The sequence below is a fragment of the Fistularia commersonii genome, chromosome 29, assembly GCF_037954325.1.
Source record: "Fistularia commersonii isolate RoL2024-O1a breed Wild chromosome 29, RoL_Fcom_v1.0, whole genome shotgun sequence".
Lineage (NCBI taxonomy): Eukaryota > Metazoa > Chordata > Actinopteri > Syngnathiformes > Fistulariidae > Fistularia > Fistularia commersonii.
In genome coordinates, this window is record NC_141312.1 from 1,636,358 (window position 1) to 1,780,222 (window position 143,865).

Genomic DNA, 143,865 nt, shown 5'->3' on the forward strand with positions numbered 1-143,865 from the left:
GGCGCGGATGCCGTTTCAACAGGTGGGGTTTTGAAGTGGGAAACTGTTGCGGAAAACCCAGGTGTGTCCTGACAAGAAGAAGAAGAAGAAGAACAAGAAGAACAAGAACAAGAACAAGAAGAGGAGGAGGAGGAGGAGGAGGAGGAGGAGAAGAAGATGGAGGAGAAGGAGGAGGAGAAGAAGAAGAAGAAGAAGAAGAAGAAGAAGAAGAAGAAGAAGAGGAAGAAGAAGAAGAAGAGGAGGAGGAGGAGGAAGAGGAGGAGGAGGAGGAGGAGGAGGAGGAGGAGGAGGAGGAGGAGGAGGAGGAGGAGGAGGAGAAGAAGAAGAAGAAGAAGAAGAAGAAGAGGAGGAGGAAGAGGAGGAGGAGGAGGAGGAGGAGGAGGAGGAGAAAAAGAAGAAGAAGAAGAAGAAGAAGATGGAGGAGGAGGAGGAGGAGGAGGAGGAGGAGGAGAAGAAGAGGAAGAAGAGGAAGAAGAAGAAGAAGAGGAGGAGGAAGAGGAGGAGGAGAAGAAGAAGAAGAAGAGGAAGAAGAAGAAGAAGATGGAGGAGGAGGAGAAGAAGAACAAGAACAAGAAGATGGACGAGAAGAAGAAGAAGGTGGATGAGAAGAAGAAGAAGAAGAAGAAGGACAAGAAGAAGATGAAGAAGAAGAAGATGGACGAGAAGAAGACGAAGAAGGAGAAGAAGAAGAAGAAGAAGAAGAAGAAGAAGAAGAAGAAGAAGAAGAAGAAGAAGAAGAAGAAGAAGAAGAAGAAGGACAAGAAGAAGAAGAAGAAGAAGAAGAAGAAGAAGAAGAAGGACAAGAAGAAGAAGAAGTCCTCGCACTGATGCTGCTATTTTCTGCCACCTGCCGTTTTCATGTTACTGTGTTTTCGCTGTTTTTACGGCGAAGAAAATCTCGTAGTTCTGGAAATAAGACATCTGGGTGAAGATATCCAAACCCAAAGTTGGCTGTTTTTATGGTGCAATGCCACACACACACACACACACACACACACCAGATCTTGTTCCCGTATTTTAAATCAATTGATTTAAGTTCTTCTTGTTCCTCTTTGTTTTGGGAATCCCCAAGTCACGTCTGAGGAGGTTCTCGTCCGTCCGTGTCCTGGTGAAATCTTGTTGTCGTGGCAACCGGACCTGAATTTCTTCACTCGAAGACGTTTCCACCCTCAGTGGTGACCCCCCCCCCCCCCCAAAAAAAAGTAAAATAAATGAATGTATGTATGTATATGGTTTTGAGATAGCTATTTGGTAGAGTGGTGACTTCTGAATAACGACTCCTGGTACTTTGGATCTTCGGTTATTGAATTGCAATTTTTGTAAGTCGCTTTGGATAAAAGCGTCGGCCAAATGACTGGAATGCAATGTAATGTAATATAATGTAATGTAATGGTCCAAGTAATGGTCCCACAAAAGTTACATTACATTACATTACATTGCATTTGGCAGACGCTTTTATCCAACGTAAACGTAACTATTTACTCATTCCGGCGTCAAAAAGAAACTTGCAAACATTCACACGACCAATAACATAAAACCGTCATTTCATACATGCAACTGTTCATTCATTCATTCATTCATTCATTCACACGTTGCTGAGACAAACCGGTATTTATTCAGTCTCAGACATTCACTCATTCACGTGTCATAGAGAAACCATAAAAATCTATCTTTAACCTAAGAAAAAAAAACAAAAACTGTGCAATATTTCATTTCACTGTTCAATATTCAGAACTGTGCAATATTTCATTTCATAACAGCTACACTACAATTTTTCCTTTTATCATACTATTGTGCACTCCTTACCTCACTTGTTACTAAGACATTTATAGTTTTATCACTTGTTTACTAAGACACTTTAGTTTCACTGAGACACTTTATAGTTTATTTTTATTTCTAATTCTGCCTTTTTCTTTTTATTATTTATTACTGTTATATTTTCTGTAACTCTGGCACAACAATTTCCTTCGGGATTAATAATGTTGTTCTTATCTTATCTTATCTTAAGCATTCACCCGTCGTTTAGAGACCTACGATTCACCCTCTCATTCAAAAGTCGTACGTTATTGGTCGTGTGAATACGACCAATAACAGAAAACCGTCATGTCATTCATTCCTTCACTCATCCATCCTATAGAGCCGTACCGCCATTCAAATTCATTCATTCATTCATTCATTCTTTCACACGTTGCAAAGACAAACCGTCACCACATGAGAGACAAACCCATCTTCATTCAGTCACGGACATTCACTCATTCACGTGTCATCAAGAGACTTACATTCGTTCAGGTCACATCTGGAGACAAACATTCATTCATTCACACGTTGCTGAGACAAACCATTCACCCGTTCATTCCCACGTCGTAGAGAAACACAAGCATTCCCACGTCATTTAGAGACCTACGATTCACCCTCTCATTCACACGTCTGGACAGACGAGGGTCTCCAGGGAAGTTCCTGCATGTGTTTGGACTTGGAGAACCCCGAGGAACCTTGAGGAACCCTGAGGGACCCTGAGGAACCCTGAGGAACCCTGAGGAACCTTGAGGAACCCTGAGGAACCCTGAGGAACCCTGAGTCACCCTGAGGAACCCTGAGTCACCCTGAGGAACCTTGAGTCATCCTGAGTCACCCTGAGGAACCCTGAGGAACCTTGAGGAACCCTGAGTCACCCTGAGGAACCCTGAGGAACCTTGAGGAACCCTGAGGAACCTTGAGGAACCCTGAGGAACCCTGAGGAACCTTGAGGAACCCTGAGGAACCTTGAGGAACCCTGAGGAACCCCATGCAGACACGGTGAGCCTCTTACATGGAGCCTCCACGCAGACAGAAACCTTCTCGCTGCTGCACCATCCCTCTTTTGACCCAAATCAAGATTAAATCATGAATACACACATTGAATCGTCACACACAGAGGTAAATCAAAAGCGCAAGATAGCACACACACACACACACACACACAAACACACACACACACACACATGTTATCATGTTTCATGTGATCCAATGAAAGGATCCTCATTGTGTGTTTTTCCGAGGGGAAATGTGTGTGTGTGTGTGTGTGTGTGTGTGTGTGGGGTGTTACCTGTGGCTGAAACTGGAGAAGCAGTGCCCCCCCCTGGTTGCACCACCGGGCGTCAAATCACACACACACACACACACACACACACACACACACACACACGTAATAACCAGGCGTCTGAGTCCGTTTTCAGAAAGCATTTTTTAAATTCATTTTTATTATTTTATAGCTATAATTTACAACAAGCGCTTCACTGAACTGGAACATTTTATTTTGCTCGATATTGTTATTGTTAAATATAATTTTTTTTTTTTTCTTTCCTCACGTCGGCCGTCGTCATCAGTCCTTTTCTGTAAAAATCTGTATACTTTTATAAGGAATATCACACTATTATGGCATGGATGGCTGAGAGAGATATTTAAGAAACACACCGAACCCTCAAAGAAAGAAACCCAAAGCGCCGCCGCTCCATCCATCCGTGGACGTGTCACCGTGTGTGTGTGTGTGAATGGATGCATGACCGTGCAGATATCGTGTGTGTGTGTGTGTGTGTGTGTGTGTGTGTGTGTGTGTGTTAAAAGTAAACAACCATCCGGCTCGTGTCCCACTCGGCGGTTGAATCCGAAGCCGTTTTCACAGCGTCTCGCCCGGATAAAACTTCTTTGATATGTATAAAAAAATCAAAATATACAGACCCTCTGAATTAACGTTGAACCCCCCCCCCCCCCAAAAAAAACAAAAAAAACAAAAAAAAACAATAAATATGGACATTTCAATATTTCCACCTCTTATAACTCAGAAACAATTAAAAATAATTAACACATGCTGGGAGTCCGTGGCCCCGCCGTGCCCTTTGACCTTTAGCATAAACCGCAGTCAGTGCAAACATTGGGAATACTGTATTTATCTTTAAAACCGTCTCCGTTGCATAACATCATATTGCACGTTGCGTGTCTCACTCTCTCTCACACACACACACACACACACACACACACACACACTTACAGACCACCCGTTGACGTATTACATATTATCGCCACCCGTGGACCATGTAAAGGATAGATATTTTCATGTCGGATATTTCACAGCCTCCGCTGAACCCACCTTTTTCTGCCCACAGAGCGCACGTGGCCGTGCACGTCCACCCCTCGGCGGTGTCGTACGGCGAGGAGGCCTCGAGGGGTCGCGACGTTAAAAAAAAAAAAAAAAAACGTCCGCGTGAATAAAAATCCGAACCAAACGTCGCCCAAAGGAACCGGTGGAATATTTGGATTTTTTTTTTTTTTTTTTTTTTTTTTTTTGTCCCTTTTAGAAATTGTCATAAAAAAGATATATATGTATATATTATATATATTTATATATATAGGCCATTTATTTGTTAGACATGACGTCGCCGCGTGGGACGCGGGCGGGAGAAGCGGAGAAACGAAAAGTGGAAGAGAGAGAGAATAAAAGAAGACCTGTTCCTCCCACACACACACACACACACACACACACACACACACGCACACACACACCATGGCTTGTACTGCAGCCACTGCAGAGAGCAGAAGAAGAAGAAGAAGAGCAGGGTGGTGGTGGTGGTCCTCTTGGAAGAGTGATGAAGGTAACCAGCTCTGCTGTTTGTGCCTGCAGAGACCACATTCATCCTGGGGGGCGTGGTTACCGCTCCACACACACTTGTATGTGTGTGTGTGTGTGTGTGTGTGTGTGTGTGTGTGTGTGTGTGTGTGTGTGTGTTCATGGTTGTACGTAAGAGCCGCCGTCGGAGACCCCCTCCCTCCACCGTGAAGATGCGGAGGAGCAGAACATCTCCCTCCGGTGTCTCTGAAGATGCATGCACAGATTCGGCGGACGACTTTTCCTTATAATTACGTCGGAAACGGCTCGTCGGATCGCCGGATCCGTCGCCGGTTTCGGGGTTCAGGAGGACGCCCGTACGCCCGTCCGCCCGCCCGCCCGCCCGCAGAGCAGAGCTGACAGGAGCTGGGAAGCTCAGGAGGCGGTATAAAAAGAAGAGGTGTTCCCGTGGAGACCCTCGGGGACGAGGAAGGCGAAGCCGGCTTGAGACGAACCGTGAAACCGCCCCCGAAAGGCGCTCACACTTGGCACCGGCGCCGATCTGGGATGGCGGCGGCGGCGGCGGCGGTGGGACGCCGTTCCCCTCTCTCCGCGTCGATGACGGATTCCGCGTTTCATTGTGCTAAGCTAACAACCGGGGGGGGGGGGATCAGAGAGGAGAAGGGAATCCGCTAGGATGTTAGCAAACGCGCTCCCCTCCCTCCCATTGAAAATAAATAAACGGCGGGTTTTTTCGCTAACAGGATATTTAGCATCGCTAAATTAGCGGCACCGCGTTCGCGTCCCGTCCTCCGAAGATAAATCGGTTACCAAGTGTGAGCGGCGGCGCCTCGGCGTCCGTCTCTTCTTCGTCCGTCGCTCCCGGCGTTGACCTTTTTTTTCCCGGGAGGACAGGCAGGCGGGCGACCTTGACCGAGCGTGGCGGCGGTCGGCGGTGACGGGGTCGGGGTGGACGGAGGTGGGCGGCGGTGGTCGGTGGACGTGTGCAGCATCGCGTTACAGCCTCTCTCGAGTGGGAATCCAAATGTAAGGCCCTGATTGCTCCTCGATCACTGTCTTTACTTTGTGATAGACCTCCTCGAAGCTGTCCCCTTCCACCACGGCTGCAGCGGCAGGAGCAGGACGTTCATCGTGGAGGTGGGAAGGGAAGTAGAAGATAAAGGACATCGTCGTTATTATTGTTGTTTTTCTCGCCGCGCATCAATCCGCTAAGCTCGTCACGCCTTCGAAATGCAGAATAGAAGGAGCGACGTTCTTCGGAACTCTTCCGAAACGTCCGTGAGAAAGCATGAGACTGAAGTATCTGATGCTTTGTATCTTCTGTGTCTGTGGAGGTTCTCGGTCATCCGGCTCAAAGGAACTCTTGTCAAAATCTTCTCATCGTGATGATTTTTGGTTCCCCTTTTCTTCTTCAGTTCCGAAGAACTGGTGATAATCGAGTCCGGTTGCTACGACGAGAAGGTTTTAGCAAGAGTTCCCCATGAGATGGATGACCGGGAGCCTCCACAGACACAGAAGATGCAAAGCGTTCCTTGATAACTTCAGGTGTTTAGTTTTTAGTCTCGTGCTTTTTCACGCTTTTTCATGCTTTTTATCCTTGAAGACCAATTCTTGACGCAATCTTCTTGTCTTGGCAACTGGAAACAGCCGTCATCCGGGACGTTTCTTCAGTTGGGAGCTTCAGAAGCCTCTGAGATGAGGGGTGAAACGTCTTCAAGCGAAGAAACTCAAGTCCGGTTGCCAAGACAAGAAGAATTCACCATGACCTGGATGACCGGGAACCATCCGCGAAGATGTTTCGGCCCTCGTCCGAGAGGCTTCCGAAGAGCATCGCTTCTCGGTATCTTCTCAATATCGCTTATCCTGCGCCCAGGGTATCCCAGCTGTCATTGGCCGGGAGGTGGGGTTCCCGGACCAATCACGGGGCCACATACGACCGTTCGCTCGTCCAGAACTTCCTTCCCCCGTCAAATTCCTGCAAGCCCTGACTCCATGCAGACTCCACCCGCCTCCTTATCTCTGGCCCTCATACGGGTATCGTACATCTCAGGCGTCCCTCAAGGCTCCGTGTTCAGATCTCTGCGTTTGTTATTTACATTCCCGCACGGCATGAGCTTCCACCGGTACGATGACGCTCCGCTGAGATATCACGCTAATCCGACCACCCCCCGCCTATTATAGAAATTAGCTGTCAGAAGAACCGAGTGTCCGCCGCGATAAAGCAGAGATAAATCGCCGCCGCCTTCTGAGCGCTGCTAAGTAGAGGTTGGAGTTGTCTCCTCCAAACCCGGACAGCCCGCGAAGCCGTCCTGGCGCATTTACCGCATCACCAAACCTGCCCTTCTATCACCCGTTCCTCATCCATCATTCCGGGCCCTCCGCCCTGGGAGCGCTGCCACAGAGATCCCCCCTGAGCGCCGCAAACAAGCTAAGCGGACACAAGAAGCGGTATGCTCGGGTAATTACCTGTATCGAGGCTCTGGCGGGCGATCACTCCAACCCTCAGCCGGCTTCGCTGGATCCCAACCGCATCCCGCCATCAACCTCCTTTCCGTTTGCCTCCCCGTCAAAGAACCCACCCGACCGTTTCCGCCCCTAGCTGGTGCTACTTTTGGGGTCACCTAGCCTTCTGAGTCGTGCCCTAAATCCTAGCGGTTCACCAACACCTCCGACCTCACGGGCAGTGATCCGGTTCTTGGCTGGTGAGGCATCGACTTCACCGCAATCACATCACATCACATCTTAGTCACCATTTGATTGGCATCGGTTAATGGGCACGAGCGCCCCTTACCTCGAGGCAGGAGAACGGCGTGCCTCACCTAGGTTTTATGAGCGCTCGGCACACGATGCTAGTCACAAATATACGGTTGTTGACTGACTGGAAATGTAGTTCATCTAGCAAAAGTGTTTAAACATTTTAATAGCAACTTACAGACGGATAGCAATACGGTCTAAGTGCAGAGCATGTCAGTCGTCATTGCGTTATCTACCCTGAGGCTCGACAGTCGGCTGCCTCACCGCGTGTCTCTTCTCAGTATTTGAACATTAAATGTGAAAATCCAGCCATTTTGAATGAAAAACAAAACAATCTAGAACTGGTGACGTTAAATGACAAGTGGTGCAAATCACTGCTAAATATAACCGTTTAATTCTTTCTTTCATTTTACATTTTTTTCTTTCCAAGATTGGCAAGTGAGGCACGGGCCTCTCCTGCCTCCCCTGACTGCACGTCACTGCTTATGGCGCTCTCTCTCCTCCCCCGGTACCGCTGCTTTTGTTGTGTTGTCTTTTACAAGCCAGCTTTGTAAAGCATCCCTGGCTCCCCTGAAAGGCACTTTATAAATCCAACCTTTTATATTCTTTTTTTTTTTTTTTTTTTTTTTTTTACGGACTATCAGGCCGAGCTTCCCTAAAATAACCGTTTGCCGATGCCGTTAAATCTTATCCGCTCACAGGCTTATTCCGTCCAGCGAGTTTACGTACGTATATATGTTATTATTTTCCAACATCTCACCCGAGAAGCACTCCAAGAAGTCCTGTTCCAGCTTGAGAGCGCGGTCCATTCCTTTCCTGGCCTGCTCCTCCGTCAGCCGGGTGTTGATCTCTCTGTTCACGTGAGCACAAATAATTTAAAAAAAAATCCACCGAAAAGGAGGAAAGGCCAAATGGGATATAATGATTTGTACGTACAGGACGTTCTCCAGGGATTTGGGCCGGACAAAGATGGCGATGGGGTGGAGCTGAGCGGCTTGTAGTCGACGCACGGCGTTGGCCGACACGTCCAGAATGCAGTGCTTCCCCTGCTGCTCGCGCAAACGCCAAGAGAAGCCCAGGCATGAAAACATGATCTCACTGGAAACGATTTGATTAAATGCGGATTGCTTGAACTTCAGCTCATGACTACCTCTTCTCGCCGGAGGAGCTTTTTGGAGCTCCAAGAATTAGGCGGTTCTAGATTTCTACCCGCGACGTCGGTAATAGGTATCGTTGGAACTCATTACCAGATACTTCTTGAACTATCATGCTCGGCGGGTAGATGTTTTGCACCAACATGGGAAGAACCAGTGAGGAACGGGGGCAACCAAGTGGTTGGAACATCTACATTTCGGCCTGCAATAAGTACATTAGCTAAACGGCGGCTTCCACCGCCATGTTGCCTGGGTCTTCTTGGGTGGTTTGTTTTTTGAGCTTCCAGTGCACGTCGCGCCGGTCGCTGCCGGAAAACCTAACTGGTTCCCCAAGAGGAGGCTGGGTCTTGGAACAAAAGCAGACTTCTTAGAAATGAGTCCTTCAAACTTTTCTGTCTGATATAATTGATGTATAACGGTGCAGTGGGAGCAGGAGAAAGTAGTAAAACATTAAATCCAAAAAGTACTTTTGGATGTAATGGATGAAATGACCTCAAGTCAGAGTAAATCTACTCATCTCGCATTCTAATCAAATAAAACCGAAACGAGAGTCATTTAAAATGTGCTTTTTAACAAACCGGCGGAGTTTGACGAGAAACCGCTCCAGAAAGAGCGACTGAACCGAAGCGACGCCTTCAAGTTTGTTGTTGTTGTTGTTGTTGTTGTTGTGAAGCCTTTTCCTGTTTTAAAGCTGACCGGTTAACTTTAAGAGGTTGGTCAGGCAAAACCAAGATGCCGGCGGCGCCCTCTTGTGGTTCCGGACGGGTCATGAAATGTGTGACTTCAAACTGCGAGCGGTCTCGGATTCGTCCACAGGGGGCTTAAATGGCGCAAGTGTGCGGTTGGATATGTATGCTTGCAACAGCATACGTAGCCACCTCTGCGCCATCTTTATTTGATATCGACCCTTTTAAGTCGCGCATCGGGTTTCTGAAGGCGCCGGAGTGGAGAGCGGCGGTCCACTGGGAGAATCCTACCCAGACGCAACCGTGATTACTCAGACTGAGTGAAAGGGAAGATGAATCCGGGTTCTTCTTCGGTGACTTGGACCTGACTTTTTTTCCGCGGATTCGAGACGGTCGAACTACGAAAGACTCGAGGACGTTGCTTCGCACCTGCTCGGCTACTTCGCGGACACTTTGGACGCTGGTGCCGTACAGGTGGCTGTTGTACTGGCCCGCCTCGATGAACCGATGGCTCTGGATGTCCTTCTCCATCTGCTCCCTCGACGAGACGAAGTGGTAGTCCCGGCCGTCTACCTCGTACTCTCTCTTGGGTCGCGTCGTGTCTGAATACGGGTATGAGAGCGAAAATAAAAGCCCGGGAGAAGATTTGCGTCGCTGACCGACAGCGCGATTACTCACGTGGGACACAAGATCCGAACTTATCGGGGAACTCGGACAACAGGTCATCATTTATCCTGTCCTTCACGGGACCCAGAATGATGATGGGCCTCGCGTAATGAACTTAGCACGAAGGGAGACAAAGAAGAGACAGTATGAAAACTCGAGGGAGGGGGGGGAAATGGCAATAAAAGAACGGATCTCAAATATTCGGACGAGCCTACCTTCCACTTGGGTGACCGTCTCATAACTGTTGGAGGTTTTATCTCTCCCTGGTGGCGGAAAACGTTGAAGCAATCAGCCAGATTTTCCAGGTGACATTCAGGTTGGTGTCTGACTGCCTGTATTAGCAAATGATGCCGCGAATCCGATGCTCTTTTGATAAGGACGGCAGATGTGGCTGTCAGGGGAAGGGAACGCTCTGGACTGCGGTCTGATGGAAGTAGATGGAACTCTCTCTTTCTACATATACAACTGAATCGCCCTTCGTACATCAGATGGTAGTTGAAGTACTTCTGCAACTTTAAACCCCGCTCAGGGAAGACGTTGCCGCCACAGAACTGGAGACATTCATCAATACCTATTGACTGACCGGGATGTCGCACCTTCGATTTCTTTTTTTATGATATCCAAGAGTGGAGTACGTAGTCGTACCGTCTGCAAGTCGAAGTCATTTCGCGTTTTCAACCCCGAGCCGGACGATGCGTTGATTTGGATGAAGATAGCTTCTCCGTGTTGGGATAGTAAAAGAAAATGGCTACCCGTTGTGTCAGTACACTGCGTTGCGAGTGCCTACCTTGTGTGCCCAGGCTGTCCCGGCCGTGGTCCTGCAACCAGGAGAATGACATTTTACACACCGAGGGAGGCGCCCGACACGGCCGGCCTCGATCCGAGGAATGAACTTACCCTCTCTTTGGTGTTGACGCGAGACCACTCTTTTCTCTCCACCCTGCGGAGAAAGGAAGGCAAAGTGTTAGAAGCAGAGGAAAGGGAACGGTGCAGGACATGTACTCTCTGAAAACTGTGAGACAGTGGGGTGGGTAGGTATGACAGAGGAGTTCAAGGTGGAGGATAGGTTGGATGAGGTTGGAGAAGGACAGATAAGGTTGGACAGGAACCTCCATGGATTTTGATGCTGTCAGAGGACGTTGTAGTCTGTAGGTCACACAACTAAGGAGGTGGAGGTATGACCTGAAAAGAAGAGGGATGAAGGTTAGACAGAAAGTGAGACAGAATGAGAGAGACCCAAGTGGAACGGTGAGGCAAGGAGGGTGGAGATGGAGAAGGTGGAGGACTTAAAGTGCCAAGGGGAGGAAGACGGACGTCGGAGGAGCTATGGAGTCTGGTTAGAAGATGCTGAGGGGAAGACAGGAGGCAGCAGAGATCAAGATGCAGGGGTTCTCTTTTGGATTGAAGAGAATGGAGAGGGTCAGGAATGACACCACATGTCAGGTTGGAGCCACCTGGCAGGAGGTCCAGGGGAGGACCAGAAGGCGCGAGAGAAGATGGAGGCAGATGATTGGCTGTGGTGACCCCTGAAGGGAGCAGCCCAAAGAAGAGGAAGAAAAAAACAAGGGGGGCACGAAGAGACGGAGGCCGAACCAGAAGTCCAATTCGGGGTTAGACCCGAGTTCCCCCGCTCGCAAAGATGGTACGCTCCGGAGCCGGAGCCTCGCCGGACTCCGGTCAGGCTGGTTTTCGCCCCCAAATCACAACGTCGGACATGTCTTACCTGTGCTTGCTGGGGATGAAGCCGACCTCCTCGGCCTCGTTCTGAGGGGACACCTTCCTGGCCTGCCACCACTCCTCGTCCCCGCAGTCCAACACGTGCAGCACATCCCCGAACCTGAAGCCCAGCGCCTGACTCAGGAAGCCGCAGTCCGCCGTCTTGTCGTAGTCAAATAGAGCCCTGAGGGACAAAAGAAGTCAGGCGATGCCGCATCTCCAACTTTATTTCTCCGATGTTTCTCCATCCGTGCTTATCTGATGGGAAAACATCAGCCGCTAGCTTAGCGTAAGGTTATAGCGATTGTAGATTCACCGTCGGGGTTTCCAATGCCAGCCACCTCGTTGAAGGCTCGCACCCATACCGCAAGTTGTTAAGTTTTATTCTTAACAAACCCATTTCCAGTGTCTTTATGATGGTATTTGCTGTTTTTACGCCGCTACAAGGCTGTCTGCGCCAGCCGGTCGGACTCCTCCGCTATGAAATGGGGTCACGTACGCTGAGGAAACAATCCGGTCGAACGCGACCCGATCTGATCTAAAAGCGAAACACAACCTGACGTTCATTTGTTTATTTCCGACATCCCTGATCCTGCAGTCAACCGGTCACCTTCTCATTCCTGGACAGTTTAAGGTCTCCGCTGAACCTCCATGTTTTTGGACTCTGGTAGGAACCCTGAGGAACCCAATGCAGACACGAGAGACTCCACAAGAAAAGCTCCAACCAGGGACCTTCTTGCCCCCGTGCAGCTCTTTCTTCTTCTTCGATGGTTGTACCAGTGAACCCACAGTGTCTTGTATCTCCTGGGCTTCAGAAGTACGTCGGTACCCACCATCGCTTCGTCACTAAAATGCAAAAACGCGACGTTGGGTTTCTGCCCACCTGATGTAGAAGCCTCTCTTGGGGTTGCTTCTTAGCGTGGTGGTGCCCGAGCCCATGCTGCTGTTCATCAGCTGCTCCCTCAGGTCGTGGATCTTCGCCTCGAAACGGCTGTACTCTGGCGGCGACAAACACACAAACATCCCCGACATCCACATTCACCATCTTCTCCGATGTGGTCAAAGTGACGCTAGTCTTGCATCGCGTTCAGATAAGATAAGATAAGATAAGGTAAGATAAGATAAGAACAACTTTATTAATCCCGAAGGAAATTGTTGTGCCAGAGTTACAGAAAATATAACAGTAATAAATAATAAAAAGAAAAAGGCAGAATTAGAAATAAAAATAAACTATAAAGTGTCTCAGTGAAACTATAAAGTGTCTTAGTAAATAAGTGATAAAACTGATGATTGGATGATTGGAATGGTTTATTTTGGGTGGAGTTTCGTGTTGTTTCGTGTTACCGTCGGGTCTGTACTGGGCGATGATGGTCACCGTCTGGCCGGCGTTCTTCAGCGCCGCGGCGGCCTGCTCGTGCGTGGCCATACGCAAATCCACACCGTTCACCTGACACACACACACACACACACACACACACACACAGAGCATCACCGTTAGCAACGTTAGCTCCCGAGCTAGCGTTCTCTCTCCAAACCGAAACGGTGGAAATCTTTACGCTGAGGATCTGGTCGCCCTTGTGCAGCTCGCCGCTCAGGTCGGCCGGCCCCCCCGCCAGGATGAAAGAGATAAAAATCCCTTCTCCATCCTCCCCTCCGACGATGTTGAACCCCAGGCCCGTGGAGCCCCGGTGGATGAGGACTCTGCGAGGGTCTCTGGAGACGGAGGACAGATTCAACGCCGACGACTCTAACAGACCCGGACATTAAAATGATTGATCTGGTCGCGGCTCACCTGGGGATGTCATCATCTCCCATCATGCCGTGCAGGACGGGGGAGAAGCGGCTCGGCGAGGTGGGAGTGAGGGCTTGTGGGTAATCTGACCCGAGATAGTTGGGGTGGCTGAGTTCAGTATCCATGTGGGAATACGCTGGAAAAATACACACATTCCAGGGAGTAAAGATAATACTGTTACTGGGAAGCTGGGCCGTTCCCTCTGACACACACACACACACACACACACACGCATGGGCGTGCAAATATACACACACTCGTGATGTGCAAAGAGGGAATGAATCGTTCAAAACGTATCATTTTGCTTTCCATGCTTAATGAATCTCAGCTCGTTCCCGCTCCTGCTAGATAGCTTGCTAGCTCGCTAACTGCAAATAAGAGAGTAGACGATGCAACTGTGTGACTGCCATCTCGAGTGCATCGGTTTAATTATATCAAGTTAATAACTTGGGTTTGTGAGAGGAGCAACAGCTCTGGTTTGTTGCTTCAACTGATGTCCCGCCCCTTTCAGTAGCATTCTCCACTCACATGCAAGATAAATGAACGACTCACTCAGTAATTGTAAGAATGACTCACCTATTAGCTCAAAGTAGCCCTTCCTACATGCAAAACGAACAACTTTCTCTCTAACTCAATGAACGACTCAATCAGTGGCTCACATCGGCGCTCTCCGAATGCAAAATAAATGAACGACTCAGTAACTGAAAGAACGAATCACTAATTAGCTCAAAGTAGCCCATCTTACTTGCAAAAGGAACAACTTACTCTCTAACTCAGTGAACGACTCAATCAATAGCTTGCATTGGCGCTCTCGACGTGCAAAATAAATGTACGACTCACTCAGTAATTGTAAGAACGAATCACTTATTAGCTCAAAGTAGCCCTTCCTACATGCAAAACGAACGACTTACTCTCTAACTCAATGAACGACACACACCGTTCAAAGTAGCCCTTCCTACATGCAAAACGAACGACTTACTCTCTAACTCAGTGAACGACTCAATCAGTGTCTCACATCGGCGCTCTCTACATGCAAAATAAATGAACGACTCACTCAGTAATTGTAAGAACGAATCACCTATTAGCTCAAAGTAGCCCCTCTTACTTGCAAAACGAACGACTTACTCGAACTCAAAGAACGACTCAATCGGTGTCTCCACATGCAAAATAAATGAACGACTCAGTAACTGAGAGAACGAATCACTTATTAGCTCACATTAGCCCTTCCCAGTCACAAAACGAATGACTCACTCCGTAACTCAAGGAATGAATCACTTTTGAGCTCACCTGAGCCCTCCCACATTCGCCAAAACAAACAACTCCCTCTGTAACTCAATAAATGAATCACTAAGTAGCTCAGAGGAGTGCAATTATGAGCGACTCACTCAGTAGCTCAATGAACGAATCACTTAGTCGCTCACATTCACGGAGTGAACGACTCACAGAAGCTCTGCTGAACTTCTCCGAAAAAAAAAAAACGGCGACTCAAATGACTAAGAATCCCGACAGTTGGGTCAGCGACTCGTATAAACCCCAGCGAGTGAGAAGATCCCGTAACGATTCTTCTCCTGCCGTTACTTCAGCCAACATCTAACATCGTCCGAAATGCTCCGATCAAGGTTGTGTGTTATTTATTTGCAAAAACGTGCTGGCGTGGCTCGAGTCTTACTGCTGGTGAGGTCCGGAGGGTTGTAGGAGTTGGTCAGAAAGAGGTTGTTGGGTTTGGCCACCCGGAGGTAAACCACCTCGGCCGTGTTCTTCAGAGCTCCCACCGCGTCCTCGTGCATCACGTCTTCCAGGCACACGTTGTTCACCTGGTTTGTAACGAGAAGATTCATTGGTTGATTCTCATCCCGGCTCTCATTGGCCGAAAGGCGGCGGAGCTCCTTTAGCATCCGCAGGAACGTGCTAGGAATGTTCTGGAGCTTCTGTCCGACCCCTGGAGGTCGTCTTGGACGTTATTCAATCGATGATTCAATCGATTCCTTCTGTGCGATCACCTGGATCAATTATATATACTTGTAAATATGTCGCGTAGACTTTTATATACCTTTCTCGTCAAGATCATCTTATCCTGACAACTGGACTTTACCCCTCTGGTCCGAGAAGCTTCTCCAGATCTGAAGCTCTTGGAAAAACCATGACGTGTTTATATTCCTTTATTTAGACAATAATCGATAGACGAGTCTAATCAATTACTTCATATTGTCACTTTGCCATTTGATTGTTAATTATTCCTGTATATCAGTAAACAAAGAGATCCTTTTTTTAATACACTTTTACGAGTTTTTTTTTTTTTTTTTTTTTTTTACGTGTATTTTTATCTTAACATCTCATCTCATTTTTATACTGAGTTTTATTTCTGTTTTCTTTTCATATCGGCCGGTAATAAATTGGAAAATAGGAAATGATTCTTGGTACATGGGTTGAGAGAGATCCCGATCTCAGTGGGTTTTACCTGCTTAGAAAAGGTTAAATAAAAAGAAATAGAAATAAATTTAAAAAATGAAATAAAATATAAAATAAAAATAATTATAAATAAAATAAAAATAATAAATATAAGACAATAAAAAAAATAAAAAAATAATAAAATAATAAAAAATATTTTCCTTTTTTTTTCCACATGATTGGAAAGTGTGTCATCTGCGGAATTCACTGAAGCATTTTATCGTAGTTGTTCCACCCCTGTGTGTGTGTGTGTGTGTGTGTGTGTGTGTGTGTGTGTGTGTGTGAGGGTTCCATCCAGGAGGCTCGCCTTCACCGACCCCTACCTGAAGGCGAAGCACTTCCTGAGACACCATTTAGCAGCAGCCGAGCTCCATTTTGGAGCTGCTGGCACTGAGCCTGATGTTCTCCAGCAGGTGGCAACAAAGCTTCTCCACAGCGTCCATCCCATCTCACACACACACACACACACACACACACACACACACCCTCACACACACACATCTATTAGCAAGTGAGTCCAGGCCACGCGAGAAGACCTGTAATTTATGTGAAGTGCAACCATCTCCTCCTGGTTGGAGATCCTGGAGATGTTATATGTGGTGTTTGATGCTGCAGACGTGGGCGACTGACCGCCAGGATCTTATCCCCGATCTGCAAACGTCCGTCTTTGTGCGCCGCTCCGCCCTCGATGATCTTGGTGACGTAGATGCTGTTATCTCCGGGTATGTGCTGGTTCCCCACCCCGCCGGCGATGCTGAAGCCCAATCCTGAAGAAGAAGAAGGCAGGAACAAGGAGGTTTTAGCAGGCGGGGAGGAGGATTTGCTGGAGAGTGGAGATTAAGCACACACACACACACACACACACATGTCCACGCATTCCTGCACCTTTGGGCCCTTTGATGAGCTTGATCTCGGTGACCTTCTCCGCCGCCGGTTTCCTGCGGAGGACGTAAAGGCGCACGATGGCGCCCGCCTCCTTCAGAGCCTCCACGGCCTGGCTGTGCGTCACCTCCCTCACGTCCACGTCGTTCACGAATAAGATGCAGTCGTTCACGCTGTTGGCGGGAGAAGGTGTGAGACTCGGGTCCGGACGTGGAGGTCCTCTTTGTCTTCTCAAAATGGCTACGCGGTTAGCAAAGCGGTTAGCAAAGCGGTTAGCAAAGCGGTTAGCGCTCCTGCCTCGCAGCAAGAAGGTCCCTGGATGGATTTCCACCGAGGGGGCTTTCGGCGTGGAGTCGCCATGTTCTCCACGTGTCTGCGTGGGGTTCCTCAAGGTTCTCGGGTTCATCCCACCGTCCAAACACATGCAGGATCTTCAGTGGAGACCCTGAAGGGTCCAGACGTGTGAATGACAGGGTGAACGGCTGATGTTTCCAAACGGCGTGTCCGGTGTTGAGAAGGTCTGTAGCTTTACTGCAGATTTATTTGTCTCCTCTGTTCTTGAAATCAGTCAGAAGCGTGTGTGTGTGTGTGTGTGTGTGTGTGTGTGTGTGTGTTTGTAAGATGAAGACCAGACGTCCAAGCTAGTCCGATTTTAACTATTTTAGATATTTGGCTTCTCCGACTGCCAAAAAAACAAACTCAGCTTATCGTTTTTCCATTGATGAGTGTAAAAATCGAGCTGATGACCGAGGAGATGTTTGGAGGTCCAGGGTGATTCTGGACGTCCACCTGAGGTGACCAAGCACAGGCTCAACCTGGACTGGTCACCTGTCAATCACCAGGCCTCATATGGGTGCAAAACACCCTTTATGTCCTTTATAAACACCCAGAGTCGTCAGTTGAACGACTGAAGATGGAGAACCCGTGGAGAACCCGTGGAGAACCCGTGGAGAACATGCAAACCGATCCCCGCCTGAAACCAGCCTGGGAAAACACACAAACCGGTACCAAGATGTGGGTTACTCCACCTGAGTCTTCCATCCTGAGCCGCTGCCCCTCCTGGTATGATTTTGGTGATGAAGATGCTGGGGTCGTCGCCCACGTGAGGATTGTCCGTTCCCCCCGCTATGCTGAAACCAAGGCCCGAGTTGCCCTGCACTCCAGGTCCAGAGAGGAGAGAAGAAAAGACAACATGGTGAATCGCCGACCGTCGTTCAAGATGGCGATTTGTGCACTTTGAGGAACGAGCTTGACGATGTTTCGATCCCGGGGACCTCCAGACTTCCATCCTCCGCTTGGTCCTGATCTTCTGGGGGGATCCTGAGGTGTCAAACATCTCCTTCTTCACGAAGACGTCCCCATGGAGGGCCGAGATACCGGAGCTCCTCCACCTGGGGCAGGATCTTTACCCCGGGAACTCCATCAAGGCAAAGCGAGAGTGCGTTGGGTCAACCGGCCGAGTGGTGCCCAGATTTGGACACACCGGATTTTGGGAGTTCTACCAAGTTGTGCTGAAAGAAGGAGTTCTTGGCTTTCGTCGTCCAAACGGTTTCCCGTTTGAGCGAGCGGAGTCGCGATCGGTTCCGGTTCCGAGACGAGTCCGACTAGAACAGGGGTCGGCAACCCGCGGCTCCGAGTGGCTTGGGAAAATACATTATAAATATTTAATTGAAGTGTAGTTCATTCGTGTTAATTCCTTTAGTTAACTTTTGGTTCTAAGTTGGAAGATTATTGGGATCTTGAAATATTAGATAAAATTATATTTACTATTTTTTCATTATTATCATTTTTTATTATTTTTTTTTATTTATTATTTATTATATTTTTATTTTTGTTTTTATTTATTTTATTTTTTTTTCGTCGCTCAAAATAACATCACACCCGCGGAAGCCGGTATACCCGCCGGCCGGTAAAGTCTCGATTTGCAGATGCTGTGCGCAGAAGTTCAGGAGAAGAAGTCCTATAAACGAGGTAAAATAAATATTTATGAAGATATTTTGCAAATACTTCTTTTTTTTATTGTTTACTGACACAGTGATTTTTTTCCTGATTAATTTTTAAAATTCAGGTCAAGGCTCCGCTACACGCTCTGAAAGCCCAAAACTCAAAATGAGTTCATTACATAAATAAAATGTAATTTTCTCCGTAATACTTTGTGAATTTCAGAAGCAACACACTACACAATTATTTATACAAAGTGTAAAGGTAATAAAATGCAATATATACAGTGGTACCTTTATTTTAGACGTCAAAAAGTAACTCCCAGAGTTTTCTTTTCGGAGGAAACCGGGTCCAAATGGCTCTTTGGGTGTTTCGGGTTGCCGACCCCCGGTCTAGAACATTTGTTTGGCTGCAGAAAAGAAGGGCTCGGGTTCTTCACTCACCCTCTCCAGTGTGATCTCCTCGTACTCGATCTCCCCTTCCGTCCCGTTCACCTGTCCAGATGGGATGGCAGCAAGGGTCAGAGGTCATTTTCACCATCTTCCTGTTAGGAACCCTCTCTGAGATGTTCTAGTGGACCTCCTTCCTGGCCCTGATCCTGATCAGTTTTACTCTCTACGCATGTTTGGACCCATCGATAGGGGCGACGCTCTTCTTCTGGTCTGATTTTGCCTCCTGGCTGAACATCGTAGCCGCTCATCAACTTCACGGCCGTTACGGCAGGGGTTTAAAGAACCCCGGGCTCGGCTGTGTCGCCGCCTGACCTAGAAAACACTTCTTCTCCTGCTTCTTTTGTAGTCGTGCAAAACTAGAGGTTCCTCTCTTCTCCTGATCATCCCTCGCTGCTCCTTCACGTTTAGAAACCCCGGCTGGCGAAAAATAAAATAACGGTACTTTGCTAAAATATGCGGTTTTGGATACAACAAAAAGCGGAATCGCCCCCGGTTGCCGGGGCAACCGGCGGAATTGCCAATGGGGATACTGAGAGCGGCGTAATAACACAATAAGAGGGAGATTAGAAATAATCCTTACGTATGGGGAGCCGTCGAGTGTGTCGGTGTTCACCACCACAGGAGGAGTGTTTCCCTGGAGGGAGAAGGAGAGACGGTGAGGGGGAAAGAAGAGGGATTCCAACGCTCCGGTTCGGGAGAAAAACCCCTCCGTTGTGCTTCTACCTCCATCTCGCTTGGCTTGTCTGTGAACTTCGATATGGCGGGATGCTTCGCCCCCGCAAGCTGTTTTAAAAGCGGTGATTCACGTCCGAGGTGCGTTTTTTTTTTTAATACCTGCGGCGAAAGACGGCACGGCTGAACACGCACGGGACGATGCGTCCCGTGTAGAGATCTTCATAAACCTGAGATCTCCTTTTTGGGGTGCAGAAGGTTATACGGCGAGGACGGAGCTGGTTTTTTTTTCCGCGGCGAGCTAGCGTTCGAGGTTGAAACTCAAAGACGCCGCATTCCGTCACGTCACGGCGGTTGGACCGCAAGAAGACGGGCGGTCCGGCTGGTTGTCCGTGACCGCACGCTGCCGGGAAGAAATCCTGCGATAACTGATGGGTTCGGGGTTAGCGGCTAGCCTAGCCTAGCCTAGCCTAGCCTAGCTTCCGCTTCGAAAGCCTCATAAATCGCCCGCGGCCTCATTATTCCCTCCCCGCTCGCCGTCGTCTCCAATCCGACGCGTGACGCGAGCCGGGTCGGAGTCAGGATCCAGGGAAAACAAAATCAGGATTTATTTCGTTTGGAAGGAAAATACCTTCCTTTTTCACGCTTTTCCGGTATCACGCCATCTCCAGAATGCGCAGACCATCGAGGCGATCCTCCGTACCCTTCTTCCGTCCCAATCCGGGTTCACGGCTGCCGTCGACGCCTTCGCCCGACACGATTAGCATGTGAAAGATGCCGCGCATCTAAAGTGCTTATGGGACGGCGGCGGCATGAAATCAGCCGGTTGACCTTCACGCGCCCGACAGCTCTTTGACACGCGCAGACAACAACAACAACAACTCACGCTGCGCGTTCGGGGGAAACAAAACACTGCAAGATATGACGGCGGGGGCGACTGGGAAATAAAATAAACAAACAGTTTAAGCGTAAATTAAAGGGTGTTAAACGTACGGCCCGCGGCCCAGCACGCGGCACGCCCGTGGAATAAATCGACAATATGAAAAAATACATTTAACTACTTTTTAAAATAAAAATGCAGTTTCTATATTGCCTGCTAAGGATGCACTGTTTTAGCCTGTGCTAGCACCGCGGCGCAACATCATGTGACTAACAACTAACACCAGATGGCAGCCATGTGACTTCCGGGTCTGTAAATAATATTTTAACTTATTGTTAGAAAGTAGATCTGCTTTTCCGTTGGAAAAACTGCACTTACTTTTCTTCATCAATCTCAGGTTATTCTTCATGCATTTGTTAAAGAAATAGTTCATTACATGTCTGGGACGTCCAGGTCAGGGGTCGGCAACCCGCGGCTCCGAGTGTCTTGGGAAAATAAATTATAAATATCTAATTGAAGTGTATTTCATTTGTGTTAATTCCTTTTTTTTAATTTCTAGTTCTAAATTGGAAGATTATTGTGATCTTGAAATATTAAATAAAATTATATTTATTATTTTTCGCCGCTCAAAATAACGTCACACTTGCGGAAGCCGGTAAAGTCCTGATTTGCAGATTCTGTATGCAGAAGTTCAGGAGCAGAAGTCCCATAAAGCAGGTAAAATAAATATTTATGAAGATATTTCGCAAATATTTATTTTTTATTGTTAACTGACACAGTGATTTTTTTTCCCGTTTTATTTTTAAAATTCAGGTCAAGGCTCCGCTACACACTCTGAAAGCCCAAAGCTCAAAATGAGTTCATTACATAAATAAAATGTAATTTTCTCCGTAATACTTTGTGAATTTCAGAAGCAACACACTACACACTTATTTATATAAAGTGTAAAGGTAATAAAAAGCAATATATACAGTTGTACCTTTATTTTAGACGTCAGAAAGTAATTGCGGCTCCCAGAGTTTTCTTTTCCGAGGAAACCGGGTCCAAATAGCTCTTTGGGTGTTTCGGGTTGCCGACCCCTGGTTTAGGTGATTATGTCAGGATTTTACCGGTTCGCGCCCTTGACCAACATGAGTTTGACACCCCTGCTCTAATTTCCCAGGAAACAAATAAAATGACGCCATCGGTGATTTCCCGCGGTGCTTTTCTGCCGGCCTCTGCAAAAGCACAGGTTGAACCGGTGGCTCCGTCTTCAGAAAGAACAACGATACGCCGCGGCTGCAGAGTTCGACGCACGCCGGTTCGATTACAGCGGCGCCTTTGGACGCCTCGCCGTGATTTCCTTTATTATCCGCTCTTATTCACGGGAACAGGATCGTTCAGCTCTTTCTCAGAATAATCGTACCGTCATGTGACTCCACATTTACTCAGAGAAATACATCATACATACATACATATATAAATACATCATACATACATGCATACATAAATACATATATTCATGCATGCATACATACATATAAACATATGTATTTACATAAATACATCCTTAAGTACATATATACATAAATACCGAAATAAAAACATACATACATACATACATACATACATACATACACACATACATACATGCATACATACATACATACATACATACATAAATACATACATACTGTCTCATAAGATTAAAATATTGTGATGAAGTTCTTTATCTTCTGTAATGCAATTAAAAAAAAACAAAAAATACTTTTTTAAGATATTCTAATATTTTGAGACAGGATTTTTGAGTTTTCTTAAGATGTAAGCCATAATCAGCAACAATGAGATAATAAATGGCTTGCAATATTTCAGTTGATTTGTAATGAATCCAGAATGTGTGACATTTTTGTTTTGGAATTGCATTACAGAAGATAAAGAAATTTATCACAATATTCTAATTTTCTGAGACACTCCTCTACATATATATATATATATATATATATATATGTATAACTGCCAACCTACAGTATAAGAGGCAGCCTTTCCAAAAGTAAAGTGCTCTCAGCACAGGAAACACACACACACACACACACACACACACACACACACACACACACAGGCACGCACATGCACACACACACACACACGCACGCACATGCACACATAAATAAAATATCGCATACTGTATAAGTGAAAATATAGATCTATATATAAAAGTATGAGAGGCAGCATTTTCAAAAGTAAACAAAGTGGTCTCGGCATAGGAATACACACACACACACACACACATAGACACACACACACACATCTATATAAGATGCAGCATTTCCATATATATGGCATTCTAATATATGTGTGTGTGTGTGTGTGTGTGTGTGTGTGTGTGTGTGTATAAGGGCTGCCAACCAAAAGTATGAGGCAGCATTTTGAAAAGTAAAGTCTTCTCAGCATCGAAAACACACACACACACACACGTGCATGCATACATAAATAAAATATAACATACAGTATAACAGGCAGTAACTAAAATAAATGTGGAATATATATTTGTATAAAGATATTTGTGTGTACAGAATAAGATTTGTGTGTGTGCATATGCATAGATATATATATATAAATGTATATACAATGGGATGCATATGCTACAAATGTACAGAAGATGGTTAAATAGTCACTGTTGAAATCTGCATGTGAAGTAAGCGTGTTGTACGTGAGCGTGTCGTTTGCGCGTGTCCTGCCGAAGGCGTGCAGATGGTTGTCACGGAGGTTGACGGCGTCGGCCGTCAGCTCCCGTGTCTCCGTCCTCGGCCTCGTCTCCATTGTCTCCATCTGTTCCCCATCCGAGCCCGTTGTGCGAATCCCTCCGTGGGCGTCCTTGTTTTTAGTTTTCCATTCTGCTGCGATATTTGTCTCTTGATAAACGAGGCGTCGAGAGGCGTGGAAAAGATCGTATCCGGCGCGGCTAAAGAACTGACGCGTCTGTCAAGCGCAGTGGCAGCAGCAGGCGGTGGAAACAGGATCTCCTCCAGGGAAACCTGGATGTGGGCGGCCTTCTGCCTCCACCAGATGGGATCCAGCGCTAGTTACGATGCTAACAGCGTCGTGATTCGGAAAAAGATCACCAGACGCATCCCTCGGCGTAGCTAGGGGGCTAGCTTAGCGCTAATGATAAGATTTGTCAAAATGAAAGGTCGTTCTCCAACTCAGAGAGGGTGTCCATCTACAGATGGAGGTCCGACGATGTCTGCGGAGGTTCTCGCTCGTCCGGGTCACGGTGGATTCTTGTTGGAATCTTCTCGTCTTTGCAGCTGGATGTTTCTCCCCTCGTCTGAGACGCGTCTTCAGTTTATCCGATCTGGTGTGACGACAAAACTTAAGTTCCTAACCCGGTTCTTGTTGTCGCTGTCGGTGGTGTTGTGGTTTCTCATTTCTAGTCTTGTTTAGTTTCTTCTGGAATTTCCGTCTGTCTTTCCTTGCTAATGCTACGTTGTTATTAACATTTCTTGCTAATGTTTATTGTATTTTTTAGTCTCCCTCCTTCCTACTATTATCTATTATTGTTATGTTTTTGCTTGAAACTCTGGCACAACAATTTCCTTCGGGATAAATAAAGTTGTTCTTATCTCATCTTATCTTGAGCCGCCTGGACCTTCTCGTCAAACCTCTTCTATGACCAAACCGGGATGGAAGTGATGTTGTTTCCGTGTGAGTTTGGTTTCCAGGACGTCCATCATGAAGTGCGTCCGTCTTATCCTTACATTTCGAATCTGTCGTTGGGTTCTCCGAAGAACGCCCTCTGCTTCGTGTCCCTTAAAGGAGGCAAATCAGCTGTTTGGGGTGATCTTCTGTTGTCTGCAACGTAGGTTGAAGCTCCTGGTGCTTCTTGTTGTCCGCGAGTCTCCTGGCTGTCTTTGCTAACTCCCGCAGAAGCCCAAGGATGGTCATCGGGCGCCAAATCGAGAAGATTTCCACTAGAGATCCGAAGACGGCTCTGCTTTTTTAGACACCGGTATCCCCGTCTGTCATGACATTTTCAACAAAAGACCGCGCAAATGCTCCCTCGATGGCGCGCAGGTTCCTTCAAACCTCCCGAGGGGATCTTTGCCCACGGCGGCGGCGGCGCTGGACGCCGACCAAACCTCGCATTAGAGCCGTTTGAACGCCGCGTTGCAGTCGGGGCACGGCGGATGCTGCCCTCTTCCCGAAATAGAAACTGTCACATAAATCGCCGCGTCCCCGATTAGCATATTTTTCGACAGCGGCGGCTGAAACGGGTTTATCCGAGCCGCCGTGTTTTTTTTTTTTCCCCTCGGAGGAGGCGGATAGCGGGAGTGACCCTCCGCCCCAGATGAATGGAGACCAGAGGACACGTGTGTGTGTGTGTGTGTGTGTGTGTGTGTGTGATGATGTGTCGCCGTATTCCTGCGGTTGCAGACCGTTGGATGAGGTCCTTAATGAACGCAGAGGCTGGATTGGAAAGCAAAGTGTTGGAGAGAAAAACCCACGTGTTCTTGCAGAACGCATGGAAATTATCACCACCTCCATGTTTGCTGCTGCACCTGTTGTGCTTGCTAACACCTCCACACACACACACACACACACACACACACACACACACAAACGCTGATTGAAAAGAGCATTTGTTAAGTATTAATACGAGTGAGCATTTTTGGGGAGTTAGAAACTCACATATGAGTTCCGGCAATTTTCTTTTTTTAAAGTAATAGAAGTATCGCAGATGTTTTTTAGCGCTTTTGTTACCTAGTTTTATTTCAAAGGACGACCTTTCACCCTCTCATTCACACGTCATACAGACACAACTTCATTTATTCACGTTACGGTGACATAAAACCATTCGCTCGTTCATTTATGCGTCATTTTGAGACAAAATTCACCCTCTCATTCACACATTATAACGACATGCATCCATTCACCCTGTCATTCACGTGACATATAAACGAGACAGGACTGTCTCAGAAAATTAGAATATTGCGGTAAAGTTCTTTATTTGCAATTAAAAAAAAAAAAAAAAAAAAGATGTTTTCATATTCTTATATTATATTGAAACTTATATATTATATTATATAATATATTATATTGAAAGTTTCTTATATTGAGATAGGATTTTTGAGTTTTCTTGAGATGTAAGCCGTAATCAGCAATATTAGAATAATAAAAGGCTTGCAATATTTCAGTTGATTTGTAACGGAAGTGCATTACAGAACTTTATCACAATATTCTGATTTTCTGAGACAGTCCTGTATACAAATATTCACTCGCTCATTCACACATTTTATAGACATGCGACCTTTTCTTCATTTATGTGCGTTCTGTAGACATAAAACCATTCACTCATTCATTTGCATGTCATATAGAGACAATATTCACCCTTTCATTCACATATTATCTAGATATACAACTATTTCTTCACCATTCACTCTTTCATTCACGCGTCATTTGGACGTCCCACTCATCCGGTCTCCGTGGCAACCGTCTAAATCTGCAGCTTGTCGTGAGGCGTCCTGGCGACGACGTCCCAACCCGCCACGGCGCCGTTGAACACATTCCACCCGTCGATCAAATATATTGATCCGCCGAGGTGACCTCCAGGTAACAAGGTCAAACCAGGACAGGAAACCAGGAAAAGGGTGCCTACCCACATGTGACGCCGGTGCTTCTTGACCTTCCTCACGTTCCTCAGGAAGCGGCCGCCCATCTTCCTGGCGTACCACACCGTCATGAACATCGCGCCCCAGTTAGGGAGTCGAAAACTGGAGTGGACGCCCGGGAGGGAGCGCCTCTCAAAATAACAAGTGCGGGAGCGGGCGAGCTAAAAGCGTGCGCTTTCAAAACAGCACATTAGCACGATAGCGAGGTAGCATCCCGATCGCCCCCGTTTGGACACGCTCTATATCAGCCAACCAGGCACGCCGTCTGAATATACATTTACGCCACCGAGAACCTGATCCAAGGTTCGGTCAGTGTCCTCTGGCTGAGTCAGACTTCTTCTGCAGGAACCCCCCCCTTTCCCCACGCCTTCCGGAGCACCGTCACCATCTAGTCGTCCCGCGGAGGAGCTATCATCCGTCCAGGATACGGCGGTGACGAAAAAAAATCGCGGGACGTCCGCAATCGGCGAGATGCTTAAGTGACGCCTTCCTGCGGCGGCTCTGCTCTCGGGGAGGAGGCAGTTCATGTTTTTCCGCTGCGACTTTATTGGACCCCTCCCACCCCTGCTGCCGAGGGGAAGAGGAGCTAGCGGAGGGGTGGGAGGGGGTTGGGGTGGCAATTACTTAGCTGTCTCCCTGTGTAATGTTGATGCTGGTGATGTAAGGGGCAGGGAGGGGGTTCTACTTTGGCTGAACTTAGAAGGACAAGCAGCTCCGGCCGGCCTGGCCGAGAAGAGGCCTCCGCGTCCCAATTGTGCGGGGATTCTGTCAAAATAGAAGATCCGTCACGGCGCCCGGGACTTCTTCTACTTCTATACTGACCAAACTACCCTCCCAGAATACCTGAAAGGACACGGCCCGGAAACGAGCCTCAGGGTAGGGGGCAGTGCTGGGTATGCTTTAGTGTCGGTATGCTCTAGTTTGACCAGCGAAAAGACCAGAAGAAGGAGAAAGTAGAACAAGGGAGAGGAATTCTTCCGCCGCCGCCGCCATGTTTGTCGTCGTCTGAAACAGCACCAGGAAGTGTCTCCGGAGGTCTCAGTCATACAAGTCATGGGGAATTATTCTTGTCTTGGCAACTGGACTTGAATTTCTTCACCTGAAGATGTTTCAGCCCTCATCAGGAGTTTCCGAATATAACTGGACGTGGTTTTGGGCGGGTTATGGCAGGTTATGGTGGCTTGTCGTGTAAATGGAAGAACTGATCTGCAGATTCTAGGTGTGAGGGGAGGTTGTTATGCTAATGAGGGCGTTGTTTGTTCAATGGAACAAAAGAGTGGGATTACCTGGACTTTTACCTAAACAAAAGGAGTGAAACCTGTTGGATCACATGGACTGAGGCTCATGGGGTTCTGGTGGTGGGTCTTTTCTGGTCGTTTGGAGAGTCCAGAAGGTCCTGGTCCATGTGTGCACTTGGTATTGATCCCAGAATGGCAGTGTATGTTTGTGAAAGGTTGTGTCTGAGGCCCCTCCTCTGCTCAGAGATGTTTTTTTCTGTTTTGACAGAGGTAGCTTCTTTGACCTCTCCCTCCACCCATCTGTCTTCTCTGGCCAGAATATGGCCTTTGCTGTCTTCAAACAACTGGCCTTTGTCCTTCAGGTGCTGGTGGACCATGGAGTCCACCCCTGAAGTGGAGCCTCTTTTGTCGGACGGTCCGTTGGCGCAGAAGTTGTTTGGTCCTCTAATGTAAAAGTCATCACAATCCTGCAGACGCCACATTCTCTATCTGGTTCCTGGGTGTTTCGTCCTTGGGGTGCACCGGTTTTTCCTCAGGGTGTTTGACATGTACCGGTACACGGTATTTGTTGAACGCCCTTCCGACTTTCTCCGAAACACCAGCAACATACTGGTGAAGTGAACTGGGAGCCGGGGGAACTCTGGACCGCCATCTAGCGGACAAACTGCTCGGCAACAATAGCAACGTACTTCTTTACGGGGAGTACAAGTGTGGTGACGTTTCCCTACATGAAGTGATCTCACTGCGCCAAAGCTGAGTGACACGCCACCAAAGCGAAACTGAAAAGGATCTTTTCCGGTAGTAGCTGCTTCTGAATGTAACGTCCAATCAACCGTCCCTTTTTGGGGGATTTTCAATCACCCCGAGTTAGACTCTCATGTTTTGTTTCCAAAAACAGGCACTTCAATGAGTTCCCCGAACGTAGTCGATCCACTCTGGTCAACGGAGACATTTTCGCTCGATCTTCGATGTACCTTCCTTGTAGCTTACGTCGCCACAGGGAACATCTTTGTGTTTATATCTTTACGCATTGGTTACAAGTGATATTGCTGTGTTACTTTCACACAAATTGTGACAATTTATCTGTTTACGTGCAAACTGACGTCATCCCGCCATTAGATCGCAGTGGATCCAGTGGAATTGAGAAATACAAATGATCCCGGAACGAGATGGAAGGTTGTTTCTAGAAAGATGGGAAGGCCAAGGAGAAAAAGCGTTTTTTTCTTTTGTGTGACGAGGCGGCGTCGGCCGTCAAAGAGTACGATCTACGTCCAAACACGAAGCTTAGTATGACCTTAAGACACTTTATAGCCTTGACTTGTTGCTTTGACACTTTATAGTTTTATTTGTATTTCTTATTCTCCCCCCTTATTTATACTGTTTATACAATTCCCTACTATTATTCATTATTGTTGTGTTTTACTTGAAACTCTGGCACAACAATTTCCTTCGGGATAAATAAAGCTGTTCTTATTCTTATTCTTATTATGCTAAATTTAGCCTCCCGGAAAAGCAACAAAAGCCAAGCTACGTCGGTAGCAGAACGTGTTCACGAAAGCCGCGTCCAAAAACACGGCGGCGCTGAAAGCGAGCTTTAGTTATTCAACATTGAGGAGTAGTTACATAACATTTACCGTGATTTCTGGACTATTGAGCGCACCTCAATATAAGCCGCACCGGCTAGCCGATCGCTATCTCGGGCTTCCTCCTGCGCGCTTAAACCGACAAAGTCGGAGTTGAACGGACTCGGTCATTTCATCGGTCCAATGTGACGAGGATAAATGTTTTAGCGTGAAGCTAATTAGCCCCCCCACCCAAAAAAATCCATATAGCCGCACCGTTGTTTAAGTTAAAAAAGTTGCGGCTTATTGTCCGGAAATTACGGTAGTTACATTTCTACTGTTATTGTTCCATGTGGCCTATTTTTGGTAAAAATGATTTTGACGTCCCTGCTCTCGACCGATTCCAATTCCAGCATCCGATATCTTCACGACCCGACCATCTCAGTCCTGCTTCTCCGACCTTCTCTCTGAGTCGGGAAAACGAAGCACGTTTTTGTTTTTTCCGGTAGCTTCGCCGGTGGAATCTGCAGACTCTGAGACGGGAAACGGTTAAACGGCGTCCGCGGGCTCATAAAGGCGTTCGTTTTCCGGGAGGCAGATGGATTGACAGGCGTGTCGAAACGCTGGCGCGCACATGCGCCGAACGCGCTTATGTAAGGACGCTCTGAAGGACAAGCTGTCGGCCGATGCTCTCATCTCAATAAAAATCCCTCTGTCTACCTATCTAATTTTCTGGCCCGTCCAATCACGAGGCTCGCTCCATCCGTCTCCTGTCATTCAACGGCTCCCTCTCCTCGTTTTGCATGAATTCCCCCGCCGTCCCAGAGGACCTCGCGACGGCTGCCGCGCGGTAATTACAGCGAGGCTGCCGGGATGTATTTAAACATTCATTAAAAGAAAAGTAAGGCGGAAGGAGGAAAAAACGGAGACAGGTGTGAAAAGAGGCGGAGCTGAATCGGGTTTTAGGAGGTTTTGGACGAGATTTCCGTATCTAGGGGAAGGAGAAGAAACCGCAAGGAGGAAACGGAGGGGAATGCAACTCCGAGATCATCATTAATGGCGGATTCTTCCTCTTCTTTAGGCTTTTCCCGTCAGGGGTCACCACAGCGAGTCAACCTTCTCCATCCAACCCTATTCTCTGTATCCTCCTCTCTCACACCAACTACCTTCATATCCTCTCTCGCTACGTCCATAAATAGTCTCTTTGGTCTTCCTCGAGACCTCCTGCCTGGCAGCTCCACCTTCAGCAACCTTCTACCCAGATCTTCACCATGAACACTCCTTTGTTCATGTCCAAACCATCTCAATCATCACTTTGTCTCGGTCATACATGTCCTGCACCCCTGTGACAAATTCTTATTTTCCTTTGGTCTTTTCCCTTCAGGGGTCTCCACAGCGAATCCACTCTCCATCTAACCCTATTCTCTGGATCCTCCTCTCTCACACCAACGCCCTTCATATCTTCTCTCACGACGTCCATAAATCTTCTCTTTGGTCTTCCTCCAGACCTCCTGCCTGGCAGCTCCAATTCCAGCATCCGTCTACCAATATATTCTCTATCCCTCCTCTGTCCATGACCCAACCATCTCAGTCTGGCTTCTCTGACCTTCTCTCCAAAACATCTAACATGTGCTGTTCCTCTGACAGACTCATTCCTGATCCTCTCCATCCTGGTCACTCCCAAAGAGAACCTCAACATCTTCATCTCTGCAACCTCTAGTTCTGTCTGCTGTCTTTTGGTCATTGGAACAGTTTCTAGTCCAAACATCATCGCTGGTCTCACCACTGTCTTGTACACCTTTCCTTTTATTCTGGCTGATAGTCTTCTATCTCTTGGTACCCCTGACACTTTTCTCCACCCATTCCAACCTGCTTGGATCCGTCTCTTCACCTCTTTTCCACACTCTCCTACGCTCTGGACTGTTGACCCTAAGTACCTGAAATCCTCCAACTTCTTGATCTCCACTCCCTGTAGCCTCACCGTTCCACCCGAGTTCCCCTCATTCACACACATATATTCTGTCTTGCTGCGACTAACCTTCATTCCTCTCCTTTCCAGAGCATACCTCCACCTCTCTAGATGTTCCTCTACCTGTTGTCTGCTCTCACTACAGATCACAATGTCATCCGCAAACAATCATTAATGGCGGATTGCGTAACGTTTTTTCGTGGATTTGAAGAACTCGCTTGAACTTTCGGTCCAGAATCCAACTGAATCTCCTTTTTTGTTGTTTTATTTGGCAGTTTAAACGTCACGCGAGACGGCGTCCGACAGGCGTCGGTCCTTCTCCGGTCGAGGCAGAAGGTCACCCACATTGAGCTGGGATCCGTCCAGGGTTTCTCCAGGGGAAGGTCGGCTTCATGTAGATCAGAGTTGTCAAACTCTCTTTCGCTAACAGTAGGAGCCAAATCCAATGTAACAACTCCTTAATGTTAACTCTGAATTTGTTACTCATTCAAACCCAAAATGTGACCCATACGTTCCCATCTTTCTTCAAACAGCCTTCCATCTGCAGGAACTTTTCTTTTCCTGGACTTTTAGATATCTCAATTTTTAAATAGCATTAATGTGGATCCAGCGCAATCCAACGGCGGGACGCCGTCACTTGGCGGGTAACGTAATGGTTTGACATATTCATTTGAAGAGAATCGGATCTTTTGAGACGTTCTCGCGGCCGCATAAAACGAGGCGGCGTGCCACATTTGGCCCGCGGGCCTTGAGTTTGCCACATGTGCCGTAGATCATCTACTGCATGGAAAAGTCACAGTATAAATGGAAATAAATGTAAAGTTAAATAAGTGTAGCCGTCGTTTCCCGCGACTGCAAAAGATTCTTCAGCTACGATAAAGCTAGCTTTGTTTTCGGATGCGGCTTTTCCCGTTTACCGTCCCAGCGTCCAGGCGTCCGCCGATTCCACCGCCGAAGCCACCCGGGTTTTCGGCTCGGCGAAAAAAAACGTGGTTTGTTTTGGCTAAAACGCTAACAGTTGAAATGTAACTAAATGTAATGTAACTACTCCTCAATGTTGAATAACTAAAGCTAGCTTTCATTGCTAGGGTGTTTTTGGATGCGGCTTTCTTGAACACATTCCGCTCCCGTCATAGTTTGGCTTTTGTTGTTTTTCCGGAGGGCTAGCTTTAGCATACTTAGCATAAGTCGGTGTTTGGACGTAGATGGCACTCTTTGACGACCGACGCCGCCTCGTAACACAAAAGACAAATCGCTTTTTCTCCTTGAAGCACAAACATGTTTTAGCCTTCCGTCTTTTAGAAATCTCAATTCCACGTGTTGAAAACGGCATCCGCTGCGATCTGACGACGCCGTCACACGGCGCGGGACATGATCGGCATAAGTTGTGGGAAATGTCGTTTACGGTTTGAATTATTTATTGTAAGACAATCACACCTTTTTCCGGTAAAGTCAAATCACACACACGGATTCAAGGCTGGTAATAAATGAAGGTTTTAAATCAGAAAAAAAAAAAAAAAAAAAAGAGATTGTCTGATAATGAAACAACAAAAAGTGCAGATTAAAACGAGTAAAGCAGTTGTTTTTTTTAAAAAACTACTAGCGCGTAAGCCGGTGTGTGGTTTGCAAGGCGGCGGGACGAAATCACACACACACACACACACACAGATACACACACACACGAGCTAAAGAGGTCTTACTTTGCCCAGCGATGGCATTGCTCCCAAAGACGGTCCCCTAAGCTGTAAATCAATGTGGCCTGGAGGGACGCTGGCAAAGCCCACGCCATTAAAGCAATAAAGAGCAGAGGCTGAGGAGACCACCGGCACGTCAATGACAATCGTGTGAGTGCTACACACACACACACACACACACACACACAGGCGAGTTGCTATGCATCATGCAGGCATTTAACACACGGCTGTATGATTTACAAACGGCTGCAAGAGCAATTTTATTTTTTGCACATCGTGGAGTTAAAGCGTCCAAAAGGACTCGTTAAAAAGGATGCGGCGTTTACCGTTCAAGGTCGATGCGCGGCGCTTTGAGAAGAATCGCTCGCAGAAGGACAGGTTTTATGTCTTATCCCTTTCGCTCATTTTTTCCCTTTTAACTTAATTAGATCCAATTACGCTAATAATCAGTCGCCGGTTCGCATTTTGCCATTCCGCCCACGTGCTCGGAGGGGAAAAAAAACGAGGTGATAGCGGTGAAGATAACGCGGCTTATTTTCTCAATCGCTCACGTGTCGCCGTTGGAAACCGGAGGTCAGGTGATCCGCCGGGGAAACACCGACCCCTGCAGGTTCCACCGCACCCAAAAACATCGGCGAGAACGAGAGTTCTGGACGGGCGACCTCGTCGGCGCTCCGGTCCAGACGAACGGCGACGCCAGCCGACGATGAATGATGACGATGATGATACCGGCCGGCGCCTCGAGGGGTGACGGATGGTTGCGGGAGGAGGAAAGGCGGTGGGAGGTGAGGGATCTTACCAGAGTGGAAACGGCGGAGGTGTACATTGGAGTGTGTCCTGTAGACATCAACACTGGCTGCAAAACGACAGGAGAAGAAGGAGAGGGTCATTGTGGAAGGCGTGCAGCAGTACCGCAACTTGTTTTGTACCACAGAATGGTTTTATGCCTGAAAATGTTTTCGCACGTTTTTTGTTTTTTTTTTTTTTTTTTTTGGTCAGTTTACAGTATTTAATTTGAATTATGCTTTATTTTAAGAAAATTACAGCAATTTTGCACTATAATAAGTAAATAATAAATAATAAATGATGTTTGGGAAGATTTCATAGCTTTATTAGGTTCAAATAATAAAAATTTTGGTCGTTCATAGTATTTAATCTGACGACAACCGTTACACTTTATTTTAGGCTATGACAATAATTTTGCACTATTATGAATAAATAAAAAATAAAAAAATAAGAAAATAAAAAATAGATAATAATGATATAATGTTTGGGGGTGGGGGGTTCATAGCTTTATTAGCGGGGATTGAAATAATAAAAAAAAAAAAAAAATGTCAGTTTATAGCATTTAATCTGAATACAACCATTACATTCTCTTTCAGGGAATGACAATAATTTTGCACTATAATAAAAAATAAAAAATAAAAAATAAAAAATAAAAAATAAAAAATAAAAAATAAAAAATAAAAACATAACATTTGGGGGGGGTTTAATGGCTTTAATAACGGGGGCTCCAATAATAAAAGCTTTTGTCCATTCATAGCATTTAATCTGAATACAACCATTACATTTTATTTCAGGCAATGACAATAATTATGCGCTATAATAAAAAAAAATAATAAAAAAACATTTGGGGAGGTTTCCTAGCTTCATTAGCGGGGGTTCAAATAATAAAAACTTTTGTTTGTTTATAGCATTTAATCTGAATACAACCATTACATTTTATTTTTAGGCAATGACAATAATTTTGCACTACAATAAATAAATAATAAATAGAGTTTTGAGGGTATAATAGTTTTATTAGTGGGGGTTCAAATAATATTAGCTTTTGTCCGTTCACACTATTTAATCTGAATACAACCGCTATACTTACATTACACCACATTAAATTACAATAATTTTGCACCATGATAAATAACAAAATAATAAATAATAACAAATAAAGTTTTTCATAGCTACATTAATAAGCTGATTACTGCAATTTTTTTTTTCTTTCCTTTCTGTTATCTATTCTTATCCTTGTTGTGGTTCACTCTGCCGTCTATTTATTTGTGGTTTTCTTTTAATTGTCTCGCTATCAACATTCATATATATTCATAATATTCATTGATACTGTAATTGTTGCGCTGCTGTTACAAAAAAACTTTCTATATATCTTATCAATCTTGATATATTTCTTTTAAATCCAGCTTTCTTCAACTTTTGTTTATTTTTTTCAAGGCCTAGCTTGTGCTAGCTGATGTGTGGAAAAGCGCAGTAAAGCAAAGGCGGATATGGTCGTTTTTCGAAATAACATCCGAAAGGTCTAAGGAAAATACTATCATTTATACCAAGAAAGATGTGGGGACCCCTGTTTTTTTTTGTGTTTTAGATCATGACGGCCACCTTTTCGTTGGAAAGCTAGTGGTTCCTCCACAACCCAACCGGAGGAAGCGACCTAGTCTTTGTTTACCGGTTAGTTTTTATTTCTTGTCCTGGTGTTTTCCCTTCATCCCCTCACGTTGTTTGCTTCATATGTAGAGTATTTTCTCCTCGCTCTTTGATTCCTGCGTTCGTATCCTCGGCCCGGGCCCGGCGGGCTCCCAACCCCCACGTCCGCCCCCCCAAAGCTCTGCTTCTTGTTTTTGCTGAATAAATAAACCCAGACACTTTAATGAAGGGCAGAAAGTGAAAGTGAAAGTGAAAGTGAGGTGTTTTCTTTGTTTACCATAAGCTGAGGAGACGACCTGACCAGAGTCGACTCATCCTTTAGGTCGATGAGTCAAGTTATCATTCTGTTATTATTATTATTATTATTATTATTATATTACTATTTGGTGTGCAAACACCAAATAGTTTGTGTTTATTTTGAGACATCTATGTCTCCATTTGATTTGCGAGTGATTCATCGGACGTCTCAACATCAGCGTCCCCAACCATTTTTTTACGCCACAGAAAAATACAACAAAATAAAAACCATACGACCAACACAACAACTGTGGTATTTTGTAAATGTAATAATAAACGGGAATTCACTTTATTGCCGCATAAATCCGTATATTTAGTTGGCTTTCTGGTATTTTCTGTTTAATGAGTGGTCACAGGCTCTTTTCTACTTTGCAAATAAACTTTACTGCTTTTTCCTCATTTTACTAACTTGTGGGTTTAATATTAGCGTTAATGTGTTAATTAGCGTAGCGAGAGAAGCATCATAGATGCTAACAGAGAGAAATCGGTCATTTTTTAAAAGAAAACGTTATACAAACTCAGATAATGAATAGAACGGAAATAATGTAATGTAAATTACAGAACACACTGCTTTTTTCTTCCACTTTGAGAATTGTGGCTTTAACAAAGATGCGGCTAATTTATAGGTAATTTCGTCAGCTTCCTTCCGCAAACATCGTCACAGTGGAAAAGTGAAACGTTTCGGCAAACCCATTCATTTCCGATAATTCTTCAGATCAGCCATTTTGCACTTTTTGCACACAAACAGACGCGCAGAAATGCATTCGATACGGCTTTCGAATTGAAATGATCGGTCCGGCTGTCAAAGAAGGAAAAAGAGCTGCTGCACGTTAAGTCGTTATGTAGCGGGAGTTGAAGACGCCATTTATTCAACTAGAAATTTTCAAAATTTTCAAATTATTATCTTATGTTTCAGCAGGGAAACCTGCGGCTTATTTATCTCTGATGTCTTTTTTCCTTTAAAAATGAGTCGGTGCGGCTTATACAGAGGTGCGCCCTATAGTCCGAAATTTACCATCATTTATTTATTCTTTCTGAGAATAAATGAGAGTTAAAAAAGAAAAACACACGCACATTGGCTACCCAGTAAGGAATGGGTGCTGGATCAAAAAAAAATTGTTTTACTTAGAACACAAAAAGTGTTTTCTCGCATGATGTTTCGAGCGTTGCTTTCCTGACATGCGTGAACTGGAAGCCTACGTAGCCTCTGTTTACTCAAAATGTTTTTTGTGTTCTATGTAAAATCAATTACTTTTTGGCGTTCGGATGCTTTTTAAACTCTATTTTTTGGGGAAAAAACATTTGAGATTGTAAATGTTTGGGTGTCTATCTTAGCTGCAGCCTGTCAGGTGTGAAGGGAGGAGGGGAAGACCAGGCTAAGAACAAAAAAACAAAACAAAACTCAAGTTTCTTGGGGTCAAAGGTGAAGCTGTGTGAGGAAAGAGTGTTAGCACATCATCATCATCATCTCGCAGAAGTGTTGCTGTTCGCTTATGATGCCGGTTCATCGCTAATTATGATTTTACAATTGCAAAACTCAACCTTTTCACGTTTTCTCCCGTTAATATCGATTTTCTCATCATTTTGACCATTATCTAGATTTTTTTTCCTCAACTTTCTGCTGTTTTTTTTTCTCTCACTGATAATTCCTGGCCTTGTATCTCATAATCACCACGCGCCGTGTGAAAACTTAATTAATTTTAATTTCAGGTCTATTTTTTATGGCGTTATTTCGAGCGGATGAAACGATTACTAATTCGGTCTTGGTTAGCGCGAAACCCGCTCTCAGGTTTTCGACTCTTTTTAACGCAGTTCAATCCAACCTTTTTTGGAACGAGCAGACAAACAAAAAGTAAACCGTCGGAGCAGATGGCGCCCGTCGTTTCCAGCTCTGATTTATAAACCGAGAATAATGCATTATTTTACTTCCCAGCAGTTTAATGGTTGCGTGTCTCCATAAGGGGCCCTGTGATTGGTCCAGGTTAAACCCCGCCTCCCGTCCGGTGACAGCTGGGATAGGCTCCGCCCCCACGACCTTATTTCCAGACTATAAGACTATATTTTTTTCACTCGTGGCAAATGTATTGCAAGTGTTATTTGCAGTCCTTATGTCCTCTATTCTAAGTCGCTTTGGATAAAAGCGTCTGCCAAATGTAATGTAATGTAATGTATTGATTTTATTGCGACGGATGGACTTTTCCTTGTGTTATTTATTATTCATCTTTTTCAGCAGCCGTGTTACAGGCACTTTTTGGAAAAAAAAGCATTTCCAGGACGGATTTGTGGAGGTTACCGGCATGTATTGAGTTAAAAGTAAAAAAAAAAAATCTTCTGTGTAAATATCTCATGTTAAAACGTTGACACCTGCAGCATATAAACAAATGCAGCCTATATATGCACATATAGATTTATTTAGTTATTTTACTGCACAACAAACCCTACTTATACTTAAAATTACTACATGTAATCATATACATGTACTTGTAAACACACATGTATATATGTTACATATATATTTTTACATATCTTTAACTATATTTTTATTTATCTATTGTGATCTGTACTATTCTTTCTATTTTATTTTAATTTTTTTGCTATTTTATTCTTTATTTTTACATAGAGCTGCTTTCAACGAAAATCAATTTCAGTAAAGTATTCTGATTCAATAGTCCGGAAATGACGGTAAGCGGTTTTAGATAACAAAATGAACAAATGTGAAATTTGACGTCGGGTAACAGACCCGGACGGGAGCTTAGCCGTTGCTAACTGTAGCTCGAGTGCACTTAGCGCTTTGCTAAATCCCAATTAAAACGACTCCAATTCCACGACAGGGGCGAGGAGTTTGGGGAAGAACGCCGACAGTATGCTTTGTGATCACCTCCGGGTCATCGGTGACTCCTCAGCCGACGGGAAACTCCGGGGACGAAGGTCCTCTGTCAAAGTGCTCGGAAATTCATATCACGGAAGAGACGACGGCACATGAATGGAAGCCATTTTACGTTTGATTGTAGTTTCTTCAGGTTGTGGAGCATCTAAATTTAACATGATCCAGACTCCAGGCCTCTACATGACGGGGGCGAAAGTTGTATGCCTCTAACAAGGACAAGGATCACCCTATAACCCGTCAAATATTATCCGTACGAGATACTTTATCTCAAGGTACTGAATGAATCGAGGGCATTTAATGCTCTCAGCCGGTGATCGTAGTTTCTACAGGTGCTCACGAAGACGCGATCGTAAAGGAGCTTCTGAATTTTACATGAAGATCCAGTAAATCGTGTGTCGTTAGAGACCGCTCTCGCTGCCGGGGGTTCCCGTCCACCTGGCGAGCAAAAACATCATAAAGATGTTCTCCCGCTCGCGGGAGGGAGGTGTGACCAGACGGGTCGATAAAAGGTAAACGCGATTTATTACCACGGTAACATATTCAGAGGAGGAATTACGACATCGAGGAATCGTTCGGCCTCCGTTGCTTTATCCGAGGCACACGGAAAGCGGTGGTAAACAGAAAAGTTGGGGTAGAATTGACTGCAAACGCTCACGGAATGGATCCGGGGCTCGGACAGAAGTGAAAGGTGAGATGGGGAGGCAGCCAGAAGGTACAGGATTGCGTTCCCGATGGCAAGCGGCAGAGGAATTGGACGATATTGGATCATTTGGAATTCGCCCTCATGAAACAGCCAGTGAGCAACTTCGCTAATAGCTAGCAGCTTCTGAAATGGTTGTGGACGACTATACCGGCCTGGTTCGGGTTGTGGATCTCTGAGGTTCCCTTATCTTTTCAGCGGAGGTCCCTCAACGCGGCAAAGAGCGTAGCATCTTTGTCTTCTCTGGTCAGAATTTGGACGTTGCCAATGGTCCTCATCCTTCAGGTGTCAGTGGACTGTGGAGTCCTGACCTGCAGAGGTGGCTCTCCTGCGTCGGGCCATCTGTTTGCGCTGAGGTTGTCGGGTATCTCCTATATAGAGGTCATCCTTGTTGCACGGACCGGCAGATACCTCATTCTTGATCTCACCCAAGATCAGCCAACACGTTATCCTTAATATGACCGATTCGGGTCCTGAACCAAATAAATCCCCGGAATTCAACCCTTGGTTCCTCAAAGGAGGCACTCATGACCGTGAAGACCACGGTCAACCACCTCGACTTGGACCAACGTCCAATGCCCAACCCGGCCTGCTGTACACCAGAAACCGAAGAAGCCTCTGAGATGAAGAGCTTCAAGGAGAAAAGGTTGCCAAGATTTGACAATGACTGGCCTGCAGGAGTTGGACACTTCCCAGGCATATTTCAAAGCCTAATGTTTTAGGATTAAATTCCGATATGTATATTAAATATGTTGTGCGTAAAGTAAAATATTGGATCCGGAATCCGTCCCCAATGGCTTTTATTGATTTATTGACACATGCATTTATCATAATGTTATCGAACCAGAGCTGATTTCAGCGCCGCTAACCCAACGAATGTTGGCCAACGCATGCAAACTAGGCCTAAAACCTGGATTATTTAAGTCCGACTTCAAGATTCGGGGTCCGGGGATGTTCCAGGGATCTGCATCTTGATGCCGATTCGAAATTTGGGTCGCCTCAAGTTGCCATGACACCTTGAACCCTCCGTTGCCACTGCGGCTCAGGCGATACAGCCGTCGACTTGTATGTTTTCCACAGCGCTCAGCAGAAAAGATCCTTGGAGTGGCTGTTCTCCTGCTCCTCAGGGACATTAGGACGCTCCCACGCTTAAAGCAAATCAACACAGGAACCCCGGCGCCTCACAGTAAAACGAGAGGCTTCTTATTAAGTGTGCATTAACGCTCACACGTGTTAGCGTTTTGGCGTACGGGTTGTTTCCATTTACGCTCTTCGGGCAGAGTGCCTGCGCCCGCTGCGCCGCTGATGCTAGCGGTATGCTCCCGCTGCCGGGTGGCTGCAGCCTCCACGCTCTTTCGGGGCAACTACTGAGGGGGTGGATTCGGAGAACTTTGAGGGACACGGCCATCGAGCGGATCTTCTGGTGATTTCATGGTGGTTTCAAAAGCGAATTCCAATTTTCCTAGGATGTAAACTAACCCACTAACCCCCTCCATCTGTAACCCTCCGGACCTCCTGCTTCGACCTCTTCCTCCTCCTACCCAGATCTTCACCGTCCCCCCTCTGTCCGAACAGTCCTGACTTCACCTGCAGAACGTCTGCTGTCCCCCTGAAGGCCTCCTTCTGGAACTTCTAGCTTCATCTCCAGGTCCGCAGGAGTCTGCTACACCTCTCCTTTCCACGTTTCTCCACCTTCTTCATCTTCCACTCCCTGTAGCCTCACCGTTCTAGACTACACCTTAACCTCTCTAAGATGTTCCTCCACCTGCTCCCTGGGTCATAGTCCATGGAGATCCCCGTCCAACCTCATCGACCAGCCTGTCCATCGCCTTCTTGCAAACGAGAAGGGTCTCGATGTGGCTCTCCGGCCTCCACCTTCAACTCCTCGCCCCTCCTGCTAATCGTTGCCGCTGGAGAACACGTGAAACCGCTCCTCCTTTACCTTCACCACCATCACCTCCATCATGACAGACGGACATCCGAGAACATCCGGATGACGGCGACCTGGAAGCGTCTCCAGTCCAAATGCACTCCGGTCGTCACGCTGTTGCGTCACCGTATCAAATTGCCCGATGATACCTCCTCGCCCCGGATACAAAAGTAATCTGATACTGATAAGGCGCCTCCAGGGGTCGGAGGGGGTGGGATCTTCTCATCGATGGAACGCCTCAGGGGGCAACGCGGCATTTTAAATGGACCGTTATGATGTTACGATAATTGTCAAACGAAGAGGAACTCGTTTCTGAGGGTTCGAGTCAACAGGTGACGGATTTAAACATCAGGACGTAAACAAAGCGATGAATCTACAAAGTTGTCCTTTAGCATTCGACCCGCCTCTGGTTTAGGAGTGTGTTCTCGCCGCCGTCTTACCTTCACGGGTGAGATGTGTGTGTGCGGCGTGTAGCCGTGGATGGCCTCCATGGCCGCGAGGTTCTTGTCACTCATGTGGAGCATCTCGGCGCTTTTCCCCGGAGCCAGATGTGCTGGGCTGTGCTCCAAGGGGGGCGTCTCCTCATCCTGGTACCTGTACTTCTACAGAAAACACACAAACAGACGCGTCCGTTAGCGCCGCCGGTTCGAATCTCCTCGCGAAATCTCGTATCGACGCGATATGATGTCCAGGTTATATCCTGAAACTGAATCCCAGGAGGAGAAGAAGAATGAATTTCCTGTTTTATCGCCAGATAGCAGAAGCGGCGCTGCAGCGGAAGGCTCTCCGGACTCAGATTTCACGTATCCATTACATGGCGGTGTTAGCATGAGCACTGACGCTAACTCGGAGGTTAATTCTTGTGCGATGGTTACGCGCCGCAACTCCGAAGCCACTTTCAAACCAGATCTTCTAGCCCCTTTCGCACCGTACGAACTTTCTGCTGCTCCTAGAACCATATCAGGAACAAGTCCTGCTGTATTTGGACAGCCGGGAAACCTTCAGTTTTAGCTTAATCTCCCAGACAGAGTCTTCTTACGGTTCCACAGGAACTCATATGACGTAGGTGTTTGGTGATTGGTGGGACTCATAAGCCTTGGTCATTAGCGGATGCTTCTCACCGACTGCGAAGCGCTGGTTTTAGTCTTTTGTTGTGACACTAATGGACCTGCTGAAGAGGTCCTCAGAGGATTTTCCAGGACTCGCAGAGGAATGGCAAGATTTCGGGCGCAATAAGTCTGCAGTTAGCTAATAGGTAACGCGGTTCTTCACACGGCGAGAAGATTAAAACAATTCAACACATTTGCGGTGGCAACTTCCATCTCCATGCTGTCCACGTCGTCTTAGTCTTCTTCTTCAATGGTTGCTTGTTTAAGGTGAACCTCACCCCGTTCCCTTACTGCAAAGCTAACAGGTCTGCTAACAGGTTCCTTACTGCAAAGCTAACAGGTTTGCTAACAGGTTCCTTATTGCAAAGCTAACAGGTCTGCTAACAGATTCCGTACTGCAAAGCTAACAGGTTTGCTTACAGGTTCCTTACTGCAAAGCTAGCAGGTTCGCTAACAGGTTGCTTACTGCAAAGCTAACAGGTTTGCTAACAGGCTCCTTACTGCAAAGCTAACAGGTTCGCTAACAGGTTCCTTACTGCAAAGCTAACAGGTTCGCTAACAGGTTCCTTACTGCAAAGCTAACAGTGCTGCTAACAGGTTCCTCACTGCAAAGCTAACAGGTTCGCCAACAGGATCCTAACTGCAAAGCCAACAGATCCACTGACAGGTTCCTTACTGCAAAGCTAACAGTTTTGCTAAGAGGATCCTTATTGCAAAGCTAAGAGGTTCGCTAACAGGTTCCTTACTGCAAAGCTAAGAGGTTTGCTAACAGGTTCCTTATTGTAAAGCTAACAGGTCAGCAAACAGGTTCCTTACTGCAAAGCTAACAGGTTTGCTAACAGGTTCCTTATTGCAAAGCTAACAGGTCTGCTAACAGATTCCATACTGCAAAGCTAACAGGTTCGCTAACAGGTTCGCTAACAGGTTCCTTACTGCAAAGCTAACAGATTCACTAACAGGCTCCTTTCTGCAAGGCCAACAGATTCGCTAAAAGGTTCCTTACTGCAAAGCTAACAGGAGGCTACTTCCTGGAACTAAAATCGAGCTGTCCAAAAATGTCTCACATCTGTTAAATAATGTTTTAAATCAGCTGTAGAAAGTGTTTTCTTTATGGAAAGTCAAGCAACCAATCAAACGTTATCTTGATCTATAAGCGCCCTTCAGGTGACGGCTCTCCTGGTGAGAACGTCTAAAAATATCCGGATCATTTTCCTGGAAAATCTGCTTCGTGCACTGGCTTCTCAAAAAAAAACAAAAAAAAAAACTTTTTTTTTTTTTTAAATTTCCTCGCGACATTTTCATCCCAGATGGGTTTGTCGTAAATCACTCGACACGTGCGCAAGCGCGCAAAAAAATAAAATAAAATAAAAAAAATCCCCGCGGCGTTGCCATTGTGCGACGAGCAAGGCGGTCATCCTCCACGACCGTTGAGTCACGGCCGCTCTACAGTACGCCATCGCTAGTAACCTTCCTCCCCTGCCGCTATCACTCACACACACACACACACACACACACATTTATAAACCCACGCGGCGGGTTTCATTGGAGGCGCGATGACACAAAAGTCCACACACAGCGTTTTCCATCAGAGGTGGGAGGTCTGCCACGCCGTCCCCGTGGGTCGGCGCTCGCGTTTGCGCTCCTCCCTAATGGCTCCCGGGCAAACAGCATGCTCTGCTGCACTGCAGATGTGAAGCGTGCTGTCCACTCTGGAAAGCAGACATTTGGAGGTGTGTGTGTGTGTGTGTGTGTGTGTGTGTGAGAGAGGGTCATGTGAATCTTGGCTGATAGCCGGATATCCAGCGTTGTCATCTCCCCCCTCCCCCTTTGTTCTTTTTTTTTTTTTGGGGTGTGGGGGGGCTTGCAGAAAGAGAGAGAGGTGCATCTCCCGCAGGTTGCCTAGCAACCAGTTGGGGGGGGGGGGGTCGCGGCGACGGATCGCATTACACTGAGGCAGCAAGCTAGCGGGGGGAAAGAATGAAAAAGGGAGGCAAGGAAAATGAATAATTGTTGGGAGACGGATTCCTTTATTGCAGGTGTGTGTGTGTGTGTGTGTGTGTGTGTGTGTGTGTTGGGGGGGTAGAAACAATTGATTTTTCTTTATTAAATATGGCCGCCGCGGATCAATGTAAGTGTTGGGTGTCAAATATTACAGCGCTGTGAGATTTGTAGGTGCTTCGTACGTATCAGGAAACTCTAATCATGAATAATGGAAAAAGAAAGGAATGAAAAACTAGAAAAAAAATCCGGGGAAACTCAATCCCAACAATTCAATTACACGATTCGCAGCACAAAGTAGCCTTGAGCGCATTGGTCTTCTCCCCCCGCCGCCGCCGCCGCCGCCTCCCTTTTGCATGAACAGCGTTCACGCTGCTCGGCAGCCTTCTGTCCCACCGGTGGGGGTGGAGGCTCGTCCTTCTGGACAGGGTTTAGGTGCTTTTCCTGCCATCCGCGGATTAAAAGTCCGCGCTCATGACCAGCCAGCGGCTACACATCCTCTCCGTAACAATGGCTAATTGTTAGCGATAGTTAACGGACAAGAACTGTTTTTTTTTTTTTCCAAATGAGATGGGTTTCCTTGTAAACGGGCCGTCATTAAAGAAAAAAAGGGCCGGGAAAATAAATGAGCTTCAAGCTATTCTTAGTCGTTGCATTTCTAAATCTATCCATTTAGGATCCGTGCGGGTGGAGACGGGCGCCAGACTGGAAGGTGTTTGGTCCATTTTATTCATTCATTGGCTATCGGGGGCCATCTGTCATTTGGCGAGGGGCGGAAATCACCCGGTCAACCGCGGCGGCCGCCATTCACTCATTCATTCACGTCATAAAGAGACATCATTCATAGTCAGGTAGACATTTATGTAATGTTAAACAAGATTCACTCACTCATTCATGCATTATATGGACGTAAAGGCATTTGTTCATTCTTTCACATCATATAAAGACATACAGCCTTTCACTCTGTCATTTATGTGTCTTATAGAGATTTCCATCCATTCACCCTCTCATTCACATGTAACATCGGGACGCATTCACACTCTCATTCATACATTCTATAGATCCATTCACTCATTCATTCATGTCATAAAGAGACGTCATTCATAGTCAGGTAGACATTTATGTAACGTTAAACAAGATTCACTCACTCATTCATGCATTATATGGACGTAAAGGCATTTGTTCATTCTTTCACGTCATATAAAGACATACAGCCTTTCACTCTGTCATTTATGTGTCTTATAGAGATTTCCATCCATTCACCCTCTCATTCACATGTAACATCGGGACGCATTCACACTCTCATTCATACATTCTATAGATCCATTCACTCATTCATTCATGTCATAAAGAGACGTCATTCATAGTCAGGTAGACATTTATGTAACGTTAAACAAGATTCACTCACTCATTCATGCATTATATGGACGTAAAGGCATTTGTTCATTCTTTCACGTCATATAAAGACATACAGCCTTTCACTCTGTCATTTATGTGTCTTATAGAGATTTCCATCCATTCACCCTCTCATTCACATGTAACATTGGGACGCATTCACACTCTCATTCATACATTCTATAGATCCATTCACTCATTCATTCATGTCATAAAGAGACGTCATTCATAGTCAGGTAGACATTTATGTAACGTTAAACAAGATTCACTCACTCATTCATGCATTATATGGACGTAAAGGCATTTGTTAATTCCTTCACGTCATATATAGACATACATCCATTCACTCTGTCATTTATGTATCTTATAGAGATTTCCATCCATTCACCCTCTCATTCACATGTAACATTGGGACGCATTCACACTCTCATTCATACATTCTATAGATCCATTCACTCACTCATTCATGCATCATAAAGGCATTATTAATTCATGCATTCTTTCACATCCTATAAAGATGTACCATTGGGACACGTTCACCCTCACATTTATAGATTCTATAGACATACAGCTATTCACCCTCTCATTCACTTTTCATATAAACCATTCGCTCGCTCATTCACCTCATGTACAGGCATATTCACCCTCTCACTCATAGATTATATGGGCATTTATTCTGTCATTTATACGTCTTATAGAGACGTCATTCATTCACCCTCTCATTCATGCATCATGCAGACATACAGCCATTCATTCACTCACATGTCATAAAAAGACTTTCACTCACTCATTTATAGTCAGATAGAAACATTTATACATCAACCGGCCTGGTTCTTAATTAATGTATACATTAAGTTAAACAACCATTCACTCATTTGTTTATGCTTCATATAGACACAAAGCAATTAATTCATTCATTCAGTCATGTGATGCATAAAGATACAACCATTTACCCTGTCATTCATACATTTTATAGAGACATAAAACCATTCACTCTGTCATTTATATGTCTTATAGAGACATCCATGCAATTACCCTCTCATTCGTATTTTTATTGAGATATGCTAGCTATCCATTATTTTTATTATCATTCAGTTTGTATCTGCTGCAGTCCAGCTCTTTGTGTAATCAGGAGTTATATAAAGGCGTCGCTGATATTCCCATCATCTCCTCTCCTAAGAAGGCCTCCTGATCGCCGATGTCTTCAGAGCGGCTTAAAGACGTTTTACGAGGCGACGGACGATTACGTAATGTTCCTCTTCCACGTGCAAACCGTTTGCCGATTCACCTCCAGGAGAGCCTCCGCCGCTCAATAAGCCGAGCGAGTTAACGCGCCGCAGAGCAAATGTCAAACGCTTTCCAGCCGCCTCTCGCTCTGTAATTCAAGGACGGAGCTCGAGCTTTTGGAAACGACCGTACATTAGGTGACGGAGCGAAAGGAACTGTGAAGTGGAGAACCTGCACCGTATCTTTGCATAATTCATGAATATATCCCAGTTAGAAGTTAGCTGTTAGCTGTTAGCTGTTAGCCGTTAGCGCTTCCGCCTCATAGCCAGAGGGGAACCTTTCCGTGTGGAGTCTCCATGTTCTCACCATGTCTGGTTCCTCAGGGTTCTCCAGGTTCCACCCACAGTTCAAGGGGGTTCACTGGAGACCCTACAGTGACTGACTGAGCGACTGTTTGTATATTTGTACATATCGCGTGAATGACAGGGTGAATAGTTGTATGTCTCCTATGATTTCTTGTCTAAATCCAGTTGCCATATGGACAAGAATTCACCATGACCTTTGTTGTATGTCTCTATATGGACTCCAGTGCGGGATAAGCTGTAGATCATGAATGAACGATTTAATCTTCCAAAATTTGTCACCGCTACCGTTTCACTGTGATATTAGTTGTATTGTTATCATGGGTGCTAACCTGAAGCAACATGCTAGTAGCTTCCGGTGTCAACAAAGGGATAGGTTTTCTATCAGTGATGCGTTTTGTTCTTCCGCCGTCCTGCTTTCCCGCCTCGCTCGCTGCGGCCGCCGCCGCGCTCAGGTGATCAGCTCGAGTCTGGTGTGCAACAAACGTGCACAGCTTGTAAGCGCCGTGTCTGATCAATTACTGGTCAGATGTTAACATGGGAAGCCCTGCAGGGATACAAGCAGTGGGGAATGGAAGGTCGTTTTTTTTTTCTCCGTCCGTGTGTTTGCGCGGCGCGTTCAGCTGATGATCCTCGCTGTCGTGGAAACGGCGATAGATCACCCGCAAAGAATCAGGGCCAAAGAAATGACCTTCAGACGAGCAAGAAATGGCTAATTTATGCTAATCTGGAGCGATATTTGCAATCCACACGCACTCAGACTTATCAAGACATTATAGAAAACAAAATCCGCGAGAATAATTCTGGAAATGATCAAGAAATTGGAAAATAGATAACTAAAAAAAAAAAAAAGAATTAGATATAAACATACATATATTTAAATGAATGGATAGATAAATAAATACACACAACAAATTGATGAATGAATGAATCAAATTCCTTGAAACGCACTAAGAAATAACGCAACTATCTAGAAACAGAATAAAAACTTGTATTGTCTATCATTTCCCACAATGGCACCAGTGTCACCATACATAATGTAATGAATCCAAATCAGGGTCTTCTGGGTAATTTAATTTAATTTAATTTAATTTAATTTAATTTAATTTAATTTGAATTTTATTTTATTTTATTTTATTTTATTTTATTTTATTTTATTTAGTTTTATTTTATTTTATTTTATTTTATTTTATTTTATTTTATTTTAATTTTATTTCATTTGATTTGATCTGATTTTGTTATTTTTGATTTGTTTCATATTTTATTTTATTTTTTTTTTTTTTCTTTTTGGCCCAGCCCTGTGAAACAGTAGATACTGTATTTAACCTCAGTATCCTGCAAACTCCAGGTCAGAGCTGATATCTACACTCTTCAGTACCTTCCAAAATAAGACCTCTTCACAGCAGACCAAGAAAAATAAAAAAATAAAAGTCTAATTGCCGCGCGGCATCCTCACCGGCCTGCCCTCCAGGAGGAGCTCGCCGTCTCGACGACCACAACGTCTTTTCGTGGTCAAACATCTCCCTCCGATTCGTCCGCCGTCTATCAGAACACGACCGTTGTCGCCTTCTCGCTTGATTTCGGAGCCGAACGCCGAAAAACACAGTTTTTATCTGCTTGGCGTCGTCACCAAACCCCTGCTTTCTCTTCATCGCGTTGGTCTCCATGGCGTGCACGTGAGATTCAATCATCTCCTGCCAATGCCAACTCCACATCATCCTCCAAGGTGCAGCAGAGCTGCTAGGTGTCTTTTAGCTATGTATGTATGTGTGTGTGTGTGTGTGTGTGTGTGTGTGTGTGTGTGTGTGTGTGTGTGTGTGTGTGTGTGTGTGCAACAACAACAACAGACTCCCACCGTGGGGCTGAATACTCAATACTGCGGATCTCCATCCTGATTTCTTCTGCTTCTCCTCCTCTGGGCTGTTCCTTTCAGGGTTCTCCACAGCTGATCTCCATAAACCTCCTCTCTGGTCTTCTTCTAGACCTCCTGCTCACCAACTCTACCCAGATCTTCACCATCCCTCCTCTGTGCACGTCTTTCACCACCAGAACATCTACCAACCAGTGTTTCAGAACCAGACATGGTTGCTCCATCCTAGTTTGAACCTCTGGCTGAGAGGAAGTCCAAGAACGCAACCCCGAGACAGGAAGACGCAGAAAAAAACATCTCCAGGTCTTTTTTTTTTTTTCCTCCTTGGAGATTTGGGTTGATTTGTTCACCGGCGCTGATGGGACGCGAGGTGACTCATGGGCCGGCGTGGATGGAACCCACGTCTGGCTGATCCACAAACAAGAAGAAGAACAGGTGGGACTTCTTTGCAGCAGCTGCATCCTGGCATCCACGCAGAAGAAGAGGAATCCTTAGTTTTGAAGATCTTCATGTCTGCGTGGGGTTCCTCAGGGTTCCTCCCAAACACATGCAGAAGGTCCAGAGGAGACCATGAAGTGTCCTGAAAGGCTGAATGGTCTCCATGTGATGGATGACCTACGGCCTCATTTGATGTCTAGAAGGTCGGACCAGTAAGATCATTACCTAGAAGTAACACTAAGTCCAAATTTTTCCTTTGTTTTAGTTTTAAATAGATGAAATTACACACTAAAATATTAAAAAGAGAAAATTTGCCACTAGAATTTATTAGAAAATTGATTGATTAGAAAATTAGAATATTGTGATAAAGTTCTTTATCTCCTGTAATGCAATTAATAAAACAAAAATGTCATACATTCTGGATTCATTACAAATCAACTGAAATATTGCAAGCCTTTTATTGTTTTAATAAGATAAGATAAGATAAGATAAGATAAGATAAGATAAGAACAACTTTATTAATCCCGAAGGAAATTGTTGTGCCAGAGTTACAGAAAATATAACAGTAATAAATAATAAAAAGAAAAAGGCAGAATTAGAAATAAAAATAAATTATAAACTATAAAGTGTCTCAGTGAAACTATAAAGTGTCTTAGTAAACAAGTGATAAAACTATATTGTTGATTATGGCTTACAGCTCAAGAAAACTCAAAAATCCCATCTAAAATTTTAGAATATCATGAAAAGTAATTTTTGTTTTTGTAATTGCATTACAGAAGATAAAGAACTTTATCACAATGTTCTAATTTTCTGAGACAGAGGAGCTGTACTGTTTACAAGGCTATTCTGGTTATTAAGCCAATTTCTTCATTTTGCCCATTTTTTTTTTTTTTTTGCTGTCGTTTTTGTGGTTTTTATAGAATTAAGAAAGAAAAAGATTTTTTTAACAATGTCACTAGACGGTTTTTTCATCAAATAACTTTTTTTTTTCAAATTTTGAAGCAAAAAATACATTGCAAAGTTACTTTTTCATTTTTTCCTTGCCTTTTTTTTTTTAAACCCTGTGTTTTTAAAACGTGTGTGTGTGTGTGTGTGTGTGTGTGTGTGTGTGTGTGTGTGTACGTGTGTGTGTGTGTTCGTACTGCCACCTCCAGTGCACACAAGTGCAGACGCACACTTTGGTAGTTTTTAAAAAACAAACATTTTACTGGTTAGCGGTTTTAATCGAAGGTTATTGTCGTTTTATTTACGGAGAATCTCTATTGGCTGATTTTAAACCATTTATTATTAGACTTAAATCAGTGTGATTTTACTTTATTGGCATATTTCTTATTTAATTTCTATGTGCGGGCATAAATTGAACAAAATGAAAATTTAAAAATGTACATATTTTTAGCATTTTGTTTCAACTTTAAAATCATTAATGATCATATAAATTTACTGACATTATTTTGTATGTAATCATCCATACATAATTAAACAAAAGGAAAAAAAAATCTAAAAAGTTTCAAAATTCAATAATAATTGAATAATAATATATAATAATAATTGAATAATAATAATATATTATAATTTTATATATAATTATAATATATATATAATTGAAAATACTTGAAATAATTGAAATACTAAAATATTCAAAGAAAATAAAATGCCCAGACCTGATCTAGACCTCCAACTGATAGTGGCTGATAGTCTCCTATCTCTGTACTTGTTAAAGAGTTAAAAAAGAAACACACACACACACACACACACACATCCGCTACCCAGGGATGGATGAGTGCCGGATCAAAAAGAATCCGCACAACGCAAATGCTGCAAAAAGAAATGTGATATATTTTAATTTAACACGTCTTCTTCCATGACGTTTCCAGCAAAAACAAAGGCTCTTCTTCAGATGTTTACCAGAGATGTGTGTTTTGTTTTTTATTTTATGTTTTTTTGCGCACCTCTTTCCTGTGCCTCATATATCACGCCGTATTAACGTTTAAACATTATAACATTATCCTTACTTTTCGAGAGCCGACCTGAGAAACCGATACTTTTTCAAATATGTACAAATATGGCTCTCGAAAAAGATTATGTTATAATGCTTAAATTTTAGTTAAAACAAAAAAGGAGGGTATCAATCACATGATCATTCTCTTTAAAAATAGCATTAAAATAACATGTTATCCAACACACATCTCCGGCGAGCATCTGAAGAAAAGCCGATGTTTTTGCTGGAAACGTCAAGCGAGAAAAAGGTTTTTTGTGTCTTTTTGGAGCATTTTTGGTGTGCGGATTCTTTAAAACCAGAAGTACTTGTGGAAAACACGCCGTTTAAAACCTTTTAATTGTGGGAAAATTCCTCCAAATATTCCAAACCCCTGTGAGATGCTGAGCACATGCGTTTGCACGTATGTTGCTCTTGTAGTTGGGATTGCATTATCAACCATCTACCCCCATCTGTTTTGCACACACACACACACATATATATATTCTTTATATCTGTTCATATAACATCTCTGTATTATCCATTCTATAAGTTCTATATGACATCTGTATATTTATAGTTCCATCTGTATACTGCAATCTGTCAATCATGCTAATCCCTGTCTATTTGTATTTAATCTGCACATATCAATTATCAACCTCTACTTGCACAAGCTGTTAAAAAAGGCATTTATTCTTTAAATACTGCATTCATATGTAAATACTGCACATTCTTAAGACCTTACGATACTTTATAGCCTTGATTTGTTACTTTGACACTTTATAGTTTTATTTGTATTTCTTATTCTCCCCTCTTTTTAAATACTGTTTATACAATATCCTACTATTATTTATTATTGTTATGTTTCACTTGAAACTCTGGCACAGCAATTTCCTCTGGGATAAATAAAGTTGTTCTTATTCTTATTCTTATTCTTATTCTTATTCTTATTCTTATTCTTATTCTTATTCTTATTCTTATTCTGTACATATGTACTTCTGCTTTCTGCACTTCTGATTAGATGCTAACTGCATTTCCTTACTCTGTATCCTTACATGTGTAATGACAGTATAGTTGAATACAGTGTAATATGCATACACACACACACACACACACACACACACCTGTGTGCCTGAGGCCACCATTTTAGCTCAGCGCTGTTGGAAGGGGTGATGTTTTGATTGGAAACAAGTGATTTATCTTTCAGAAAAGTCAAAAACTAAACTAGCTTGAACGGATTCTGCAGTCGGTTTTTTTTGTGTGAATGAATTAGTGAATGTTCTCCCTTCTTTCCGCATCCGTCAACCTTTAAACCTTTAAAAGAGGATCTCAGCAGGGTCGCACGAAGCCCGGACGCTCGTGTCCCGATAAAGCTCACGTGCGCAGCAGTTGCCGTGGTTACGCGTTACTGGTAGTGGCCTTTAACCTTTCGGGTTTCGCTGCACGGCTGAAACCGCCGCCGGGGTCAAACGTACGCGAGAGAACAACACACTGATATGTAAGGTGTGCGCTTTGTTTACTCTGGAGTACTCTTACACACATAACTGGCCACCGCAGTACATGAGTACATGAATACATGAATACACGAATACACGAATACATGAGTATATGAATACATGAATACATGAATACATGGATACATGAATACATGAATACATGAGTACATGAATACATGAATACATGAATACATGAGTCCATGAATACATGAATACATGAGTACATGAATACATGAGTCCATGAATACATGAATACATGAATACACGAATACATGAGTCTATGAATACATGAATACATGAGTCCATGAATACATGAATACATGAATACATGAATACATGAGTCCATGAATACATGAATACATGAATACATGAGTCCATGAATACATGAGTACATGAGTACATGAATACATGTGTCCATGAATACATGAATACATGAGTCCATGAATCCATGAATACACGAGTCCATGAATACATGAGTCCATGAATACATGAGTCCATGAGTCCATGAATCCATGAATACATGAGTCCATGAATACATGAATACATGAGTACATGAATACATGAATACATGAATCCATGAGTCCATGAATACATGAGTACATGAATACATGAGTCCATGAATACATGAATACATGAGTCCATGAATACATGAATACACGAGTCCATGAATACATGAGTCCATGAATACATGAATACATGAATACATGAATACATGAGTCCATGAATACATGAGTCCATGAATACATGAGTACATGAATACATGAATACATGAATCCATGAGTCCATGAATACATGAGTACATGAATACATGAGTCCATGAATACATGAATACATGAGTACATGAATACATGAGTCCATGAATACATGAATACATGAATACACGAATACATGAGTCTATGAATACATGAATACATGAGTCCATGAATACATGAATACATGAATACATGAATACATGAGTCCATGAATACATGAGTACATGAGTACATGAATACATGTGTCCATGAATACATGAATACATGAGTCCATGAATCCATGAATACACGAGTCCATGAATACATGAGTCCATGAATACATGAGTCCATGAGTCCATGAATCCATGAATACATGAGTCCATGAATACATGAGTCCATGAATACATGAGTCCATGAGTCCATGAATCCATGAATACATGAGTCCATGAATACATGAATACATGAATACATGAATACATGAGTCCATGAATACATGAGTCCATGAATACATGAGTACATGAATACATGAATACATGAATCCATGAGTCCATGAATACATGAGTACATGAATACATGAGTCCATGAATACATGAATACATGAGTCCATGAATACATGAATACATGAGTCCATGAATACGAGTCCATGAATGCATGAATACATGAGCACGAGTACCTGAATACCTTAGTATCTGAGTACATGAGTACATGACTACATGACTATATGAATACATGAGTACATGAATGCATGAACTCATGAGCACAAGTAATGAATACCTGAGTATCTGAGCCCCTGCCTACATGAGTACACAAGTACCTGAGTACATGAGTACTTGTGTATCCGAGTACTTGACTAACCAAGTTACTGTCTACATAACAACCTGAGCATCTGACTTCTTGACTATCTGACCAACCTTTAGCCAAAGTCCAATATTTGATGGCAGAAATGTAAGAGTGCCTAAAGAGCAGCTGCAGGTTCTTTCCATCCGGATGTTTACGATGTTCACGACACTCTTGGTCCTCCACGGCTTTTGACACGAGCGTCTCTGCTTTGGACAAAGACAGAAGAAGACCACTTTGAACCTACGGAGAAGCCTGGTTCCTCGGGGAGCATCGGGGAGAACCAATTTAACCCGCCCGTATCTGGTTTCTCCAAACAGAGGACGCTGCAAGAAATAACTTACAGAATCAATAGGGATTTGGAGCGAGGAGCGCTCGGTCTCCTGCCCTCGCAGGAGGTTCAGACGAACCCGGCCAAGTCTTTTGAGCGTCAGGGACGGCAAACGTTGAAGTTTTATGAGGGAAGTTTAATACCGAGGAACTCCCGGCGATGTATAAGCCGGGAGGGCAAACATCCAAAGGAAATCCTTCCAGCGCCAGGATCCTTATTTTTTTTTCTTTCCTCTTTAAGGCACCCTTGAAAGAACGCGTCGATGAAACGGCGCTTGTGAACATCATAAAGCGCTGAAGGCCGTTTGAAGCCGGCGCCGCTCCGTCATTCTTTCCGTTGCGGGTGGAAAAATGGCGTCCCTTTTCATGCGGTTTTCTTCGGAGGGAGGAAACGTCACCGACGCCGGCGGGCAGCGGAGTTGATCCGATGGCCGATAAGCCGCTGAACGCAGGTTAGCGCGGCAGGGGTGACCCTGACGGCGCCGATCCTCGGGCGCTAATAAATACCCGAGGCGAGGCCGGACGTACGCGATGAAGATGATGGCACAGGCAGGAACATAAAATAGGTCACTTCTTCTTCTGCTTCTTCTTGTTTGGGCTACTCAACTCTCTCCTTCCTCCTTCCTTCTAACACAGTGGTTCTAAACCTGGCGCTTAAACATAGCGCTTGCTGAATTCAAGGTGAAGGGAGCCAGATTTGATGAAAAGGCTACTCTGCCTGTTCTTTGTACCCATCGACGAAACGATCGTCCATCCAATAAAGAAGGGTTCGGTGAATGCGCATGTAAAACAGGTGGGGTTCAGTACCTCCGACAAGGTTAAGAACCACTGTTCTAACACCAACGTTAGCGTCCTTCTACCCACATCTCCTCCTGTCCATGTCCGAAACCAGCAGTCTGACTTTATCTCCAGAACATCCAACAACACTAGAACAACACTAGAGATGCATTACGATTTTTTTTTATTTTTTTTATCGTGACTTGTACATGTATGGAATGTACCATTCTATTCCACCTTTCTGCAGACTGCGCCTTATCTGAAACCCCGCCCTCGAAAAAAAAAAAAAAAAAATCCTGGACACACCCCTGGCAAATATCACGGAAAAATGGTGAAAAGATTAAGTAAGAAAAAAAAATAGATTCAGACTGCAGGGTTATTTAACCTGGTAGGTGTTGGTATCAGTCGGGTTTCATAACCTGCTTGATTTCTGGTTTTCACCGTGAATTTGACAAGAAAGTTCATGTTCCTTGTTTTTTTGTTTTTTTTTAAACTTGATAAGGGTTATTTAGTTATTATTTATTTCATAAATAGTGTTATTTATTTCATTAATAATGTTATTATTTAATTTTTGTTGTTTTTTTTCCTGTCAAGATCCCAGAAAGGGTTTATTTTTGGTTATGTGTTGCTTTCTGGAAAACGGTAAATGTTTACGTTTAGACGCCTCTGCGATAGTCACACTTTTTGTTACAAACTGGCCCCGTCAGAGAAGGGAAAAGTTATTTGGCCCTCGCAGGAAAAAGTTTGGGGACCCCCGCTCTATATCTTCATCTCTGATAAATGTAGGTCACTTCCATCGGTGGAGAAATCGCTCGCACGGCTTCAGAAAGGCTTGAAATCGGGTATTTTCTTCCACCCCGCCGCTCTCGGACCGTCTGATTGGCCGGCCGTTAATGACCGACAGCAGGTCGGAACGCCGATCCTCGGCCCGGGGCGATGATCGATGTCGATATGGATACCCCGCGGTGGCGAATCATTAACTGCGGCCATCTCCGTGAAGTCACGTTTTGTTTATTTGACAGAAAAGATGATAGCGAGACGCTAACTCAAAGTGTTGCTACTGCTAGCCTTTGTTAGCCTTGTTGTAAACAATCGTGGACATGACCTGAAATAAGGGGCGCTAACAGCTAACAAGACCTGATTTACATATTTTAACATCCCTTGAACTTTATTTTAATTTTTTTTCTTTTGACCTTTACTGTTATTTTTTGTTTTATTTTCATTATTTGCTATCTTTATGCTTTATTTTTATATAAAGTTCTATTTTGATTCGTCCCCGCTTGACTCTGTAGCAGTAGCCGCTTTCAGCGAAAAGCAATTTCCCGCTCGGTGGGGATCAATAACGTATTCTGATTCCGATTTTGAAAACTTGTGAGTTTGTCGTGACGGCTGAACGCCACGGAAGGCGCGAGAACGTCGGAAGCTACTTTCCAAACGTCATATAAAATAAAACAAAATATGCATCCGTTCACCCGCTCATTCACATATCATTTAGAGACATATAATATTCACTTGTTCACGTCATACTGAGATATGCAACATGTTTGCAGATGATGTTGTGATGTGCAGTGAAAGCTGGTTGAGGAACATCTAGAGGTAGTTTCTGGTCAAAATCTTCTTGTCTCTCACAGCAAGACGGAATAAGTGTTAGAAGACTATCAGCCAGAATGAAAGGGAAGTTGGAGGAGACAGTGGTGAGATGATCTAGAAACACTGACGATGACCAAAAGACAGGAGCTGGAGGTCGCAGAGATGATGATGTTGAGGTTCTCTTGATGCCAGATGCAGTAAGAAGGGTGAAAATTCTGCTCATTTGCAGAAATAAAGAAAGGGTTTCGCTTCATCCACGCTCAGGAAGCATCATTCTGCAGAATCCGTTCAAGCTAGTTTAGACTTTTACTTCTCTGAATGCTAAATCGCTTGTTTCCAGTGAAACATCAACCCGTCCAACGGCGCTGAGCTAAAATGACCGCCTCGGGCACACCAGTGTGTGTGTGTGTGTGTGTGTGTGTGTGTACAAAACAGATGGGGGTGGATGGTTAATAATGAAAACCCCAACTACAAGTGCAACACACATGCAAATGCATGTGCTCAGCATCTCACAGGGGTTTGGCAATTATTGGAGGAATTTTCCCCACAATTAAAAGGTTTTAAGCCGCGTGTTTTCCACAAGTACTTCTGGTCAACGGTCCAGAGCGTGGGAGAGTGCGGAAAAGATGGCGAGAAACGGGTTCAAGCAGGTCGGAACGGGTGGAGAAAAGTGTCACGGGTACTATCAGATGGGAGAAGTCGTGTTTTAAAGAATCCGCACGCCAAAAATGCTCCAAAAAGACATAAAAAACCCTTTTCTCGCTCGAGGTTTCCAGCAAAAACATCGGCTCTTCTTCAGATGCTCACCGGAGATGTGAGTTAAATAACATGTTGTTTTAGTGCTATTTTTAAAGAGAATGATCATGGGATTGATACCCTCCTTTTTTGTTTTAACTAAAATTTAAGCATTATTTTCGAGAGCCGTATCTGTACATATGTGAAAAAGTACCGGTTTCTCAAGTCGGCTCTCGTAAAGTAAGGACGATGTTATAATGTTTAAACGTTAATACAACAAGGTAGATGGTAGATGTTTTTGGAGAGAAGGTCACAGATGGTTGGGTCATGGACCGAGTGAATGTATTGGTTGATGGATGCTGGAATCGGAGGTCTAGAGGAAGACCAAGGGAAGATTTATGGACGAGGATATGAAGATAGTTGGTGTGAGAGAGGAGGATCCACAGAATAAGGTTGGATGGAGAAGGTTGCGTTGTCGTGGAGACCCCTGAAGGGAAAAGCTCAAAGGAGAAGGAGAAGAAGATCGAGACATGCAACCATTCACTCCTTCATGTGTCCTATGGAGACCGTTCACCCTTTCCTTCACACGTCAGGACATTTTATCATCTCCACTGAAGCTCTGCATGTGTTTGGACTGCAGGAGGAACCCTGAGGAACCTCACGCAGACATGGAGAACATCTAGATGCAGAAGAAGGGCCTCCTGTGGGAATCCAACCAGGGACCTTCTTCCTTCTTCCAAACCACCGCCTTGCATGAGCCGTCAGCGAAACTTCTGATGTGACGGACTTTGGTAGATGTTTATTTTGAGGCAGAAACAGCAGGTTCACGTTTGTGGATTCAGATGGAAACGTGGAGAAAGAAAGAGAGAGAAGCTACGTTGTTCCAAACCCACATCTGTCATAACAACCAGAATTACACGACAAGGGCACTTTAACCGAGGCGTTAATCCCATCTCGCAATCTGCTCTAATTACAGAATAAATGTTTGCCCGCGGAGAGCGGGATCCCGAAGCTTCGGTCTCCATGATCGGTTCCTCAACCTCGGTTAGGTGGGAGGAACATTTTGACCTGATGGGAGATGTGGAGGAAGATCTGAGGCGGCGGTCGACCGGCGACGGACGCTACTTTATTGACTCTGGAGCTGAAGAACGTGGAAAGGAAAGATCTGACGGGACGGAAGGGCAAAGTATGGAGGAGTCTCGCCAAGTTAGCCCAATTGTTTTTCCAGGCAGATCCAAGAACAAGAGAAATTCATTCATTCATTCTTTCTTTCTTCTTACGTCTAATCCTGCATTCAGGAGGTTCAACCTGGACACGTCACGTGGAGACACGCAACCATTCACCCATTCATTCAGGTCACGTAGAAACATGATGCTGTTCATCCTCCCATTTATGCTGAATGGAAAATGCATTCATTCATGCTAGCTAGAACTGTAGAACTCACATGGCATGTAGAGCATTATAGAAAATTCACCCGTTCATTCATGCAACGTCAAGATATACAATTTTTCATGCGCTTATTCATGAAAATAGAAATTTGCAACCATTCACCCTCTCATTCACACGTCACATAGTGACATGCAGTTATTCACCCTTTCATTTAGGCAAAATGCATTCATTCACCCTCATTCACGCTAACTAGAAAAATACAACCATTCGCACGTCATGTAGAAAATCGAATCATTCAGCCGTTACATAGAGATGCAGGTATTCACCCTCTCATTCATGCTATATAGAAAACGCATTAATTGACCCATTAATTCTTGCCACATAGGATATACAGTTATCCATCCTCTCATTCGTGAAAGTAGAAATTTGCAACCATTCACCCTTTCATTCACACGCCATATAAAGACATGCAGTTATTCACCCTCTCATTCATGCAAAATGCATTCATTCGCCCTCATTCATGCTAACTAGAAAGATACAACCATTCGCACGTCATGTAGAAAATCGAACCATTCAGCCGTTCATTCACGTCACATAGAGATGCATTCATTCACCCTCTTATTCATGCTATATAGAAAATACATTCATTCACCCTTTCATTTACACGGCATATAGAGACATGCATTAATTCACCCTCTCATTCATCTTAACTATAACTATAGAACTCGCACGGCATGTAGAGAATTATAAACAATTCAACCATTCATTCATGCCACATTATGATATACAGTTATTCACCCTTTAATCCACAAAACTAGAAATTTGCAACCTTTCACCCTCTCATTCAGACGTCCTATAGAGACATGCAGTTATTCACCCTCTCATGTATGCAAAATGCATTTATTCACCCTCATTCATGCTAACTAGAAATATACAACCATTCGCGCGTCATGTAGAAAATCGAACTATTCAGCCGTTCATTCACGTCACACATAGATGAATTCATTCGTTCATGCCGCATCAAGATATACAGTTATTCATCCTCTCATTCATGAAACTAGAAATCTGCAACCATTCACCCTCTCATTCACAAATCATATAGAGACATGCAGTGATTCACCCTCTCATTCATGCAAAATGCATTCATTCGCCCTCATCCATGCTAACTAGAAATATAGAACTCACACAGCGTATAGAGAATTATAAACAATTCAACCATTCATTCATGTCACATCATGATATACAATTATTCATCCTTTCATTCCTGAAACTAGAAATTTGCAACCATTCACCCCCTCATTCACATGTCATATAGAGTCCTGCAACCGTTCATGCCACATGCAACTATTCACCCTTTATTTCCTGCTATATCGGAATATAAAACCATTCACCCTTTCATTCACACCTTCTATAGAGACATGCAGTTATTCACCCTCTCATTCACACGTCATGTAGAAAATCAAACTATTTACCCGTTCATTCGCATCCCATAAAGATATGCAACTATTCACCCTCTTCTTCCTGCTATTATAGTCATATAAAACCATTCACACGACATGTAGGGACATGCAAGCATTCAGCCGTTCATTCACGTCACATAGAGATGCAGGTATTCATGATATAGACCCGTTCATTGGCGTTACATCCCTGCTGCTCCCACGCACGGAGACTCCACGCAGAAAGCCTCCCCCCAGGTGGGACCCCAACCGCGGACCTTCCCGCTCCATTTCCCCGGTCCCGTCACGCCAAACCCCGGCAGGTGCGGGCGGGGGGAGCGGCTGGAAGCCGGTCCACGCAGAAATCACGCTCTCCAAGGTCAACGCGTGGACACACGGGTCCGAAATCCACGGGAGAGAGAGAGAGAGAGACACACACGGCGCTTCTTTGCTCCGGAAAGCCGCCCCGGAGGCTTCTTACCTTGCAGCCGAACATGAGCGACAGGGTCCGGTTGCTGCAGACGAATTTACACTGGCACATCACCGGGGACACGCACTTCACGCTCCGGGCGGGGACAGACATCGGGCCGGACGGAGAGACAGCCGCGGAGGACGGGATGGAGGGAGGGATGGATGGAGGGATGGAGGGATGGAGGGATGGAGGAGGAGGGAGGGGGGAGGTAACGGACGCCGGTGACGGTAACGTGACCGAGGCTACGTCCGGTGGGCGCGTCCACATCCGTGGTTCACCTTTGACGGTTTACGGGTGGAAACACTCATCCATCCATCCATCCATCCATCCATCCATCCATCCATCCATCCATCCATCACTTACTCTTTCCAATTCCCTCCTTCTCTTTTCTCCCTCCTCCCATTTTCCCTCTCCCTTCTTTCTCTTTCCACCCTCCCTCTTTCTTCTCCCTCCCTCTCTCTTTCTACTTTGCTTTTCCCCTCATCCACCGTTGCTCTCCTCCCTCTCTCTTTCCTTCTCTCTACATCCTCCCCCTCTCTCTTCTCTCTTCTCTCTCGACAATAAAGCAAGTGTAAAGTCTTTCACGGCGCTCGCAACTGGAATAAGAAAAGAAAAAAGAAAAGAAAAGAAAAAGGAGAGAGAAAGAAAAGGAGCAGAGGAAAGGAGAAGCAATTCAAAAGCTTATTAAAAGGAGGAAAAAAAACAGCTAAAATCACTGGTTGCTTAGAAAAGAAAAGAAAAGAAAAGAAAAGAAAAGAAAAGAAAAGAAAAGAAAAGAAAAGAAAAGAAAAGAAAAGAAAAGAAGTGTAAGAACGGAGAAGCTTTCCTTGGTTCGCTGTTGAAAATCTATTGAAAAGAAGAAGAAAAAAAACAGCTAAAATCAGTGGTTGCTCAGAATAGAAAATAAAATAAAATGAAATATAAGAAAAGAAAAGAAAAGAAAAGAAAAGAAAAGAAAAAGGAAAGAGAAAGAAAATGAGCAGAGGAGAGGAGAACCCTCGTTCGCTGTTAAAAATGTTATTGAAAAGAGGAAAAAAACAGCTTGAATCGCTGGTTGCTCGGAATAAAAAGTAAAATAAAATAAAATGAAAGAAAAGAAAAGAAAAGAAAAGAAAAGAAAAGAAAAGAAAAGAAAAGAAAAGAAGGAACAGAGACGCTTTCCCTGGTTCACCGTAAAAAAATTATTGAAAAGAAGAAAAAAAACAGCTAAAATCACTGGTTGCTCAGAAAAGAAAAGAAAAGAAAAGAAAAGAAAAGAAAAGAAAAGAAAAGAAAAGAAAAGAAAAGAAAAGAAGCCCCTCCTCAGTCAGCAGGCCTCAGTGAGCTCACTGCGCCCCCTATCGGTCAGAAGCATGAACTGCAGGCGCTGTCCGTGGTGCTGAAAGCTTCCAGCCTCAGAAGGCGCTGAGGTGACGTTTATCAAGGCTGCTGCCATCGAGACTTCACACTCTCACACACACACACACACACACACCCACACACACACACACACACACAGACGATCTAAATGAACGTATGGTGTGAATTTATCATTATGAAGTATTAGAAGCTGCAGAGCAGAGCTGATGCGCCAAACACATCTGCACATCAGGGTCAGTGTTATATGGCGTATTTGTCTTGTGTGCGGCCTCGCCGCTGCGTCGGCGCGCCCTCGCCGCCCCCCTCGCCGCCCCCTCGCCCCAGCCTCCACCCTCCGCCGGCCTGTGCTGACACGGCGAGCCCACAGGGTGGAGCGAGAGGACCAGGTAGGCCGGGATATTTGAATATTGTGCATTCATCTCAGGGCCGACTGCGGCTGCCGGGGCTCGGCGCTCCCAGGTGACGTCAGCGTGGAGGAATCCGACACGGGAGCCAGTCAGCGGGTTACGGCGCCCTCCTCCGCATCCCCATTTCTCCCGGAAAGTTGGGGATATCCGGGGGATGCGTAGCTAAAATCGGCAGCTCTCCGGCTAAGGAGGTCACGGTCGTCGCTGAGGAACATCTAACCTCAAATCAGACGGGCTGATATTTTAAATTGTGACTATCCACCCGGTCGTCCGTGCATGTGTGTGTGTGTGTGTGTGTGTGTGTGTGTGTGTGTGTGTTGGCACGGCTCGTTCTTTCTCCTCCGAGGTGAAGGACGCCTTGCGGTCACACGACACCAAGCGGACGAGAGTTTTTTTTCTTTTTTTTACAAAAACCGCAAATGGTTTCCGTGAATGTGAAGAAAAAGAAGCCGTCCTCTACTGACGCGTTTGGATGAAAAGCCCGCGGCCTTCAGGCGCCCCCGTGAGAAAAGCGAACTCGCCGAAGATCCATTTTCGGCAAACAAATGGTCACCTCACGCTACGTCAAACCCCGCTTCCAAAGCAACGACATGGGCCGGCTGTTTGAGAGAAAGAGAAAGAGAAAGCAGGGTCGGAAAGAGACGAGGGGAGAAACAGGACAATGAAAATCCCTCTGTGCAAACGCTCTATTTATGCACTCGAAATTATTGATTTTCCAATTCATTCATTCATTATCAAAGCGCTTATCCTACCCCGCCGAGGGGAGGGGAAAGAAGGGCGACCGGAACCTCGCACGGCCGTCATCGGCCGAGAGGCCGGGCGAAATCCGGACCGGCAAATAACCATTCACACTGTAATTATCATTATCAATTACATATATGTAATTCAGAGACATGCAAACACGTCGTATAGAGATGGAAAGCCGTCTGCTGTCATGTAGAGACGTTGAACAATCAGCCACTCATTCACGTGACTTATAGTGACATATAACAGTTTATCCTGTCATTCTTGTGTCATAAAAAGATGTAAAACCATTCACTCGCTCATTCACGGGACTTAAAGTGACATACAAGAGTTCACCTTGTCATTTATGTGTAATTTAGACGAATGCAACCATTCACCCTCTCATTCACGTGTCCTATAGAGACGTAAAACCGTTCACCCTGTCATTCATATGTCAAATAGAAACATACAACCATTAAATCTCTCAATCACATGACATACAACAGTTCACCCTTTCATTCTTATGTGATTCAGAGACATGCAACCATTCACACATCTGGGAAATATATTTTAATTACATTTATGACTATCAGGAATCTACATGTGGAGGATTGCCTATCTATCACACACACACACACACACACACACACACAGAAGTGTACAGCACCTGTGTTCCACACAATCCCTGTAAATAGCGAGGCGATTCTCTGCTGTAGGTGTTTTCCCTGTTCCAATGCAGTGGTGTCTTAGCGTGTGTGTGTGTGTGTGTGTGTGTGTGTGTGTGTGAGCTGGAATGTTTCCATGACAACATCTGTAGGGGTTTGGCAGATTTCCTAAAAACTGTCCAAAGTTTTTTCCTCACATTCAGTCGGCGCCTCTACGTCCCCAAAGCCTGCAGAGACATGGATATGGAAGGCACATTGTGTGTCTGTACGATGTGCGAATGAACAAATAGTTGTGTTGTGTGAATGAGTGATTTGTCGAACGCTGCCGTGTGATGTGGCGATGAATAGGTGAAGGATCTGTCTTAATGTCTCTTGTCCGAGTGAATGGATGAACATCTCTTGACCAATGAGAGCAGAGATAGCATCCAGGAGGATAACAAATGAATGAATGAATGGCGTTTGTGTTATTAAGAAGTCGGTATTATGTTAAACGTCGGTCATGATTTAATTTAGTTTAGCTCCCGGTGCCTTTCCGCACGTCCAGACTCCGAGCCAATCGTTTTCCGTTCCTTCCAGAATGTTCCACCCCCCGTTGCCGGGGGCGCCACCCGTTTTCCCGGCCTCGGTTACGGCGGATCCACTCGGAGGCTCGTAGTGTTTCACATCAGCTATTCCTCCCGCGGAAACCATCCAGCTGTGTAGATTTTACACGGCAGAATGGAATCACCTCCGACGGTGACGCCCGGGCGCGGTACATTATGCATGAGCTTCTTCTTCCCCACGTTCTCCGAATGCTCTCAGAGCCCCGACGCCAAACGCGATGCACTTATTTTTCCTCCTCCTTTTTTCGGAACCCTCCCGGAGACGGACGCCCTCAAATCGTTCCTCAAACGGGAGCGAGAACATCCGGGACGCCGTCTGTCTCCGTCACGGTCCGCCGTCCACCTTCGCGCCGTCACCTCGGCCTCCATCCTGCGTTGAGATCTGTCCACCGCGGGTTCCAGAAGCTCCGCCGTGACCTTCTGTCACCTGGACCACCTGGACAACGCGGCGTGTTTTGACCTTCAGCTGGGCCGGGCATCTCCGGTATCCGTCGGTTCCGCTTCGCTGCAGCTGTGTTTCCACCGTAACCAACGGCAACCGAAGCAGCCCAACTGAACAGGAACCCTGTAGATAAGGGGTTCCTAATTTGATGTCAAGGGGGCCAGATCAGTAAAATCATAGCCTAATTTCCTAGAAGTAACACAAAGTCCAAATTTTTCCTTTTGTTTTAGTGTAAAGAAGAACATGTGAATTATAAAAATCCTTATATTCCTTGAAAATAATACATGACACAACCTGAGATTCATGAAGAAAAGTAAGTAAAATTTTTTCGTCACCCAAACTCGCTGCATCCACACCAAGCATGCAGGTTTCTTATCAACCTCAACAAACAAATAAGAAGTGGTCCATTTTTCTCTTTTTTGATAACGGCATCTTGCCGACGAGGATGTCGGTTCCAACGGACAAGCGAGTAAATTTCTAACAATAAGACAAAATGCTATTTTGCCGCCATCTACTGCAAGTTCTGCATCACTTAGTGTTGTGTCATGTTGCTAACAGCAACCCAGATAGATAATAAAGGAACTGCATTTTTATTTTAAAAGACTAGTTCATGACTTTTATTTATTTTTTCAAATTGTAAATTTATTCCACGGGTTGGATGGAACCCCCTGGCGGGCCGGCACCAGCCGGTACCGGTACGTTTGAAGCCCCTGCTATAGATGCTAACTTGAGTTTTTGTGCTGACGTGTGAATAAGAGGGTGAATTTTTGTGGAATTTTAAGTGAACTTGAATATTCAGACAAGAACTCAGGCGGAGATGGACAACTATTCACCGCGTCATTCTCACAACATGCGAACCTTCAGTCAGTCAGTCGCTGCAGGGTCTCCGGTGAACTTCCTGCATGTGTTTGGAAACAGAACCATTCTCTCGTTCACCCATGCTATATAGAGACATACCACCAGTCACTCTCATTTGCACGAATTTAGGATCTCCATGAACCTCCTGCGTGTGTTTGGACATGTGGGAAGAACCTGGAGAACCCTGAGGAACCCCACGCAGAACATGGCGCCTCCACACAGAAAGTGGGAATCCGACCAGCCTTCTGGCTGTGAGACGGAAGCGCTAACTGCTAACCGCTAACTGCTAACCGCTAACTGCGCAGCCCCCTTTTGGGACATAGCCATGACTTATGCATTAAGATAGGTTCTCCAGATAATGCTGAATTGTAGTCAAAATGTTCTTGTCGTGACAACTGGACTTTCTTCACTTTCAGGCGTCTCACCTCTGGTCCGAGAGGCTTCTTCACTTCCAGCGGCCCGCGGGGAGTTTCCCGATATAACCGCCAGGGTTGTGGGCGGGTCTAGGTTACCGGGGTTTGTTATGCAAATGGAGGAGTTGATCAGTAGAAACTAGGTCAGAGGGAGTTGTTGTGCTAATGGAGGTGTTGTCAAGTGGGAACGAAGGAACAGCTTTTTACCTGGATCGGAAACTGTTAGCATTCATGCTAACTCTGACTGCAGGATAATCTTGCAGATCATAAATGAATGAATGAATGAATGAGTGAAAAAAACACCAGATCCCGCCAGCATTGAGAGGTTGATTTGGACACACACACACACACACACACACACACACACTCATTGCTTTCCAAAATACCGTGCCTGACAAAGTGCAGCTCCCTCAGTGAGATGTTCCCTTCAGCCCAGGTCGGCCTGCAATTAGATAATAAGCCCAGTAATGTGGGATTGTGTAATTTCTCCAGCGTGACCACAACTCCTCACCCCGCGCAGTGGGCAGCTCCATGCTAATCATTACATAACTCCGCCGCCGCCGCCGCCGCCCACCCAGGCTTCTCCTCCAACACAGGCCTGGTGTTTCCTTCGACCCCGCAAGGGCGATAAATATCCTCCGAGAGGGCGTGAAGCGGCGGTTAACGGCCGAACGCTCGTCACCGAGGCGTTTTCCCGACAAATAACGGCCTGTCTGAGCGCGTGCGGTGATGTCATTGAGGTTTCTGCAGGAGGAGAGGTTCCCCATGTTCCCCCCCCCCCCCGCACTCTTTGGTCAGCTCGGCTGCAAACCGATGGAAATCCGTGTGCGCTGGCGGCGCCTCTCAGACCCGCAGAGGGAACGTTCGTTTCTAAGCATTCGGAGGGTTTCCTGCCGTCCTCCCTCGGCAGAGGAGGTGAAGGACGGCTTTGAAACCAGTTTCGGCCTCGGCTCATCTTCCACAATGTTAGCACAGCGCTACATGAAGATCAAGAGAAAGCGCGAATGGTTGTTGTGAATGGATGAGTGTTTGTCTCCAAATGAGGAGTGAAGGAATGGAAAATGAAATAAATGCGTGTTTCTATGTGACAAGCAAATAAGAGGGTGAATGTTTGTCTCTGTAATGTGTGAATGAATGAATGAATGAATGAATATTTGTCTCTCTGTCGAGTGAATGAGAGGGTGAACAGTTTGTCTTTGCAACATGTGAATGAATGAATGCATTTTCTAGATGACAAGGAATGAGAGGGTGAATGGTTGTTTGCCTTTTAGCATGTGAATGGGTTAATATTTGTCTCCATATGTCATGTGAATGAATGTATGTCTATAGCATGTTTGTAGCATGTGAATGAATGTATGTCTATAAATGACAATAGATTGAGAGGGTGAATGGTTTCTCTTGGTAACATGCGAATGAATGAATGAATAAATGAATGTTTGTTTCTTTTTCTCATTGAATGAGAGGATGAATGCTTGTATGTCTTTGTAGCATGTGAATGAATGAATGTTAGGAAGGATGGATGGATGAATGAATGAATGAATGAATGGATGGATGGATGGATGAATGGATGAATGAATGTTTGTTTCTTTTTCTCATTGAATGAGAGGGTGAATGCTTGTATGTCTTTGTAGCATGTGAATGAATGAATGAATGAATGGAAGGATGGATGGATGAATGAATGAATGAATGAATGAATGAATGAATGAATGGATGGATGGATGGATGGATGGATGAATGGATGAATGGATGAATGAATGTTTGTTTCTTTTTCTCATTGAATGAGAGGATGAATGCTTGTATGTCTTTGTAGCATGTGAATGAATGAATGAATGAATGAATGTCTGGATATGATGTGTGGATGATAGAGTGAATAGTTGACTGTCTTCAGCTCATTCAGCCCTTCTGTTGGCACACAGCGTCTCCATCAAAGTGTGTGTGTGTGTGTGTGTGTGTGTGTGTGTGTGTGCGACTGAAAGGCCTGGAACTCGAGGAATCTCTTGAAGTGTCACAAAGTGCTGTCAGACCGGTCCAAGTCGAGTCCTCTGTGTGATAAACGTCCTTCCTCTCGCTCCGCTATGTTTTGTTCGGTCTCGTCCGGTTCGTCGAACCCGTGGCCTTTCCAAATATACGGCGCGTTAGTGACGCGTCGATTAAAGATTTCTGATATATCGCCTCCCGATCGGCCTCACACCCTCCGTGTCGTAAATTCCCTCCGGGTGCAAATCTTGAATAAATCAGGCTCCGTTCATCGGCGTTTATTAAAGGGTTAAAGTTTATGACCCACTGGAAACAGCGGTGATTTGTTGCGTCGCCTCTCTGGCCTGAAGTTTTTATCCCGTCAATATTCAGGAGGCCGGGATATTCACAAAATCACAGCTGGGAACGTAACATGAATGCATGAATTGTGACGAGTCGATGAAAAAAAATGTAAATCTCTTGTATATCTGCACGTGTCCGACCTCTGCTGTCTATTTTTATTCTCGTCGGTCTCAGCTTATTCCCATCCTGCTTATTTTTGTTTATTTTTGTCGTCTCTGATGTCACTCTGTTTATGTCATCATTTTGTTCGTCTGTTTTCACCCTTTTCATTTTTTATTCCATTTTGTACATTCTTATCCTTGATGTTGTTGTTGTTGTTGTTGTTCTCTCTGCTGTCTATTAATCGTCTATCTATTTATATTCATATTTATATTCATATTTATTGACACCATATCTGTTACGCTGCTGTGACAAAAAATCCCCTATGAGGATCAATAAGTTTATCTTATCTAATACAGTAAACCCTTGTTTTCTGCGGGGGTTACGTTCCAAAAAGAAGCCGTGATTGGCAAAATCTGTCAAGTAGAAACCTTTATTTTTTTTATAATTACAGTTAAATACTCTATTATACATTGCTGCTGTCGTCCTTATGTTTTTTTCTTCCTTCTTTATGGAACGAACGGAAGATTCATTCATCCCGTAATGCCGACCTACAGCCGCATAGCTTTTACCTTCCCTTAGCATGTCCAGAAGTTTAGCTTTATCTGCGATAGATAGCATCTTCCGCTGCCTTTTGGGCCCTTTAGTCGCTCCAGAGCGTTTTGTCAACATTGTGGATTTTAGAGAAACTCGAAATCGCAAGAGAATTTGCACGTACGTCATGTCAATTTTGCAAGCCGTTTTACGTACGTGTACGTATTAAACTGCAACGTTATTGACGCACAGGTAGAGAAGAAGCAGAGTGGCTTTTTACCCAATCAGAATGCAGAACACAATGCACCATGCAAATCCGTGAAGTAGTGAAACCGTGAAAAGTAAACAAGGGATCACTGTATTTATATGACCAATGAAGGAGAGGGTGAATGGTTGTATGTCCCTATAAGCAGCCCTGTGATTGGTCCAGAGTGAACCCCGCCTCATGGCCAATGACAGCAGGGATAGGCCAGCAAGAGAATGAATGAATGAATGAATGAATGAATGAATGAATGAATCAGATTCACTGAGGTAAAAGCGGCGTTTGGAGACGAGACGTTCACTCTTGTTATTCCCGCCTCGGCCCCGCCAGATGTTGACAGATGTGCGTCTCATCCGTCTGTTTGATCCGCGAAACCTACAGGCTTCCCGGTGTCGTCGTTTCTCTCGCAGCCGCCGGCGAAACGGCTGTTTACCGCCGTCTCCGACGTGACCGCCGGCGTCCCGGAGAGTCTCCTTGAACCTCTGAATCCTCCGCTCGTCTGCATCTTGTTTATTGTTCTCCGCCAGCTTTTTTTTGCCATATTTTTTTACCCTACTTTTAACGTCACCTGTGACAACATCCTCTCCCACATTCAAATATCACAGACCGGAATAAAGACAGTTTAATGAGATTTAGTCTGGGAAGCTAAGCGCTAAGTCAATAGTGCAAGTGATGAGAGTGGATTGTAGAAAATGAATGTCTTCTAAATTGACACTGTTGCTGTGATTAAATCAATAAAGTCTTGTATGACTCTTTTATAACGATCGCTGATCGGATCTGCGTGTGATTAAAAGCCCATGGCTCCCGACGCAAATGTGAACACACACACACACACACACATTCAGATACACCAGGCATCCATTTCTTATAGACCGACGCGAACCTTCACCCTTATCTTAACCAAAGCCTTCACAAGGACTGCAAGAGAAACACCTTCAGGGTCGGCTAAACGTCCCCATGGGAACCACTGGTGTCTGGAGAGCCCCCAAGAGATCTCACACACACACACACACACACACACACACACACACACACACACACACACACAACCATAACTTCGACCAATTCTCGTGTGACACTAACATTAGCCGAACCTTATTCACGTTGCAGCACTTAGCTAAGACCTTGGAAATCATATTTTGTCTCATTAGGACTTCTTACACACACACACACACACACACTCACACACACACACACATGTATGTGAAGCCTCCTCACCCTGTCCAGCGTCGACCCCTAACACCCAGCCACTGTCCCTGGAGCGTGTCTCATGAAGTGGGGACGAGCCAGGGTTTCAAAACGCCCTCTCCATGAGATTGCCATACACACACACACACACACACACACACACACACACACACACATATACACACACACACACACTGGCTCGTGGTTGTGGATCTGCAATCAATGACATCTCGGTGCCATAATAATCAAGCAGACTGATACAGGCTCATCATGTCCACTTAGCTAATGAAGGCCAGAGGCGTTATGGACCTGCACAGTTTGTTATCACACACACACACACACACACACACACCTGCACGTAAATAACCACATGCACGCAGCATGATTTTCCTCGTCTCCAACCCCCTCAAGAGATCCGAAGCGGAACGCCGGCGTGCACGGATGTGCGACACTGTCATCAACAAGTCTGCAGGACTTCCACCTTCCTCCCTCACGTCTGAAGACCTTCACCCGCTCTCACATGTGCCAGGCCACGTTCATACGCAATCACCCAAAGTGCACGACCGATACACGGATGGATGGAGAGAAAAATTCCCGTGCACGTCAGACGCGCTACGCACAGCTAAAGACGAAAGACCACCGCCCCCCCACCACCTCGCTAGAGCGATTAGCAGCCTTGAAGCTAACATGCAACAAAAAAAAAAAAAAAACAGAAGCAGCAACAGAGCGATGGAAGAAGAACGACACGGAACGGAGAGGTGGATTTACCTACCACACATGGGCAGAGGGAAGGGAGCTTAGTGCGGCCCTTCATGAGCGAGAGACAGAGGAAAAACAGCCTCCCAGACACCCGCAGTAGAAGAGGAGAGGGACGGGGAGAAGGAGAGTGATGGGAGGCTGGGGAAGGGGAAAGGGAAATAAAAAAAAAAAAAGGAAAAAGAAGCAGGGGGGGGGGAGGGAAGGGGGGATGGGGAGGGGGGGGTGTCGTGGCGGGAGGAGAGGAGAAAAGAGTTTTTTTTTTTTTTGTTTTCCTGGAAGCCAGAGTTGTTGGACGTATGTGGATGTTAAAGGCGAACGGCGAGCGGACTGGCGAACCTGCTCCAGCTGTGACTCATAGAATCCGCTTGTCGCTGCTGCTGAGCGAGGGAGGGGTGGGAGGAGAGGGATGGAGGGAGACACGGCGACGGAGGGTAAACCTCATCTGTTATTTCGTCTTTTTTTTCTCGCGTTCGCTCGTTCCCCCCCTCCCCCCCACGACGACGACCCCTTTGACGCCTCCGGATGGAAAAAATAAATGAAATGGCGGTAGAATCCACGCTTTCCGGCGGGGTCGCAGGTCACCGCGTTTCCAGATCCCCGAGCTCCGATAGGCTACGGAAATGACTTAGCCCCTCCCCCAAAACAATGCTATTGGAAGCCTAGCGGTTAGCATAGCAGCACTCCTAGCGGCTCGATTCGGTTGACATACGCAGTGGTTGTATGTGTGAATTAATCTCTATACAACGTGTAAATGACATTGTATGGCTGCATGTCTCTATATGGCATGTAAATGAATGAATTTATGAATGAAGGAAGGATTTTATGGTTGTAGGTCTATATAACATGTGAGTGAATGAATGAATGAATGAATGAATGAATGAATGAATGAATGAATGTCATCTGGACATGTAAATTAGAGTGATTGGTTGTATATGTTTATATAATGTGTGAATGAATACATGGATGAATGATTTAATAGCTGTGTCTACATGGCATATGAATGAATGAATGAATGAATGAATGGGTGTCTGTCAGAACAGGACATGTCAATGAGAGTGAATGGTCGTATATGTCTGAATAATGTGTGAATGCATGAATGGATGAATGATTTAATAGCTGTAAGTGTCTATATGACAATTAAATGAATGAATGAATGAATGAATGAGTGGGTGTCTGTCAGAACAGGACATGTCAATGAGAGTGAATGGTTGAAGTCTACATGATGTGTGAATGAATGAATGAATTATCTATTTAATAGTTGTAACTCTCTAAAATACATGTGAATGAATGAATGGTTGTCTGTTCCTATAGAGTGTGAATTAATGAATAAATGAAACTTACGTGCCTCTATAGGATGTTTAAATGACAGCGAAGGGTTGTGTCTCTTTGTATGACATGTGAATGAATGAATGTTTTCTGTCTGTATTGGACGTGTCAATGAGAGTGAATGGTTGTTTACGTCTACATGACGTATGAATGAATGAATGAATGATTTAATAGTTGTAAGTCTCTGTGTCATGTGTGAATGAATGATTATCTGTCTGTATATGATGTGTGAATGACAGAATGATTGGTTTTGTCTTTATATGTTAAGTGAATGAATGAATGAATGAATGAATGAATGAATGGTTGTCTGTCTTTATAGGACATTTAAATGAATGGATGGTTTTATGTGACCACATGACGTGTGCATGAATGAATGATTTTATAGTTGTTGGTCTATATCATGCATGAATGAATGAATTAATTAATGAATGAATTAATGAATGAATGAATGATTAAGTAGTTGTAAGTCTCTATATCACATGTGAATGAGTGAATGAATGTATACCTCTATATAACATGAATGAATCAATGTCTGTATATGACATGTGAATGAATGAATGGATGAATGAATGAATGAATGAATGAGTCTTTGTCTCTATGTGACATGTGAATGAGAAAGTGAATGCTCCATTTGTGGCCCCGCCTCTCGCCCAATGACAGCTGGGAGACCCTGGAGATGATGAATGGATGAATAAATGAGTGAACAAGCAAAGGCTCTAACATGAATATTTCCAGGTTTTTGACAACGAAAGGCAGAAATCAGAAGAATTTTCATTAAGTCGTAACTTTCTGGGCTAGAAGTTCTTTCATTTGAAGCAAGGAAGATCAGGAAGGAGTCCATCAGAGAGACAGTACATGCTAGATCTTCTTCTTCTTCTCCTCCTATGGGCTTTTCCCTTTAGGTGTCACCACAACCTTCTCCATCTAACCCTTCAGGTGTCTCCACAGCGAATCCACCATCTCCATCTAACCCTGTTCTCTGGATCCTCCTCTCTCACACCAACTACCTTCATCACCTCTTTCACTACCTCCATCAATCTTCTCTTTGGTCGTCCTCTAGACCTCCAATTCCAGCATCCATCTACCAATATCTTCACTCTCCCTCCTCTGGCAGATGTTCCAGAGATAAAGTCACGCTGAGATGGTTTGAACGTGGACAGAGGAGGGATGGAGAAGATCTGGGTAGAAGGATGCTGAGGTTGGAGCTGCCAGGCAGGAGGTCTGGAGGAAGACCAGAGAGGAACTTCTGGATGGATGGGAGGAGGACAGGAAGTAGATAGAGACACACAGCCAGTCACACTTCTGGATAATTCAGGGTCTCCAGTGAACTTCCTAGATGTGTTTGGATTTGTGGAAGGAACCTGTGGAACCCTGAGGAACCCTGAGAACCTGAAGGCCTCCCCCCCTGTGGGAATCCAACCATCTTTTCCCAGTGAGCTGGAAGCTCCATTTATCTAAATAATAGCTAAACGTTGCAACAATGCGCTCATTTTTTGTTTATCTGATTGGCCTCTCCAGCAGAACCAGCTGATTTCCCCCACGTTTCAAAAGGGGTTTCATCGGTTTCGCAGATCCAGATTCCCGCCGATGCGCGTGAATGACGCGCCACTCGCCACGTCTAAGTCCTCGGCGCCCGGAGGGGGGCTCGAAAACCCCTGACCCTCGGCGACTGAAGACGAGCGGAGCGCGTCGTGACATTTCCATCTGGAACGAAGCCGACGCCGCGAGAAGAGCGTCGAAATCCAGCCGCGCAACACCGAGCGTGAATTTTCTATTCTCTGCATTCATGAGCGTTTCTCTGCTCCCGCCCACGCAGAGGTCACCCTCCTACCTGCTCACTGTGGGCTTCACATTATCAACACCCTTCAATGGCAGCTCTCTCTCTCTTTTTTCTCTCTCCCTCCCTCTCCCCCTTTCATCTCCATTCTCTCTCCGTGATGATACCTCTGCCATGTTGTCATGGCAACTATCGGGGCCCTGATTGCGCCGTCGCTAGGCAACTGACATCACCTACGAGAGGAGCCGGCCGCGCGGAGATGCGGAGCCGGAGACAAACAAAAAAAAAAAAAAAAAAAGATAGATAAATAAAAAAATGTGTTGGGTTGCGGTGTGTGTGTGTGTGTGTGTCCTCACCTTGAGTGTGTGTTTTTTTTTTTTTTTTTTTTTTTTGCATTTATTTATTCAGCTGAAGTCGTGGGCACATCTGCGTGCGCGGTGACGTGTCGTTCAGGACGCATGTCACAGAAACGTGACTCCGGCTCCCTGGGAAGTCGGGGCTGTATTTAGCAAAGCGGGTCACGGAGCGTCGAAACGGCGTCCTGCGTCACGTGACCGACACACTGACCACGCGGCGTGTTAAATATATATGTTAAATACAGATAAAATACGTTTAAATAGCCTCCGGAATGAGATCGCCGCTATTACGGGACGTGCCACCGGGTGTCGCCGTGGGCCGCGCGGAGAAAGATGGCCGCCGCCGCCGCCGCGGCGTTCAGAGAAAACCCGAGCCAAATTTTTTGCGATTTCAGGACGCCGGGACTCGTTGTCTGCTCTCCTCACACTCGCCAGCGCACAGATGGATCCGTCGATTACATAATGCGCGCCGTGCAGTTTAGTCCTTCAACCGGAGCCTCTGTACTTCAGGGCGATGCAGATTTATGACGAGCCTCCGCGTACGGAGGCCGACCTCGCCTGAACGCCCATTTCTAAGGTGATATCGGCGGCCGAATCCCCGACCCCGCCAGCCGCCACCTTCCCCGATCCCGAGGAACAAAACGGCGAAACGAAGGGTTGGATCCGCCAAAGCAGAACCAACCCCACTGTTGTTGGTCGAGAGGCGGGTTCGTTCTGGACGTCCACCCTCTCATAGAGACAAACAAACATTCACCCTCTCATTTTCCCTCCATTCTGCTCCAACACAAGATGCCGAAATCTCCCCCACTCTCTACTGGACTTAATTATATATATTATGATATATGATAATTGATATACCAGTATATGATATATATGATGATGATGGCAATTATTATTATTATTATTATTATTAAGAGTTATTATTATAATAATCATTATTAGTATTTTTTATTATTTATAGTATTATATTATTAAGTGTTGTTGCTGTTATTATTATTATCATTATTATTATATTAGTATTATTATTATTTCTTTTTATTATTATTTATCATTATTATTATTATCATCAGTAGTAGAAGTAGTAATAGTAGTATTTATTGTTAGTATTATTATTATTATTAATTGTTGTTGTTGCTGTTATTATTATTATTATTATTATTATTATTATTATTATTATTATTATCTTACTGTTCTGTATATTTCCTGTGCATCTTGTATTTTAAAGTGTTATTTGCAGTCCCTATGTCCTCTATTGTAAGTCGCTTTGGATAAAAGCGTCTGCCAAATGTAATGTAATGTAATGTAATGTAATGTAATGTAATGTATTATTATTATTATTATTATTATTATTATTATTATTATTATTATTATTATTATGTTTTTTTTTCTTTGCTCTACTGCAACTTTGCACTGATAAAACCATAGTGCTGCTTCTGCACCAAATACCATGATGGTTCTACCTACTGACCTTTGCACTAAACTGCTGCTCCTCTCTCATGCTGTCAAAAATCAGTTTGTACCTGCGTGCACTTTATACGTCATACCTTATAGTTTCATGTTAACTGTTTAATGTAACATTGTACTTTACTGTTTAACTTGCACTCTATGAATATTATCGTTTGGTTCATTTTATGTCACGGTGGGATTGCGAGAAATCTCTTCTCCATCCCTCTGTATGTCCAGGACATGCAGAGAAATGGCCAATAAAACTTTGACTTTGACTTTCTCCTGTTGTCCTTGTTACCGCCGTGCATGGCAGCTCAGCCGCCGTCTTTTTACGAACTTGTGAATGTGTGTGAGATATAGCTAGAGAACATTTATATGGATTTGATATGTATTCATGTTGATATACAGTGGACCTTCGCTACTTTGCGGATTTGAACGATTTTTTCGTGATGAAATAGCCATATTCCGGCCTAAGGGGGGAAAAAACTGTAAAAAATGCAGTAAAATCACACTGAATTTCATTTTATAACATAAATAAAACACAAGATCTGCTTTGCTAAACAACATTTCTGTATCATATCTGTAAAATCTTCCGCGGGGGGTTTTGGAAAAGCGAATGTTCACTGTATATTAGCATAAGTGCTAATGGTTGCACATCTGTTAGCGTAGCCACCCCGTGAATCTCGGCCGAAGGGTTGATCCTTGAGATATCCGTCGCTAATACGTGAGCACGCCGGCGCTGCTCCGAACAAAAGACGGGGGATTTAGTCCGCCTCCTCATCAGGCCAGACGGCGGCGAGGGGACGGCGAGGCGCAGATTGTTATGTGTGCCTTCAACAAAGAGGAGCGGCTAACGAGGGGTAATGGCTCCCGACGGAGGCCCGTGATTGGTCATCGGCCGCAGCTACGGGGAAACGCCAGAGGATCTCAGATGTGATGCCCTCGAGAACTTCGCCGTCGGTCTCAGGGGTGCGGACGCCATTTCCTGGAAGTCTCAGATGGATCGGTATCTCCGCGAAACGGCGGTTTGCTTGGTGCCCTTGAGCGGCGATCGCACGCCGTTAATCCGAATACCGAGGAGGCTCCGTCCGATCGGAGCTTCGGCTGGACGCCATTTCCGCGGCGGTCAGCCGAAGCTCCGATCGGACGCACCACCGCCTCCAAACGCATCTCGCCAAATGTATAATTTATACGAAGAGGCACTAACTAGGGGAGCCTTGAAAGCAACCGGGGGAGGAGGGCAGGGGGCCGAGCCGGGGAAGAGGGGAGTAAGCAGAAAGTGTAAAGGAGGGTAAATGAGATAGAGCGAAGAGGAGGGCGGAGGGAGCGGAGGATTACGGAGGTGGAGGAGGAAGAGCGAGGAGAAGCTGATCCGCTCGTGTGGAAGAGGAGACGTGGAACGTGGCTGAGAACCTGTTTAAGTCCGTTAGATATGTCATTCTCCGTCATCGCATTCATGATGAGGAAACGCTCTCCGCTACCGGAGCGCTTTGCATCGCATCCCACATTCACCCACATTCATCCGTTCACCTTAGCGTGCTAGATGCTAACCCGGTTAGCGCCTCCGCGGAGTGTGTGGAAGTGTGAATGTGAGACACGATGTCAACCACGCTGAGCGGGTACGTCCACTAGAGGGCGCTGTCGGGTTCACTTTCAGGTAAAAACAAAGATGACGGCGGAGGAGGAGGAGCCGAAGCTAACGTACATTAGCGTAGCGACTCCTTTTTTTGCTGGAGCATGCAACTCAACAGCGCCCCCGCAGGACGCTGGGGGTATCGCACCTTTTGATTCCACAGTCGCTAAATGACGCTCAGACAGGAGGAGCCTTCCGATTGGCCGAGGCCGCCCCAAATTAGCAAGAAGCTAACGCGTGAAACCGATCGTCTCGATCGAGAGGAGGGGCGGCGTCCAGACGGCCGTACGTCAACCCTCAGAGCATCTCTTTAGCATTAGATTAAGCTGTTTTATGAGTTGGGCTGCTTTCTGCTCTCCGAGTACTCAAACATCAAACTCTGGCTGTGACTCAGAGTTGGGAGGCAGCGTCAAAGGTATATTGTCAGGCTTGCAACCAAATATAAACCTAGTGACGTGTCCTGGAGCCGATGCTCCGCTGCATCCCCGCTCTAGATGTGTTACGTAACCACGCTACTGTACGATGCATTGATTGAGGTCTTTCTTCTTTTTTTTTTTTTTTTTTTTCTTTCCCTGTTTAATTTCTCCGAGATTGGAGGGCAGGAGGGTGCGGGAAATTACATAAGCTCTTTAAAAAGCGCAACCCGGCACACCGGAGTAGAAAAGATCAATCCATTACTTGGTCGGAATTGAAAGTCGGGGTGTTTCCCGGGGTCGCGGCGAGTCGACGGGCGGCGAGCGGGGAAACCCTCGGGCCGCTACAATTAGCAAAGCGGTCGGGAAGAAAGACGAATGGAATTAGCGACGGCTGCAAGAGGTGACGAACCAGATATTGTCCTGAGCGACGTTGTGATGACAGTACACCAATTTTTGAGGATTTTTTTTTTTTTAATTTATGGCAACGATGTGCAGCTTTTATGAAAAATAAATCAATAAATCAGCAAAAATACTGACAGGTGCTTTTTAAGGGTTTGGGAATTGTGTATAAATAAGAAGAAATAAAAATCTGCAAACATGACTGTGGATTATTGGAAAAAAAATAAAAAAAATAAATCAATCAATCAAATATTTCTAAAAAAAAATAAAAATAAAAATAAAATAATCAAATTTGTTTGAGAAAAGTTTCAAATAAAATCCTAAATGTACTCAACACAAAGAAGTTTCCCCACCGTTACATGATGTTTATTCCACTCGAGTGAAATATTCATTTATTCATCCATTCATCGTCTATTCTGCTAATGCTGCAGTGACATCCAGACAATTGAGGCTCTTTGGACTGTCAGAGGAACCAGGAGAACCCTGAGCACACACGGGCGAGAACATGGTTAGGAATCCAACCGTGGACCTTCTCGCCTTCACAGAGACCTTTTGGTCGACCTGCCGTTACGAGGTTTGGGTCCGTGACCGCCGCTCTTCTGCACGCGGGTGTCACGAGCATCTCGCCCATCACCCGCTCCCCACCTGCAATGCAGCCGGCCTCCATTAAACTTTCATAACTCGCATTCAGAGGACGACTCAGAACCCACGGTTTGACCGGCAGAAGGTGGAGTTCATCAGGAGATCCAGGGTGGAAACCTTGACGTCGAATCTCCGAAACTCAAGTCCAGGTGCCGCGACGAGAAGCCACCGTGACCTGGAGGAGCGAGAACCTCCACGGATTCGTTTAAGTCGTATTCTCATTGATTTTTTTAAATATATTTTCCTATATGCTTTCATGTTATATGACATCCCGCTCAGACGGCGCTCTGGGACGGGCGCCCGGCGGCGTCATGCTTCGCTAATCCCTGCGAGAACAGCTGTTATTCCGGCACCCACTTGCATGGAGCGCCGCTAATGTCTTTAAGCGCTAACGAAGAAGCGGAGAGGGGGCGGCGCGGCGGTTAGCGGCCTCCGAGAAACCCTTTCCGACCCGGGAGCCTTCCTGCGAGGGGTTCACATGTTCTACCCGTGTCCGAGCGGCGTTCCTCACGGGTCAGGATGACCCGATGAATGGTTGTGTCTATCTTCCGCGTGAATGAGAGGGTGAAACTTAAGTATGTAAATAATGTGTGAATGAACAGTTGTATGTCAACCAATCCACGGCGATCCCCTCCCCGCGGCCAATCACAGCGGGGATTGGCTCCCTGGTGACCCTGAGCGCAGGAATGAATGAATGAATGAATGAATGAATGAATGAATGAATGAAATACTGAAAAGGTGAATATTTTTCATCGCCCCGTGTTTTTCGAGTTAAGTCGCTCGTTCAGAAGCGAAGCGGCGACGGATTCATCGGCCCACGCTCTGCCAGAAAAAAAAAAAAAAAAAAAAAAAAAACTTCACGTCATTTTAACTTTCCCTTTTATATATAAAAAAAAAAAAATGACCATCTGTCCCACAATCTCTTGGCGAGTGGGAGGTTTCGTCCTGCCAGCTTTACTGTAAGTCCTCTCTCTCACTGATGGAGGTTCTGCTGAGACCCTCCGTGAGTCACATCACGAAAAAAACCCCGTCCCGAACCCGGACCCCTGGTGCTCCGGGTTCGGGACGGGGTTTTTTTTTCCCCCCTCGTTTCTCGCCCGGCGTGGCGTTCGGTGACACAAAACAAACACTTTCCACAAGTCTCGAAATCAGGGGGTCGCTTCCGCCTCCTCCGCTTTTCTTCGGAGGAACCGTTTGATTGACCGATACTCTTTGTTGCCACGGAAACCGTGAGTTTGATCGCCGAGCCCGACGCATCACGCGAAATTTACGTAACGGCGAGCGGACCCTTCCACACACACACACACACACACACACATGTCGGAGTTCCCGCGTCCCCGTCTTCTCACTTCCTGCCAAAAACTGCTCCCGAGTGCAGCCGTTACATCACACCGGTGAGGAGGTGAGGACGCCGTCCACACGTGCGCGGAGGGTTTCGCACGTCCCCGTGCACGAGCGGCCGACGTGCGACGGGGTGAAGGAGGAAGCGGCCGAGGAGGAAGCGGGGATTAGCATGCAAGGGCGCGGGTTCTGCGGCTCCAGCCCGACACAAAGCCTTCTCGCCACTTTTACTACATCCAGGTCTACCGGCAGCCACACACACACACACACACACACACACAGAAAAATCAGAGTGTGTGTTGTTTACACACCGGCTCAGGTTAGCAACCCTCAACTCCCGGCGAACCGTGAAGGCACCACAAAGGGTTCGAAGACGAGGCGGGGGGGGGGGGGTTAGCATGCGAGGGGGCACATCGGGACAGTTGTGGAGATGATGGTGGGTGAGGGTCTGCTCAGATACAGTTGTGGCACCCCACACACACACACACACACACACACACACACGCACGAACGACGGAGCCGGTGTAATGAAAAGCAGATGATCTTACCTTTGTAGTCACAATGCAGAGGCAGTCCATGGTATTTTACAGCAAAATACCGGGGTGTGTTTCAACCCCCCCAACCCCCCCACGACAGAGGGCTGAGACCCCGCAGCCCTCTCCCCAGCCTGCCCAGCGCTCTCCTCCTGCCTTTTACCCCCCCTTTTCTCGCCTTCTGTGAATCCCTCCTTTGACTAGCCGAACCGGCGAGGGAAAGCGAGGATGGAGGGAGGGAAGGGGAGGGCCGAGGGGAAAAGAGAGAGAGAGGGAGGAGGAGAGAGGGGTGGAGGGTGGGATCGGAATTCGGATGAGAAAGAAAGTGGAGGGAAGGGAAGGTGAGGGCGGCCACATCCGACGTCGCTTTTTTAGACGGGAGGGGGGGTGAAAACAAAGGGAGGGAAGGGGGGGGGGGAAGATGGGGTGAATATGGAAGGGATGATGGAGATGGAGAGCAGAGGTGGCAGGAGGAAAAAAAAAAAAGAATGGGGAGGAAAGGGGGGGGTCACACTGTGGAAGGAGAGGGAGAGAGAGAATAAGACGGCGGAACAGCCGAGGATGGAGAGGAAGAACTGAGGGAGGGGACAGTGAAGGAGAGGGAAAGGCAGAGGGAGAGTGGGTGAGTGGATGTGTGTGTGTGTGTGTGTGTGTGTGTGTGTGTGTGTGTGTGTGTGTGTTTGTGGGAAGACAGAGGGAATTAGACCGCAAGAAAATGTGTTGAGGAGGAAGAGTGTGAATTACATATGCATCAGAGAGGGAAAAAAAAAGAAAAAAAAAAAAAAAACCAAAGCACCGGAGGATCGACATAAAGATGACGGAAACACACACACACACACACACACACATGCACATGTATGCGCACACACACGCGTGCACGGATAAAACCAAGTCGGATGAAATAATGAGATTGAAAATGCATGAAGGTTGCTCTGCTTGTTGTAGCACTCTGCAGCTGTTGCCTTAGCAATGGTGCAATTGTTGCCATGGCGATGGGGAGGCTTGTTGTTGTTATACGCTCAGCATTTCATGCTGAGGAACTCTGCCGTGGATTAACACCTGCATGTGTGTGTGTGTGTGTGTGTGTGTGTGTGTGTGTGTGTCAGACAAATGTGATTTGAATTCAATAGTTGTGACATTTTTTTTTCCATTTTTGTGTGTCTTACCATCTTTTATTGGAAAATTAACTCTTTGATTGTCATCAAACGCTCTGTCTTTAAGACTCTGGATCGTACCATTTGGGCTGGTGTAAGGGGGGGGGTGCATCATCAGTTCTATAATTGCACACACACACACACACACACACACACACACACATGCACACACATACATACACACAATGCCGGAGCAATGGTGCAGCAGTAAAACAATTCTAAATGATGAACACACACTTAGCAGTACGGGCTTTGATTGAAACGCGCCGCAGGACCCAACACACACACACACACACACACACACACACACACAGGTATGTAATTACATGCAGGCAACCGGATACCTTCATTACTGGGTTATAACACCTGTGGGCCGACACTGAGAAGTTATGACTGAGAAAGTTTGTTTTATTTGTTTTTTTCTTTTTAGCAGCAACTTTCCAAGCTTATATCCGCCTGCAGAGACGATAATATCAATTTATTCATTCATGATCTGCAACCTTTATCCAGCACAGCTGTGATTGGCCCAGAGGCCAGGTTCACCCTCGGACCAATCACAGGGCCTCATATAGAGACATCCAACAGTTCACCCTTTCATTCGGTATCCAATGAAACGCCTGGATGTTCTCCGACTTCTGTGGGAACCCTGAGGAACCTCACGCAGACATGGAGAACATGGAGCCTCCGCGCGGTAATATCTAACATTTAATAACCCTCTATAAAGTATAGGTAGAAGAGCAGCCGCCTGCAAAGCGGGTGTTTTCTTTTTTTTTTGTCCCGAGGTGGATCTTCTGAGCGTTCCCTCATCTGATGTCAATTATAAATAGAAATGGGCGCCATATTATATTTATCCTCGACGAGCCCGAGTTCAGAGCAAACCCCGTTTAAACTCTCGAACAAACAGACAAGCGTAACGAGCGGGCGGCGGTTAAAGCCGGCATTTATTTGTGTATTTTGATTCCCTTCCCGAGCTGGTTGTATTTACCGGTCGGGAGATGATTTAGAGTTCACTCGCTCTCCGTGAGCGTCTGCGGCCCTCAGTCGTCACGTTCGTCTCCATTAAAAAAAAAGACATAATTGTTATTGCCGTCTTCGCCGTGCTTTACAGCAGCGGCAATGATGAGCTTTGACCTGATAGTTTAATGTTCCCTCTAGAAATAACAATAAAGTATTTTGTGTGTGTGTGTGTGTGTGTGTTTGTGTGTGTGGGCGCTCACGCCTGCACCCGGTGGCTATTTTAATTTTCAACAGCCAAAAATAAAGATTATTTCTAACTTTCACTTTGATTTGAATTATTGGAAAATATACAGTTTCTTCTTTTCTTTATTTGTCACAATTATTATATTCTTTTCTTTTTTTAATTTCTTTTTTTTATGTAAAATCATTATTAAAATAAAGATTATTTCTAACTTTCACTTTGATTTTAATTATTGGAAAATATACAGTTTCTTCTTTTCTTTATTTATCACAATTATTATATTCTTTCTTTTTTTATTATTTTTTTTATGTAAAATCATTATCAAAATAAAGATTATTTCTAACTTTTACTATGATTTTAATTATTGGAAAATATACGGTTTCTTCTCTTCTTTATTTATCACAATTATTATATTCTTTTCTTTTTTTCTTTTTTTTAATGTAAAATCATTATTAAAATAAAAATTATTTTTAACTTTCACTCTGATTTTGATTATTGGAAAATATACAGTTTCTTCTTTTCTTTATTTATCACAATTATTATATTCTTTCCTTTTTTATTTTTATTTTTTTAATGTAAAATCATTATTAAAATAAAGATTATTTCTAACTTTCACTCTGATTTCAATCATTGGAAAATATACAGTTTCTTCTTTTCTTTATTTATCACAATTATTATATTCTTTTCTTTTTTTTTAATTTTTTTTAATGTAAAATCATTATTAAAATAAAGATTATTTCTAACTTTCACTCTGATTTCAATTATTGGAAAATATACAGTTTCTTCTTTTCTTTATTTATCACAATTATTATATTCTTTTTTTTTTTTTTTTTTTTTTTAATGTAAAATCATTATTAAAATAAAGATTATTTCTAACTTTCACTTTGATTTTAATTATTGGAAAATATACAGTTTCTTCTCTTCTATATTTATCACAATTATTATATTCTTTTCTTTTTTTTTCTTTTATTTTAAATGTAAAATCATTACTGTTTTACTTGTGGAAACACGACGACGACCCGGCCGGTTGAAAGCGCTCGGTTTCTCCTGAAGCGACTCGGGAGCGTGTTGGAGTGTGTGCGCGTAAATATTTCAGCGGGAGATCCGGTAGAAAGCCGTGTTCATGTGAACGCATGAGTAATTCATGTGAGCGCGTCCAGCGAGTTAAGGCGGCGTTGTTCCTCGGAGTCCGACCCGGCCGATGTGGTGTTTTTGGAAGCTTTCGGACGTGTGGATTCACATAAACACGTTTAGCATCAAACCGGATTTATAGATGGATTTATGGGAAATCAGGAGATGAAAACAGTTTGAAGCTAAAACTGAAGTTTTGCAGTTGTTAGCAAAACATAGATGTTAGCAAAGCCCGTGTGCAGGATAATGGATGAATGAATGAACGTAAACGCCGTCCCGGATTTCAAACTGTCTCACAAGTAACAAGCGGCGGAGCCGATTGGACGAGCGGGGTCATGTGACGCCCAGGCAACCTAAAATGGCCGCCAGCGCCGCCTTTGCAAAAATATTCGCCGGATTTCTGACATCTGAGCTTAGCATCTCTTCCCATCGCTGTGAACGATCGCTTAACCCCAACACCACCTCTCCGATTGGATGAAGCCTCACGCTCCTGTGTTCTGATTGGATGTAGCCTCCCGCTTTTGTGTTCTGATTGGATGTAGCCTCACGCTCCTGTGTTCTGATTGGATGTAGCCTCACGCTTTTGTGTTCTGATTGGATGTAGCCTCACGCTCCTGTGTTCTGGTTGGATGTAGCCTCACTCTCCTGTGTTCTGATTGGATGTAGCCTCACTCTCCTGTGTTCTGATTGGATGTAGCCTCACGCTCCTGTGTTCTGATTGGATGTAGCCTCACTCTCCTGTGTTCTGATTGGATGTAGCCTCACTCTCCTGTGTTCTGATTGGATGTAGCCTCACGCTCCTGTGTTCTGATTGGCTGTAGCCGTGCTCTGTCACTTTACTTTGTGCCTACAAAAAACAGAATTTTGCAACCTTGATCTGCCGGATTGACCCGGATTGACCGGATTGATCTGACCTGGAATTTGGAAATATCAATCAAGCAGTTTCCTGAAAGACATCCATTGACCCTGATCTCCATGGAGCTCCAACATGCGCAGGGTTATATAATCCTAGACGCTTTTCCCCGGCGTTCTCCTCGTCCAAACCTGGACAGGACAGAAGTTGGAGTCCATGTGGTGCGCGAGCGTTCGCCGTCACAGCAGCCAGTTTGTCAAACACATCGTCACATTATTAAAATAACGCAACTGAGGGAAAGTATCGAGACGCACCGGGAGCTCGTCCCACGCTCCGACAGCACCCACACGGTCACACACACACACACACACACACACACACACACACATAGGGATATAAAAATACATCACGCCGGAAGCAGCGAAGAGGCAAAAACCACACTGCGGGAGAGATCGAGAGGTTTCTGATCGTTGCGCGAAACTCGTGAGCTTCCGTTCCAATTAATGCCCTCCGAGACGCGAAGAGGACTCACCCGTGAAGGCGCCGTCGCCATGATCCTGCGCCGCGTTGCTTAAAGATGTCCGTCTTCTGGCTCCATGATACACTGCGCCTCTGACCCAGAAGTAGGCCAAGGACAAGTGCTGGTCATCTAAACAGGCTGAACCCGAGCGGAGCATGCAAATCACGGGGGTGCTGATAGAAGCGCAGCCGGGTTTAGAGCTAGCAAGGCCCGGCAGCGGACAGCAGAACCGGCTTGTGCAGAAAAGACCATATATTATTCACGACACGAATAAATATCCTGTATGTCATCACATATCCTTCGCCGTGACTTCCATCGGGCAGAAAGGCGCGTTCGGTTGCCCGTCATCGTTATTCCTTTTATGAATATTAAAGCTATTATCATGCCATCTCGGCTATTAGCATGTAGCTGTTTGCTCTACTGATGTTAATGGAACTGGATTGTTCGTAAATGTCATACATGTCGATGCAGCGTCCCAGAAAATAGAGGTGCGCAGACGCGTCCTTCACCATGACTTTGATCGAGCAGGAACTTCATTTCACCTTGCCTGTTTTTGTTATTCTGGTAATGAATGTTAAAGCAATTATTGTGCCATGTCGGCTATTAGCATGGAGCTGTTAGCTCTACTCATATTAGTGGTAATGGGTCATTAGTAAATAGCATACATGTCGGTGCAGAAATCCAGAAAATGGAGTTGTGCGGGCAGGTACTTTGCAGTGACTCCACTGGAACATCATTGTTACTCCTCTTATGAATATTAAAGCTATCATCATGCCATCTCAGCAATCAGCATGTAGCTGTTAGCGGAAGTGATATTGGTGGTAATGGGTCATTGGTGAATATCATACATGTCAGTGTTAGTAGCTATCGGTTGAGGCCGAAGGCCAGCCGTATCATACGTGTCACTGTTAGTGCTACTGATTTTTCGTAGTCAGGTGTAACTAGTAAATGTCATACGTGTTGGCACGGCAACCCAGAAAATGGAGTTCCATGGACTTCCATCGGGCTGAAACATCCGTTCACTAGCCCATCATTGTTACTCCTTTTATGAATATTAAAGCTATCAACATGCCATCTTGGCTATTAGCATGTAGCCGTTAGCTCTACTGATATTAGTGGTAATGGGTCATCAGTAAATAGCATACATGTCGGTGCAGAAATCCAGAAAATGGAGTTGCACGGACAGGTACTTGCCGTGACTCCACTAGACCATCATTGTTACTCCTTTTATGAATGTTAAAGCTATTATTGTGCAATGTCGGCTATTAGCATGTAGCTGTTACCCCTACTGATATTAGAGGTAATGGGTGGATAGTAAATAGCATACATGTCGGTGCAGAAATCCAGAAAATGGAGTTGCACGGACAGGTACTTCTCCGTGACCCCACTAGACCATCATTGTTACTCTTTTTATGAATATCAAAGCTATCATCATGCCATCTCGGCTATTAGCATGTAGCTGTTAGCTCTACTGATATCAATGGAACTGTATCATTTGTAAATGTCAAACATGTCAGCGCAGCGTCCCAGAAAATGGAGATACACGGACATGTCCTTCGCCAAGACATCGATCTGGCAAACTTGCACTACTTTAGCCCGTCGTTGTTACTCCTATTCCTCCTTTGATGAATTTTAAAGCTATTATCGTATCATGTCAGTTATTAGCATGTAGCTGTTAGCGCTACCGGTATCAGTATTAAGGGATCTTTAGGCCAAAGGCCACCCATATTGTCTGTCTGATGTTTCAAACCATCTAGTGCTCGCCCCTCTGGTTCCTGCGGCTCGTCTTAAAGGATGCGGTCCAGACCAGCTGCCATCGGACAGCTGGGTTGTGATTTGACGCCACATAAATAAAACCCGACTTGACGTAACCAAAAATATTCGGGTGCCGTTTAAAAGCTCCATGGACACGATCCACCCACAGGTGTCAACGCGTCCGCGAAATAAAAAGACAACGCCACTTTTTCCTTTTTTTTTTGTTTTTTTTTTTCACAGCCCCCGGAGATGATGGTGACGGCTGCACGGAGCCTGAGGTGCTGCAGCTCTGCAGCACGGACGCTAGCTCAGGTTCGTCTTACGGGCTCCAGGACGTTTCATGATGTGACAGCTGTAACATTGGTTATTGAGAGGGAAATGAGGAAATGTGTCACGGATTGTCCGTGTGTGTGTGTGTGTGTGTGTGTGTGTGTTTGGTAAACAGGCTCAGGGGTTCATTAGATGCTAATGGCGACAGAGGCAAACACCTGCCGTGATGTGACAGAGGTGAAAAAGGGAGACTAAGTATATAATCACACAGTTGTAGATGAATGTTTCTCGCAAAAGTTTCAAGGTTTCATTCCAAAGCTGGAGAATCAGGTTGATCTGGGAAGAGCAGTTTTTTCCAACCTTCTCAAAATAATCTAAATTTTCAAAAATTGTCAATTTTTTTGACTTTTTTTTTGGCTTAAAAAAATCACTTTATTCAACCCTTTATTGCCCTTTATTTTTGAAAAACTGAAACATGTACTTGTGTGATTATGCTATGTGAGGATATGAGGAATTTCCCCCGAATTTGAAGCATCTCGTCAGATACACCATCCACTCCACTCGTCTCTGGAGGAGTTTTACTGCGAATGAAAGCGGCGCTGCCTTTTTTAACCACGACAAACCGAACGTCCTAATTTGATTTCTGCACATCTTTGATTGACGGCTGTTGGAGGAAACCCGGCGAACGGAACGCCACCAGAGAGGACGTGTTTTAAAACGACATGTAAAATACATACGGTACCTGAACTCACCTTCCCTCTGGAAGGGAAATATTGTTGTTCCCTGCGGTAAATAGACACGTCCTGCATGTCCCTCGGTGTGTATTTATGGTACAGCGTGACAGTTGCGCGGAGAGCTGCTTCCATAACACACACACTCACACACACACACACACACACACACACACGCATGACGTGTCGTCGTCTGCTGAATGAGTCGGGAGCTGTTAACACCACTTAACATTGTCTATCGATGCCTTTGCCGGTCATAGTATGAACCCGTGGAGTGGCTCGGACTCACCGCTGTCCTCCTTCTCGCCGGGTTGCAGCGGGGCGACGAGGGCCACGAAGTCAGGGATGGTGGAAGTAACCCGGGGCAACAGAGAGGCCGGAGGGGTCCGGACGCCATCAGGAGGTCGTGTTTTTAATATGAATGGAAAACATTCATTCATTCATTCTAACCGATTCCACGTCATATCGGGACACGCAAATTAATTCACTCATTCATATAAACATTGCCTTGGGGTATAAAACATTCGCTATGTTTTGCACGTCACATAGCCATGCTAAAAATTCACTGACTCACTCATTCACACGTCATACAGTCATACAACCATTCACCATTCACTCTTTCATGCATGTGTCTTATACAGACATGCAAATATTTACTCACTCATTTACATGTCATGTATAAACGTGCAAAATATTGCATAGCGGTATAAAACCATTCATGTTATGCACGTCACATAGACGTGCAAAAATTCACTTACTCATCCAGATGTCATGTAGAGACATGCAACCATTCACTCATTCATTCACACACCCTGTATAAACATTAGAATAATTCACTCATTCATTAAAAAATTGCACGAGTATAAAACATTCACTATGTTTTGCACGTCACATAGAAAATACTAAAAATTCACTCACTCATTCACACATCATGTACAAACATACAAAATAATTCACTCATTCATAAAAACATAAAAACATTCGCGATGTTATGCAGTCACATAAACATGCTAAAAATTCACTCACTCATTCACACATCATACAGTCATACAACCATTCACCATTTACTCTGTCATGCACGTGTCTTATACAGATATGCAAAAATTTACTCACTCATTCACATGTCATTCATAAACGTGCAAAATATTTCACTTGTTCATATAAAGATTGCATAGCGGTATAAAACCATTCATGTTATGCACGTCACATAGACGTGCAAAAATTCACTTACTCATCCAGATGTCATGTAGGGACATGCAACCATTCACTTATTCATTCACACATCCTGTAAAAACATACAAAATAATTCACTCATTCATAAAAACATTGCCTTGGGGTATAAAACATTCGCTATGTTTTGCACGTCACATAGCCATGCTAAAAATTCACTCACTCACTCATTCACATGTCATACAGTCATACAACCATTCACTCTGTCATGCACGTGTCTTGTACAGACATGCAAAAATTTACTCGCTCATTCACACGTCATGTATAAACATGCAAAATATTGCATAGCAGTATACAACCATTCATGTTATGCACGTCACATAGATGTGCAAAAATTCACACATCCTGTATAAACATACAAAAGGATTCACTCATTCATAAAAAAACATAAAAACATTCACTATGTTATGCACGTCGCAAAGAAAATGCTAAAAGTTCACTCACTCATTCACACGTCATGTACAAACATACAAAATAATTCACTCATTCATAATAACATTGTATGGGTATATAACATTCATTATGTTATGCACATCGCATAGAAAATGCTAAAAATTTACTCACTCATTCACACGTCATACAACTATTCACTCTCATTTACACACGGATTCATAAAATCATTCACTTTGTCATCCGCATGTCACATGTCAAACTCATTTATTCACACGTCATTACATTACATTACATTACATTTGGCAGACGCTTTCATCCAAAGCGACTTAGAATAGAGGACACAAGGACTGCAACGTCATGTACAAGCACACAAAATAATTCACTCATTCATATAAACGTCACATCGGGGTATAAAACTATTCACTTTGTCACGCACGTGTTATATGGAGATTCACTCACTCATTCACACATCAAATGGAGACGTGCAAACATTCACTCATTCATTCATATGTCATGTATAAACATACAAAATAATTCACTCATTCATATAAACGTCTCATTTGGGTATAAAACTATTCAATCTGTCATGCATGTGTTATATGGAGACATACAACCATTCACTCACTCGTCTAGTCGTCATATAGAGACGTGCAAACATTCACCCTCTCATTCACACATCACATCGTTTCATTAATCCATTCACTCTGTCATGCATGTTATATAGAACATGCAAAAATTCACTCTCTCATCCAGATGTCATAAAGTCATACAACCATTCATCCTCTCTCACATTTAGAAATCCGTTCACTTTGTCGTGCATGTGTTATATGGAGACATACAACCATTCACTCACTCATTCACATCATATATAGACGTCGTATATAGACATGCTACCTTTCATTCTGCATGTAGGAACCCGGGGAAGCCCCACACTGAAAGGCCTCCTGGGACCTTCCGGCTCACCTCCGCGCCTCCCTAAATAGAAAAAAACAAGACTTTTGATTCATGTATTCACCATTTGCAGCCAGAGAGGCAGGAGGAGGTGACATAAACCCCTGCGTGGCGTCTACCTGGCCGGCGTTCTGGCACAATGACATTTGGCACGCTGATAAAAAGCAAACAGGGCGCTCCCCTGATTAACACGGCTCGCCCGTCACCTTTCCGCGCTGAATGTTCCCGCCAACGCGCAGAACGCTAATTAATAAGCAGCCGGGGGATCCCCGGGACGCTAATTCGTTCACCTGCCCGCTAACGGCGCCGTGGGAGGTGAGAGGGTGAGACGGGAGGTTTGTGTGTCACAGCCGGGCTGCAGGTTGCGGAGCGTTACACAAAACTTGAGGAGGAGGAGGGCGGATTCACCGAAATAGCATTGTTTATTTAATCATTCATTCATTTGTTCGTTATCTGCAGCGCTGGTGGCATACAGACTCATAGAGATGCAAGTCCTCACATCATTGGATCACAAATAAAAGAGTGAGAATTTCACATTTACACTAACTGACTCTGTGTATTGACTTTTTTTTGCACTTGATACTGATGTATTTTCCCGGAAATCATGTGGAAATTTGCACCTACAAATGAATAGACGTTAAAAACTCGGTCACAGAATGTTTGCTTTTTGATTTGTTATTGAGTAACATTAAATGGTTGTATCTCATTTCTACAAAACATACATTTAGAAAGTCCCTTCTTTCTTAAAAGGAAAGCGTATACACAGCCTTATCCGCCTTTAAATTGGATATAATTTATGTGTTTTCCAATCCTGATATCTCTGTTTGTCTTTAACGTCCTTCAGTTACACACTCACAACGTTGTATTTGTCTAAAAGCCACCCAAATAACCGCCTGTAAAATAAAGTAAATAACTTTAAATTTACTTTTTCATTCATGGATTGAAATGTTATGCCTCTCCTCTGTTTACAAATGTAGATTTGAACTTGAGTACTTATAACGTTTCTTAACATCTGCTGTGGTTGATTGAGAAACGGTAGAAAGAAAGAAAGAAAGAAAGAAAGAAAGAAAGAAAGAAAGAAAGAAAGAAAGAAAGAAAGAAAGAAAGAAAGAAAGAGGGGGAAATCATTATTTGGATTTTGGCGCCATCTAGTGGCCATTTGTGGAACTGCAGCCCATTTGCAGGAGTTGAATCTGTGAAGCTTCAACGCTCTGCGGTGAGGCGTCTCAACGCCAACGGTTACATTTCACATTTCATTTCATTTACTGGATCTCAAAGCATGCCGTTTGTCAGTCTTGGCTCCTCTCTGTTCCCGGCGACGATCGTTTGGCAAATCAAATATCTCAAGGACTTTCCAGAAGCCACAAACGGCCAACGTGGGTCACCCAACCGCAGTTTGCACTGTGCACACATATATATCATGACACAATACTGCAGCCAGACTCATTTAAAATTCTAATGTGAGGTTAGCAAACGGCTTTTTGCCATGTTTCGATTATGAGACGATGAAAAGATGTTTGCGTTGGGCTGGCACTCCCCGGATGTCACCGGATCGCGGTGTCTTGCCTCATCCGGTCTTGCAGTTTCTCACCGATAGCGAGGGGGATTTTAGGTGTGGCTCTTGAAACGGGGTCTTCTCAAGAAGTGATAAACTAATTCCATATTCACACACCGTTTTGCGGCGTGCACGTATGAGGACAGCATGGTACACTTATACTACACCCGTATGTACATAGTACATACGTATACTACACATCAAGTAAGCATATATAGGGCCAGTCTTAGAAGAAAAAGTATATATATAATATTGTTTACACAGCTGGGAAGAACAGAACAGAATTCAACTGTGACAGAATGCTTTTTTATTATAAGTGATGGTAGTACGAGCAGTAGCAGTACCAGTAGTAAATATAAATAATAATATTGATAGTAAATTATTATTAGTGGCAGTACCACAAGCAGTAGTGTAATTTTCATCATTATTGTTGTTATAAATGTGTATTATCTTAAGTTGTAGTAGTATTAGTAGTAGTATTAGTAGTAATGGAAGGAGTTGTAAAAGTAGCAAATAGGAACATATATGTATATATACATATACATATATATGTATATATACGTAAATATAAAATATTAATAGTGAATTACTATTATAATTTAGTAGTAATAGTATCAATGTCATTTTAGTTGTTGTTAATATTTATTACTAATTAATATTATTATCACTAATAGTAGAAGTCGCAATAGGAGTAGTGGTAAACAAATTGAAATATTAATAGAAAATGATAATTAGTACTAGTATTGGTAGAAAATATGATTGAAATAGTAAATTATTTCATCATTATTAGTATTTATTTTATTATTTATGTCCATGATGATGATGATTATTATTAGTAGTAGTAGTAGTAGTAGCAGTAGTAGTAGAAGTGGTATTAGTAGCAGTATTATTCTTATGCTTTTTCTTATTCTTATTATTCTTCTTCTTATCATTATTATCATTATTATCATTATTATCATTATTATCATTATTATTGTTGTTGCTGTTGTTGTTGTTGTTGTTGTTATTATAATCATTATTATTGGTATTGTCATTATTATTATTCTTCTTATCATTATTACTAATATTATTATCATTATTAATATTATCATTATTATCATTATTATTGTTGTTGCTGTTGTTGTTGTTGTTGTTGTGATTATAATCATTATTATTGGTATTGTCGTTGTTATTCTTCTTCTTATCATTATTACTATTATTATTATTATTATTATTATTATTATTATTGTTGTTATTATAATCATTATTATTGTTATTGTCGTTATTATTATTCTTCTTTTCATTATTATTATTATTATTATTATTATTGTTGTTGTTGTTGTTATAATCATTATTATTGTTATTGTCGTTATTATTATTATTATCATTCTTATAATTATTATTATTATTATTATAACAGACAGTGGTGAATGATACAATACTAAAGTACAACTCGGTATTTGTTTGGCCATTTAATAGGGATGCACCGGTTGACCTGAGCTGTAAGGTTTTTATTTCAGAGTCCCTGTTTTCCATGTAACGCAGCCGAGCTGCGGTCGTCCGGTTCACTAGGTAAGGCCGCGGCGTCTCCGGAAAGATCTACGGCTTTGTCAAAATCCCAAAAAAAAAAGGAACTGCGGGAATGCTTTGTGCTTTTTTTTTTTTTTTTTTCTGTCTCTGCCCGAATCGTGAGGTTTTCTAAACATAACCAAGATGTGTTGTTGTTGTCTGAACCTGCTGTCCCCGGAAGGCAACCTAATACAGGCCTCGCCGCTCCGACCCCGTGGCGGCGCCAGTCGAGCCGCTCCTCTAACTTCACTGAAATCCACATGTGTTTCGCAACCGGCGCGTTGGTCCGCCGCCACTTCAGCCAGAGGAGCCGTCCCTGGTCAGCGGCCGATCGATCGGCGTGCCGAACATCTGCTTAGAAGTCCGGAAACACATGTGAAACCCATCAGCTCCGGGGAACGAGAGGAAGAGGGAAAACCTCCTCCGAGCTTCTATATTCATGAATGGGAAGAAGACGGGGGGGGGGCTGATGGCGGCGGGGGGTCCCCGGACCGCTTCCCTTCCCCTTGGTGAAAACAAATCCCCCCGTATTCCTTGTTTATCCAAGCGTGGAAACCGTCGGGCTCCTCGAAAGCACTTCCTGTCGTGTGAACGCTCCTCGGGTTCGGGTCGTACGCGGCGAACGCCGCCCCGTCGGGCCTCCCGAGGCCTTCGCAGGGGGTCGGACGCGGGTTTGCGCGTTCCTTGGATGGACGATAGCGGAATTCCCGTCTTCTTCTACGTGAATATTCATGTGTTTGTGTCTAACGGATGCAGAAACGCGAGGAACAAACAAAGAAAGGGGAAAAAGAAACGCTTCCTGGTGTTCACTGATATCCAACAGACGCAAAGTCGAGGCCCATCTGGATTTCCGTCAGTCAAGCGGACGGGGGGAGGGAGCTAATTGTATTGTGCGGACGTGGCCGGTGGCCGTTGGCCGGCGGCCGACAGCGACCGCCGGCCAACGGGAGCGAGGGATTCGGTCAACAACGAACAAACAAACAAACGGACTATCTGGAGACTCCGATGACCCGTGACGGTGGAAGCCATGGAGACGGCAGACACAGCGGATGTATTTTAGACGGTACTTTCGCAGACTTGGAAGCAGAAGTTGTTGAAACGACGAGTGACGTCTGTTCCCTTCGCCGAGCTTTTTTCCCTGGTACTTGTATTTCTACCCGCAAACTACAGCTGACACGTCTACTTTTGATGGTCTTGGCTCGACGGCCAGTAGCGGTGCAGCCGAAGCGGCGATCTTCCGATTGGACAGACGACAATTGATGCAACAACCAAGCTACGGCGGCTCCGCGTCTCCATAAGAGGCGAGAATGAGAGGGTGGATGTTGTATGTCTCTATATGATGTGAATGGTTGCATATTTCTATTTTAAATATACCCTTATTTTTCGCGGGAGTTACGTTCCAAAAAGGACCCGTGACATTGCGGGTCCAGCACAATGCAGACCTTTGGACGCACATGATCCATATGCATACAATGCACACAATGCACAGCTCTGAGCTACGACACTCACATGATGTTGGGGAAAAAAATGTATATGACTAAGAGTTGTGACCTGATGCGACCTCATAAGCCACGCTCATAAATTATCTGAGGTGATGACAAAGTGACAGAAAGTGGCTCTCCAACATTTATGACCTGCAGAAACAGTGACATCAGCAGCGAGGGGGTGACGAGGCAAACAGCTACGTAACTGACATGGACTGACACGGTGGAATGTCGTCGTCTACAAAATAAACAAAAGACGCCTCTCTCGAGGAGGCGTCCTCTTCCGATAATCCTTTTACGACGATATCCTAGCATGTCAAGGTCACCGAGGTCAGCGTAATCCCTGAAAAGAAAAGGGGGAAGCCTCTTTCTTTTCCATTGATTGGGGTTACGTTCCAAATAAAACCCGTGATAGGCAAAATCCGTGAAGTAGAAACCTTTATTTTTTTTACAATTATTATATGATTAAGTACTCTATTATACATTGAAAAGAAAGAACAAACCATTTTACAGGCTCAGTCATTTGTTTTACGAATAAAAGTACTGTACTTTAGAAACGTTTTTTTCAACAAATAACTTCTGTACTGTACTGTCAAATAATAATTTTAATCATCAATGTGAACAGAAGGCTTCAAATTGCGTAGATTAGCACCGCCCACCGCCACCTTAATTGCTGCTGCGAAACTTATCGCTGCTGTCGTCCTTATGTTTTTTTCTTCCTTCTTTAGTGAACGAACGGAAGATTCATTCATTCCGTAATGCCGACCTACAGCCGCATAGCTTTTACCTTCCCTTAGCATGTCCAGAAGTTTAGCTTTATCTGCCATAGATAGCATCTTCCGCTGCCTTTTGGGCCCTTTTGTCGCTCCAGAGCGTTTTGTCAACATTATGGGTTTTAGAGAAACTTGAAATTGCGAGAAAATTTGTGATGTAAATTTTGCAAGCTGTTTTACGCACGTGTGCATATTAAACTGCAACGTTACTGACGCACAGGTAGAGAAGAAGCGGAGTGACTTTTTAGCCAATCAGAATGCAGAACACAATGCACGATGCAAATCCGTGAAGTAGCGAAACAGTGAAAAGTAAACCGCGTTACAGCGAGGGATCACTGTCCACTGACTAAGTGTATATATAGACAGATACACTGTAAATTCCGGCACATAAGTCTTAATGCAACCCCGTCGTGAAAAAGATGCACAGAAATGCATTTGATTTGAGGCTTTCGAGTTGAAAGCGATAAGTCTGGCTGTCCAAGAAGGAAAAAGAGCTGCTGCACGTTAAGTTCGGCATCTGTTCTGAAAAAAAAAAAAAAAGCATTTGCTTTATGTAGTTGTAGATGTTACCGTCATTTATTTAATTCAAAGGTTTTGAAAAAATCTTTCCTGTAACCTCGTGCTGCGTTAATATCTCATATTTCAACAGAGACATCTGTGGCTTATAGACAAGTGCGGCTTATTTATGTACAGTTTCTTCTTTCTTGAAAAATTACTAGATGCAGCAAATATATATCGGTGCGCTCTTTAGTCTTGAATTTATGGTATATAAATATATTTTATATTTTCCTTCTGGCTGATAGTCTTCTATCTCATTGCACCCCTGACACTTTCCTCCACCCATTCCAACCTGCTTGAATGTGTTTATATATATTTATGAAGTAGCAAAACCGTGAAAAGTAAACTGCGTTATAGCGAGGGATCACCGTATGAACGAGAGGGTAATGGTTGTATGTCTCAAAAACATGAATGAAAAAGTGAGTAGGTGTGTGTGAGAGGGTGAACGGTTGTACATCTTTTAGATGCGTGAATAGTTGCATAATTCTAGTTAGCATGAATGAGAGGTTAAATAATTGTATGTCTCTATAACTTATGAATGAAAAAGTGAGTCCAGGTGGTCCCAACGTAACAACTGGGTTAAATTCCAAGGGGTCTGTCGTTAAGTGAGTTCATTGTTAAGCGAAACAGCGTTTCTACCGTACAACCGCACAGAATTTGCATACATATCAACCATTTGTACCGTGCTATTTTACCTTTTTTATCCTTCAATGTTTATATTTGCATGCATATAGGCCAATTATAAGCGCGTACAATACATACTAACTCACAACTCCACTAGCAGTGCATTCCCCGCGTATTTTAATATCATCGCAAAGCCCGTCGTAACTCGGATGAACGGTTGCACGACTCTACATGATGTGTGTGTGAGAGGGTGAATGGTTGTGTGTGTGTGTGTGTGTGTGTGGAAGTGATGGATCCTGCTGGAATTACATAGATGATGAGTAAAAACATGGTATGAGGCTCGGGTGGAATCTACCTCCCTTTATTCCCGTCTGTGCAACAACTTAGATTCCATCTTCTCCTCTCTTTACCGTAACTTCTCCCCGCGGAGGTTTCCCGGGTTTTACCGTCGGCGCCGGGGCAACGGGTCGTCCCGTTGCAAAACTGGAAACCGTTAAACCTGAACCGGATCGCATTTTGGAACGATGAAGCACCTCGGGCAACGTCGCCCGTGATGAGCAGCTTTATGGGCTGCGTTTTCTAGTAAAAAGAGAAAAGAAGATCCAGCCCAAAAAGGAGAAAACATCTGGCAGATGTGTGTGTGTGTGTGTATATGTGTGTGTGTGTGTGTGTGTGAGGCCCACTCGCTGTCATGTCTGCTCGTCTGTGATCACATGTAACACTCATGTTGTCGCCAGAGTTATTTTAGGCCCCGATAATTGACAAATTAGGACCAAAGACCAGGAAAATAACAAAAAACATAAAGAGACAGAGAGAGAGAGAGAGAGAGAGAGAGGGAGAGAGAAAGAGAGAGAGAGGGATGGGGGAAGGAGAGGTAAAAATGGCGTGTCTGCAGTTGTCAGGTGTTTGCAAGCGGTTTTGAAGATGAGAGGCAGGAAGGCGTTCGACGTCGCAAACATACACCGCGTTACAAAACGCTCGTGAGCTGCTTTTACCTTTAATGGCCGCCCATTTTAGGGTCTCGAAAAACATGGACACACACCCACACACACCCACACACACACCCACGCACACCCACGCACACACACGCACGCACACACACACACACGCACATACAGTGGAAGGTGAAGCATGAAGTAGAATGATGTCATTGTTTGGAAGCGCTGGCTGCATTCCAAACCACCATATCATGTGTAAAATCTCTTTAATGGCTGCACACACACACACACACACACACACACGAATACACAGTGCAGCTTGTGTGTGTGTGTGTGTGTGTGTGTGTGTGTGTGTTTATAGATTTACTGTACCTAGAGGACCTGTATGTTCATGAAAAATGGGCAGTGAAACAATGACAAAGCAGCACAACCAGTCGTAATGTCACTGACACACACACACACACACACACACACACACACAGCACAGTAAACTGCACAGCGTCCTGTAGGCGTGTTTGCATCATAACGAGTTTACTCTCATTCTTTGGAGTCGCAGAAGTTTCATCTTCCCGTGAAACAACCACCTGGCTGAGCGTATGTGTGTGTGTGTGTGTGTCTGTGTGTGTGTATGTGTGTGTGTGTGTGTGTGTGTGTGTGTGCGCAGGCCGGACATGCAGCACAGCATGCAAAACTCCAAACCCCCACCTCATCCAGGCACGTTTCTCCTTCATGTCCCATTAGAACAGTGTCCAGAGCAGCAGTGTGTCGCTGGAGGACTCCACTGAAGATCTGTGCAGCCGTCTGGATTTGCAAATAGAATTATTTAGCGAGAGGAACAAAGAAGCAGCTCCATGAGAAGCGTCCGTCTCTAACGGCGACCGGCGTCACGCATCTCACCTCCCCCCTTCCCTCTTGCCGCTTATTTCTTTGCAAAGGCAGGAGAGAGCGCTGTCACGTGTCCGCGTGAATTTCCCAACCAGTTTGACAAGTATGGCAACTTCATATATATATATATATATATATATATATCCTTCTACATATATATATACAAACGTTGATGTCATGTCCTTAAAACGAGTTCAAATGAATCAGTGTTGCTTCCGAAGCGAACAGTTTGATTTACTTGCAGTTACATTGTGTTTTTTAAGTGTTCCCTTTATTTTTTGGAGCAATATATATACATAAATATATATAAACACATTCAAGCAGGTTGGAATGGGTGGAGGAAAGTGTCAGGGGTGCAATGAGATAGAAGACTATCAGCCAGAAGGAAAATATAAAATATATTTATATACCATAAATTCAAGACTAAAGAGCGCACCGATATATATTTGCTGCATCTAGTAATTTTTCAAGAAAGAAGAAACTGTACATAAATAAGCCGCACTTGTCCATAAGCCACAGATGTCTCTGTTGAAATATGAGATATTAACGCAGCACGAGGTTACAGGAAAGATTTTTTCAAAACCTTTGAATTAAATAAATGACGGTAACATCTACAACTACATAAAGCAAATGCTTTTTTTTTTTTTTTCAGAACAGATGCCGAACTTAACGTGCAGCAGCTCTTTTTCCTTCTTGGACAGCCAGACTTATCGCTTTCAACTCGAAAGCCTCAAATCAAATGCATTTCTGTGCATCTTTTTCACGACGGAGTTGCATTAAGACTTATGTGCCGGAATTTACAGTGTATCTGTCTATATATACACTTAGTCAGTGGACAGTGATCCCTCGCTATAACGCGGTTTACTTTTCACGGTTTCGCTACTTCACGGATTTGCATCGTGCATTGTGGTCTGCATTCTGATTGGCTAAAAAGTCACTCCGCTTCTTCTCTACCTGTGCGTCAATAACGTTGCAGTTTAATATGCACACGTACGTAAAACAGCTTGCAAAATTTACATCACAAATTCTCTTGCAATTTCAAGTTTCTCTAAAACCCATAATGTTGACAAAACGCTCTGGAGCGACAAAAGGGCCCAAAAGGCAGTGGAAGATGCTATCTATGGCAGATAAAGCTAAACTTCTGGACATGCTAAGGGAAGGTAAAAGCTATGCGGCTGTAGGTCGGCATTACGGAATGAATGAATCTTCCGTTCGTTCCATAAAGAAGGAAGAAAAAAACATAAGGACGACAGCAGCGATAAGTTTTAATAAGGATGCAAAAAAGGGTTCCAACTGTCCGCAATTTTTTTCATAAGCATTTTTAATTTTCTCACGTTTAATCCAATTATTCGGGTCGCAGTGGGCGGTGCTAATCTCCGCAATATGAAGCCTTCTGTTCACATTGATGATTAAAATTATTATTTGACAGTACAGCACAGAAGTTATTTGTTGAAAAAAACATTTCTTAAGTACAGTACTTTTATTAGTGAAACTAATGACTGAGCCTGTAAAGTGGTTTGTTATTTCTTTTCAATGTATAATAGAGTATTTAATTGTATAATAATTGTAAAAAAAAAATAAAGGTTTCTACTTCACGGATTTTGCCTATCATGGGTTTTATTTGGAACGTAACCCCCATGAAAAACAAGGGTTTACTGTATGCAGTATCAATGGAAAAGAAAGAAGCTTCCCCCTTTTCTTTTCAGGGATTACGCTGACCTCGGTGACCTTGACATGCTAGGATATCGTCGTAAAAGGATTATCGGAAGAGGACGCCTCCTCGAGAGAGGCGTCTTTTGTTTATTTTGTAGACGACGACATTCCACCGTGTCAGTCCATGTCAGTTACGTAGCTATGACAGTTACGATAATTTATGAGCGTGGCTTATGAGGTTGCATCAGGTCACAACTCTTAGTCATATACATTTTTTTCCCCAACATCATGTGAGTGTCGTGGCTCAGAGCTGTGCATTGTGTGCATTGTATGCATATGGATCATGTGCGTCCAAAGGTCTGCATTGTGCTGGACCCGCAATGTGGGGAAAGGAATGTCAGAGTTACGTCGTGTGCGTCCATCGTGCGCTTGCATCGTATGCCCATGGATCACGCGTGTCCGAGTTATGGCACCTTGTTTTTTTATAGACATGTTAATTTCGCTTTGCAATGATGTCTCAAAGTGCCGTGCAAGATTGGATGAATTGGCAAAGTAAATTACATTTCTATTTTGCTTTTTTTTAATTTGATTGTTGGTATTATATGAGGAAGTTTGGGCTGGTGCAGGACATGTATGCTCACTGTGAGACAGTGGTGAGGTGTGCTGTAGGTGTAACAGAGAAGCTCAAGGTGGAGGTGGGACTTCATCAGGGGTCATCAGCTCTGGGGTGATGGACAGGCTGACAGATGAGCTTAGACAGGAATCCCCATGGACCATGATGTTTGCAGATGACATTGTGATCTGTAGTGAGAGCAGACAACAGGTAGAGGAACATCTAGAGTGGTGGAGGTGTGCTCTGGAAAGGAGAGGAATGAAAGTTAGTCGCAGCAAGACAGAATATATTTGTGTGGATGCGAGGAACTCGGGTGGAACGGTGAGGCTACAGGGAGTGGAGATCAAGAAGCTGGAGGATTTCAAGTACTTGGGGTCAACAGTCGAGAGCGTAGGAGAGTGTGGAAAAGAGGTGAAGAGACGGGTTCAAGCAGGTTGGAATGGGTGGAGAAAAGTGTCAGGGGTACGAAGAGATAGAATACTATCAGCCAGAATAAAAGGAAAGGTGTACAAGACAGTGGTGAGACCAGCGATGATGTTTGGACTAGAAACTGTTACAATGACCAAAAGACAGCAGGCAGAGCTGGAGGTCGCAGAGATGAAGATGTTGAGGTTCTCTTTGGGAGTGACCAGGATGGAGAGGATCAGGAATGAGTCCATCAGAGGGACGGCACATCATTTAGAGAGAAGGTCAGAGAAGCCAGACTGGAATGCTGGAATTGGAGGTCAAGAAGAAGACCAAAGAGAAGATTCATGGATGTAGTGAGAGGATATGAAGTTAGATGGTGTGAGAGAGGAGGATCCAGAGAACAGGGTCAGATGGAGATGGTGGATTCGCTGTGGAGACACCTGAAGGGAAAAGCCCAAAGAAGAGTTTTTTTTTATATTTTAAATGTAAATGCTCCCTCAGTATGGACCACTATGTCCATCCACTGCATTGATACTGTCAACTGCTTTTTTACAAGCTCATCTTTAATCAGTTTCACAAGTCATGCAATATAGAAAAACAATTACCTCGGAGTTGGTGTTTGTTCGCAGACTGTCATTGGCCGAGAGGTGGGGTTCCCCCTGGACCGGCCAATCACGGGGACACATATAGAGACATGCATCGACCCTCTCATTCACATCTAGAGACACATATGTGTGTTTGTACTGTTTATTTGTCTCTCACGTGTAAAGCATCTTAGAGTATCATGAAAAGCACTATAGAAAACCTATGTGTTATTATTAGTATTATTATTATTATTATAGGGACGTAAATACATTATCAATATTGTCATATTGACAAACAACCACCCACACCTCATATGGACATACAGACAAACAACCATTCAGCCTCTCATATATATATAGATGTATTCACAAATATCATATACACATCCGTATATAGATAAATAAACAATACACTCTTTCATTTGCATGTTATATGGAGACATGCAACCATTCACCCACTCATTCACGTCATGCAGACGATCCTGAAGATGACGGACGTAAGGATGAAGCGGCTTGTCGGTGTAAATTTCCCAAGCGAATCAACGAATCCGTCCAGGCTCACAAAGAGCTAACCGTTAGCTGCGCAACTTCAGCCATTTCCCCCCCCCCTCACCCGTCCTCCGCCAAATCAGGCAGATTTCGTTCAATAGAGCTTGTTCTTTTTTCGGTTTTAATTATGCTTGAAAGTGAATGAAAAAATTCAAAAAAAAAAAAAAAAAAAAACAAATTCCACCCACCCCTGAACACGCCGCCAACCGTCGCCCAACTTGTAATGAGTTGTCTAGACTCTCTGAATAATGAAAAGCCCGCCGGTCATTCACTTTGGAATATATTAAAATGGATAAATAGAAACACAAGGACAAGACCTCTGCGTGGACGCGTGCGACAACATTGCAAAACGTGGAGAATGTTGATTGAGTTCGGCGCCACCGAGCGGTTTTAGGTAATGAGTCGCCCTTTTTCTCGTCCGCGGCTTCCGTGCCTGAAAAGAAATGGTTTGCCTCCCGTCTCAAATATCGCATTCTTCTGTCCTTTTCAATGAGCGAATGAATAAACAAGTCAATAATTGTCCGTGGAGGGAAATCATAATGCCGCCCTCTGTTGGTTCTATTTAAAGCCCGGCCTCAGTCCCAAACTATGCTTTTATTTCACCCACCAAGAACATATTTCTGGGCCAAAGCCATCATTTATTTTCCTCGCAAAAATGTCAATATTGGGGGAAAATAAATAAATAAAAAGAAGAAGCGCCTCGGGTCCTTTTCGGCTACTAAAGGTCGAGTTTTGGATGAGGGGATTACAAAGACAGACGTGTGTGTCCCCAAAAGGTAAAGAGTCCGATTTAGATTGCCGCCATTTTTCCTCAGAGCTCGTGGACGTCGCGGGTTTTTTTGTTTTAGCCGTCGGGACGGCGGCGGAGCCGGGCCTTCTCGCTTCCTCCTGCTGGCTCGCCGACACAGATTCCGTCTTTGTCCGTCACATGATCGTGCTCCCCGTCCAGCGCCGGAGCCGCTTCCCTTTTTTCTCTCTTTTTCTTTCTCGTTTTTTTATTTCGCCGGGAGATTCAGCGGGCCGCTTTGAATTCGCCACGTCCGCGAACGCGCGCTCGTATAAATAGCGCCGGCTTCGCACGTTAGCCCTGTGATGTGAGCCGAACAAGTCTGACTTAGTTTGGAAAGATTTGAAAGAGAGGAACCCTTGACCTGGATCTATGTGACAGAATCAAAGAGTGAGAATCCTGAGAATATAAAAGGCTTCACTAGAAAAATCCATTTACATAAAATAAAAATACACGGGTGCAGAGTGGTGGCGCGGGCGGTTAGCGCTTCCGCCTCGCAGCCAGAAGGTTCCTGGTTGGATTCCCATGGAAGGCCTTCCCGTGTGGCGTCTCCACGGGTTCCTCGAGGTTCTCCAGGTTCCTCCCAGGGTGAATCCCGTCTTTCGCCCAATGACAGTAGGGTTACGTCCAACCCGCCTCCCCAAATATCCCACTTGTGAATGAACGGATGAACGAATGAATGGATGAGTGAAAATACATGGATGATGAGACCGGTAAATCCACATGAGATTAATTATTAAATCATTAAATCCACTTGATGTTCGTTGTGAAATTAAACACAATACGGGGGGAAATATAAGCCTTATGATGGTGGGAATAAGTCTAAAGAAATAGAAATAGGCTTAAACTCACTTTGACCCACTTAGTAAAATAAAAATGAGACGAGGCCGGGAGAATAATAAAACATATTTATGATTATCAAAGAGCAAGAGAAAGGCGGAGATATAAAACAGATGAGGAGAAATCTGAAGAAATAAATGATTTAAAATTCAAAATGTAAGGACAACAATGGAGCAGACAAAAAAAAAAAAAAAAAACGTGTGAATAAACTTTAAGCACTGATTTCAAAAGTGGTGGCACGTCTTAAGAAATGATTTCAACTTTGGTTTTGAGAAACGCTCAGATACGCAACGTCTTGCCCAACAACACCACAAGTATCGTCCTCATCTGCTCCTGCGCGTCTTGTGTTGTAATCTTTAGCGCTTCCCCGGAGGTCCGCGTGTCACAAGCCCTTCAGAAAATGTTCTCGGATCTTCTCGGAAATGTGCAGCGGTTGGACTTCCGCGGCAATATAGAATATATAAACGTCCACCCCGATCTACACGGGTCTCTTTAGCACGGCTAAACACGCACGGCTATCTGACAAAGATCGCGTTATTCACTCCGCCGCTGAGGTCGACGTTATAGTATGATTGCTGAATCATGCTTGGCGGACAAAATAGCACAAAATGCGATGATGTGAGTTCAGGGGGGAGGAGTGTTTGGAGGTTGTGTGACACACACACACCCTGTCAGGAGGCATTGTGTCAACGTATGGGCCTTCTTATCTGTGCTGTGCAGATACTGCCCGCTGGAATGTGTAAAAAAACTGTGTCAGATTGCCACTCTGGCGCAGGGCGCGGCCTCTTTGTCTGGTTTAAATGTGCTACAAAGGCATTTCTGAAAGATCCCCCGGCTCATCGTTTCACTCCCTTTAATAGGGATTCTTCGAATCTCGGAGGACAAAGAGCAGAAATGTCGAGGAAAGTTTTTAGTTTTGGCGAAAACTTCAGGTGCGGGATGTTGTAGATCACCTGGAGTGTAATTGTGTGTGTGCAGCCTAGAAGTGATACACACCATCTATTTCCCACGTCTTGACTCATGGATCCGTGCACGCGCGGCCACCGCCAGCCCTGCGCTTGTGAAGCCTCGCTCCGATCTCACCTATAATTTCAGCAGATCTGCGTTGCTCGAGGTAATTGCCGCCTGAGCTCGAACGGTCCTCCAGAAGCCACAGGAATTGGCGAAGTAGACGTTCGCATGAGCGCTGCACGCTAATTAAATTAACCATTCCTTAACCAAGTGATCCTTGAGTTACAAAAAAAAAAAAAAAAAAAAAACTTGGCTACGAAATCAAGTCTTTTACTGTGAAAGGAGAAAAGAGATCAAAGGTCTGAAAAGGTCCTTCAGAGAAGAGTGAAAGAGATATAAACAGAACAGGGATAATCCAATAATTCCTTCTGATAGCCTAGCGGAAATAGTTGCTAAAGCAGGCGATTATGTTGTTTTGCCTTTCAACTATGATTTGTATGAGTGCACAGAAGGGGGCTGGGCAGCAGGGCTACGGAAATAAAATAAACCTTTCAAACTGTGTACGGTGTATAAAGGGAGATCTCTCCTGCAGAGATGGAGGAGAAGAGGAGGGCTTCACAACAAGACTTGAGAATATAGACCCGGCTCCGGGGGGAAAAGAACATCACAATGCAAAGATGCTTTTTTATATAGATATATATGTTTATATATTCAATATATTCACCTTTTCATGATATGTATGCATGCTGGCACATGCATTCATGCATACATACATACATGCATGCATTCATGCATACATGCATACATGTATAAATGCATATATGCATACATACATGCATGCATGGATACATGCATACATTCATAAATATTTCCTCCCGCAGTCCAAAAACATGCAGCGGGAGACCCTTGAAGACCCTAAATTGCCCAGCGTGTTTAGAAGGGGGTGAATGGTTGTGTCTCTCCAGGCTTTTCCCCCACAAGCCATCACTGGACTCAATGCATCTTGTATTTGCAAGTGTTATTTGCAGTTCTTATGTCCTCTATTGTAAGTCGCTTTGGATAAAAGCGTCTGCCAAATGTAATGTAATGTAATGTAATGTAATCCCAGCAACACCTTGCACACAGCGCTGTCATGCGCTGACAGTAACATCTGTAACCGGTCTGGTCATTGTTTTTCTTTTTTTATTATTTTATTTATCCAATTGCTTCCTCTTTGCACTTCCTCGCTCTGCCACATTACTCATGCGGATCATCATTTTATTATTTAAACAGCATCTGCACTCTGAACTTTGTATTTTGCATTGTGTATAATGTTCCTGTCCAGTCTTGTTTACCTACATGTCAGCACGAGGTGTGACTGTCAACCGCAGCCAAATTCCTTGGACGTGTGAACATACTTTATACCTGGTGCAAAGCTGATTGTGATAAAGCTGATTGCGATAAAGCTGATTCTGATATAACGTGTGAATGAGAGCGTGAATGGTTGTGTGTCTCTTTATGTAGCTCTCTGATCAACTGGCGAGCGCAGAATGAGCAATATAGACAATGAAAGAATAAATGCACATATATATACTCATACACACTTATAGATATCAGACATTGCAAACACTATTTTTCATAAAAATATACAATTCTTAGCATTTTGTGGAAGAAAAAAAATCTCATGTATTCATGTTTTTTTTTATTATTCACAATAAATACAGTATCCTGTAATCTAAATTCTGTTATCTAAAATCAGCTAAAAAAAACCAACAAGAAATAACCTTGAGATTTGCAGTAAATCTGAAACAATTGTGGAAATTAGCATATAATTATCAGGAGGACTAGAAAGAAATATTCAAAATGTAAACAAAAATTAACAGCATTAGAAGGATTTCAACACATTGCATTCCCGGTCCATCATACCTTCAGTTTAGTGGAAAGGTAACATATGAGCAAACAGCCTGCACACACACACACACACACACACACACACACACATACAAACACACACACACACGACACATCACCTGCCGCAACTCCCTGAGCTTGCAGCACCTTTAAGGGATGCAAACGAATCCCGAGCAATTTTCGAAAAACCGTCTTCCACTGAAATCCACTCCCCGGCGGTGCGGGGGGGAGGTCGCAAATGTTAACGGCAGACGGATTCTGCGGGTCGAAGGTCGTCGGCAAATACCTGGAGCTTGGCACGACTGACGAAATATCAGAAATACCTTTTGACTACAAAGTATTCCACTTCGACAGCATCCAAAAACGGCAGCACCCGCTGGGGAAATTTAATTTCAAATAGGGATTTAAACAGCGCATTGCAAAAACACTAAGACACTGCAGGGCCCCCCCAAAAAAAATATTCACAGCAAACAGATTTGAAATAGCATTTCTCTTCAGAAATCAAGATTGAAAAAAAAAAAAAATGAAGTAATATTCATGGTGAATTTGTTGAATGTATCAATCAGAAACACATTTTAAAAATAACGCTCCAAAGAACAGCGGTGCGTTGTCGACTCGACGCTCCTAAATATCTCCCTGCGCCGACGGTTTACTGGGATTGAAAGCCACATTTCGGTGTCACTGAAATTGTCTCCCAGTCCACAGAATAATTGGGAAATAAACATAAATTTATGAAAAATAATAGATGGCAGAAAATAAATTTGGTCCTTCAACCAGATTTAATAAAAACAAAAATCTATAATCCATGTGAGGGGGATTTATAGCATCCAGGTGTGACACACACACACACACACACACACACACACACACACACACACACGGCTCAATAAATTGAGAAAGTCATTGAATGTTATTGTCTTCACACACCGGGAGTCACTTGTAATGAATGTCTTAATAAAGCTCATTTGATTAAAAAAAAAAAAAAAAAAAAAAAAACTTAGCGGTGAAGTGTTTAAATGTTGCCGTCCAGAAGTTTTATCCCTCTGGAGAAATTCTAAGTTTTATAGCTTTGCCCCGAAGTGAAGAGTAACCGCCGAACAAATCTCTTCCCAACAGGAATCATCACCTTTTATAATAGCAAATATGCAAATTCCATGGGTGTGTAAGAGTCCAGAGGGCATGGCAACTCACGCCTTCTTGGCATGACGTGTTTGTCCAGAGCAGCCTTTTCTCCCTTCGCTCCGCTCGTTTTTATCGGTGTCACAACCGTCTCCTTTCTTTTATTCCATATCAGACAATTCCCAATTTTAATAGGGTCCATATTCCTGCCTTTTATTTCCCCCCTGATATCAGTTAAATCCCATTTTTAACAGGATCCACATTTTGGTCACGTTCTTCCTTGACTTGAGCAAATCATTTAGGACGCAGTGTCGTTTCTATCTTTCTCCACGGCTATCGTCTAAGTCAATCAGTCTCTATTTTAACCGTCCTTTTCCTGCTTCCATGACCTTTCTGGGACCCCTCCACCTGTGCTTCCACAGCTGGCATTATCTTATTTGTATCTTTTGTGGCTCTCTGCTTCAGGTGTCCGTTTTCTCACGGATTCCAACTTTCCATACATCCGTACTTCCACAGACTTGCGCTTATTTGGCCAGCTGATGGTTTCACACGGCCTTTTCACGCGGATTTATATAAAATAAATTGATACATATCGAGGATAAAATAAAATACAAAAAAAGGTGGTGACACGTAGCCCCGTGGCTGTTCGCGTGTCCGTTTTTTTGAATCATTCTCCCAGGATTCTTGACAGATTTGAACAAATCCAACTGAACCCGGAGTCATGAAGAGGACTCCTCCTCTTCCTCCTCCTCCTCCTCCTCCTGCCCCGCTCGCCTTCCAGCAGATTTCCAAACCATGACAACAGGATGTGTGAATTACGCCGAATAGACGGCAGACGTCGAGGAGGATTATCTATATTTAATAAAGCATCAGATGAGAAACCCGGAGATGATTTGGATCACAGAAAAGAATCCTTGTTCGGTCTCGGCGCTTATAAGTTAGCCACCTTTGATCCAAGAAAGCTCGGGAAAGAAAAAGAAAAAAACAAACAAAAAAAAAACAACATCACAATGCTTTATTTGTTAAGTAGATTTGTCATTTGTGTTGCCACCCCGCTTCTAAATAACGGAGTCTTGTAAGCCTGCTCGGGCCGGGCGTATTATTTGTGCATGACAGAACGGCACAATAAATAAATGTGAATCCAATCCACCTCGTGGGTCTTCCTCACATGGATTTATTTGTCTTAAATTCGGAGCCCTTTTCAAAACAGGCGCGTAAAAAATAAAATTAAAACAAAAAAAAAATAAAACCGGGCCTGTGACAGTGTTCCCATTGTGCCTGCGGTTCATGTAGGTCAAAGCAGTGACGGAAGGGTGTCCTCCGTTGAACCCGCGGCGCCGCGCCGCCCCGGCGGCCTGCAGATGGCGCGGTGCGCCCAGCCTGCAGCCCCGCTGCTCGCAAACAATGATCACCTTCCGAAAAAAAAAAAAAAAAAAAGGGAGATGGCGATTGTCTGGAACGATGACGGCGACGACGACGACGACGACGGCGGCGGCTCACCTCTGCCTCCCCCGCCGTTGCCACCGCCGCGGCTTCAAGGCGGCTTTCCCCCCCCAAAAAAGCGTACAAGTTCTGCTCCGCCGCCGTTGCGCACAGAAGCGCCGGCGGCGGTGGAGGCGACGGCGGGCGGGCTGGTGGAGTGCTAACCTCAGCTGACCTTTTTTCCCCTCTTCCTCTACCTTCTCCCCGTCAAAGCTCGTCCCATGCACACACACACACACACACTCCTCACACACTTGAATCAAACGTGCACAAAACACGAGTTCATTATTCTTATCCGGAGTACAGACAAGCGTATGCACACCTGTCACTGTCTAGACAAGGAAAGGGGGGGCATTAAGGCAGTGTGTGTGTGTGAATGAGTGTGTGTGTGTGTGTGTGTGTGTGTGTGTGTGTGTGTGTGTGTGTAATGGGGGGGGGGGCACATGACCCATTACCGCTTTATATCTACGCCAGCTAGAATATATCTCAAGGCGTTGGATAATGACAAGAAGAAACAAATCAACAACAACAAGAGAGAAAAGGAGGGGGAGAAAAAGCAATCGCTCGACCGGATCTGATTGGCCGGCTGAACCGACACCATTTTTCCCCCCTGCTCGCAAACCCGAGGTCAGCTCGGGACGTTAAAAAATAAATAAATGAGAAAATAGAAATGCGTAGAAAGTAGAAGACACCGCCGACAATCTAGCATGTTGGCGGCGGCGGGGCTGACTGGCGGCGGCTCCGACCAATGGGAGGCCGTGGCGCCGCCGGCTTGCGTGACTGACAGCGGTGGCGACCAATAGAAAGTTCGCACGCGTGATGGACACATAACTGACAATCCGCTGTCCTTGTGATCCGGACAAGGGGGAGGAGGAAGGAGGAGAGAGAGGGGGGGCGGATTCGAGTTCATTCACGTTTGTGGACGCGGATGTTTTAAAACGGTAGGCGTTACGAGGAAGAGAGGGGGGGAAAAATACAAATTTAGTTTAAAAAAAAAAAAACAGCCGTGTTTTTTTTTTTTAACGCGCCCGGTTACTACTGTCATTGTAGCCGCTTTGCTAGCAACAAAAACAAGCTAGCAAGAGGAACACCGTTGCTACTACTACTACGACTACTACTACTACTACTACTAGCTAGCAGCGCTAGCTAGTAGTAGTACTAGCTTTCCCACCCACTCCCGGGGAGCCATAACGGAGCCGCGATTGGGGCACAATGATTTTGACGGATATCTGATCCAACCCAAGACAGTGCGCCGTTCTTCCAATAGCCGCTTTAAGTGAAAAGGCGTGCCCGCCTGCCTGCGCCCCCACCCCCCTCCTCCTCCGCTCCTCCACCCCCCCACAGTACTCGATGTATAGTTAAAAAATGGGAGGGCACATTTGAACCGAGCTGCTCCATGAAGGTAGGCTGCAGCGTGTGTTTATTGATGAGATGAAAAGAAGATGGAAGTGAGAAATGAAAGAAAGTAAAGGAACATATTAAGAGAATTTCTCCAAAAAAAAAAAAAAAGCTTAAAAAAAAAAAAAACGAAACAAACTACACGCTTCGGGGGAAAAAAAACACGAGGGGGATCCGTGGAAACGCTGTCGCCACTTTTGGGTTTTTTTTTTGAAAGAGCTTGGAAGTGGAGGTAAGAAATTGAGAAAAGTAAAGGGGGGAGATGGGGGTCTTTGCAATATCTGTATCGATAATAGATGAGAAACCCACCCACCCTCCCCCCCTCCTCAACCCGGGGGGGATTAAAAGGTGCTCGCTGACTTTAAGGCGACGCGCACGGAATATCTGACTTCCATGTAGTTTTGTGGCGAGCGGTCGTCCGGCTGTGCATGATCGGAAACTTCATTTCTGTCTCTTGTTTTCTTTCTCTTTTTTAACCTCCCACCTTCATACCCCCCTTTCCAGACAGTGAGAATGAAACGCGTCCTTCGTGAGAGTGGGCTCACCGAGGTGGAGGGGGGGTGTTGTTGTTAGTGGTGGTGGTTGTTGTTGTTGCCCCGTATTTTTATTTCTATTTTAAATTAATAGTTATATATTCGAGTAGGATAAAACACACCGCGGTTGGTGACATGACGCAAGTTCCCCATCTGTCAGTGTTCTCTACATGCCCCCTTCAGCCCTGGGCTCCGGGCTTTGCCGGCACTTGAGGAGCAATCCCGCGGCCGAAGTGTGTGTGAGTGTGTGCGAGAGTGTGTGTGTGTGTGTGTGTTCTCCCTCTCAGCCAGCGATGCTCACATTTCACACACTCGCACAGCTCGGAACCGCCGAGGCGGCCGACGTGCGCAACGTCGCCTCCCGGGGGTCAGGTATTTTCAAATCGGGAGGAAACGCGTTTCCTCGTCGCGTTTTTTCCCCTCTCCACGCACGGCCACGCAAACGCGGACCCAGCCGCGGACGCCCGGAGGGCGGACGTGCGGGGAGGCTTGCAACGCAACCGTCTGCTCCCTCCCCCCCTCCCTTTCATTTTTATTTTTATTTTATTAATTCATATTAACACGGCGTGGCGTTACTGGTGTGGGATGCTCAGCTAGAGGAGGTGGAGGAGGGTGGAGGTGGTGGAGGAGGAGGAGGAGGGGGGGGGGGGTCGCTTTTGTATTGTGTTTCCAAAACTAGATCCCTGCTCTGGATTTTTTTTTGGCTCACCGAGAGAATAAAAAAAAAAACCCGTCGAGATCCGCTTTAAATCCGCGGCCCTGCGCCGTGCAGGCAGCCGTGCGCGGTGCCGCGATGTCCGAGGCCGAGGTTGGCCCACATTATGGCGATTAAAGTTGCAAGAGGCGCTTCCTGGAGCAGCCGGAGACCCGGCCGATGAAGTTGCGAGCAGGGCGGCATGAACGGAGCGGCTGCTCCCGGGAAATTCTCAGACGGGGGGGGGGGGGTTGGTGGTGGTGGTGGTGAGGGTTAACATGTCACGTCTTTCAGGGCTCCCATCCGGCCCGTTGCGCGTTGGCGAGCGCGTAAAATGTGCTTGTGGTGGAGGAAACGAACGACAAAAAAGAAGAGGCAGAGTGCGTGATTGTGTGAGGCAGACAGATGTTGTCCCAAAGCCGCGTCTGTGCCAGATAAAGGAATAATACAGTGTGTGTGTGTATGTGTGTGTGTGTGTGTGTGTGTGTGTGTGTGTGTGTGTCATCAGCGCCGGTTACAGTTAGAAAACAATACGGGGCGAGCACGGAGCGCAGCTCCGACGCACAACTTCTGTGGATGCGAGGAGAAGGAGAGTGGAAATATAAGAGCAGAGAATCCAGATGCCCCAGAGCCCACCCGTGTCAGAGGCCGCTGCCGTGGTCACCCCGGCGTGTGTGTGCTGATCACACACACAGCCACACATGTATGTCGGTCAGGGGTTGACATGGCGTGGGGTGTGGAGGGGTGCGGTGTCATCACACCCCCCTCCAGAGCAATGAAGTGAGTGTGTGTGTACTTGCAAGTGTGTGTGTGTGTGTGTGTGTGTGTGTGTGCGCGCGCGAGAGATTCTTTTTTTTTTTTTAATTTTTCTCTCAGCTCAACCCCCAACCAAAAACGAGCTGCAGTCCTATAGGCTTAGTTATGTAATGAATGGCTCGTTTAGTATCTGAATTGACACTTAAAGAGCATCACTTGTGCCTGGTGCTCACAAGCGATGTAGAATTAAAGCCGGGTATAATTAGAAACGCGGAGAGCTTTGTATTGATTGACTGCTATGTGGGTGAGCGGAGTAAAAATGTTCATTGTCCCAAAAAAAAAAAACCAACACAAAAGTATGTTGGATTGAGTCCCTGTAGCATAAACTTAACGCCTGTATTTTTGGACATTTTATTGTGTGATGAATTGGAGGGTGCTCGTCTTGCGTGTGAGTGAGCTCTCACTACAAAACTCTTTTTTTTTGTATCAGCACAGAGCAAGAGAGAGCCATTATGTGACTTGGGGGAGGTGGGGGGCGGGGAGTATCAGGTGCCTAGTTTAATCTCCAGTATTTATATTTATATATTCCACATGTACATTAATATGCACAGCGCTGGAGCCATCGCCATTTGCCGGCTTTCTGTGTCACAGCTAAAACCCACCCATGACTAATGAATATTTAAGAGCATGTCTGCAGACCAAGGAAACTCATTATTATATGACGGAGACCCAGCACAGTAAAACTGTAGACCTACTTAGATGAAGGCGAGGGGTTTTTGTGTGCTCGTGTGAGTGTGCATGTGTGTGTCTGTGAGCGGAGGAGCAGGGGGAGGGGGGTTTAATCCACACCCAGCAATCAATCCCAATTTTCTTTTGGCTTCACTGTTCTTCACCCGTCCTCTGTAGCTTGTCACCCTCCCTTCACATTCTGCAATGTATTATCGACCGACCAACTCGCACAATGTGTGTGTGGCATTCAATTAGGGAATGTTTCGAGCCGATTTGGACACTCCTTCGCACGCTGCACCCACACGAGTATTTGGGTTGTGAAAACGTAAAAAGGATCCCATGCTGTAGTCATGTTAGGAGAGTGTCTTTTGGGTGAGACAAATCCAAAGCGCGTGCACAATCGCACACGCACTCAATCGGCTTGTACTGTACATACACGCAGATGGCGGCACAGTTTTCCCCCCAAATAATTTTTTAAGATGGTAAAGTCGGTGCAGCCGGAAGGGCAAAGGCATTTCTGGTAAGCCTTTATCTCCTCACCAGGCTTTTACCAGGTAACCTTGATACAGAACAACTTGCCTAATTAAATATGTGTTCATGATAATATTCCAGTGTAACTCTCATGCAAATATTGCGGGGCTTTGGTGGCTCCTAGGTTGTGTGTTGAAAGGATGGCAGAGTGTGTAGCACTGCTGGAATCCACCCTTTCCCAACCCCAAAATCGTCCCCTGTTTATTTGACTGCGCATACTCTAATTGTTTTCGTTTTATGTAAAAGAATAAATACAAGCTGGCCAGTTGCGTGTCGGCCACTTTTATCATTGGATATTAATGATGAAAGGATAGAAACGCTGTCTCAGGCGGAAATGTTACAGGCGCAGTAAAATGATATTGTAAAATTTGGGTATATTTTACTTTACTTGAGTCCGTCCTGCCTCCTGCTCTATCCCAGTCGAACATTTTTGGAAGCCATTTTGGGATTGCAGTGAAATCCATCGATATAACGAACCGCCGGACTGTGGATTAGATCCAGAATGTCACAGTGCTTGTTAACTACTTGGCCTTTTTGTCTCCGACCGTGTTTATCCCCCCCGCCCTTTTTTCCTTTCCTTCTTTTTTTCTTTTTCCTGTAAAATACTTGCCAAATGAATACCCCTCCACCACCCCTACCCCGTACCCCCGCCTTTGCCAGGTAGGATCAGTTTTCAGGTGCTCGTTTTAAAGTTAACAATAAGTCGAGAAATATATATTGGCTTTGGAGTCTAATAGACCGGAAGATGTCTTTTTGTTGGAGGAAGAAAAAAAAAGAAAACAAAAAAACTCATCCATTTTCTCACCTGATGTTTATTGCCAAGACTGCTGTTTTGGAGCAAGTGCAGTTGTAACACTCCACTTGAGTCCCCAGTTGCCATGACAACTTAAAAAAATTTCAAATACCCTTAAAGCCGTAGAGAAGAAAATACTAATGATTGTATATTAAACACACCGTGTGCATTTATTGTATTGCAAGTCCTCTTCATCATCCTCGTAATGATGGTATTATGAAATAAGTGACGACCACCTCACTCCCCCTTTACATACGTGGATACAGTATTTGCAAACTGGAAATTAGTAGCTGCCTCATGGCTAACTGGCTCCGATCCTACTTCCCACAAAGCCTCGTTTTCACACATAACATGCTTCTCTACTCAATTTATTATTTTCCTGCTCGTGGGAATACTAATAACACAACTGCAGGATCTACAGAGGTACAATGTAATTAAAGGGAGTTTTCCCCTTTTTCCTTTTTTTTTTTCAACTGTAGCTGCATTATGCAACAAAGAAGTGCTGTTACAATATATCACCATATCCTTCCAGCTATAAGACAAAGTTGGGAAATAATTGGTTATTGTTTAAAGTGGTGATATTTTCGAGAAGGGGATTTCTTTTTTTTTATGATGAAGTTAAAGACTGCAATGAAACAGTTTTTCATTCTTTAGTTTATTTACAACCTTGATTATGCATTCATAAAAAGGAAACTTTCATAACCACCAGGCGACAGTTCACATCGGCCCACCTTGTTTTGTCAATTCATCCAGCACAATTTCCCCTTTAATTTAAAAGAAAACAACAAAAAAACAAGGCACTCTCAGAGGCCGACGATCAAAATGATCATTACAGAACTTAATTTCTCTCATGTCCCCTCGACTTTCAGCTCACGCAGCTCGTACAAAATCGACTGACACAAAACTTTGAGGCATGTTTCTTGGTTTGAAAAGACTTTTGTTTTGGAATCTCTCCTCCCTGCAAGTATCACAGGAATGTGTAATGAAAGCACACATTGAGACTGAATAAGTATTTGTGAATGTGTCATGTTGTTGTCAGGAAGCCTTTGTTCCGATATAAAACTGTATAAAGTCTTGTGAAACACAATAGCCTTAGTTTCAGATGGAGTGTTAAATGTAGCTTTTTTTAGGATTTAGTGTTTTTAAACCGTCAAAATACTGCATAATTGAATGTATAAAGAGCAAAACGCAGTTTTACACATGACAAGGCTTTTATTGATGTTGGTTATATTTTTCTTTAGTGCTGCACCTTAGTGAATAGTTAATGCATATTACATTATACTGTCTATATTTATTCAATAGTCATCCGTGTGTGTGTGAATCATGGATTATTTTTAAGATTTGCTTTGGATTTTGTCAGTGTAATGTACTATTGCTATTCATATATGGGCCTAGTGCTGATGTCACACTCACAAACACACACACACGCACACACACGTATATACCTATATATGTATATTTATATGTATGTAGGTATTTATTTATATATGTACATATATGTTTGTGTGTGTGTATGTGTATATATATATATATATATACATATATATATATATATATATATACATATATATATATGTATATATATATGGTGTATATATGCATGTATGTGTAGTAAATATAGTGCAGGGAGAATCCAGTAGTGGGTGTGACAGCGTCCTCATCATTTTGCTAAATTGTTAACAGATTTGTGTCATTCCTCTTTCTATTTGCAGTGTAGATTTTTCAGGCTTTTGATTAAAAAGTCAGCTGCTTTGGGAAACATGCTCCAAGACCCAGATATCGTTTAACAACTCTATGAGAAGTTGGACTTTTTTTTTTCCCTCTCCTTTTCTTTTTTTTTTTTCCCCCTCTCTCCTTCTTTTTAAAAAAAAAAAAAAAAAAAAAAAAAAAACTCCACAGAGCGCTGTGACAATGCAAGCTCCGGTCCCCTGTAAAGTTTCTCGGTATCTGCACGAAAGAAACAAGCATTCAGAGCTAATTTGTATTCTCGCTCTTTAAACACGCGAGCAGGCCCAGGCATTCAACTGATGTGAAAAATGTATCCTGGATTCTAATTGTGAAGCTGTATGTTTGCCAAGGTGCATGTGTGTCCTCAGTTCACCCTGCTACCCATATGGTTTTCTACAAGTCATGGTGAGATCACTGCCTAGTTGAACAAGAGAACTATCTTAAGAGGGTTTAGAGAAATGAAAAGTCCACAGCAACTTTTTAAAAACTATTATACAGACAGCGTGTTGTGTATTCTCTGCTACCGGCTTGGCTCTGGAAAGACTTTTCAAGCCTTTTGCCAGTAAAAAACACTCCCAGCAGCCAAACTGTGCGGAGTCTCACTCCAGGTACATCGGTATGCAGTGTGCAAATTGTAAACTTAGGGTGAATTATTTACACAATAGTATTTGTGCTGCTCTTCTTTCTTTTTTTGTAATTTTTTTTTCTTAGAATGAGGACGATAAGAACAAAACTGAATGTTCCACTGAATGTAAAACTGTATTTTCTTTTTCTTCTCTCCTTTTTACTGAGCTCATGCAGGAAAACACGCTGACATTTTCTGTTTTAGGAAAGAAATTATTTAATGTTGAATATTTAGATTTTTTTTTTTTTTCCTCTGTTTGAATTAGGATTATTACCGGTAAATGCTCCGGTATTGGCCTCGATAAATACAGATGGTGAAATGAATTTAAGTCAGTAGTTTTGCAATTATTATCAGCTTGGCTTGCTGCCCAGTTTTTTTTTAAATAAACTGAAAAGTCAATGGTTTATTGTCTTTGACTGTTATGGCAGTTTCAACACGTGACACAGTATGAGCATGTGTAACGTGTAGCGCTGTAAGATACACTGCTTTTTGGTGATGTTGTTTAATCTGCGTTTTAATTTCAGTTTTAATTTTAATTTCAGTGCCTCAAACACACAGGGTGTTTTGCAGCTGCAATTGTGCACTGGAATTATAATACCAAATAATATTGCTTGCTGAATCAGATGAAGTAAAATTAATATTGTAATTTATAATTCCAAGGTGGGTATTTTGCATTCATTTGACAAAAGGAAGTAAAATATGCACCTGAGTCCAACCTGGCACTTCCAGCTGTGACCCATTTTATTTTTCTTAGATCTTACAATGAAAGGCTTCGTTACAGATGCTCAGTAAATAACAATATATTTTTTTATGTGTCAGCTAACTGACATTAATATGATTTTATATGTAAGATCTCATTTTTGGCCAGATTAATTTTTTTCCCCTGCTTTTTAATATAAATAATTTATTCATCAATTATTTCTGCAGGTACTAGACAAAGCTGACATGGCCTTGATGGTCTGATTCCCCCCCCCCCCCCTAATTCTTATTTTTTAAAAACCCGTGAAATGTATTCCAAAACAATTGCAGTCACTCTGGCTTGGCAAAACCAAAACTAACCTCCCCATTTATTTACCGCTGAACAGGTTGCACACGCTTGTTCGGTCACACGGCTTGTCAGTGTTGAATCAACTTGAACCCGTCAAGGATGTAAAATGTGTGTGTGTGTGGGGGGGGGTGGGGTGGGGGTGGGGGGATTGCTGTTGCTAAAACAAAGACGTTTAATTCAATAATTGTCCCCCTTTGTCCCGTGGAGGGCTCACTCCTGAACATCCCAACATGCATTTAAGGCAGGACAGGGCAACACCCTGGGCAAGTCACTTGACTAACACTCGGGTAGAAACACAGTCTTTGAAGTGACAGGAGCTAGTCATTAAGGTATAATTTTAGTTTTTACTTGACATTAACCCAATATGGCCCATAGTTCTGCTTTTAAATGGGAGTTTTTGTTTCTTTTGTGGAATTGCACTGTGATTTTGCATGAGCTCAGGCCTGAGGGAAATGTTGAATTGGGATAAATTCTGGAAGAAACCTTATTTCCTGTGCTTTTCAGGTATTGGGAATTGGCAAGGATTGTTTTTCTAAAAACATGAAATATCATAAATATTCAAAAATCATTTTTCTATCGAATACTTAAAAAAAATGGTGATGCTCTGGTACATTTTGCGACTTTGGGTTAAAGTGGCATTATTTATTTATTTGTTTATTTTGTTTTTGCCTTAACGGACGAGATGACTTGTTTGGGTCTTTGTTGCTCAAATATGGCTGAAAAAATCGAATTAAGCAAAGAAATTGGCTCCATCCTTTTGGCCTTTTCATGGCAACACAAATGACGTGGGAAGGAAGGCCCTGCTGAAACTCTCATAACCACACGGCATGATTTTTTTTTTCTAACAATGTCACCAGAATTATGCTGATGGGCTCGGCCTCCGCTCCGGGCACTCATGAGCCGTAGATTGTTACCATCCAAAATAATCATTCAGCCACATCCAAACACGACACACTGGCCAGCAATTTGTGTGCATTTGCAAGGCCAAGAGGCCAGATGATTATCATAAGCAGAGCTGATGGGCGATCATGAGGTGAATCTGTAGTGACTCAGTTCAGCGACAACCACCCAGGCCCAGGCCAACGTTCATTATTTGGCAGTCGACTCCCTAAAGTGATGGCGGAAGGACAATATCTTGTGAAATTGCCGGTGTCAACAGCATCTCCGCGCAACAAAGATGGCAGCCAAGAAAGGTAATGGAAAGAAAAGGTGTATTTTTCAATACGCTCAGGTCTCTGCAGCTTCACTTAATTTGTCGGGAAGTAAAAGGAAGTACACAATGATACCCGAATTGCTAGGTAATATGTAACTAATCTTCCCGTCAATTTCCTCATTTATAGACGGTAGCAGGAGTAGCAATATTGCCGTCTGCCTCTGAAAACAAATGGGATGGCCTAGAGATTGAGAAATTTAAAAGATATCTAGGTATACAATTTGGCTGATGCGTCTGTTCGTTTGCCTTCCGATGGCGGCGGCTTCCAGGTGTAACGTACAAGTCGAGCGCGTGGCCACGGAAACAAGTTGGTGAGTTTTCAACCGCACAAATAACCCATCTAATGGGCTCAATGTGATGCGCAGTTATAGTTACTGAAGGCTCGGTCGGCGGCCGATGGACCACCGGCATCAGAACAGCGGTCTTTGCTGAAGGACGGGAAGGTCGCGTGACACGACGTCCTCATTCGATGAAACCGAGAGCGTAACGCTCGGCGAGACACGAAACAAATGAAGAACACACATCAGCGTCATTAGACAGCCACTGCACAGCTTTAATAAATGCTGCATCTCAAGAATCTTTTTTTTTTCTTTATTTATTCCAGGGACTAATTGTTTTACTTCATTTTTGTGAATTTTAATTTTCTGTTTTATCAGTGGGCTGCAGTGGCACTGAGTGACTTTCGAAAAAAATGATTGTGACAAGAGAGGACAGCCTGTTCAGTAAATCAATGTTCAATATTAGGAAAAAAGGGAGCAATGAGGCAGTTGTTATTTTTTGTTTGTTTTGTTTTTTTATTAATTTTCTCCCAAAAATCTAGCAGGCCGTGATCTGAGAAAGGGAGGTGTGCGCCGCGCAGATACACCTTCACACCCCTGCGGATGAAACCGATCCGAAAACCCTGTCTCGCGCCGCAAAGCGCGTCTAACTAAAAATAAGAAAGGAGTGACAGAAGAATCCTCTTGAACAATAGCTGTGTCTTTTATATGACAGTTCTCTGTCTCCGATGCAGGTGTCACATGATCACACGCTGGATGAGGGGTGTGTTGCCGATAAGAAATTCTTAAGGAGTTACATGTAACAAATGGGCTTGACAATAGATCACTGCTACCGTGTGTCAGTTTTTCCTGCCGGTGTTGGTGAAGCGATAAAGGCACAGATGGTTTTCTCCAGCGTGTTTTCTCAAAGTGTTTCCAGATATTGCTGCCTGACCGGCCCGGCGTTTGTGCGTGTGTGTGTGTGTGTGTGTTTTTTTTCTTTTTGTGAGCCGATACCGATACGGGTATTTGGATTTAATAAATTCCAACATGGAGGACGTTTTAGATTCATCACACTAAAGCTAATTCCAACATCGACAGGCGCTACAGTCGAAGAGACTGAACGCTCCGCAGCTGCAGCGAGTGTAATTTGATTTAATTTTAATCTAATGTCAGGAAGATATCAGGCTCAACATCAGACACAAGATACTTTTTGTTGTTTTTTTTTTTTAATTTTATTTTAATTATTTATTTATTTGCCTAAATTCTAAATTTAAAAAGGCTGACCTTAAAGCCAAACATTGGACTGAAAACAAACAAAATATCAAAACGCCGACATCAAATGACGTAGAAAGTTTAAGGTGAGATGTTTGGTCGCGCGGAAGCGCCGGGCTTTGTTGAGCTGAGGCCACAACTTAAATACAACACAATATCAATGTCCGCCGTCGTCCGTGATGTCACAACGTATGCGCCACCAAATATTAACTTCTAAACAATGCCGGTGTCCAGCTACAAGCCACCGATCAAATCTTTGAAAGTAAATATTGATCCGGACATATCTGTGAAAAACTGATACGGCCGATAAAGTGGCACATCGGTCTGGGCTCTACTGACACCACTATCAGAAATAATAGTTTTGCAAGGTTATTTTGTTCTGTTTTATCTGAATGGATTACTGACCCTGTTTTTCACGGGACGGATGGCTTATCTGCACGTGCACGGTGTCACCCTCCATGCTGGAACATTTCAGTCAGCTGAAATTCCTACAGAAGCACTGAGGTTGTTTTTGTGCGGGGAAATTATTCTAATCTCATTCGGTAGCCATGTGCTGTATTTAAATCAAATTGTACAGTCATCGTATGGTCATCATATGGAGCAGCGCTGGGATTAAACCAAATCATATCGCCAGATTGAATCCCGTGGTCATGAACCGGGCAGGTTACTGTACGGAGAACCTGCGAGTGACAAAAGATGGAGGAACAAGTGAAAATATTTGTTGAATAATGATGGAAATGGAAAACCGTCTTAAGGCCGGAGAAAAGCCCTCCGGTGGTAAACAACAGCAGAGCCAGACTGATTTACGCTCTTTGGTTCGGCCGATATTACGGGCTGCTGCTTTTCCAAAGATATATCGGCCCGTGTTGGCCTGTATTAAAACTTGACAGATTGGTATTTTTCATTTGAAGTATCCGTTGCGCGCTCACTCCCTGCAGGCACGCAGTCATACCAGCGCTGTGCCGAAGATGGTATTCGCTGGAACTGATGTTGATATTGTGTTGTTTCCAAGTTGCATTACGTACTGACACAAACACACAGCATGACATTTTAACATATTTTGAAAATGTCTGTTCCTGGTTTAAAGTCCAACATGGAACCTGATTTCATTTCCATGTAAAACACTACAGCCTCCTGCTTTCTCGCCGTGATTTGGCATCTCTCTGATGTCGAAGTATTTTATTTTGCGATAAATTGGTCTGTTTTTTTTGGAGCTGACTAAACATGGTCATGTGTTGAAATTAGCTTTAGTGCGACAACCTAAACAGACAAGCACTGGAATCTCAGTACATCTTCCTGTTTCTAAAAATGAGTACTTTCTTGACATTGCTTCAGTTGCGTTTTGACCCAACTCAGGATGACATGTATTTGATTATGAACAAAAGCTGTACTGCCTCAAACTAGTGTTGTGCTAGTTCTGTCTTTTATTTTGAAATGTCAAAATAAGAGCGTCAAACATCCAACAAGACCCAGTTTTCTCCCCACATCATTGTGCAGCTATTCATATTGATAACATTTTAATCCCCTCAAATTCCAAGATAGCATCTAGTAGTCTTTTGTTTAGGTTTCTTGTTAGGTTCTAATTTATTGTGAAATTCAGGGGGCTGGCTTTCCTAAGATGTTAGTCTTGCAACACACTATGGATTAAATTTCCTGCTACGGTCAAATCGCAGCTGTGCTCTGGCAGATTAACAGAAAAACGTTAATTTTTTTTCTTCCCCATTTATGCTGATTTGTGTTTCGGCATTAGCGCAGCATGCCGTTGGATTGATCCGTTGATTGATTGCTGCTGTTTGACCTTTTTTTTTTTTTTTTTTTTTCCTCTGAACATATAAGGACAATACAAATGACGAAATCCAGAAAATAATAACAAGAGAAATAGATGTAGACCCAGTAGCATGCCCGAAATGGACCCGTGTGTGTGTGTGTGTGTGTGTGTGTGTGTGTGTGTGTGTGTGTGTGTGTGTGTGTGTGTGTGTGTGTGTGTGTGTGTGTGTGTGTGTGTCTCGCCCGTCCGTGCCCTTCATCCTCCACGTTAAAGTCATCCAGTGTTGAATAGCTTTGCTCGCCTCCTGGTCGCAGGGAGTGGTCAGTCGCGTTGCAGACTGTAACTCTGTTTTGTCAGCATGGCACTGCGAATGAGTCATATGTCAAAAGAGCTCATGGAATATACACAATCTATATTTACTACACACCAACGTGCCATACTATAACTGTGCGAATCCCCCCACTCAAAATAAGCAGAGTATATTTGTATGAGGCAATCGGGATACCTCATGGGTGGACCCCGGGAGATCTAAGAAAAAGACATGTGGAAGAGGTTGTTATTTTACCTGAACAATGACTCAGTTTTATGTCAGCTGAAGGGCATGTGTGTTGCAGTTGCCGTAGCTACAGGCCCAAGAAATATGTGACTTCAAAAAACTTTTTTTTTTTTTTTTTTTTTTTTTAAGCCATGTCTCTTTTCAAATCTTCAGCTTAGGTGTGGCCAGAACCGAAAGCCGTATTTTATCTTTTTGACGAGCGAGTATCCGAGCGGGTGGGATCCTGGGAGAGGGTCCCGATTGTTGACCCCGGAAATACAGGGCGACGATCGAAGAGTGTCGGGTCAAGCCGAACTGCTCAAAGCACCCTTGTGCATGTGCGAAAGTTCAGCCATGCAGCTGCTGCTAAAACACATGGTGCAGACCTCCAGGCTGCTCCTGTTCACTGATAGGTGTTTTTGTGTTGTTGCTGGAAATTTTGTCATATTTTTTTGCACGCCGACCTACATTGCGAATCGCTATTTCACACCCTCGCTGTCCTCAGCTATCCACTTTTTCCACGCGCAGTTTAGTTCTATTTTACTCTCATTGAGGGTTTATTCATTCCATACGTGCACCTCCAAATATCGAAGGTTTCCTTTGGGGTTTCGGGGGCTCAGCCTGTCGCCGAGAGAAGCGCGGCCACGGAAAAGAGCAGGTGGTTACGCGGCCCTCGGCGTCAATGTGAGGTCGGAGAATGCACGGATGAATGAAACATATAGAGTTGGCAGAGGTTCGCCATACAGGGAGGCAACTCCAGCCACCACCGGAGGCATTTCAACACATAGTCATTTAAACTCCATTTGGTTCTCACACACACACACACACACACACACACACACACACACACACACATGCTTTGTGAGGTTGTTCATTCTATTGTGTACTTTTCCTCTTTGTATTTTACCTAAAGAGCGTAAATACGTGTGTGTGCGTGCGTGCGTGTGTGTGTGTGTGTGTGTGTGTGTGAATTTAGAGAGCTTCCTCTTAGCCCTGACACAAGGGTTCTTCACTTTTTGTTATTTTTATGTATTTATTTATCTATTTCCTTCCAGAGAGCTGTGCATTATGTGTGATTTAGGCCGAGTTGGAAAACAGCAGACCTCCCTCCACCCTCTTCCCCCCCCGTGACAATGAAATGAAATCACTTGAATTTGGCTGAGGGTGGATGAAAAAATTTTCAGCCTACAAGCCACACTGGCAGGTTAGGACTAGTGTGTGCTTTTTACAGAGCTATTTTTTATGTTCCCCTGACAGATGGCATCTTACCAACTCACCCAAGCAGTTAGAGCCTGACCGATATTGGATGTTTGTAGCAGATAGCGATTATGGAGAGTCAAGATTTCTCCAATAAATCAATATTTATGATTTGTTTACCAAGTCTATAAGTAACGTCAGTTCCAGGAATTTAAAGAATTAAAAGTGCAAGTATGCATGATGCAGTTTTGGTCTAACCTATCAAATATGTTATATGTTACTTGGTACTTTGACGAACCTGAACAGCATTTAGAAGTTGTCGTTCTGGGGCTGAATCAGAACCCGATACTGCCGGGTTGGGTTACGATCAGCTGCACCTCGTGTTAATTTAACATCCAGACGACGGCGGTCTTATACGAGAGAGACGCCGTTCCATTTAGGATGCAAATAACATACGTTGAAATGTCAAGTTGAGACTTTGGACCCGGTTTGGTTGGTCAATGGCACTTTTACTGAACCTAATATGAGCGTCTCTATAACGTGGCCGTCCAGCTGGGCTCCTGCAGAAACTGTGGCGACAAACCCGCCGGGTATTTTAAGGTTTCATTATCGATCCGGAAAAGATTTCCTATTGGCCGCCGTGGAAGCAGCAATCACAGGCCGGCCCCGGCTGATAATATCGGCTGACAGATAAATCAGTCGGGCTCTACCAATGTCTGCGTCTGAATATTGTATATCTTGTTTGAATTCTTAGCGTGTCGTTGCAAGCTACCGGGCCAGTTAAAACATGACAGTGACAGGTAAGAAATTGGAGCGGATGGTAGATTTTGGAATCCATCAGTCAGACTTAATTTCCAATCTTGATTATGGATGTTATTTTATGGCATGGCGGGCTATTCCGTATGATGATAATGCAAAAAAAAAAAGGAAATGTTGTGCATATTGCGTGTGAGGAGGTGAGAATTTTACAACAGCTCTATAAGCTTTGCATATGAAACTTCACATATGGCTGGCGTGAGCTGTTTTATTTTTTATCCCCCCCCCCCTGCTTCCTGAAATATTTCTCAATGCAGCACCTGTGAGAGCGCGTTTTCATTCTGCTCTCCGCTGACAAACATGGCGCGCATTGAACCCAAAACACATGCAAATGCCATTCTTTAAGAAAACACGCGTTCGTTAGCGGAGCGACGCCGTTGTCGGCTGCGGCGCTTCTTTGTTCTAGTATATCTCTCAAGGACACGATGTCAGACGGCTTTCTTTGAAGATGGAAAGGTGTTACAAACTCCTCTGTTCTATACAGTCCACTTGTGGCTTGCTTTAAAAGAACTTGAATAGACACGCGCGCACGTGCAACTTTGGTCGTTTCTGCCAGGCAGAATAAATTCACCGCTCCCTTCGTGTAGTAGACAAAGAGGTCCTATATGAGCATCTATATAGGTTCATGAAGATCTCTTAACGCCCTGCCGGGTCCCTTTTTGGAGGGGCGAAATGTCCTTGACGTGTAGTAGCTGTAAAGAGGCGTTTGCTGTGGACACTTGTGCCTACATGATAACTCTTGAATTTAGCATTATCTGCTTCGGGGGTTAGAGGTGTTTTGGAGACGATCACATGAGTAGTCAGATGGTTCTTTCTGGTCAAATGCTCATTAACAAAAGCACAGCGTTTTGCCAATTCCGAGAATTTCATGAGAGCGAGCGTCCCTTCTGTCACCGAAGTGAGGCAAGGCCGGCAGCGGGCTTCGGAAAATACAGTGTTAAACGTTTACTGGCAGCGCTGTTTCGTGAATTCCTTGTAACTTGAATAAAATACATATACTCCGTGTAGATTTTTCCTCCCATCTGTAACTGGACAATAGAGCCGGGTAACGGGTGGTGGTGGGTGTTGTTTTGTTTTTACAAAAAAAAAAAAAAAAAAATGACAAAGTTGAACAAGCTGTCCTGTCAAAAAAAAAAAAAAAAAAAAACAACCACCCTGTTAGACCGTCCTGTACTTGTGCACTGCTATCGCCCTCTTTATTGTTATTTGTTCACTTGAGGAATTTCAGCGCCTATGTGAACACATTAATCTTCTTATTTTTCTTTTTTGGACTGTAAAGTTGTGACGTTTCTTTACGGGAACAGTTAAGGGGCCTGAGTAATCCGCTAAGCGTTTCAGATAGCGGAGGACGCACCGAGAGGCATGAATCTTAACTCGCAGCGATGCCGGTCCTACACTTGAATCGTTTCACGACCGTTTGACTGAATTGGGAAAAAAAAAAAAAAAAACAGTTACTCTGAATTCCGGCGATTTTACTTTTTCGGTTTATCGTCCCGCAAAGGAAGGCTCGCCTGTCCGAGGTCGCGTTCGCGGAAGAGCCGTCCGTTTTCCGAGCTCGGGATCCGTGTCGGGATGGCCTCTTGCTTCAAGCCCGGTTCAGACATGTTTCAATTATCATTAGACATTCAGACGCATTTCAGAGGCATTTTCTTGGTGATGATATGTTCACTCTCAGCCAGGAATATTTCACAGTGAGCGCAAATCTTGGCTCGACTATTTAACAGCCTACGTGTGCTTGTCGAAGATTCCCAACAACTCCCATGCAGGCATTAGACGGCTTACCTGTTAATTGCCTCGCAATGTTATAGAAGTTGTAATGAGAGGCACAACACTGTAAATTTGATTGAACCAGGGAACAGATTATTGTTGGCAAAGGATGAATATTCACTTACCCAAAAGAATAATTTCTGTTTGTGCCGATCACAGGGAGCCAAGCCACGACGGATATACCTGGGGTTTTCTTTTTTTTTTTTTTTTTCTTTACTTTTTAAAAAATTTTTTATTTTATTTTTTTCCTAGAGAAGTTTTCGAGTTCCATCGACTTGACGGCACTCGCTCGTCAATTTGATTCTGCGGGATAGTTTTAATACCGACGTGCAGCATCTTAATTGAACGCACCTTCAACGACCGGGTGCCTCTCCCTCCGCGGAGCAGAGGAATCAATAAAAAAGGCTGATGTTAAAAAAAAATTAAACTAAAAAATAATTAAAAGGAACGGTGACTTTCTATGTTGAATAGATTTGGCCAGATCTGTAACGTGCTGCAGCCCTCCGACCGGTTCTGCTAAAATCAGCCCCATCGGTTCCTGTATTAGCTGGCAGATAGGCGCGGGTGAAAACAGAATTATCACCTGTCTTGTCAGCATCTTATTGTTCGATCGTGAGGCTGAATTTGCCCGGTGTGTGTGCGCACACCGCACACTCGTCGGTCCGGGGAGAGAAAAAAAAAAATCAATTAAAATAGCGAATTCAATTTCTGTAAATAAATTGCAATAAATGACCAGGGCCAAAATTGACACAGATTATGTTTTTTTTTTATTCCATTGTCTATTTCTTTTTGTATCCTGAGTGGAAAGTCCACATTTCCTATATTCTAAAATCACTACCACTGAATTAAAAAAAAAAAAAACACCCCGTACTGTACACGCAGCACTTCATTTTTTAAAAAATATCCGAAAACAACCCCCTGTGAAATGATCATAAACAGATATGAAAAATCTAATTGTGTTTCACCTGGAATCCCCCTGTACATCACGTTGGACAAAACCCACACGTGCACGGACGAAATAAGAGAAATACAATATTTCTCTGTGACAATTAATCACAAGAGCCTCCACGCATTCATGAATTCCTCTTAATTAGACCAGAAAAAAAAAGAGAGCCTCTCAGGATGTGCAGATCTGGATGTGATGTATGAAGACACTAAATGCACGTGCACCGACTCCATGTCCCTCCCTTGTTTCTGTTCTTTTTTTTTTTTTTTTTGAACCAAACCTGCCAGAGGGCTTGAATGCGCGCTTACAGTGTGTGTTGTCAGCAGCATTAGCATATTCAAGATGTATATTATTCACATGGCCGATACCGCTTCTTTCATAAGCACGTCTCTGGCGTCTCCTCCCCGACCCCCATCCCCCATCCTCGCCGTTCCACGTCCCCCCACCCTACACACACACACACACACACACACACACACACACACACACACACACACACCTCCCCCTTGATTAACTAATGTCCAATTTGATGCAGCATATTTCATGAGCTTGTCACCTAATACAGGAAGCTGATTAACCTGGAGTCTGGCTGGTGAAGTTACATCCCTTGTGTTCCTGTTTTTTTTTTTTTTTTTTTTTTTTTTTCCTTTCTCCCCCACTCCCCCCCCCACACACACACACTTTACCCCCCCACCTCCCTCATCGCCCTCGTCAGTCTTTGTTGTGGCGGTAGCAGCAGAGCATGCATCGCATTGGCGGTCTGAAGCATTGTGTCTGATTTCCAGCAGACAAACTGACCTCTGGGGATTTATTGACAGCAAACTCCACAGAGGCAGACACAGAGCTGGGAGCATGGAAGCAGCCAGCGAGGGGCGGAGGGTGTTGGGGAAGGTTTGTAGGGTGGGAGGGAAGAGGAGGAGGAGGGCGGTTGTAACAGACAGGGAGACAGACAGATGGAAGGAAAAATGGCGAGAGACATGATGAAACAGGAAACAGGTAGAGACACCGAAATAGATTAGCGTAGAGGTGGGTGGGCGTCCCAAATTTAGTTGGATGGTGAAAATGTTTTTTTTTTTTTTTTTTTAACGTTTTTGGGGTGGATTTTTTTTTTTTTTTTTTTTTTTTTTGTGGAGCATCAGGATAGAAAAGAAAATGGCTGCTTCCTACAAGGATCTAATTAATTTTGAAGGATCATCAGCCCCTTTAGTCCAAGGCAGGGTACAGGAGGGAGGGAGACAGACCCCTGGGCTGATTAGAATTCACCGCAGGTAGGCACTGGCTGCTGCTCACCCACTGTGTCACGGCTAAAATGGAATCACTGTTGTGAGTGGCAGTCTGGGCAACTGAAGCCTGCTTCCCTTGGCCTGCTCCTTTGTTGCCAACATTCACCTCACTTTACCCCTTAGGCAGGTGGATTTACATGTTTGGCCGGACGAGCGATGCCAATATGTACGCCGTATTTGTTCTGCCTTATGGTAGTCGAGAAAAGAAGAAGAAGGAAAAAAAAAAAAAAAAAAAGCCCCGTGACACGAGGCTTAGGGTTACATCTCAAGCTAATCTGAACCCGAATGTTTCCGGTGTCAGGGGTCAGTTTAGGGTAAGAGTTACACTTGGGGAGCGGTTGTGGTTTGGCTATGGATAGATCTTATTTTTAAGTTTATCGCAGGCTGTTCAGAGGTCCATAATGAAAGGAATGTAGGTCATTGATGAATGTTGCAACTAATCTTGGAGACGGAGGTTAAAAGTTCCTCCAAGTCCTAGAGACAGTTGTTTCAAATCAACTTCCAACCCTCTGTAAATGATAACTTAATGTGAGAAACTCATTACTCGTTCTTAAAGTTTTCTTCGAGTCGAGTGTTGGTGGCGCTGCCCAGGAGTCAAGCAGACTCCCGAGGTCACAGCGCGAGAATCCTGGGGGTTCTGCGCTCGGCCCGTTTCCGCTCGGCATTTTTTTGCACGACCCCCCACCACAAATTCACTTTGCATTTTCAGATTTACTCCCGGCGCGCCCCCAAAGACAAACATTTGCGCGCAAACGGTCTTAAGGTCACTCGGTAACGGACGGCTCAAGATTTCCTCCATCACTTCATAGAAAGAGCATCTTTGGCACCGACTCCTCCAAATCTCTTATTTCAGTCAAACCAGAGTGTCAGCTTATTGCTGCACTACGTGGTATCCCTGTTTTATTTTACAGCAACCTCATATTTAACAGCCAAATCAAATAAAACACACGCACACAAGCTTTTTTCCACCTTTTCGGTTTCCAAAATTTCAGTCGACCAAAAGAGCTAAGAAAGAGTGATTTTTTTTTTTTCGCATTTTACAATTTCGGTGTGCTAGGTTTTTTGCCACTCCCTTTTCTCTGCAGCAAAAAAAGAAAAAAAAAATCTATTGTCACGATCCCTCTATCCCTGTGCTAGTTGTCCATTAGTTTTATAGTTGAATTTAAAACTTATCCATCACTATCAGATCCCAGACGCGCCCGGCCCCGAGTTGTATTTATGACTTTTTAACACCCCTCTTGCAGGCTTGCAGGCCGTGGGGTGCTCATTTTGTTTCTTTTTGTTTTTTTGTTTTTTTTTTTCCCCCCAAAAATCTGATTCAAAATGAAAACGGACGCCAAACCTTGGAACGGCCCTCCAGGGAGGATTAGGATGGCCGACTTTCTCTTTTTCATTTATATCTTCTTTTTTTTTTTTTTTTTTTTACATTTGTTATAGTATTTCATGGTTTTTATTTGATTTTGCTGTTACTTACTTGCTGGTATCTGTCGTGGTAAAGGCACCCTTAATTGTGCATTATTCTGGGATACATTCGAGTTAAATCCGGGATTTGAAATTGCCAGTTGAAGGGTTTTTACCGTAAAATGCGTTTTCTAAATAAACCGAGATGGCAGGACAGAGGGATGTGCGTGCACGCCTGTGTTTTCTGTGTGTGTGTGTGTGTGTGTGTGTGTGTGCTACTGCCAAAGAATGCCCCGTTCAGTGTTGAGTGATCACCCTGTGCTGTCAAAGGCTCTGTTGTCTGTCAATATCCAGTCATTATATCGTTCATTTGCCGTCGATGAGAAACGTTTCGAGGGGAGGGAAAAAAAAAAAAAAATCATCTGTCTTACTGTCCACGTGATTTCTAAATTTGGGAAATTCTGATACAAAGAACTGCAAGAACTGAGAAAATATTTCTTAAAGATGTTACAGTGAACCAAATTCCTGATGGCGATATCCGTATATGTGCTGCGCATCGAATGCAATCCAGGGCTATTGTATATTTTCAAGGCCGAATATTTAACCGCTGTGTCTTGTGTGAATCACATTTCTCTTAACATTTTGTGGCCGGAATACCTCCATTGCAAAATACCACTCCTTTTTTTTCTCCTTTTTTTTTTGTGTTTAAAAGTCCGGGCCAGCTTTACGTGACAGGACAAATTCCTGTCATTTGAATCCATCAAACCCACCTCTCTGTAAACAATGCAATTAAATCATCGCGATACTGCGTAGTGTATTCAAGTTGTGATGTCTTGGCACTCCAAAGTATGGGGAAGTGTGAATATCAGATGATTTTTAGACCAGCCTCTGGCAGAGTCGGTGGAAAAATTACACAGGTCTGTTTTCATCTGTGGATTTCGAGTGTCTCAAGACGGGAGTTGCGCTCGTCAAAAGGGCTTTAAATTTTGCAAAAGAAAAATATTTGTCGGCGCAAGCCAGCTGTTCTGGTCAAATCCTAGAGCACCTCGGTTGATACTTCTCAAGACTCCCGTTTTATGAAAACACGAACATGCCAAATCCGAGCCCCGGTTAATGACGAATATTCGCATCCCGACATGCCAAGTAATATCCGATACTTTCCGTGCCTTATTGGCTGAACTGTTAGAAGGTACTATGACCGGAGTGAGGCTAATGGGAGAGAAATTGTTCCGCGGTCCATAAGAAAACTCTACGCCGGCTAAATCCTTTCTCCTCAGTCTGCCTGACCTGAAATGATACCGCGTTCGTGTCGCTGCGACGCGGCCGGCTTTACATCATGGCTCTTTCCGACGAGGTGTCAAAACTTTTTTGTCGCACGGCGACAATGCACCTATGGTTGTGTACGTCTACAATACAACGGGCGTCGCGTCAGGCTATGTTAGTATCACCAAACGGGCTCCATCACATGCTTAATGTTGTTGAATGCCTTTCTTGTGTTTATCAATGAATGCCTTGTGTGTTTTAATATTTGACTGCCTGGATCATGACAACCTCTAACTCCATACACACAAAAATGCACGCGATCATACACTCACGCACACACACACACACGCACACATTGTGGTGAGCGGAGCGGGGCCTTTCCAAAATATAGAATTTGAATTAATTAACGTGGAGATTAGGATCGTTTCTCTTTTCTTTTTCTTTTTTTTTTTCCTTTGCAAGGGTGTGGTTTTGTTGCCCAGTGACTCAGATAACTGCTGAGAGAAGGGCTGGCTCTAATACCAAAATTATTTTCTACCTTGATTTGCAATTGCACACAGGAGCGCTCATTTCTCTCGCTTGGAGAAACTCTTCACACATCTGTTGCGGCACGTTGACGGTAAATATTCGCGTAACCGTGTTCCGGGTTCATTAAGGGAGTGGCAATATCGACAAGCCAGTATGTGGCATTAAGATTTGTCTTTGTCTTTTCTCTCCCTTGCAAACACTGTGGCAGAGCAACACATGATTTGGAACGAGAGGACTGACAGCCTTGCCTAGCACCCAGCCTCTGATCAGCCATCTCCACCAGCAAACTGAAGCTTGACCCGCACTTCATCACCAGCCGCACAAGCATCTTCGTAACAAAACGTCATCTAACTGTGAGTACTTTCTCCGCATTCTTATTTTTATCGCCCCGCTATCAGATATAACTTACTTGGAAATCAGTTCCACTTGATACTTGGACCACCCTTGCATGGAATTAAAAAAAAAAAAAAAAAAAAAAATCATCCCCCCCCTGGATCATTTGGAGAAATGTGATTGTCGGGGAATGTTTCATCGTGGCACCAACGCTCATTTTACATCTGCTTAATGAGTTACTCACAAATTCTAAGTTGTTTTTTTTTTTTTTTTTCCTCTTCCATTTATCCAGTGGCATTTCATCAGAAATACGTTTCTGTGATTACATCCACAAATCTTTTGGCACGACCGCTTCTTTGGGCGGAATTTTCTATAAATTATTGGACGTGTAATTTACGCATCGATATCGCTGGAATTCAGGAAACGTGCCGCGTTTTAATAGTCAGTCAAATAAACTGCTTTACCTCAATTACACTCATGCATTTTACACTCGAAAAGGATTTAATTCCGTCCCCGCAATTTACATAATTCCTCCACGTGCCACGTATCTCATTTTCACGGTCATTTTCATTTGTTCTAACGCCGAAACCGGAGGAAAAGGCACCTCAAGTAATCTTGCACGCTGATCAGCCGGGTCATATCTGGTGTATTCCTCAGTTATTTGGGAAGCGCCATCACTGCGAGCACATGACTAACAAAAGAGGCCTGTTGTCCTCTGAGCCCAGTGCACCACCTAACGGCGGCTCAGGGAACTCCAGGATTTAAAAGGAGAGCGAGGAGGAACTCGGAGTAATTAGATGGAAACCATCTTAATTGTCTTCCACAACGGCGATGAAGAGTTTTTATCATTAAAAAGCTACATTATCTCAGCTATTGAAAGTGTTTCAGTATTTATATTTTCCCATTAGTAATCCCCCATGAGCACATTTATTCCTTTATAGGCGTCAGTGTTTTTATCCTATATTCATTGTAAATGGATATAGATAATCTGCGTGTGTGTGTGTGTGTGTGTGTGTGTATGCCCTTTTTTTTTAAACTCTTAAACAAAAAATGGATTCCCGGAAGTTTCAATTACTTCCAAATGAAAGATAAATCTAAGTCCCGTTTTTTTTTTTTTTTTGGAGCATTTCAGGCACTGCGATGCACTTGAAAATTTCGGTGTGTGTGTGTGTGTGTGTGTGTGTGTGTGTGTGGTGACTTTCTAAGCCCGGCGTGTCGTTCCCTGCTTTCAGGTTACATCAGTTGCAAGGGGATGACCGAGCGCATTCATAACATCAATCTCCACAACTTCAGCAATTCTGTACTTGAGACCCTCAATGAGCAACGCAACCGTGGGCACTTCTGTGATGTGACTGTTCGGATCCATGGAAGTATGCTGCGAGCTCACCGGTGCGTGCTGGCTGCTGGAAGCCCTTTCTTTCAGGACAAGCTGCTTTTGGGCTACAGCGACATTGAGATCCCTTCTGTGGTCTCGGTGCAATCCATCCAAAAGTTGATTGACTTTATGTACAGTGGGATCCTGCGAGTATCTCAGTCAGAGGCCCTACAGATCCTAACTGCCGCCAGCATCCTACAGATCAAGACCGTCATAGATGAGTGCACTCGCATCGTGTCCCAGAATGTCGGCCTGGCCGTGCCGGGGGGTTTCCCCGTCATACCGGGTGACTCCGGGCAGGAGACGCCCCGCGGCACGCCGGAGTCCGGCACGTCCGGGCCCAGCAGTGACGCAGAGTCAGGTTGTATGCAAGCGACATCGCAGCAAAGCATAGAGCGCGCGTACACATCGCTGTACACCTACCCTGGCATTCCTGTGCAGAACGGCACCCGCGAGCGCCCTCTCTACATCAATCCCATGTCCACGAATTACGATCCGACCCTCAGCACTCAGAAGGACCAGCAGTCTCAAGATCCGCCCTGGATAAACCGCAACCAGGAGAGGTCTCAGCATGTCGACCGCTTCACCGCAGAGTCCACTCACTGCCGCAAGCAGCCCCGGCCGGTACGCCTACAACCAGGAGGGATGCACATCAAGCAGGAGGCCGAAGACGAGTACGGCTGCTACAATAACCTGGGGGACTGCCAAGACGACCCCGACCACGCCGAGGGCGTGGAGAGCGAATCCAAGGTGGAAAGTTTTGACTCAGGTGTGAGCTCCTCCATCAGTACCGAGCCAGATGCTATGGAGCAGCAGCCCTACCTGACAGGCTTCGGCCGGGAGGGGTCCGCCGAGGGCCAGCAGGGGGAAGGAGGTCCAGTGCAGATCGAGGTCAACGACTCGTCCCCGGAGCAAGCGCAGGAGACCGAAGAGGGGGACGCGTCTCACGGCACTAGTGACAGTAGCATGATGCAGCCCCTGTCAAACTCAATCATGTCCCAGTCCCTGCCGAGCGCCCCGCACTACATGCGCCAGACAGAATCACACACCAGCAATCTGAGGATGCCGCTCACCGTGACCAGCAATTCCCAAGTGATGGGCACCGCTGGAAGCCCCTTCTTGCCCACGCTCTTTCCCACACAGCCGGCTAGAGACAGCAAGCATTTCGTTTACCTTTCTGGCCAGCAGCAACCCCAGTTCGTGGCAGTGCCGCCCCCCACCATGCCATCATTCCCCAACACGTTGACAGTACCACAAGCGCCAGCTCAGCAGCAACAGGCTGCCGGAGGAATCGGTCAGGGGGAAAAGAAGCCCTATGCATGCACTCTCTGCTGTAAAACCTTTACTGCAAAACAGAACTACGTCAAACACATGTTTGTCCATACTGGTAAGTTCAACCGTCTCACCGCCAGATTGAAAAATAGCCATGTATGTGATACGTTTTTGCCGCTCACTTTCGGACGTTTATCCGTTTCGATCATTTCAGTATAGATGTCCGCCTTCTGCCTAATGCACAGGAGTGGGATGGCATTTTTGGAAAAACAAATCAGCAGTGGTGTTCCCACTATTTTCCACAATTTCCTTTTGATCAAACCGCAACCCCAAGTGCCGGCACGACGCCGTCCGTCTGCCATCGCGAGAGACACACACACACACACACACACACACACACACACACACACACATTTCCCAAAGCCAGCTAAAGGAAATGCAAATTTGTGCATATTTGTTTCATTATATTCATGAAAAGCTGGTTAAATTAATCCTCTGATGAAGAAGAGCTTCTGTTTCCTTTCTCACGTCGAGTATATTTTTGTTTACCAGATCAATTCGGGGCTCTTGGCGGCCCCTGTGCCAGAGCGCACGTGCATGTTTCTTAGGCCTCCTGTTTCTTTATCCTTTGCGACGGTGTGACTTCCGCACGCCGACGGTTCGTCACCAAGTTTATTTGCTTATGTACGGAAACCTTTTCACCCCATCCATGTGTGAAAACTTTTCATTCGCCGTATTTCCAAGGTTTCCCGTGAAAGTTTTTTTATTTTTTGGATTTTTTAATTTTAAAATTGAAAATGCATATAAGAGCATGTGGGTGGAGAAGACGCTGAATGCCATCCTGTTCCATTGCGTTTAATGGCAAGGCAGGCAGCTACCGCTGAAATCTGCTTTAGCGGGGGACCAGGGGAAATAGAAAAGACACACAATTAGTAGAAAGGGCAGATTTGATCGATTGTGGCATCCAGGTGAACCGGTTCTGTTGAAAATAAGTTAGGTTTGACATACACACACACACACATGCGCGCCGAAAAACAAAACAATTGTGTGTACAATTTGTATAGGATTAGCGCGGCCTTGGATGCGGGTATTTTGATATTTCAGCCACGGCTCGAGTTAAAAACTCAACTCCCCCTCTTTGAATCAAATACGAATTGATTGAAAAAAAAAATTGAAAACACGTGATTAATTCGGGTCATTTGTATGTCACCTGTGCTTTAGGCGCCGGCGATTTTATTTAGTAACTGAAACCGTCATCACGGAGCGAAAGAAGTAGATACGCCGTAATTAGATGATCTCCTTGTTAATTTATTACAATCCATTGCTCCTATATTAAGGCTATTTAAAACCAAATTTCCTGTTTGACATGGATTTGCAGAGCAGAGTGATGGCATATCAAGAAGAAAAGTCGCTGATTAATAATGTTCTCGGATCAGATCGGAGCGTCCCATCCCGGCCGATGACGGATCGTCCCTTCTGAATCTTGTAAAACATATTAATCAGAAACAGCAGGGTGTCATCATGATGTATTATATGATATTCTTGCGAGATTACGATACATTTATTACCAGCGCAATCCGAGGCCTATGCATTTGGACGTGAAGCCGTAATCAAGAGACGAGCGGGGCTTATACCGAAACAACGGCGACGCAAACGTCGCGCATGCCGGCGCCGTTTCCTCGTCTGTGTTGCCTTTGCGGCGCCGAGACGAGAGTTCGCTGAGTCGCCGCGTGGCCAGCGCTCCCCGATCCTCTTCGAGTTTCCACCGAAAACATCTCACACGCATGCAGTTGAGATGTAACCAAACGCACCTCTGACCCGTCTGTCAAGCAAAAATGGTGGACGTATAAATTATGGGCCTTGTTTTAATTAAAGCAGGAAGTTGCACATTAATTCACTAAGCGTTATAGCAAACACGAGAATCGCAGGACTTAATTAACTTACATGCAACCCCCGACTTTTTGGCAGTATAATCAATCTCTCCTTCCACCTGATATTTTTATAAAAGTAATACAACGGTTACTTTATATATATATATATTTTCTTACAGTTCCACATCGACAGCAGTGGCAGCCATGTGCAGCAGGATAAATAGGCCCGGCTGTTAGAACCCTGCTGTATTCACCATGTGACGGCATGTCCAAGACACTTCAGCCGGTCAACAAAACAATTTAGTGAAATATTTTGAATGAAAATAGCTGTAAAAAAAAAAACGGTTAAAAACGCCGAGGAAATTCTGTCGAAATCCATAAGACGTTACCTAAAACTACAGAAAATAGGAGTCAGGGCTACGTTCTCTACTTGCAGTTTATCGAAACACCACTCCAGGGTCCTCTAAAGTGTACTATATGTGTACTACAATGGTTTCCAAAGTACTGCCTAGAGGTCACTTTAATATAATGTAGTGTAATATCATGTATTGTTAGAAGGGCTGTGGGCCTCATCGACAGCGGGGGCCTCCAACGTGTCGCTCTGTTTAAACATCTGAATAATGTTTCAGTCCGTCTTAGCGCCGCGTCCGCATCTCAGATGTTTTTTGTAGTTCACGCTCATTATTCTGCACGCACACGGGAGATCGCTGCCTGCGGAGGCATTCAATCATTCAATATAGACAACACGCAACGCCAACGGAGCACTTCAGTGAGAGATCAGTGATGGAAATTAAAGCTAAGAGCTGAGACTCTTTTCAGACACCGAGCGAAAAAGATTAACCACGTTTATGTTGGCCTGGACGCCCCGGTCTGCGGAAGGTGATCGTCGTCTTCGTCCCGTCCCGTCACCCGATGTGAGCGGAAACCTGTGGATAATACAGTACTTTCGTAAACCGAGCGACCCCTCGGACAGCGACGCCTTCGCTCCGGCGCCACGACGCGCCCGTAATGTCTCACAAAGTCGCACTCTAACGTGCCGACTGACACCCTCTTGATTACTGCCCGTTATTCGTCAAACGCCGCAGCCGAACCGCACGAACGGGAAAGACAAATTCTCATTGTTTGAATAAATGATTTTCCCAGAAGGTGAAATTAAGCTCTGAGCCACCTGTGCATGCAGATCAGAACCGCTGGGCGTTCGCCGTATTACGGCTGCCTATCTGGAAAGCGAGGTTGGCCGAACGCAGCCGGCCGAGGCGTTTCTAAAAAACAGCCAATCCGGGCGTCCTCTCTGAATGTTTACCTCTTTAGCAAAGGTAAAGGATCTGGGAAAAATCCTAAGTACTTAAAGGAAGAGCTTAACTGGAGATACAGGAGGTGATAATGAGACTGCGAGATGCGTTTTTTTGTTATTGTTTAAATGCCTGCAAACTGCTTCCTAAAACCTAGAAACAGTTCGACTGCTGGGCCAGACTCATCCTATCTGGGAGTGTGTGATTCAGCTAGTCAGATATAATGCTACATATCAATACTGAGACAACAGGCGTCCGTATACCCCGCCAATATTCTATGAATTGCGTTTGTATTTCAACACTTTTACAAACATCAAAGAGAAATGCACAATGCACAAGTGTGTGTGAGTGTACAGTTATATTTTAGTCGTGTCTTCTCGCAAACACCGTTTCCCCAAAAGCGGTTGAAATCATTCTCCAGCCGCAGCCTTGTTGTGTGCGATACCGCCACACAAGTGGAATAACGGCGCTCGCCGTGTTTACCTGTACAATATTTGGGCATCCTACAAAAAGACGGTTCCAAAGAAAGTCTCCGCCATCTATATGTCGACAACTGTTTTCTGTAGTGGTTCTTAAACCTCGCGCTCAAAACGTCCCCTCTTTCTCTCTCTCCTTAATGCTTTGTCTTGCATGCCATGCAGGTGAGAAGCCTCATCAGTGCAGCATCTGTTGGCGCTCGTTCTCCCTCAAGGATTACCTAATCAAACACATGGTGACACACACAGGGGTGCGGGCCTACCAGTGCAGCATCTGCAACAAGCGCTTCACCCAGAAGAGCTCTCTCAACGTCCACATGCGGCTGCACCGTGGAGAGAAGTCTTACGAGTGCTACATCTGCAAGAAGAAGTTCTCACACAAGACCCTGCTGGAGAGGCACATGGCTCTGCACAGCACCGGCAGCGCCCTGACGGGGCTGTCGGTGAGCGTGGGCACCCCGGGCCCGGTCTCCATTCCCATGCCTATGGCCGTCCCCGAGCCCGGAGCCGGAGTGGTGGCCCTCGCCATGCCGGTGAGCGGAGGTGCGGGGGAAGGCGCCGGGGTCGGGACGGGAGTGGGAGTAGCCGCCGAGGCCAGCTGCCAAGAAGGGACCACCTACATGTGCTCTGTCTGCCCCGTCAAGTTCGACCAAATGGAGCACTTCAATGACCACATGCGATTGCATGTCTCCGATGGATAAGTACAAATAGATAAACTTCTCAAAAAAAAAACAAAAAAAAAGAATGACAAATAAAATGGCACTAGATTTTCCTTTTCTTATTTTGAGGTATGAAGAGTAATGAGTATAGACACTGGCACATTAAGTTTCCCAAAAAAAAAAAAATGATTTTTTTTTTTCTGTTATTCTAAAAGAAAAAAGATGGTGGCCTTAAGGCTTAGTAGTTTGATATTGATCTACTGGATGGATCCAAACTACAGGCCTCTAAATGTATGCTTTCCTAAAATACTGATTTATGTGTTGAACACTACCGAAAGGCCTACGAAAGAAACACATACACACAAACACACCTTTAGAATAGACCCGTCTGAGTGAACTATCATGTGCGTCAGTGTTTGAGCGTCTGTGCTTCTGCACGTGTCCACGTGTCCGTCTGTCCCCTGCGATCCCGAGTGTGTGCGTGCGTGTGTGTGTGTATGTGTGTGTGTGTGTGTGTGTGTGCGTATGTGCGTATGTGCGTGTGCGTGTGCGTGTGTGCGTGTGTGTGTGTGTGTGTGTGTGTGTGTGTGTATATATATACATTGCCATGATGTATAAACCATGGCAGTTGTGAACCCATACTGACCAGTTTGGAAACTATAGATGTCCAAGCTTACTGTGGTATAATTTACAACAACAATAACGTTAAAAAAAAAAAATCATTTGGGGTTGGGCTACATATTCCCTCTAAAAATACTAACGGTCACAAGATTGCCTTGTTATGTAAAAATATAAAAAAATGGAGAGTAGTTAATTTGACACTGGGTTTAATTTATTCCTATGGTATTAAGGGATTATAATGCAGCTGTTGTCAAGGTACCAATTTCAATCATTTTACTGAGATGTAACATCCTGTCGGGGCGACAGAACAAATACTCCTCCTATGTTTTATAATTGCTGTCCATGCATTTTGATGCCTGAGTTTACTGAAATTAGGGTGTCGGCGAGACGTAATCAAGCAAAAAATGTTTCTTTTTTTCTGACGTTTGGAGTCATTTGCATTCACTGCCACTGATATCTTCAAAGACTGTTAAGGCTAGTAAACCTCCTCCGTACAAAACACAAGAAAAAAAGAAATGTTCTTTTGCGTGCAGGTTGGTTTTTGTTTTTTTTTTTGTTTGTTTGTTTGTTTGTTCATTTTTTTTTTCCCGTCTTCTTCCATCCACAGTTGACTAAAACTCTCCTTCACATTTGCTGCTCCTCAACTTGCATCTGACTGTTATGGGATGTACAGGAAAAAAAAAATACAACAAAAAAACACGAGATTCGCCGTTCAGGCAATCGAGTAACCGACGCGGTCGGCTTTATCCAATTTCGGACTTTTGCGGCTAAAACTCTAAATTTCATTTAGAATTGGAAATAAGTGCCATCCTGATCCTTGCATCCCCCCCGTATCACACGTTTATTACACCTGCAGACCGATTTTTAGCAGGTGGGGGCAAAACGCATTACAGCACCCCCAACCTGAACCCCCCTCCTCCGCGGAGGCTCAAATAGCATGCAGCGTTTCGAAAAGGAAATGCGGCCTGAAAGCAAAACAAGTAGCTCCGTCGACACCACGCCGTTTTCACAATATACCACACGCCGCAGATGGACTTTCTGCATTAAAGAATACATTCCTGTTTTTCTATAAAATAAAAGAAAAAAAGAAAAGAAACCTACTGAATAGATCTGGAAACTAGTGTGCGCAAGTTGTCATCCACGCATAACATCACTTAAGGCTAATTTCTGATATTTGAATTGTTTTCTTGTTGTTTGTTTTTGTTTTTGTTTTTTGTTTTTTTGCTATTTCACATTGCTTTTTATCGAAAATAGGACACACACACACACACACACACACACACACACACACACACACACAGACTCTCACTCACACACACATGCAACTGCCTGCAACTGCAATCCGAAGGATTTGCTCTTTTGCGCGAGCAAACACTATCGTAGTTGTATTGTTCAAAAAGAAAAAAAAGAATAACTAACTGCATACAGTGGTCCCTAAAGAGACCCACTGTATATTATTTATATATATATATACATACACATATATATATATATAAACAAAGTGCTACTTTGCACATTTTCTTAAAATGCCTGTGCTTAATATTTAATCATTTTCCTTAAAAAAAAGATTTTCTTTTATTCAATTTCAAAGGAAAATTAAAAAAAGAAAAAAACAAAAACCTTTTTTTAAAAATCTTGATAAGTGGACTGCATTATTTTCTTGCATATATGTTGCACTGCTTAAACCGATAAGTGCACTACTGTTAACAGAGATATTATAGTTTTAGAAAAAGAGGATTTTTTTAAAATCTAACATTTTGTTGTAGGATTCACATGTAATAGAATAGC

The 143,865-nt window shown here is 44.3% G+C and overlaps 2 protein-coding genes and 1 long non-coding RNA gene across 5 annotated transcripts; 1 reads left to right on the top strand and 2 right to left on the bottom strand.

Moving 5' to 3' along the window:
• Nucleotides 1-5,237: 5,237 nt before the first annotated feature.
• Nucleotides 5,238-82,448, bottom strand: dlg4a (discs, large homolog 4a (Drosophila)). Of its 3 annotated transcripts, none has more exons than XM_086177481.1 (22): nt 81,683-82,448; nt 41,442-41,603; nt 33,557-33,613; nt 19,675-19,728; nt 19,086-19,136; nt 17,730-17,854; nt 16,705-16,874; nt 16,450-16,586; nt 15,041-15,185; nt 13,372-13,507; nt 13,136-13,292; nt 12,924-13,026; nt 12,463-12,577; nt 11,587-11,763; nt 10,761-10,803; nt 10,651-10,681; nt 10,079-10,126; nt 9,876-9,977; nt 9,627-9,799; nt 8,294-8,406; nt 8,118-8,209; nt 5,238-5,706 (listed from the first exon to the last, which is right to left on the bottom strand). In XM_086177481.1, the coding sequence occupies exons 1-22, from the start codon at nt 81,710-81,712 to the stop codon at nt 5,600-5,602; spliced, it is 2,328 nt and encodes a 775-aa protein (XP_086033607.1). In that variant the 5' UTR covers nt 81,713-82,448; the 3' UTR covers nt 5,238-5,599. The 3 variants fall into 3 exon arrangements, with proteins under 3 accessions (XP_086033607.1, XP_086033606.1, XP_086033604.1); XM_086177480.1 differs by lacking the exon at nt 81,683-82,448 and adding an exon at nt 71,812-71,976 and having other exon boundaries at nt 5,244-5,706; XM_086177478.1 differs by lacking the exon at nt 81,683-82,448 and adding an exon at nt 61,178-61,324 and having other exon boundaries at nt 5,244-5,706.
• A 25,819-nt stretch (nt 82,449-108,267) lies between these two features.
• LOC147216588 (uncharacterized) lies at nt 108,268-111,422 on the bottom strand. The gene is made up of 2 exons (XR_015109093.1): nt 111,113-111,422; nt 108,268-111,024 (listed from the first exon to the last, which is right to left on the bottom strand). It is a non-coding gene; the product is annotated as an uncharacterized LOC147216588 (long non-coding RNA).
• A 1,037-nt stretch (nt 111,423-112,459) lies between these two features.
• On the top strand, nt 112,460-143,173 carry zbtb20 (zinc finger and BTB domain containing 20). The gene is made up of 4 exons (XM_086177482.1): nt 112,460-112,724; nt 134,387-134,531; nt 135,744-137,273; nt 140,963-143,173. Exons 3-4 carry the CDS (start codon nt 135,764-135,766, stop codon nt 141,496-141,498), a joined length of 2,046 nt encoding a protein of 681 aa, XP_086033608.1. The 5' UTR covers nt 112,460-112,724; nt 134,387-134,531; nt 135,744-135,763; the 3' UTR covers nt 141,499-143,173.
• Nucleotides 143,174-143,865: the final 692 nt, after the last annotated feature.

Coding starts and splice junctions, on each gene's coding strand:
- dlg4a (XM_086177478.1), bottom strand. CDS start 61,279: ATGTCTGTCCCCGCCCGGAGCGTGAAGTGCGTGTCCCCGGTGATGTGC. Junction 17,855..19,085: donor AGGAGATCACACTGGAGAGG/GTGAGTGAAGAA, acceptor CCTGGAGTGCAG/GGCAACTCGGGCCTTGGTTT. Junction 16,587..16,704: donor GCTCATCAAAGGGCCCAAAG/GTGCAGGAATGC, acceptor CTTCTTCTTCAG/GATTGGGCTTCAGCATCGCC.
- zbtb20 (XM_086177482.1), top strand. CDS start 135,764: ATGACCGAGCGCATTCATAACATCAATCTCCACAACTTCAGCAATTCT. Junction 137,274..140,962: donor ACACATGTTTGTCCATACTG/GTAAGTTCAACC, acceptor CATGCCATGCAG/GTGAGAAGCCTCATCAGTGC.